Source organism: Salvelinus fontinalis, chromosome 25, assembly GCF_029448725.1.
Source record: "Salvelinus fontinalis isolate EN_2023a chromosome 25, ASM2944872v1, whole genome shotgun sequence".
Taxonomy (NCBI): Eukaryota; Metazoa; Chordata; class Actinopteri; order Salmoniformes; family Salmonidae; genus Salvelinus; species Salvelinus fontinalis.
The window spans coordinates 11,132,211-11,248,020 of NC_074689.1; the positions used below are offsets into that span (position 1 = coordinate 11,132,211).

General features: G+C 45.2%; 1 protein-coding gene across 2 annotated transcripts; it reads left to right on the plus strand.

Moving 5' to 3' along the window:
* The first annotated feature begins 15,888 nt into the window (after nucleotides 1-15,888).
* LOC129822834 (zinc finger E-box-binding homeobox 1-like) lies at nucleotides 15,889-84,334 on the plus strand. Of its 2 annotated transcripts, none has more exons than XM_055881277.1 (9): nucleotides 15,889-15,991; nucleotides 57,751-57,906; nucleotides 68,371-68,529; nucleotides 70,777-70,979; nucleotides 72,158-72,263; nucleotides 72,710-73,146; nucleotides 73,407-74,777; nucleotides 80,324-80,504; nucleotides 81,286-84,334. In XM_055881277.1, exons 1-9 carry the CDS (start codon nucleotides 15,934-15,936, stop codon nucleotides 82,254-82,256), a joined length of 3,642 nt encoding a protein of 1,213 aa, XP_055737252.1. In that variant the 5' UTR covers nucleotides 15,889-15,933; the 3' UTR covers nucleotides 82,257-84,334. The 2 variants fall into 2 exon arrangements, with proteins under 2 accessions (XP_055737252.1, XP_055737253.1); XM_055881278.1 differs by lacking the exon at nucleotides 15,889-15,991 and adding an exon at nucleotides 17,011-17,786.
* Nucleotides 84,335-115,810: the final 31,476 nt, after the last annotated feature.

Sequence of the window (115,810 nt, forward strand, 5' to 3'; positions counted from 1 at the left end):
TCGATGGTGCAGCTGTAGAACTTTTTGAGGATCCGAGGGGAAGAGGCGCTGTCGTGTCCTCTTAACGTCTGTATGGGTGTGTGTGGACCATTTCAAATCTTTAGTGATTTGGACACCGAGGAACTTGAATCTCTCGACCCGCTTCACTGCAGCCCTGTCGATGTGGATGGTGGTGTGCTCTCCCCTTTTTTCCTATAGTCCACGACCAGCTCCTTGGTTTTACGGACGTTGATGGAGAGGCTGTTGTCCTGGCACCACACTGCCAAGTCTCTGACCTCCTCCCTGTAGGATGTCTCATCGCTGTCGGTGATCAGGCCTACCACCGTCGTGCTGTCAGCAAACTTATTGATGGTGTTGGAATTGTGCGTGGCCATGCAGTCGTGGGTGAACAGGGAGTACAGGAGGGGACTAAGCATACTTCCCTGAGGGGCCCCCATGTTGAGGGTCAGCGTGGTGGAGGTGTTGTTGCCTACCCTCACCACCTTGGGCCGGCCCATCAGGAAGTCCAGGATCCAGTTGCAGAGGAAGATGTTCAGTCCCAGGGTCCCGAGCTTGGTAATGAACTTGGAGGGGACTATGGTGTTGAACGCTCAGCTGTTGTCAATGAATCCCGGTCTCACATAGGTGTTCCTCTTTTTCAGTTGAGATAGAGAGCAGCGTGAAGTGCAATTGAGATTACGTAATCTGTCGATCTGTTTGGGCGGTATGCAAATTAGAGTGGGTCCATTGTGTCTGGGATGATGGTGTTGATGTGTGTCACGACCAGCCTTTCAAAGCCCTTCATAATTACAGATGTGAGTGCTACAGGACAATAGTAATTTAGCCTGGTTACCTTGGAGTTCTTGGGAACAGGGACAATGGTGGTCAGTTTGAAATATGCTGGGATTACAGACTGGGACAAGGAGAGATTGAAGACTAAAATGTAAACGTAAAATGTCTGTGAAGACGCCTGGATTATATGTACTCTGAGTATATCAAACATTAGAAACAACTTCCCCTCCTTGCAGTCCTTGACACAAAAAGGTGCGCCTGCTGCCTGGCACCTGCTACCATACCACGTTCAAAGGCACTTACATTTTTTGTCTTGCCCATTCACCCTCTGAATGGCACACATACCAATCCATGCCTCAGTTGTCTCAAGGCTTAAAAATCCTTATTTAACCTGTCTACTCCCCTTCATCTACACTGATTGAAGTCCAGGTCTGTGTTGATAACCCACCTTTCCTTCCTTCCTTTCACACAATTTATTACAAGCTGTGTGTGATAATTTTGGACCCTCACAAAAGTCATTTAGTGCTGTAGAAGGTTTCTGTCCCACTTTCTGTCAGCAAAGCCATGAATTATTGGGAGAGGCAGGATTAGGCACCAATTATAGAACTCATGCACTGCTGAACTTCTATTTTCCCCCCGTTTACCGTCTTTATTATGAATAATAAACGAGAATATAATTGTAACATGTTTATTTCCAGCTAGCCTTTTGACAATGTTGTGTTATTACAGTCCTTTCCTGCTCTGGAATTTAGACGGTGGCTTCTGAGTTTCTTTACCCATACTCCCCGGCAGTCCCGTAACCCTTTCAGCACCTCTCCAGTCGGTGCTTGTAAAGTTGTGGGTGGTCGGGCTCAGCCTTAGTCAGGGGTTTGGACCCTGTGGTGGACGTGTGGATTTTGAGCTGTGAAATTGCATTAAGTCGCCAGTTCTAAAGTCGTAATGGTGAGGCAGGGAGGCAAATGGCAATCCTTCCTTTAATGAAACCTAAGCTACTTTACAAAGCAGAGTAGAGGACCAAAGAAGGTCTGCTGGAGTTGGACAACTGGGACTTATAAGGGGGAAGTTGAATGGAGGGAAACTGCAGATATTCACATGCATTTATGCTTAATGTCAACTAAAATGAACAAGTACTTTATGACTAGGCAGACTACCGCCGTTATGTATTTATTTGGACAGTGAAGCTAAAACTTTTAATTTGGCTCTATACGCCAGCATTTTAAATTTGAGATCAAATGTTTTGTGTGAGGTGACAGAATGTCACCTTTTATTTGAGGGTATTTTCATACATATCTGTTTTACAGTTTAGAAATGAATGCACTTTATGTATCTAGTCCCCCCATCTACATTTCTTTACTTTACTCTAATACAACTGTGGTTTGTGACTTCTATGCTTTCCCATTGTGGCCGATTCAATTGCAGTCATTCTGTTTCGGATTTTTCAGTCACTCTGGCAACGATTTGGTAACAAAGTGACACGTTTTAATCCCTTTATAATTTATGAACAACGGTGTTATCAGTAAAAACACTACAACTAATTGGTAGATCTACCTTTTCTTTTTACTTCTGTAAACTTTCATAATCCTCCCTCCTCATGAGGGAGAGAAATTAGAAAATATCTTAAAAATATGTTTTTTATTTAACCTTTATTTAACTAGGTAAGTCAGTTAAGAACAAGTTCTTATTTTCAATGACGGCCTAGGAACAGTGGGTTAACTGCCTTGTTCAGGAGCAGAACGACAGATTTTTAACTTGGCTGCTCGGATTCGATCTTGTAACCTTTCAGTTACAAGTCCAACGCTCGAACCACTAGGCTACCTGCCGCCCCGATTAGGGAGGTAAGGCAATAAATAGGCCATAGTTGCAAAATAATTACAATTGAGCATTAACACTGGAGTGATAGATGTGCAGATTATGATGTGCAAGTGGAGATACTGGGGTGCAAAATAGCAACAAAAAAAATAACAATATGGGGATGAGGTAGTTGGATGGGCTGTGTACCGGTAAGCTGCTCTGACAGCTGATGCTTAAAGTTAGTGAGGGAGATATAAGTCTCCAGCTTCAGTGACTATTGCAATTCGTTCCAGTCATTGGCAGCAGAGAACTGGAAGGAAAGGCGGCCAAAGGAGGTGTTGGCTTTGGGGATGACCAGTGAAATATACCTGCTGGAGCGCGTGCTACGGGTGGGTGTTGCTATGGTGACTAGTGAGCTGAGATAAGGTGGGGCTTTACCTAGCAAAGACTTATAGATGACCTGGAGCCAGTGGGTTTGGCGATGAATATGTAGCGAGGGCCAGCCAACGAGAGCATACAGGTTGCAGTGGTGGGTAATATATGGGGCTTTGGTGACAAAACTGATGGCACTGTGATAGACTACATCCAATTTGCTGAGTAGAGTGTTGGAGGCTATTTTGTAAATTACATCGCCGAAGTCAAGGATCGATAGGATAGTCAGTTTTACAAGAGTATGTTTGGCAGCATGAGTGAAGGAAGCTTTGTTGCGAAATAGGAAGCCGATTCTAGATTTAATTTTGGATTGGAGATGCTTCATGTGAGTCTGGAAGGAGAGTTTACAGTCTAACCAGACACCTAGGTATTTATAGTTGTCCTCAGAACCGTCCAAAGTAGTGATGCTAGTTGGGCGGGCAGGTGCGGGCAGCAATCGGTTGAAGAGCGTGCATTTAGTTTTACTAGCATTTAAGAGCAGTTGGAGGCCACGGAATGGCATTGGGAGAGCGTATGGCATTGAAGCTCATTTGGAGGTTTGTTAACACAGTGCCCAAAGAAGGGCCAGATGTATACAGAATGGTGTCGTCTACGTAGAGGTGGATCAGAGAATCACCAGCAGCAAGAGCGACATCGTTGATATATACAGAGAAAAGAGTCGGCCCGAGAATTGAACCCTGTGGCACAATATGTGGCAAAATGTGTTAAACAGAAGGTGAATAATTTCTGCAAAACTAAATACAAACGTTGATATTAGTTGGCAGGGGCCTTTACTTCAATATTATTGTGTTTTGATGTATTTCTAATAGCTTTTAAGACTTTTTCCTAATAGATGTTTTTTAAGAAACATTTTCCATCCGTGACCAGAAATCAAAGCCGTTGCTTATTCCAAATCTTTGGGATGGAAAAGTCTTTCATTCCTCAAAAATATAGACTCATAGCTTTCATTTGACACCAACTTTGATATGCTCCTATAACTTCACAAGTTGGTACTCGTGGGTCCTTTTAGATGGTAGATCAATGTTAGATCAATGTTAAAGTATAAGGATGAACGGAGATAGAAAGGAGGGGTCTGGAAAAATATCCTTCCTTCTGCATCTAACACCTGAGTAATACTTTTTTTCTCACTACATCTCCCTTCACAGGTATTATTTCATCCCAGAGCGATTTGAAACTGTGAGAAGATGCTTCCAACAATAACACCTTGATATACTGAGCTTGACATCTTTGCAATACCTACGGGTGGCCGTTCCAGCAACAGCAACAAATGAGCAGTAAAATGCAACAAGCGCCCCAATAAACACAGTATAAATTTCAAACGGTGGTTTCCAGGGGATGGCTGTCTCTTTTGACAATCAGAACAGGGGGAATACTGGGGAAAGGTTGTCTGGGGCTCAGCGTGTGAGGCACACGTACACAGAGCGTTGTACTGAGCAGCCAAGGTAAGAATGTATCTTGGATAGTTGGGTTGACAGGCAGTACTATATTCACCCTGAAGTCAGAAGACCTCAGTCCCTCAGCTAATGACACAGTCAGTAGATTAATTTGACTGAGTTTTTGTGTTTGTTTGTTTAAGTGTGTGTAGAGGGGTGTGGGGGGGGAGGGGTCCTGGACTTGTCATGACCCTATCTGTCACATCTGGGCCTTTATCCAAAACCTTTTCCAGATTTCAAAGTCTCATCCTGCAGAGAAATAAAAATATGCATTTGAATGCTATTTGCAAATGAATAGACGGTGGTGCACTCAGATGACCAGTACTGTTTTGCAGAACTTCAGAACAATTTGTGAATGCTTCAGGGTTTCTTGTATTTTAGTTAGGCCCCGAATCTTTCCCTGACCCCTGTCCTGACTAAGATGTTTGGGGTGTGGCTCGATCTGAACAAGTGTGTCAGTCCGCTACTTCCTGGTGAGGAGAAAAATCCATAAAGCAGGGAGGAAGTGAGGTCATAACAGACAGGAAGTGAGTTCAGAATGACCAGGCGTTTAGGAGGGAAACGGACCGAGATTTACATCTAGTCCTCAAAACATTGGGCATTGTTGGTTTCGCAGGGCCTCCGTGTGTGTTGTGATCAAATGAATTGGTATTTGTCCTAGAATGTTCCTTTCCAAGAATAGGGTTTGACTTCCTGAGAGAGACTCAGAATTTCGGTCCCAGAGTATGAGAATATGAGAGAATTTCAGGCAATATGATTTGTTTATTTGTATGATTTATTGTTTATTTATGACAATCAATCTGGTAATTGATATGGTATATTGATTCAAGTCTACTTTGGTATTTTGGTACTAGTAACTATCATTGCTTATTAGTAATGGATCTTTCTGTGATCAATAACCATCTGTGCCCCACCTGGGCTATTGGGGGTGTGCAGTGCACTCTCTTTTAGTTTGTTATCTATCAGCTATCACTTCAGCTCTGAGTGTGATGTGGTGAGCTAAGTGCTGTGTTGATGCTGTTCTGTGGGGGATGTGTGTGAAGAAAGGCCTGGGCCTCACATTTAGCTGTGGTCTCCTGGGAGAGATTAGCTAGTTTAGGCTCTGGTGTCTCTCTCTCTATCTCTATCACTGCCACACTCTTGACTGCTCGATGCTGGTCTCTCTTTGTTTGGAACCAACGGATGGTTATTCTATTCTCTCTTTCTCTCACTCTTCCGCTCTCTTTTTTGCACTTTCTGTTCCTCTCTTCTTTACTCTATATTCCTCTAATCTCACTTTCTTTCCTATTTTAACCCCCATTTGTCTGTCTCTACCTAAACTGTTTCCATTTTCCTTTCAGTGTCTATATCTCCTTTACTCCCTCATATCTCTCCCCCTTTCAGTTGTCTTGGAGTGTGCCAACACTGCCCTTTTCTCTCTTTACCCCCCCTCTCTCTCGCTGTCACTCAATTTCAATTCAATTCAAAGGGCTTTATTGGCATGGGAAACATTATGTTTACATTGCCAAACCAAGTGAAATAGACAACTCAGTCAATCACCCACACAGCTGATGCTCTTAGCTGACAGCCCAGGTGGCTTGGTGGTATTCAGGCCCAGACTGGACCCCTCTCTGCAACCCACCCCCACGTCAGGCCTCCTGTCCTGCTCCAGAGCCCTCTACTACAGGACTGTCCCAAACGGCACCAGATTGTCTATATAGTGCACTACTTTTGACCAGGGCCCTGGTCAGTAGTGCACTATATAGAGAATAGGGTGCATAGCCCTCCACAAATGGTCCCCAGGCCCACCGGCAGGCTGCTAGCCAGGCTCCGGCCTCCCTCTCTGGCTGGGGCAGTTGGAGCTCCACTGCACCACAGCACCGCTGTTAGCGTTCATCTCCTAAACGATCCCAGCCCTAAGAGGATCAATACTCATTTTCAGGGAGCAGCAGGATCCCTTAATGTAGTGGAGGAGGATTGCTTCTTACCCCCACCCCCCACACATCTGTCTCTCTACAGGAGCCAGCGCATGCAGCTAGAGCTGTACTTTCATTTCTCTCACCTCCTGGGGACAGGGTTAGTTAGGTAGTTAGTTAAAGACATTGTTCTTTTGTGTTGCTGATGTCATTATTTCAGTCAATTGTGTTATGCCGTGTAGGGAGAATTTTGATTTATGGGATTACTATATCACTATCTGTATTACTAGCTACAATATTGGTTTAGGTCCTCTGTAGCAATTGTTATCAATTAAATCAATGCATTGATATTGACTTGATTGAACCATATTACTCTAGCTATAGGGTCATCTTGAAGGGTTTATGTATGGGACGGAATAACCACCAGGTTCCATCCAATTCCGCCAGTGTATGAATTTGTCCTTGTTCGAAATCCTAATGCTTATGCTGCCAGACAAAATAGATGGTGCTGTTCTATTCGAGTTGCTTTTAAAACACATCAGAGAGTTCAGTTCTCCCTCTTTTCAGGCTGTTTCATTATTGGTAGTCATATTATTATTATTCTTTGTTTTCCACAGACGTTCTGTTTGAAAAATGACTTCATGCTAACAGTGGCGTGATCCAAGGAAAATGGGAAAGATTTGAGAGAGTTTCCATTGGATAACAACCATGTCTTTTTCCAGTCAGTCGTCTCTGTACGGTCGGAGGGTATGAACAGGAACAGAGAGTGGTTTAGCTAAACGCCTCATCATTGATCTTTGCTGATGTAGACTGTTTCTGGCCCTTTTTTCATCAAGGAGAGAGGAGAGAGAGGGGGGGTCAAACCATTCTTCTTTCTCACCTCCCTCCACCCCCTATCCAACAGGTCCTGGCTGGCTATTGGCTGAAACAGGTTGGGAGGGACTCATTGGGTATGCTAAAGCTATTTTTCTCCGTCAGGCTAACCCAGGCAGCACCGCGTGGCCCACTGTGGACTGACCGACTGACCACTCTCCTCTGCTGAATTATTCAGCCCGCAGTCCACAGACCCACACCATAAACAGCCATCTTTTTTCTTCTAGTATGTAGGTGATAGGGGACTCTTCTACGAGTGTTTGACCAAACAGAGAACAATATACTTTTGCTAACATGGTAATAAATGACTTACAAGCTGAGCAGGTAACATTTCCTTGCTGTAAAAAAAACATTTGTAAGTGAAGTCTGTGTTACGTTTAAAGCTGAGTGTTTTTTTTCTTTTAACTCTTGGCTTAAATATACTAAGTAGACATAATGACACGCTCTCTCTCTCCACACAAAAGACATGCTTCAAGCTTGTACACAAGAACCCCTATAATAGTCTGTAGGTACAAGAATAGCCTGGCCAAGCAGCAACAGTTGCTCCTGTGTGTGACCTATAATTGCCTGCCTATCATGGGATCTTAAGAAAAATAATCATTTCATTTTGTCCTTAGCTAGCTAGATTATACAACTTATTTTTATTTTTTCTGGTCCATATTTTTCCGAAAGCCAGGAATTCACCTCACCAGCAACTAAGCATGTGATCAGTTCTTTCCATTTATCCAGAAGAGAATCAGTGCATCCTAAATATCACCCTTTTCCCTTTATAGTGCACTACTTTTGACCAGGACCCATAGAGCTCTGGTCAAAAGTAGTGCTCTATATAGGGAATAGGGTGCCATTTGGGACGCAATCTGTGGGTGATAAGAGGTGTGTGACAGGTCTGATTGGATGCAGTCAGACCTGCTGATTGTTTTGGCATGCCCCTGTCTTGCCCCTGTATGCCACACCTGGGTTCAAACACTATTCCAAATCTTTCAAAATACTTTGAGCGTTCATTCTAGCCTGCCCGTGGAGTGCAAGATGGGTGGGATTTAAAGTTTTGGGACTATAATATTGGTCCATTAAGCCAGGCAAGCTCAATCAAGCACAGATAAAGCAGTTGAAGTGATTTGGAATAGTATTTGAACCCAGGTGTGTGCCCTACCCTCCCTAGAGCTGCAGTAAAGCTTGAGCTACAGGAGAACAGCCAGGCCTTTCTTTAGGTAAGAGGCAGGAGGATTGAATCACCGCTGGGCTGGCTGGCTGATGGTCTCATGACTCTCTTTCTCTCTCTGCTGTCTCGGTCTGGTCCCATCGCATTCCTTCGTCCATCCCACACGCACTCTCTCCTCTCCCGGAGTTGGCATAAGATTTGTGGAGAGAAAAACTTGTTTAGATGCATCATACCGTTTCTGGTAAAAGTTTCCCAATTTTGGTGAAAAACCTCTAAATCTTGTAAATGTATATTAATTTCTATATTTTTCTTTCTATAATGATACGTAATGATATGATGTATTACTATATACATACATTTTCTCTATAAGTAGAAATGTGATTTTTTAAATGTTCACAATGTTTTGGGGTAGATAAATCTTCCTTCATGTAATAGCCTAATTCAGTCCATGCAAAAAACAAAAACACCAGCAGAGGGGTGGTATACAGGTGCAAATAGCCATCTAAGCTCCACCCACTACTACATGTACAAGCTTTAGAACAGGTTTACCCAACTAGCGGTGGTTTTATTTGGCCACCCGAGTTTTCTGAGAAAAAATACAAATGTATACAGTACCAGTCAAAGGTTTGGACACACCTACTCATTCCAGGGTTTTTCTTTATTTTGCTATTTTCTACATTGTAGGATAATAGTGAAGACATCAAAACGATGAAATAACACATGGAATCATGTAGTAACCATAAAATTGTAAACAAATCAAAATCGCATTTTATATATGAGATCCTTTAAAGTAGCCACCCTTTGCCTTGATCACAGCTTTGCACATCTTGACATTAGCTCAACCAGGTTCATGAGGTAGTCACCTGGAATGCATTTCAATTAAAAACTGCATATAGCAAGAACAGCTCAAATAAGCAAAGAGAAACGACAGTCCATCATTACTTTAAGACAAGAAGGTCAGTCAATGCGGTACATTTTAAGAACTTTGAAAGTTTCTTCAAGTGCAGTCACAATAACCATCAAGCGCTATGATGTAACTGGCTCTCATGAGGACCGCTACAGTAAAGGAAGCTCCAGAGAGGATAAGTTCATTAGAGTTAACTGCACCTCAGATTGCAGCCCAAATAAATGCTTCACGGAGTTCAAGTACATCTCAACATCAACTGTTCAGAGGAGACTGCGTGAATCAGACCTTCATGGTCGATTGCTGCAAAGAAACCACTACTAAATGAGACCAATAAGAAGAAGAGACTTGCTTGGGCCAAGAAACAAGAGCAATGGACATTAGACCGGTGGACATATGTTCTTTGGTCTGATGAGTCCAAATTTGAGATTTCTGGTTCCAACCGCTGTGTCTTTGTAAGACGCAGACTAAGTGAACGGATTATCTCTGCATGTGTGGTTCACACCGTGAAGCATGGAGGAGGTGTGATGGTGTGGGGGTGCTTTGCTGGTGACACTGTCTGTGATTTATTTAGAATTCAAGGCACACTTAACCAGCATGGCTATCACAGCATTCTGCTGCGAAGCAATTAGCGGGACTATAATTTATTGTTCAACAGGACAATGACCCAACACACCTCCGGGCTGTGTAAGGGCTATTTGACCAAGAAAGAATCAAGGCACAAGGCAAGACCCAGATGCAGACACAGGAGGCAGATGGTTGGAGTCTTACAATGTTTATTAATCCAAAGGAGTAGGCAATAGAATGGTCGTGGACAGGCAAAAAGGTCAAAACCAGATCAGAGTCCAGGAGGTACAGAGTGGCAGACAGGCTCGTGGTCAAGGCAGGCAGAATGGTCAGGCAGGCGGGTACAAAGTCCAGAAACAGGCAAGGGTCAAAACCAGGAGGACTAGAAAAAGGAGAATGAAAAAAGCAGGAGAACGGGAAAACCGCTGGTTGACTTGGAAACATACAAGATGAACAGGGATAAATACACTGGGGAAAACAAGCGACACCTGGAGGGGGTGGAGACAATAACGTGGACAGGTGAAACAGATCAGGGTGTGACAGAAGGAGAGTGATGGAGTGCTGCATCAGATGACCTGGCCTCCACAATAACCCAACCTCAACCCAATTGAAATGGTTTGGTATGAGTTGGACCGCAGAGTGAAGGGAAAGCAGCCAACAAGTGCTCAGCATATGTGGGAACTCCTTCAAGACTGTTGGAAAAGCATTCCCAATGCTGGTTGCCAAGAGTGTGCAAAGCTGTCATCAAGGCAAAGGGTGGCTACTTTAACGAATCTAAAATCTAAAATACATTTGGATTTGTTTAACACTTTTTTGGTTACTACATGATTCCATATGTGTTATTTCATAGTATTGATGTATTCACTATTATTCTCAATGTAGAAAATAGTAAAACTAAAGAAAAACCCTTGAATGAGTAGGTGTGTCCAAACTTTTGACTGGACCTGTATATACTGAACAACAATATAAATGCAACATGGAACAATTTCAAAGATTTTGCTGATTTACAGTTCATAGAAGGAAATCAGTCATTTAAATAAATTCATTAGGCCCTAATCTATGGATTTCACATGACTGGGCAAAGGTGCAGTCATGGGTGGGCCTGGCTCCCAAGTGGGTGGGCCTATGCCCTCCCAGGCCCACCCATGGCTGCGCCCCTGCCCAGTCATGTGAAATCCAGCCAATCAGAATACTTTTTGTTCCCACAAAAGGGCTTTATTACAGACAGAAATACTCCTCAGCACCACCCCGCCCCCTCCTCAGACGATCCCGCAAGTGAAAAGGCCGGTGGCGGAGGTCCTGGGCTGGAGTGGTTATACGTGGGCTGCGGTTTTGAGGCCGGTTGGATGTACTGCCAAATTCTTTAAAATGACATTAGAATTAACTTATGTTAGAGAAATTAACATTCAATTCTCTGGCAACAGCTCTGTTGGACATTCCTTCAGTCAGCATGCCAATTGCACGCTCCTTCAAAACTTGATACATCTGTGGCATTGTGTTGTGTGACAAAACTTCACATTTTAGAGTGGCCTTTTATTGTCCCCAGCACAATGTGCACCTGTGTAATGAGCATGCTGTTTAATCAGCTTCTTGATGGATGGATTATCTTGGAAAAGGAGAAATGCTCACTAACAGGGATGTTAGAAATACGTTTTTTGTGCGTATGGAACATTTCTAGAATCTTTTATTTCAGCTCATGAAAAACGGGATCAACAATTTACATGTTGTGTTTATATTATTGTTCAGTATATACAGTACCAGTCAAAAGTTTGGACACACCTACAAGGGTTTTTCTTTATTTGTACTATTTTCTACTTTGTAGAATAATTCTCTCAACCAGCTTCACCTGGAATGCTTTTCCAACAGTCTTGAAGAAGTTACCACATATGCTGAGCACTTGTTGGCTGCTTTTCCTTCACTCTGCAGTCCAACTTATCCCAAACCATCTCAATTGGGTTCAGGTCAGGTGATTGTGGAGGCCAGTTGGAACCAAAAATCTAAAATTTGGACTCATCAGACAACATCACCAGCAAAGCACCCCCACACCATCACACCTCCTCCATGCTTCACGGTGTGAACCACACATGCGGAGATCATCCGTTCACTTACTCTGCATGTTACAAAGACACAGCGGTTGGAACCAGATATCTCAAATTTGGACTCATCAGACCAAAGGATAGATTACCACCGGTCTAATGTCCATTGCTCGTGTTTCTTGGCCCAAGCAAGTCTCTTCTTCTTATTGGTGTCCTTTAGTAGTGGTTTCTGTGCAGCAATTCAACCATGAAGGCCTGATTCACGCAGTCTCCTCTGAACAGTTGATGTTGAGAGGTGTCTGCTACTTGAACTATGTGAAGCATTTCTTCAGGATGCAATTTCTAAGGCTGGTAACTCTAATGAACTTATCCTCTGCAGCAGATGTAACTCTGGATCTTCCTTTCCTGTGGCGGTCCTCATGAGAGCCAGTTTCTTCATAGCACTTGATAGTTTTTGCGACTTTGAAGAAACCTTCAAAGTATACTTCCGGCCCTTCCCTGGACACTGTGCTATCTAACCTCCAAATGAGCTTCAATGCCATACAACACTCCTTCCGTGGCCTCCAACTGCTCTTAAACGCTAGTAAAACCAAATGCATGCTTTTCAACCGCTCGCTGCCTGCACCCGCACGCCCGACTAGCATCACCACCCTGGACGGTTCCGACCTAGAATATGTGGACATCTATAAGTACCTAGGTGTGTGGCTAGACTGCAAACTCTCCTTCCAGACTCATATCAAACATCTCCAATCCAAAATCAAATCTAGAGTCGGCTTTCTATTCCGGAACAAAGCCTCCTTCACTCACGCCGCCAAACTTACCCTAGTAAAACTGACTATCCTACCGATCCTCGACTTCGGCGATGTCATCTACAAAATAGCTTCCAATACTCTACTCAGCAAACTGGATGCAGTTTATCACAGTGCCATCCGTTTTGTTACTAAAGCACCTTATACGACCCACCACTGCGACCTGTATGCCCTAGTCGGCTGGCCCTCGCTACATGTTCGTCGTCAGACCCACTGGCTCCAGGTCATCTACAAGGCTATGCTAGGTAAAGTGCCGCCTTATCTCAGTTCACTGGTCACGATGGCTACACCCACCCATAGCACTCGCTCCAGCAGGTGTATCTCACTGATCATCCCTAAAGCCAAAACCTCATTTGGACGCCTTTCCTTCCAGTTCTCTGCTGCCTGCGACTGGAACGAATTGCAAAAATCTCTGAAGTTGGAGACTTTTATCTCCCTCAACAACTTTAAAAATCTGCTATCCGAGCAGCTAACCGATCGCTGCAGCTGTACATAGTCCATCTGTAAACTACCCACCCAATTTACCTACCTCACCCCCATACTGCTTTTATTTATTTACTTTTCTGCTCTTTTGCACACCAGTATCTCTTCTTGCACATGATCATCTGATGATTTATCACTCCAGTGTTAATCTGCTAAATTGTAATTATTCGATTTATTGCCTACCTCATGCCTTTTGCACACATTGTATATAGATTCTCTTTTTTCTACCATGTTATTGACTTGTCTATTGTTTACTCCATGTGTAACTCTGTGTTGTTGTCTGTTCACACTGCTATGCTTTATCTTGGCCAGGTCGCAGTTGCAAATGAGAACTTGTTCTCAACTAGCCTACCTGGTTAAATAAAGGTGAAATAAAAAAATAAAATAAAAAAGTTCTTGAAATGTTCCGAATTGACTGACCTTCATGTCTTAAAGTAATGACGGACTGTCATTTCTCTTTGCTTATTTGAGCTGTTCTTATGGACTTGTTTTTTTACCAAATAGGGCATCTTCTGTATACCATCCCTACCATGTCACAACACAACTGATTGGCTCAAACGCATTGAGAAGGAAAGAAATTCCACATATTAACTTTTAACAAGGCACACCTGTTAATTGAAATGCATTCCAATTGACTACCTCATGAAGCTGGTTGAGCGAATGCCAAGAGTGTGCATAGCTGTCATTAAGGCAAAGGGTGGCTACTTTGAAGAATCTCATATATAAAATTGATTTTGATTTGTTTAACACTTTTTTGGTTACTACATGATTCCATATGTGTTATTTCATAGTTTTGATGTCTTCACTATTATTCTACAATGTAGAAAATAGTACAAATAAAGAAAAACCCTTGAATGAGTAGGTGTGCCCAAACTTTTGACTGGTACTCTATATATATTTATATCATTGTTGGACATAAAGACTGTAAAAACACCAGGAAATCAGCTCTAATTGATTTTAATTTTTTTAATCTGTTCCCAACTATTCCCGCTTATAATAGAGAGATACACTACAAAAGTATGTGGACACCAGCTTGTCGAACATCTCATTCCAAAATCATGGGCATTAATATGGAGTTGGTGCCCCCTTTGCTGGTAAAACAGCCTCCACTCTTCTGGGAAGGCTTTTCATTAATGTTGGAACGTTGCTGCGGGAATTGTCTTCCATTCAGCCACAAGAGCATTAGTGAGGTCGGGCACTGATGTTGGGCGATTAGGCCTGGCTCGCAGTTGGCGTTCCAATTCATCCCTAAGGTGTTTGATGAGGTTGAGGTCAGGGCTATGTGCAGGCCAGTCAAGTTCTTCCACGCCGATCTCGACAAACCATTTCTGTATGGACCTTGCTTTATGCACAGGGTCATTGTCATGCTGAAACAGGAAAGGGCCTTCCCCAAATTGTTGCTACAGAGTTGGAAGCACAGAATCATCTAGAATGTCATTATATGCTGTAGCATTGAGATTTCCCTTCACTGGAACTAAGGGGCCTAGCCCGAACCATGAAAAACTGCCTAAGACAGATATGCCTGCTCCGCCAAACTTTACAGTTTGCTCTACACATTGGGGCAGGTAGCGTTCTCCTGGCACCCACCAAATCCAGATCCGTCAGTTGGACTGCCAGATAGTGAAGTGTGATTCATCACTCCAGAGAAAGCATTTCCATTGCACCAGAGTCAAATGGCGGTGAGCTTTAAACCACTCCAGCCAAAGCTTGTTATCGCGCATGGTGATCTTAGGCTTGTGTGCAGCTGCTCGGCCATGGAAACCTATTTCATGAAGCTCCCGACAGACAGTTCTTGTGCTGACGTTGCTTCCAGAGGCAGTTTGGAACTCGGCAGTGAGTGTTGCAACCAAGGACAAACAATTTTTAAGCGCTACGCACTTCAGCACTTGGCGGTCCCGTTTTGTGAGCTTGTGTGGCCTACAACTTCGTGGCTGAGCCGTTGTTGCTATTAGATGTTTCCGCTTCACAATAACAGCAATTACAGTTGACCAGGGCAATTCTAGCAGGGCAGATGTTTGACGAACTGACTTGTTGGAAAAATGACATCCTATGATGGTGCTACGTTGACTGTCATTGAGCTCTTCAGTAAGGCCATTCTACTGCCAATGTTTGTCTATGGAGATTGCATTGATGTGTGCTCGATTTTATACACCTGTCAGCGACGGGTGTGGCTGAAATAGCCAAATCCACTCATTTGAAGGAGTGTCCACATACTTTTGTATATATAATGCACATGTGATCGTATACAAATGTAAGCAAGGTTTGAAATTATTGTGTTTTAGTCAAATATTATATATGTTTGGGATTCTTGCGGTCAAATGGGCAGTCTACAAATGATTTGTAAATATGTTCTGGCCCCCCGACCATTCACTCAAGAAACCTAGTTGATGATCCCTGCTCTAGAGCTGTGACACTGTCTGTCATCATGCATCGGTACAGGCTCTACTTGGTTGAGTATGTTTTAACCGTAAGGGTCTTAGTCAATTACCTGTAGATTCCCGTAATGATATGGCCCCAACCATACCAGAAACTCAGAGGAAAATATGAATCTTTTTTTTCAAAATATATTCATGTATAAATGGTGCGATGATCAGAATTAACGCATAGAGTAGGAGTTTAGGGTGGTCGGTCCTACGGTTTAGGAGGTGTAGAAGGTAATGTCGTAAAGCAGAGTGTCGTAAACCAGGTGCAGGGAGGGGAGGTGAAGCAGAGGGAGGAGGGGGAGTGGGGGCGAAAGAGGAGGTGACTCTCCAACAGCATTTAGACACAGCGAAAGGATCATGGCGGATGGCCCCAGGTGTAAGCGCAGAAAGCAGGCGAATCCGAGGAGGAATAACGGTAAGTAAAACTACTCCAATTTCCTTCTTTTCGTGTGGTGAAGTGGACTAGAATGAGTTCTATCGAATTCTCGATTCTCCGAAGACTTTGGGACCCCCGGAGTCGCGTTTTTAGTGGGTCAAAGTGCTGGAAAGTAGCAAGTAAGCGCACAATTATAGCCCTCTGTGGTGTACCGTTATACCTGGCTCGCGACTCTCCCACCGCCTAGCGGTTGAGTGCACCACCCTGGACCGTTATACGCACCTAATCTCGTCCCTGCACTCGCTTTTGTTCCCCGTTCAGTCTCTTTTCGATTTGATTTAAATCCTTTTTCGTATTTTTTTGAGTTTTCAACTTGATAGCTTGTTTCACCTTCTCTATCCTTCCATTTGGCTACCTTTCTAAAACCGGTGTCTGGGAAAAACAACCTTACCTGGTTGTTTTTGCGGACCACGGTAGTTTGTCACCTTCTTTATCAATATAGAAAATAGATTGATGTTCTGAATCTGAAATGAGTGAATATGTGTAAAGGTTGTATTTCTTCAATGCACTTTGGAGAAACTGAACAGTTTCTGTCGCTTTCTATTCGTTTCACGCACCGTAGCAGGTTGCGCGAGCCTTGATAGGACACTTGCTACATCGTGGGCTCGGGCCCACCATCCATGCATTAAAAAAATGTTTTTAATGTGAAAATTGTACTGTTCTGCTGCTTGATCATCTATTCAAATGCTTGCCGTTATGTTAGGTAGGCTACACATGCTACTTTCTGTCTTATTTTTCGTTGTAAATCATGTGTAGTGGAGATGCACGCTTTCTCACAATTGACAATGGCAAGTGTGCATTCAAAAAACATTCAAAAAGTTATTGTTAAGATAAGTAGAAAATATGTAGAATAAGATAATGTTGCTATATAATTAATAAACAGAAATGCAAATGACCGGCGAGCTAAAAAACATTGTTTCTGTAGCATGCATTGTTGGGTAACGTTTTAGAGACTGGGAAGGGTAGCTCACGCGCTGTGCGTGTGAACAAGGCACAGCCTATATAAGGAATGTGCGTTTACATCCACAATCGCGCGCTGGGAATTCAGATTTTATAGGTTTGGTGCCGCGGGAGCGAAACTTGCAGTTGGAACCAACCTGTTCATCCAATGTTTTTTGTTAGATACATCATTTTTTGTTGTTTTTGTTTGTGTTTTGTGTTTGCGGTTAAAAAGGCTGCACTGTAGGGTTGGCTGGGTAGCCAGTGCGTTTTATCCGAATGGTTTTTTTTCTGGCAGTAATTTAATTAATGTAATAGTGAAGTGCTTTATCTGTACGTTTTATTAAACCCGACTTGCAAAGATCATACTCTTCGGGGTTGCTTGTCATTCCGTTATGCTTTTTTGTAAATCCATATCATGTGTTCTCATGTTATTTCGTTATTACTAGTTTGGTTTCACCATCAGAGGTGGGCGTTTTTTACGCATAGGAATAATGTTTGTTTTGTAGGCTGTTAGTATAGGTTTTCTGAAAAAAGGGCAATTTTATCCTGAAGACATGCGTAGCCTATAGCCTCATGCAAGTAGTCAGCACAGCAGCGCAAGTGCTCGAGCCACCCAGCGGAGCCTGCGGGAATATAAGGACATGTTTACTTGATCTGGAAAACGGGGCTTTGGTGTTTCTAAACACCCCCCTGTCAAAACAAACTTAAAATCTCATTTCTGGTGACTGAATACGCTGAGTTAGAGAAGGAATCGTCTCACTGGAATCTGTCTTCCAAAGCAGTGGAGAGCGGCCTCTGTGCCGTGCGCTGCAGCAAATGGCAACTTGTGCAGGTAGAAAAGGCAACGGGTGTCTGTAGGCGCGGCATGCTGTCATCGTATCAATTTGTTGTGATTTTTGTCATGGAGGAGTCGCTTGTTGTGCTTACTGTCATTGTTTGTCATTTTTATAATATAAACGTAGGATATTTCTTGTGTGCCTTGTCTCTGCCAAGGTGTTGATCACAGATCCGTGCATGCCATCATGTCAGTGCTCGGTTGACAACGGTTCATTTGTGCCTTCACACTTTATAGCGGAGTTGTTGTAGCGTGCATTTGCGGCTCATTCATGGTCCGTCGTGAATATTTACTGCATTCGAGTCACCTCAGAGAAATAAAGACGCACCTGGTAGGTGCTGACAGATGATGTAATTTGTACACGGATTAATATGAGTCATTTATATACAATTCTAGAAAATAATGCAAACATATTATTTATTGATATTTTTGCATAATTCGTTTTCTTTTTTACACTTATTTTAATTTCTTCACTTATTTTCCGTTTTGTGTAAATGACATGTCACTGTAGTGTTGCCCATTTGATGTTCATTTAAAAAATAAAGTGAGTTAGCCTATGTTTTATTCCTTATGTTATCTAATTTAGCATACACACTGGTTACCTCAACTGTGTTATGCTGGGTGTTCAGCCTAACAATGGGTTACCAGGTAAAAATAAAACCCCTTTTAGAGGGGCAGTGATTTGATTGCTTTGGGACAGGACAGGACAGGGAGGTTTTCTGGCAGTTACTGAAACCAAAAGGTGTTTGGCGCCAGCCCTGTATTGGTTGTCTTACTGGGCCTGGGGCTGGGCCTGACAGAGCAGAGCAAGCTGAGATCAAGGTGAGCCCCGTCACAGCTGTAAACATGGAGGTGCTAACAGCCGGCCAGTAGGCAGGACAACAGGTGTTTGCAATCTGTAGGACACTGTCTCCACTGGCTTCCTTGGTCACTTCTATCCCGACCCAGGACTAGTCCAGATCCCATCAGGAATAGCAGCAACCATTCCCCGGAATGGTAATTTAACACCGCAATTTGGGAATAGAGGAATGCGGCCCGGTATTAACATTCTTAGCAAAAATAAACAGTCACTCTTGGTCTGTCTTTGTAAACGTGTGAAAGTGGAGGTTATAGGGCCTTCATTTCAAAGGAACCTTCCATATAGGTATTTATTTGAATTGATCAAAGGGTCTCTCTCTCTCTCTCTCTCTCTCTCTCTCTCTCTCTCTCTCTCTCTCTCTCTCTCTCTCTCTCTCCTCTCTCTCTCTCTCTCTCTCTCTCTCTCTCTCCTCTCTCTCTCTCTCTCTCTCTCTCTCTCTCTCTCTCTCTCTCTCTCTCTCTCTCTCTCTCTCTCTCTCTCTCTCTCTCTCTCTCTCTCTCTCTCTCTCTCTCTCTCTCTCTCCTCCTACAGAAGAGGAAGAATGGGTCTGTGGTTCTAGGTTCGGCTTCCGTAAAGCTCTGTGATATAGTACAGGATGTTTATTTGGCTGGTAAAACTATAATTAGTGTGCTGGACTAATTTTTCCCCCTAAATAATATTGAATGTAACCACACGCTGTAAAGTTGTGTGAGAACAATAAAGAAACACTGTGGTTACGCTACAGTTCTTAAGAAAATCAGATGTTTTGGCCGTTCAGGGGGAGAGGGGTGGTGTTCTGTGAGCCGGCATGCTTCTTTAGTGTTTTAAAAGCCATCTGTTAACATTTAAAAGGTCTACCCCTGGTGAGTGGAGTTTAGCAGAAGAGGACATTTTCATTTATCAGTTCTTTAACTTTTGAACAACTTCCTCTGCTGCATATGAAAGTGCCAAGTCAGAGGAACGTCCCCCGCCCCTTCGTCTCCTCACCCCTCCTCACCTCCCCCAGTCCTTTATTCCGGGGGAAGACACAGTATCCAGGGGTGCTTTTGCTTACCCCCTGACCTAGGCACCCATGTGTGCCTCCACTATGACTTCACTTTCCCCCCTGTGCCATTGTTGGGTCCCTTCCAGCATGTCCAATTGTGTTTGTGTTTAAGTCCCTTCAATGAAAGGATCCCGAGGGGTATAAAAGCATGGGGGTTGGCTCTGGACTTTAGTCTCCTCCCCCTGCTCCCTCCCTCCATCCCCCTGACCAGTAAAACCCCTCTGTCCTGTTGAGTTTGGTAGAGGAGGGAGGAGGGAAAGGAAGGAGGGAGGGATAAAGGGGGGGCGGCCGTGAGAGCTGGCAGGGAGAGATGACAGTGAGGTGCTGCTGGAGAGGAGAGCCAGTGGGAAGGAAGGTGGACACTCACTCACTCTGTCAAACACAAATGATCGCTCCCTTTACATGAGAATAGTCTGAGTGTTTCCAATGGAAAGGAGTCCAAAGGATTAATTTTGGGTAGTGAGGCAAACTAAGAAGTAGGATATGACAAGTTAACAACAAATCTCTAGTCGAGGAACTGGCTTTACAGCCCTATTGAGGTTCTGTCTTGTGTTTTGAATAGGCCTAATCATGTTTTCTTCTTTTGCAATTTTTATGTTTCTCCACACGTTTTAAAATGTTTGATATGAAATTCTAATCTCTACACCATTCAATGCACCATGTCACACATTTCAATGATTTCCCAGCAGACAGTTCTGTTTGTGCCCATAATCTGATGACACTCAAACCCTTTTCCCACTGTTGTTGAGGCAGCTTAATGATTAGCAAGCTCCTATAGAGGTATTGCATTAGCCTATAAAAATGTGCTCTCCCTTCCCTTAGAAAAGCAGTTTTAAACCCCAAGTCAGTTTCACTAACCCCCTTAACTACGCTTGGATGTCCTTTATTGGGGTTGTGTGTGGGATGAATGCTTAAATGAACCATTGTGTGTTAAAGCTTTGGTTGGAGGAAAGCCTGAGGAGAAAGAGCCTAGTTACCTTTGCAGTCTGCTCGCTCTACCACATACACTGTCAGTGGAGGAAGAAAAGGCCCATTGAGTGGGGCCGGCGTGGGGAAGGAGAGGCCTTTTCACACTCTGCTTGTGGGAAACTTCTCCCCATACTGGGCATGGCTATTTGCATATGACCCATTCTCTTCCCAGAGACCCCAGTACTGACAGAGGAATCTGTGGAAAGCTCTGAGAATTCATCACAATCTCCCTCAGTCTCACGACACGACACTCAGGTTTTTGCGTTTGCGTTTTTTTTTTAATACGCCAGCCTTTTTTGTTTTTTGTGTTTTGTCCGTGTCATGCTCACTTTTTGCTGAAGGTTTGTCTATGCCTCCTGACTGTATCTTTTTGTGTTGTGTTTTTCCTGTGTGTAGTCTAAGCCCTGTATTTAGTGTTAAACTGAGGCTACGTCCTATAATGTGCTCCAGCAGCAGGCAGGAGTTCCTCCCTATATAACCCAGATAGGGCCCACGACGGAGCTGCGTGACTGGGTAGCCTGGGCTGGACGTGCCGGGGGGCCATGCGGGGGCCAAGGCTGACATAATGAATGAGGAGGAATGAGGGATGGAGAATCAATAATGTTGTTGAAAGGACAGAAATATCTTTGAGTTGTTCAGTTGGGGGTTGGCGAGGGAAGAGGGGGGAGGTTGGGTGTGTAGAGGGGGAGACTATACACGTCAGGCCCAGTGAACTGAACAAAATCATGACGGGGGGCTCAGAAGGAGCAAGAGGAAGACCGGGCCCCAGAATAGGCTCTCGTTCTAGCAAGATCAGGAGCCTTCAGTGGCTCAGATCCAACCAGGGGACTGAGTATACCAACTTATAGATGGAATCTGCGGTACGGGGAAACAGCGCCACTGTCCACCCAACAGCCGTTGTTATTGGTTTTGGTTTTGTTTCGTTGACGTAGCAGAGGCGGGGAGCGTAGGGCGAGCGTCGCACATCAGGGTAACAAATACATTACAGTGCATATGCCGCTGTTCTATCGCACGTGCAATGATGTCAGAGGGGGAAAAACAGCGTTCGTTGTTGGCAGTAACTTCTTTGTTGTTGTAACAGCGCAAACGGATGTGGCAGTTTCACCATTGTCCCTCGGCAATGGAAAAAATGCATTGATTTGACCAATGGAACTTCTGCATGGAGTGTGTGCACTCAGCTGTTTACAATACAATGGGCTTACAGTATCCGTATCCAGCACTGGGATTAGAGAACACTTTAGTGTGTTGTTGTGACCATACAGGAAGTGCCTCCATCCTACACTCTCCTCCTCTTCCTCTCGTCATTACTGACTCCCCAGAGGGAGTCATAGACAGACAGGTGTGTTGGTTAGATGGCCTCACCCAGCCCACAGCCTCACAATTTGTGTGTCGATTCGAGAGGGCAAGAAATGAAATGCCTTCCTCTCTTCATCGCGCTCTCTCCTTATCTCTCCTCCCTCGCTCTCTGTTCTTACATGGATATTGAGACAGGTGCGATAAAAATAAGTCCAAAAAACAAATAAAGTGTCTACTCCTCCCTCTCTTTCTCTACCTGTCCCATAGACCCCGCCACGTGGGAGCTGAAATGATAGTGTCCCGTTGTGTATAGCTTATAGCCGGGGGAGATGGCAGCTCCAGGATCAGTTGGTGACATGTCTTTTTGAATAATGTGTTTGGTGGCTGCTCTTTAGGCTGGGCTAGTCATGTTGGGAGTTGACAGTGACCCTACTGTCTGTTGCCTCATCCTCCGTCTCCTCCTCTTATCCCCCCTGTTCCTCTGTGTCTGCTGCTTCATCCTCTCTTCCCTCCCCTCTCACGCGATCGCCTCTCTCCTTCACCTGCCTCCCCCCCTCCTACTCTCATATTGCCTCAGCGTCCCTTCTCCTCCCTCTCCTCCTCTCCTTCCTCCTCCTCTCCTCCCCTGTTTCTCAGTGGAGCGGTTAATGAAAGGTCTGTGTTAACAATAGGCAGGCAGCAGGCGCTGAGCCGCCAGCCCTGATCATGCCAGTTTGTGTTTGGGCCACAAACTCATCAGTGGAATCTTTGTTCCTCACCTTTAACCTGACAATTCATTCTCAGTTTCCCTGAAAACGTGACAGTACAAAGCCATTGGAGCAATATGGGGACTTTATGCTGACAGATCGTAACGTTTCTTGTAGTGCGTCTTTTTGAGTCACTTACCATTGCTTATCATTATTACCTCCTGGCCTGCATGTACTATAGCTGTGATTATATCAGGCAAGACAGGCATTGGCTGGGGTCAAATGTAGTACACTGTATAGGGAATACTGTGCTATTTGGGACCCAGAGGGACGTGTGTGTCAAGAGCTATCCTAATGATCTGAAAATGTTGACAGAGACTAAAACGGCTCCTGTGATGTCCCTATCCCCAGGCCACCGTTAGTGACTTACACAGGGGCCACACAGTCAAGTAGCTAGCTAGCACACTGCTTTAACAGAAACCCTAGTCACCTTGTTTATTAGTCAGGCAGAGAGGAGAGGAGGGAGGCTACGCTGAATGTCAGAGTCTGTAAACATCACAGCACACAGGAGTAATGAGAGAGAGAGACAGAGAGAGAACGAGAGAGTTAGTAGCCTGAAAACAGAGCGTGGTAGGCAGGGAGGGGAATGGGACAGGCTGGAGCGTAATGTACACAGCATCGTCCCTAGACCCAGCGTCACTGAGCATGTGCAGCTGAGCTGGACCGGCCCTCCCTCCACCCCAACTCTGTGGATGAAGCGTGTGCAACAGAGATATAGTGAGTGAATTGTATTGTTTCAGCAGAGCTCAGTCTGAGACAGGAGTGCTCTCACATTTAGCCATTGAGGCTTCCGCCCAAATGGCAAGATTTTCCCTACAACGTGCACTAGTATGGGCCCCATTTGGGACACATCCCTGGGTGATGAATGAGTTTGGTCTGTAAACAGCTTTATAAACGGTTTATTCCCCTAGCTGTTACACCGCCACCACCCCATATGCTGCTTCCCCTGATGTCATTGTTCTCTGTGTTAAGTACACGTCTCTGGGGAGTTGGTGAGCTGTAAGCACATCTCTTTGGTGTTTTTTGCTCTTCATTACTGTAGGCCCGTTGGTCAGAGGCGGCATGGCATTTTCTTGCTTACTGTCCTCATTTGATCAGGTTTCTGTGTGTCTAGCTACCTACCAATACTCACCTGATGTCATTGACTCTAGACTAGAGCAAAGTACACCTACCTACTGTAGCTACCTCTCCAAGCTCCACCCCTCAGACTCTCTGTCAACTCTGGGAGCAGAGAACCCTGATCGAACCACTGACTACCCTTTTGACCCGTCCCCCTCTCTGTTATCGTTCAGGTGTTTGGCCTCAGCCTCGCTACACACGCTTCATCCACAGAGTTGGGGTGGAGGGAGAGAAGGAGTACAAACGTGGTCGCTATAGCCAGACAGTCCCACATCTGTCATCCTCTTAGCCATAATGACATCATCCTTGCCGCGCTCATTACTCAGGCACCGAGCTTCCTGTCCCGCTTACACAGAGGGAGAGCCAATGAACCGTGGGTTTTAATTGATCATGTTTAGAGTCATATGACACCATTAATTAGTGCTTGTAGTTGTTTGTGTGTTTGTTTGTTGTTTCCTGCTGCCGGCTCGTGGTGTGTTCTAAACAGAGGACCAGGCATCATTAGGCGTCTCATCTGTTAGCCGCGCGCCACTGAGCTAGCATCACATTATTTTGTAGCCTGGCACTGGTGGTGCGCTACCTCTCTCTCTCTCTCTCTCTCTCTCTCTCTCTCTCTCTCTCTCTCTCTCTCTGTCTCTGTCTCTGTCTCTGTCTCTGTCTCTCTCTCTCTCTCTCTCTCTTTATTTCTTTCTTTCTCTCGCTTTCTCTTTCTTTCTCTCTCTCTGACAGCTGCCAGGGTTCTCCCACTCCAACATGAGCAGGTGCTGCAGGCATGCAGGAACTCACTACAGCACTCATAAATAACACCTGACAGAAGTCTTGGAGAGAGTTGGAAGGAGGGATAGAGAGAGAGAGAGAGAGAGAGAGAGAGAGAGAGAGAGAGAGAGAGAGAGAGAGAGAAGAGTGAACAAGATTTAAAGTTTCCTCTGGCATGAGAGCTATATCAAGGAGAGCAGGGCGTGATTCATGGTCAGCTCTGTTCCTCAGCCTCCTGCAGAAGGAGATGCTGCTGTTCACCGGGGGCAATGTGAATGAAGTGGCTGCCTACCCTGCCTGCCCTTCTCAAATGTATTTGTTCACCGCCTCCACTCCCTTTCTTCCACCAACTACCCATTCAAAATGTAAGCCAAATAGCCCACACTTTCATGCCACATCAAATTAGTAAAAAAATACATTTTACAAAGAGAAGGGCACCACACAGACAGAGGGTATTGTCATTGAGGTATCTTTTGCTGCAATTAAGAACCGAAGAGCTTCTGAACAACGCTAATTGTCCGGCACTCTAAAAGCAAATGAAGTGGTCAAACAGGAATTACATTTCATGCACACTTTAATAATCTCTCACAATAATGAACTTGTACCGCAAAGAAATTAAATAAAAATGATAATGCAAGAACATGCGTTTATAGCCCAGGCTACTTCAAATCTTCAGTCTGTCTTTAGCCACTTCAGGACAACTATCGATCACTCATTCAGTCAATCACTTCTCTGATTGGCTAACCTATGAACAAAACCAGGAAGTCTGTAAGATCACCCAGGATGCAACCTGAGCAGTCTTTATAAAAAATGGTGGATAAATGAAGGTAGTTCACGCAGGCTGGTCTACTTAAGGGGGTGGCTCTCCCATAGACACCAATGTGATAGCAGCTGGGTCTGGTCTACTTAGTTCATTGACTTCCATTGAAACAGAAGAAATTAGGGAGTGGAATGTCTCGCTTCCTCTTCTGTCTCTGGTCTTTATCTCTGTCAAAACAACAGTGTTCCTTGCCAGGGTTACGCCCCAAATGGCACCCTTTTCCATATATAATATAGTACACTACCACTTTTGACCAGAACCATATGTGCCCTGATCAAAAGTAGTACACTGTATAGGGAATATGGTGCCATTTAGGATGCAGCCTAGGTCTGGTCCTAATCAGCTAAAGGCAGCAACCCCAGCCCCTGTGGAAGGCAGGGACCTATTTAAGGCTTCTTGTTGGGAGTTGGAACATAAAGGACTTGGGTTAGGAGGACTAGCTGTGCTGCCATATCGTTTTAAAAGCTCTGTGAACTTAGCAGAAGAAAACAACTTTTGTGAGAACAGTATCAACATGTTAGTTGCGTCAATTGAGGGGTACTGCAGGAATGAGAGGTCATTTATCTCAAATAGCTGCAGACACAGGTTTATAAAAGAGGTCTGACTCTGGCCTCACACGGTATAGAGCTGCCGTCTGTAACCTCTTACATAGACCTGGTGTGCTGACTAAAGATGGTTGGTTTTTATTATTTGTTTGTTATTTGTTTGATAGGAAATTGTCTATTAACCCTGTCACCCATTGCTTTATCAAGTCAAATTCTCACCCATTGAAAATGACACAATGTGTCCCATCGTCCTTTCTTTTGAGTGTGTGCCTCTGGCATCAAACGTTTCCCCAACACCAACCTGCCTTCAATACAAATGACCCGGTCCTTATTCTGCCATCTATGCTAACTGCCCTCATTCACTGAAGCGCCCTCCTGACTTCTAAACAGGGCTATAAAGACGCTTCATTCAACCAGTAAAAAGCCCCCCTGCCCAATGTGTGTGTGTGTACCCCCCTGCCCAATGTGTGTGTGTGTATCCCCCTGCCCAATGTGTGTGTGTGTATCCCCCTGCCCAATGTGTGTGTGTGTACCCCCCTGCCCAATGTGTGTGTGTGTACCCCTCTGCCCAGTGTGTGTGTGTGTACCCCCCTGCCCAATGTGTGTGTGTACCCCCCTGCCCAGTGTGTGTGTGTGTACCCCCCTGCCCAATGTGTGTGTGTGTACCCCCCTGCCCAATGTGTGTGTGTGTACCCCCCTGCCCAATGTGTGTGTGTACCCCCCTGCCCAGTGTGTGTGTGTGTGTACCCCCCTGCCCAATGTGTGTGTGTGTACCCCCCTGCCCAGTGTGTGTGTGTGTACCCCCCTGCCCAGTGTGTGTGTGTGTGTACCCCCCTGCCCAGTGTGTGTGTGTGTACCCCACTGCCCAGTGTGTGTGTGTACCCCCCTGCCCAGTGTGTGTGTGTGTACCCCCCTGCCCAGTGTGTGTGTGTGTACCCCCCTGCCCAGTGTGTGTGTGTGTACCCCCCTGCCCAATGTGTGTGTGTGTACCCCCCCTGCCCAGTGTGTGTGTGTGTACCCCCCTGCCCAGTGTGTGTGTGTGTACCCCCCTGCCCAATGTGTGTGTGTGTACCCCCCTGCCCAATGTGTGTGTGTGTACCCCCCTGCCCAATGTGTGTGTGTGTACCCCCCTGCCCAGTGTGTGTGTGTGTACCCCTCTGCCCAGTGTGTGTGTGTGTACCTCCCTGCCCAATGTGTGTGTGTGTACCCCCCTGCCCAATGTGTGTGTGTGTGTGTACCCCCCTGCCCAGTGTGTGTGTGTGTACCCCCCTGCCCAATGTGTGTGTACCCCCCTGCCCAATGTGTGTGTGTGTACCCCCCTGCCCAGTGTGTGTGTGTGTACCCCCCTGCCCAGTGTGTGTGTGTGTACCCCACTGCCCAATGTGTGTGTACCCCCCTGCCCAATGTGTGTGTGTGTACCCCCCTGCCCAGTGTGTGTGTGTGTACCCCCCTGCCCAGTGTGTGTGTGTGTACCCCCCTGCCCAGTGTGTGTGTGTGTACCCCCCTGCCCAGTGTGTGTGTGTGTACCCCCCTGCCCAGTGTGTGTGTGTGTACCCCCCTGCCCAATGTGTGTGTGTGTACCCCCCTGCCCAGTGTGTGTGTGTGTACCCCCCTGCCCAATGTGTGTGTGTGTACCCCCCTGCCCAGTGTGTGTGTGTGTGTACCCCCCTGCCCAGTGTGTGTGTGTGTACCCCCCTGCCCAGTGTGTGTGTGTGTGTACCCCCCTGCCCAGTGTGTGTGTGTGTACCCCCCTGCCCAGTGTGTGTGTGTGTACCCCCCTGCCCAGTGTGTGTGTGTGTACCCCCCTGCCCAGTGTGTGTGTGTGTACCCCCCTGCCCAGTGTGTGTGTGTGTACCCCCCTGCCCAGTGTGTGTGTGTGTACCCCCCTGCCCAGTGTGTGTGTGTGTACCCCCCTGCCCAGTGTGACTGTGGCCTTCCTTGTTCTAGTGCCAGGATGTAGCCAGTCTTCCTTGTTCTAGTGCCAGGATGTAGCCAGTCTTCCTTGTTCTAGTGCCAGGATGTAGCCAGTCTTCCTTGTTCTAGTGCCAGGATGTAGCCAGTCTTCCTTGGCATCGTTGCCATCGTGGCACCATGTACAACTCACTGATAATATATCTGTGTTATGTAGAGTTATCCTATATTATATGATGTTGTTAATGTATGTAGTGTTAAGTCTATTCTACACTGAAAAGAGAAAGGTTCTAAAATGGTTCTTCCTCAGCTCTTACGGTTCCTTGGAGAACTCTTGCCCGATAAAGAACCTTTGAGATAAGTGTGGGGTTCTTGGCGTGGCATCTACGGTTCTTCAGAATTCTAAAAGGTTTGTAAAATGTATGGAAACCTGCAAATGTGTCCCTTTCATAGCACACAGTAAAATGGTCAGTGTTAAATAGTGTTGAATTTTCAGTGTAACATTTCTAGTGTTGATTCAAGAGTTAAATTAACACTGTAAAGAGTTAAAGGTGCTACACATAGGATTTTTTTGAAATTTTTGCATTGTAATTTCAGAAAATGTCCATATTATATCTGGCGCTAATAGTGGAATGATAGTGTGTCACAGTATTACTTACCCGCCAGTGTTGTGATTGGCTGCGATATTCACCTATTGATTTCTACCGCCGGAGCGGCGTCTCTTGTCAAACTAAGCTGTTCTGACTTTGTGGCTGTGTTATGGAAATTGCTCTGTCATTTCCTGGTTGCTAAAATTCTACACTGTTTGCTCAATTTCAGTTTATGTGAGAAAACAAGCACAGAATAGTGGAGGGAATCATTGTACCATCTAAATCGCTTTGAAATATATTTTCGATAACAAAAAATATTGTTTTTACAGCTGTTTAAAGTCATTTTTTCTGATCCTAGATCTGTGCCTGTATGGTCAACTTGACCTCTGGAGTGTAGAAACACCAAAGGTCCATATTCACAAAGCGTCTCAGAGTAGGAGTGCTGATTTAGGGTCAGGTACTCCCTCTTATTTATTATTAAAAGGCTAAACTGACCCTAGATCAGCACTCCCAGGCCTGAGGGGAGAGGCGAGTCAGGGTTAGTGGAAGCTCACTTCCTGTTGTTGACGCTGCCGTAACTTGTGTTGGGCGAACAAGGTGATGGTGCTGCCATGAGATTACCCGTGAAAGTCACATGGTCTGTCTGCATGTGTTCTAACATTGTGTGTGTGTGTGTGTGTGTGTGTGTGTGTGTGTGTGTGTGTGTGTGTGTGTGTGTGTGTGTGTGTGTGTGTGTGTGTGTGTGTGTGTGTGTGTGTGTGTGTGTGTGTGTGTGTGTGTGTGTGTGTGAGATCTGGTTTACTATGCATTCCTGACCTCCACCTGAATGATGACCTGTGAATGAACTGCTTTTTTTTCTGAGGCCACATGCCTCGCGCCTGCCACCCAGCCCAGCAGACCTGGTGGGGCTGTTACTACCAGAGGTTTGGACCACGGCTGCTTTGCCCCTCAGTAACATGGGAAGGTATTTGGCCTTCACCAGACTCTCTGGAATGGATACACATATTTTGTCTGTGGGCACTTTGTTACATTATCCACTGATGTAAAATACCATCATAACTGAACTAATAAAATGCTTTGCTTGATCAGATTCACAGACTGATTCATCCAAGACTCAGTCAGATTGCAATTCTCTATATACTGTATATTAATGTAAATCTTGCAATAGAAATGATTACGTAATGTTATTTCCCCCAAAATGGAAATGTCTTAATATGGTAAAGGCCATGGTAAGGTTTAGCATGGAGGACACTGACTTTCCACTTAGGCCTTAATTCCCTGAGTCAAGCAGCCCCCGTGTCCTCCCCCTGGCTGGCTAATTTAAAGCAGTGCCTTCTTAATCGAATGCCTGTCTAATAAATCAATTAGATCAAGAGGAATCTCCTAACTCTGGCTGGCCTGTGGGCTGGCCTGTGGGAACGTCTCGTCTCGACAGGGAGAGAGAATGTTGCTACGCCCTTCTGGAGTCACAACTGAAGGAATCTTACTGTATCCCCTCTATCAGGAGACATGGAAGGAGTTGTCAATCAATTCTAGAAATGGGAACTAAAGGAATCTTACCTAGCTACAGTATTCTCTGATTGTATCAGCAGTCACGGAATGAGTTGTAATTCAATCAACTCCACATAGCTGTATTTATAGCCTATGCATACCATACGAGTGCCCCTTTAAACCTCTGAAAACGAGGATACTTTTTTAAGGTAGCAGTACCTGTAGCATGTTCGCAAAATGAAGTGTTTCTTTTTGCATTATCTGGTGGAAGAGGACCTCCTAATGCAAGTCTCTTGTAGGATTAGAATATTGTACGATTATGAAGATTATGTATGCGCCCCAATTGTAGGTGCTGTTGTAGGTCATGAGTATTTTTAGATAAGTATTTAGTCATACTCCTGTCCTATAGTCCTATACCTGGATTGCTAATCTAATCTAGAGATGCATATTAAAGGCCCAGTGAGCTCAAAATGTGATTACCGGACTTTTATATATATTTCCTCACTATGAGGTTGGAATAATACTGTGAAATTGTGACAATAATGATAAAGCCCATTTAGTGTAAGAGTTATTTGAAAAGACTGCCTGAAATTTCACCCTGTTTTGGTGGGATGTAGTATTGGCCTGCATGGTGACATCACCAGGCGGTATATATTAGTTATTAGACCAATAAGAAAGAAAGTTCCAAACCTCTTTGCCAATAATAGCTAGTTTTCAGTTTTCCCTCCCCACTCAGACCACTCACAGATTCTTGCTTGAGAAATTGCTGTTTTTTCTTTATTTAGCATTTCAATTGAAAACAATCGCAATAGGTACTTCATTGTTATCACGAAATGATTTGATATTGAGAAAAAAAACATCTGTATTGGACCTTTAAAGCCTGCTTAACCTACCAGTATCATGATATAGGCTAGCAGGGAGCCTACCCTGCTATTAAAATACAGATATGGAGGATTACTGTCTCTGTCCGTCTGTCCGTGAAAAGGCGATTAGGTGGCGGGGGGGAGACAGATTGGATTTAATGTGTGTGTTAGACAAAATAATTGCTGCTGCATCGCAAAGCTCTCATGTAGGGAATGATCTGTTCATGTCTGCCCCTGACCCCCCTGTGTGCGACGTGTGCATGCACAAACACACACATGCACAAACACCTCCCTTCCCGCATGCCTGGCTGATAATTACAGCATCATAGCACCCCTACTTTAGAAAACACAACGACAATGTGACTAGACAGATCCACATAATTCTATTTGGGATGAAGCTATGGTCTGGCTTTCCCCTAAATAATGCCTGTGACTCAGCATCCCTATTTCCTGTTGAAAAGAGAGAAAATAACCTCCAGAGATGTATTTATTAAGTCCTGCTTCCTCCCAGTGAGAGGCCTGTCTCTCCTAGACCTCCCCACTCACACTGCTCTGCTGTAGGCGTCCTCTCCCATAGACAACCTCCTCTCAACCACTCACCTGGCTGTAACCAGGGAGGTTTTGACCTTCTCCTCTCAACCACTCACCTGGCTGTAACCAGGGAGGTTTTGACCTTCTCCTCTCAACCACTCACCTGGCTGTAACCAGGGAGGTTTTGACCTTCTCCTCTCAACCACTCACCTGGCTGTAACCAGGGAGGTTTTGACCTTCTCCTCTCAACCACTCACCTGGCTGTAACCAGGGAGGTTTTGACCTTCTCCTCTCAACCACTCACCTGGCTGTAACCAGGGAGGTTTTGACCTTCTCCTCTCAACCACTCACCTGGCTGTAACCAGGGAGGTTTTGACCTTCCCCTCTCAACCACTCACCTGGCTGTAACCAGGGAGGTTTTGACCTTCCCCTCTCAACCACTCACCTTGCTTTTTTGGTAGTATGTGTTGTGAGATTTTAGGCTGGTGAGAAAGGGACTGTTACGTGGATGTAGTGGGTGTGTTTAAGTGGACACACATGTAGTATCTCAACCTCCAGATGTCCTCCAGATAGGCAATGTGTGGGCTGTGCCCTTTACCTAAGAGATACACACCGTGTGTGGTAGTGTGTGCTTACACTATGTGTTTGTTTGTTGATGTGTGTGTGTATTTTCTGTCTGTGTGTGTGTGTGTGTGTGTGTGTGATTCCCACCTTTTGCCCGAGTCTGTCCCGAGCTTGTTTATCCCCAAGGGCGCCTCTTTGTAAAGCAGGGGAGGTTTAATCATCTCACTGACACATGTCCTCGTTATCACCCTAGATTAATGAGCTCGCCATTAATGAAAAAAGCAGGAGTTGCTAACCTCCCGCCTCCCTCTCTCCTCCACGTTTAACACCAGCCCGGAGGAGAGAGGGAAAGCATGGAGGAGGCGGAGAGAGAGAGATAACAGGGGTTAAAGAGAGCGAGATGCCGTAGAGAGAGAGAGAGAGGGAGGAGAGAGGGGGAGTAGGAAGATGATGCTTAGCTCTCCCCAGGTGGGATGACATCACTCTGAGGGAGGTATGATGTCTATCAGCTCTGTTTATTATCCATGAGAGAGAGGGTGTGTCTGTGTATTACTAGCCCTTACTGTCTGTTTGCCTGGACACAAGCCTCCTCCTCTCTCTCTCTCTCTCTCTCTCTCTCTCTCTCTGTCTCTGTCTCTGTCTCTGTTTCTCTCTCTCTCTCTCTCAGTATTGTTGAATATCCTTTTGCTTTATGTATCTAGTGTGCTGATGGCTGAGTGAGGTTTCCTATGTGACAAAGCCGGTGTGATGACAGATAAGGACTGAATCACAAATGGCACCCTATTCACTATATAGTGCACTAGTTTTGACCAAAACCATATGGCCCCTGGTCAAAGGTATTGCACTATATAGGGACTAGGGTACCATTTGAGAAGCAGCCAAAGCCAGTGGGTTGATGGATAAGGTGTGGATGAGACAGGAGAGACGGGTGGCAGGTGCAGCTAACGGGGAGTGTAATCATCAGATACCAGAAACCAGCAACAGGAAATCAAGGTTGTCGTGGCAACCTGGAGTTATTGATTAAGTGGTCATCTCTGAGCTCATGCTGCAGCAAGGGACCCGGGTGGAGATGGTACTGGCAGACTGCGTCCTTTTACAAGCAGAGGATAGGGGAACAGGAGGAGTGATGCACCGCTCTCTGTCTCTGGAGAGAGGCAAAAAAAATGTTTACTTCTGTGGACTTAGGCCCTAGTCTTCTCCCTCTCTACTCGTCTTTCTTTCTTTCTTTCTTTCTTTCTTTCTTTCTTTCTTTCTTTCTTTCTTTCTTTCTTTCTTTCTGTCCCTATCTCCCCTCTCTCTCCTCTCTCTATCTGTTTTTCTTTCTCTCTCTCGCTTGCTCTCTCTCCTCTCCCTCTCTTGCTCTTTCTCTCCTCCTTCCCTTCCCTCTCTCTCCTTTCTCTCCCTCCCTCCCTCCCTCCCTTCCTCCCTCGCCCTCCTTGCTTCTCTCCAGTCTGTGTCTCTATATAAGGCTGTGTACTGAGACGTTTCATTGGGTGTTTCCACAGCATTAACTCGCATGGTTCAGTCTGATTTATGGGGCTGTGGCAGACAAGGACAGTTTGCTTTTCTATTTTACTAGAACCACTCGACCAGACCAGCCCTGCTCTGCATGATCCCAGTGATTTAGGGCCATTGCTGTAAATGCACTGATCACTATGTAGCCTGTAGGTTATTGGCTATATTCATAATTAGCTGATGGCGGTGTATAGCGTACATATTTAGAATATTTCACCGTTTGGCTGACTTGACTTGACATTCTCGTGGTATCTTCTTTCAGTGTACGCCAGATCTTCTCCCCTCTCTCAGGACAGGCTCACTGGTCATCTCGCCCAATCCCAAATCCCTACCAGATGTCTCTCTTCTCCCGCTGTCGACACCCAGTGCTTTGGTCACACCTGGCTCTGGCTGTGGAGTGCTAGGCTATCGGACACTAAGACAGTGTCTAATGGAGGAATGATGCAGCCTGCAATTCTCTGCCAGATAACAGCTGGGCAGAAGCCTGAGGTAACACGGGGGAACAATGAGGAGGAGGGTTAGACCCCCTCTAGACTGCCCTGGGAATCCAGGGTTCTCCTCCTCTCCCGCTCTCTTTCCTTTTCTTAACTTGGTATAAATGGGTCTTCCCTGTTGGGGAGTTAGACTTACAATATCTGGGGTGTTGAGGCTTTCTCTCCGTTAGGGAGAGTTTCATCCTACGTAGGCAGACTCCATGATCGTGCGTGGGCTCGCATGGAAATCGAATCTGGCTAGGCAGAGGCACTCCCTGATGCACCACTCAAAAAAGGGGATTTCCTGCTCGCCTTAACACAGGCCTACTATGATGATCACAAGTGATTCAGCTCATCTTTCTGATTTATCCCCCCTTCAGGGGTTAGAGAAGATAGAAGCACAAGCTCCTTCTCCTTCCCCCTGGTCAGGAGTGGTCTCTCCTCACACCCCCTCCAGTCACACTAGACTAGAAAACAGAGCAGCTCTCTGTGCCGGGTTCCTCTGTGTGACTCTGTCCTGTTAACCCATGACTGCCGAACTGACTACCAGCCCCCAATATAGTCACTCTCACAACAACGCTGAGAGATGGGTGTGATGGCTGGGTGAAAATCACCCCGATGAGTCACTCACTTCTGGAATGACTAGAGAGGTGAGTCATAGGCAGAGTGGCCCCTAGAGAACGGAGCAACAGCAACACCTGAAGGGTCTACAGCAATGTAAACAGAGACCTCTGTCTCCTGCACCACACTGTAGATGCTTGTGAGTGTGCATGGGGAATGTACCGTTGTTGTCCATTCTGAGCTCAATAGCACAGCCCTGTTTAATGGCGCCACGTGTGACTCAGCGTTCATTAGATGTAGACAGGCAGACCGCAATCTCCTGGAGGCTAGAGAGGAAGCCAGCCAGTCGAGCTTGGTGTAAATGGTCAGGACGTCCGAGCACCGCAGTTTAGCCTGAGTGACAAGGTGGACAGCTGCACCTACGTGGGTACCATTTAGCCACAGTGGTCTTTGTCACAGACGAAGAGATTCTGCCTTACACGTTCACTTATAAACTGTGCAACTCATCTGTCTGTTTTATCGATGAGTGCGTGTTGCTTGGTGTGGAAGCTGTGTGTGTGTGTGTGTGTGTGTACGTGTCTCCCAGAAATTCCCAGCAGAGGTTCCTAGAGGAATGGAACTGAGGACGTCTGGGTTGTGGCTGTGAGAGAGGGTGTGAGGGTCCAGTCTGCCCAGTCACTCATTCCCCAGAGAGAGCGAGAGAAGAGAGAGAGAAGCCGTCCGACTGCTCCGGAATGTAAACAGGGGAGCTAAATAAACTGCTATGTGGGGCGGAGGAGTGCTCTGGGGAGAGAGAGAGAGGGTAAATTGAAATTGAATTGAGAGGTAGAGAGAGCGAGAGAAAGGAAAGGGACAGAAAAGGAGAGAGAGAGAGTTTACTGTACATTTTTATTGTTTATTTCACTTTTGTTTATCATCTCGTTCACTTGCTTTGGTAATGTTAACATGTGCTTCCCATGCCAATAAAGCCCTTAAATTGAATTGAATTGAGAGAGGGTGGGGGAGAGAGAGACTGGAGCCCAGGGAGTTACTTCAGACCAGTGACTGAACCTGAGGGAGCATGGAGCAGGAGTTATGTTAAAGAGCACTAGAGGACTGAATATAGATATATAGAGGAACAGGGGCCTGTGGAGGGCCAGCGGGGAGCTCCAACAAGCTGCCCCCTTCCCTCCTCTAAACACCTTATCCACACCCTAAAATAAGATGCTCTGACAGACATGTGACACCTTGCCTTGGGACACCTTGCCTTGTGACACCTTGTCATGTGACACCTTGCCTTGTGACACCTTGCCTTGTGACACCTTGTCTTGTGACACCTTGTCTGGTGATACTGGCCCCACAAGTTCTCAAATACTCTCACCCCTTTGAAGTACCTTAATGTTAAAGCAAGTTCGCCAAAGATGATAAGTTGTAGTCAACAGGAGCAGAGGAGTACCCTTACCGATGATCAACCTCGCCTGAGACATGAAGACTTTGTTACCCTTTAGTTCAGCGGGCTAATACAGTCTGATGATAGCGCTGGTTGGTTGTGCTTCAGAAGCAGTAGGCCGACATTACAATGTAGCCAGAGCTGAGGTTACTCTGCCGCCAGAGATGGCACAGGGAGAATCTCAAATGCATACTCCTCGCGTCCTCTGTTCCCTCCTCCTTCTCAAAACCCATTGGAAGAGAAGGTCAGAGGGTAGGGACCTCTGTCTTTCTCGAAAGGAACAGAGGTGTTTTTGTATTTTCTGTTCTTTTTCTTCCTTTTTTCGGTTGCCCTTTCCAAATGGAGCTCTTCTTATTTATTCTCAAGGTAGATCATAGACAAAGGAGTACAAATTATAGAGCCTAGACCCAATGTCGACAAGCGCCCGCTCTCGGCCTCCCTTTTCGGAAGGGCATTCTGTTGTAGTAAGGTTCCTATTTGTCCATGGTTTCTATAGAAATGGTTCTCTGCTTCAGTCTGCTGTACCAATTTGTCTTCTGTTCTGTTCCATTCACTCACCTTTAAATTTGACGTTTTTAAAGCAAGTTGAAAGTTGTCCCTTTAAAGAGTAATTTCTCTGCTTCAGTTCGTTGTACCATTAAACTCTGTTCTGTTCCATCCATGGTGTGTTGGAGGTGATAAACACTACTGTCAGACCTGTAGGTGTTGAGACGTCATCCTTTATTCATCCCCATTAAAACAGCAAGAGAATTGCCTTTGCCAGTTGTTGCTGTACCTCTCTCCATTAGACAGGAACATGCCCACAGAGAAGTACATTATTGATATGTGTTGAGTGGAGGAGGATGAGGATAGGAAGGGAGGATGAAATATGCATCACGGTGGTTCTCTTAGGGCCCCACGGAGTCGTGTTGGGGACAGGAGGGCCATATGCTGCCGAGGGCCCCAGTGGACACTAGTGGTAGATGACAGAGTTTTTACTATGGCTGGAGAGAGCCAGGCAATCTCCTCCCAACTCCCATCCCAACATGCACTATATGCATGACTTGGCATGCACGCACATTTCAGGCACTGATGGACAAATTTGACATCTTTGAACTAATTAGGCCTACGGGTACAAGAAACAATGTCTTCTTTATTCAGCTTACAACTGGATAGGCTGAATCGTTTCAATCGTCATGACGCCCCTGTCTGGTAATGGCGGACAGGAGTGTGTCTGTGTCTATTGGCCTTTCAGCCCAAAAGGTTCCATACCTTATATGATGTACCAGGCAGCATCCCCTTCCTACTCAGTAGTTACATGTGCCACAGGGGACTGCTAAAGAGAGAGATAAAGAAAGAGAGAGAGGAACAGAACGGGAAAAAGGTAAAGAAAAATGTAGATTGGGCGGTGGGGGGGGGGAGTGCTTGGCCAGCGATTCTCCCTGAGCGGCTGACTGTGTTAGCTCGTTCTTCTGGCTGCTGGAATTCATGAGGTAAATTGAATCAGCACTTCCTGTGGACTCACTGCTAGCTACGCTGATGGTGTCAGCGTGATATCCATCCCCTCTCTAACTCTCTCTCCTCCCCCCTCTTCTCTCCCCCTCCTCTTCCTGCCCATTGGTTTAATAGGATAGTGGTTTCAGGAATGAGGGGAAAACAAGCGCTGATGTAATGTGTGGAGGATCTTGACTGCTGCTCCTTGAATTTGTGCGCTGTGGGCCTATTTAAGTGTGCATGTTCTGTGTGAGACACAATTGAGTGCATGTGTGTGCGTGCGTGCGTGCGTGTGTGTGTGTGTGTGTGTGCGCGTGCGAGTGTGTGGGTTCTGCCTGTCCATGGAGTGAAATTGGACTCAACTGAGCACCTGAGCAGATTATCATCCTGGTTAATTTAAGAGAGAGCGAGATCATTAAAGTGAGCAGAAAGGAAAGAGGTCAACTTTTTCCTTAATCCCTCTCTCCTCTCCTTTCCTGGCAATAGAGTAGCAGCACTATTTGGGGGCTTACTTTGGATCGGTGCCTTGTTTAAACCCACCAGGGAGTCCAATCTCTTCTGCAGTACGATTCCATTCTATCAGAGATGGTGACGCCACTTTAACGCGGAGAGAGATATCAGGCCCTCTAATGCTACATACACACCCACACTCACATGGGCATACACATGCGTGCACACACACACACCTTGACACACCATCTGTTGACCAAGTGGATGAGTGAAGGAAGGTAGTGCACTATTTGGAGTGCAGACTGTGAGTGCTAGGCAGATTTTAGAATCATTTGCTTTTGTTAATATGATAAGTTGGCCTAATGTTTTTCTTTTACCAATAACTTACGTCAGTGTGGTGGTTTCTCAGAGGCAATTTAAATGGAAAACCTCTCAGGTTGATAAAATCCTATCTACCTCAATAGATCCCTAGATAGTACCTAAATCCTACTTCTACTCACCTACATGTCCCTTTGTTGTAGCCCTAATCAGAATCCTACGGGCATTACAGAAAAGTAGCAGGTGTGTGGCCATCACACTACACGACACGAACAGGCAGGCTGCAGATTATTTGATTCTGTGATTCTACTTTGATCCTACTGCTTAGCGGAGGACAGGTTTGATTGTGCAATAACCTGAGTGTCAGTTTTAAGAGGATGACATTGTGTCATGACCTTCAGTCATTTTGAGCATCAAGCTTCCTATTGTTGTTGTGAACTTTGATCTGCATGGCTACATGGCTAGGAACCTGTTTGTTATCCTGTGTGTGTGTGCGTGTGCGTGTGTGTGTGTGAGAGAGAGAGAGAGAGAGCTGACACTTTATTAGTATGATCCTTAGTTAAAGTGACAAACCTTTTGTTCCCTAACCGTCTGTTTAAAACGATATGGCTGACTGGTCCATATTGTGGTGTGTCGGTGGATGAGGCGGTGCTGAACACTAGGAGGGATGGAGTGCTTTTCAAATATTATGTAAGGGAACACGGCTACTTCTATAAGACAGACTGGAGTTGCCTTGCTTTTACACACACGCATACACACACACAGACACAGACACAGACACAGACACAGACACAGACACAGACACACACACACACACACACACACACACACACACACACACACACACACACACACACACACACACACACACACACACACACACACACACACACACCACATTGCTGATAGTGTCTATAATAAAAACCAGTGCAGCTAGTAGTGTTGTAGTTACAGGTTTGATCCCAACAATTCATAAAACCAAGCCTCCATCACCAGCACCATAAATACAGGCCTGGGATCTGCTGACGCCTGCATTTACTGGGACTGTGCTATACAGCTGGCTAGGCAGTAGCCCTGGGCAGGGATAGGGGCCGGATTTATCTCTGCTCAAGCAAGCAGGCTGCACTCTTGCATTTAGAGGCATGTCCACAAACTGTAGTTTACGAAACACCATTCGCCATTGTGATGATAGGCTCTATAGCTATAGCTTACACTGAGTATACCAAACATTAGGAACACTTTTTTAATATAGAGTTGCACCCCCTTTGCTCTCAGAACAGCCTCAATTCGTCGGGACATGGACCACCACGTGCCGAAAGCGATCCACAAGGATGGTGGCCCATGTTGACTCCAATGCTTCCCACAGTTGTGTCAGGTTGGCTGGGTGTCCTTCTGGTGGTGGAACATTCTTGACACACACAGGAAACTGTTAAGAGTAAAAAACACAGCAGCATTGCAGTTCTTGACACAGACTGGTGCGCCTGGTACCTACTACCAGACCCCGTTCAAAGGCACTTCAATCGGTTGTCTTGCCCGTTCACCTTCTGAATGGCCCACATACACTATCCATGTCTCGGTTGGCTTAAAAATCATTCTTTAACCTGTCTCCTCCTCTTCATCTACACTGATTTGAAGTGGATTTAACAGTTGACATCAATAAGGAATCATAGCTTTCACCTGGTCAATATATTTCATGGAAAGATTGAGTGTCCTCCGCATGCTATAGTGTATGATGCAGCTGTGAACTCAGGGCCCTGTAAAGGGACAGTATAGGGTAGTGATATACAGAGCAGAGATGTTCTATAATATAACAGTACTGTGTGGTAGCCAGGGCTATATTGACTGTAGCGTAGCAGTGAGCTCAGGGTCTGGTGACTGCTGGATAATGTGGATGTGGTTTGGTAGTAAAAGTGCTGTACAGACTGAAAATGGAGCGAGCGGAACAGGGGTGGCTGACTAGCTGTGGCTGGCGACATGGCTCACGGGCGCCACTGTTCTGTGAAAATAATGGACGGCTGCCATGGATTAGTTACTGTGACGCACCGCTAGTGGACCAGACTGCCCTCCCATGTGGAAGGGATTTATTCCAGCATCACTCACTCTCTGTGACTAGTTGGTGTGTGTGTGGGTGGGCGGTGGGTTGTGTGTGTGTGTGTGTGTGTGTGTGTGTGTGTGTGTGTGTGTGTGTGTGTGTGTGTGTGTGTGTGTGTGTGTGTGTGTGTGTGTGTGTGTGTGTGTGTGTGTGTGTGTGTGTATAGTACAGTGTGTGTGTCAGTAGTACTTTACCCTGACCTTACACACCTACTGTTTGTGTTTAACACACTAATGTTATGTCAAGGCCCCATTTCAATAACACGGACCACTTCAGCTCGTTAGCTAGCCTTCGGACTAAGTGAAGGAACGCTTGCTTGACTCAACCATGTTAGTGGATCGACTTAGCCTGGACACGCTCCACCGGTTTGAAAAAAGCCAGCTAGACGCCCTCTTGCTTACCGGTTGCACAACTCGGTGAGTCGCTGTCGTCCGTCGGTCCGTCTGTCCGTCTGTCCGTGTCAGCTGCTGAGTGTGAGTCCAACTGGACACCCACTTCCAGACATAGAGACATAGGCTACAGTATGTCCCAACTGGCACCCTATTCCCTATTTCTTATGGGCCCTGGTCAAAAGTAGTGCACTATGAAGAGAATAGGGAGCCATTTGGGACACCGCCGTGGGCTAGAGGTTCCACCACGGCATCCTAACCCTCAGGCTGTGGAAGTGTAGCGTCAGCTCTCCAAACATCCTCCTGCTATGACCACTTCCTGTCCCAGTCCCGTGTTGGAATCCACTGCCTCTACAGCCTCTCACACGACAGCCTGAAGGGTAACGTGTGAGTGCATGGACTGGGGAGAATTTGATTATGCTTAAATGATAGGCTGGCCTACTGTTTTGTTTTTTCACCAATAACGTGTTGACTAGATATCAGCCGAATTCCTGGATCCCCACTTCCACTTCAACTGGTTCTCTCAGAGGCTATCTATCTGTAATTTATCAGTTTCTTTATGTGACACTCGTTGCTGTCTTCATTTTGCCCTCCCCTCTTCTCTCGCTCCCCACCTCCTCTCTCCCCCTCCCTCTTTCTCTCTTTCTCTATTTACGTCCCTGTGAGCACCTGAGAGGAAGCAGCTGGAGGTTCTGATTACACTTCTCCTTCTCCCACCCGTCCGGCGTGTCTCTTACGTCTTTCGCTTTTGTTTTCTCGCAGGTCACATTGTCTAATAGTGTGTTGGGTTTCCTATTATCCTCAGTGCCAGTCTTTACTCCCCAAAATAAATCTGTGGACAGGGTGGAATGAGTGACCAAGAGGTGGTTCCTCACACCAAAACACACTCACATCTCCTCATGTCTGTCTAGCCACTCCCAAGGCTTTGTCTTTGTCCCTCTCTCAGTGTGTTTTCAGACTGCGTCTCCATGTCAATAAAATGACTAATTCCCAGACACAGCTCATCAATATGGAGGACAGGACAGGGGCCTTTGCTTGCATGGATGAGCAGAGGGATGAATAATGTTAGCAAAGTGTCAATGTAAACCTCCCCTCCCCCTCTCCTCCTTCTCCTCTTTCTGTGTGTGTGTGTGTGTGTGTGTGTGTGTGTGTGTGTGTGTGTGTGTGTGTGTGTGTGTGTGTGTGTGTGTGTGTGTGTGTGTGTGTGTGTGTGTGTGTGTGTGTGTGTGTGTGTGTGTGTGTGTGTGTGTGTGTGTGTTTACGGTAAGGAGGATCAGTGCTAGGCCTACCATTAATCACTCCACCAGGGTCTTTCAGCACACCTCGCATGCTGGGTTTATTAAAAGCACGAGTGTGATCGCTGATCTGGCTGACAAAACGCACACACGCACACACCCCCCGCAGATTTACACGAGTGTCACACTTGCACCTCACGCAGCAGCAGCAAAACCTACACATCCACAGACTGACATCCACCGACTCACATCCACCGACTCACATCCACCGACTCACATCCACCGACTCACATCCACAGACTCACATCCACAGACTACCATCACTACTAGTCAGCCTCACATTGGCGTGACCGGTCTAGATGCTTGTCTTTCACTTTGCGTAGAACACTCTTTGTATCCTGGAAAGGAAGGCCACTGTTCACGGTCACATTGCCTCATGGAATTCCCCTAGGCCAGGGACGTTCACTTCACACATTCAGTGCTCTGTGTGTCCATCGGCAGCCACCGTAATGACCTCCTGATAGAGGACAGAGGACATGGAGAAATGTAATCAGAACTGAATTTGGTTTTAGGCTAGATCAGTATTGATAGTTCATATCCTTGACTTCTCTGTGTTTCTGTCAGGTTCTGTCAGATAGGTGAGGCCTCCATAGAGTAGACCAAGGCACTCATTAATGGCTGGGTCAGAGGCCGGCAGGGAGGCAGGCAGGGAGGAGGGAATGAGAGACCTGTGCCTATCGACTGCCCCCAGAGAGTGTCGATGCTCTCTTCGATTTCTGCCACAGAAAACAAATGGTCTCTCTGCCAGTGCTAAAGCCCCCCACCCTCCCCACACACACACACACACACACACACACACACACACACACACACACACACACACACACACACACACACACACACACAGACAGACAGACAGACAGACAGACAGACAGACAGACAGACAGGCACAGACACACACACACACACACAGGCACACACACAGGCACAGACACACACACACACACAGGCACAGACACACACACACACACAGGCACAGACACACACACACACACAGGCACAGACACACATCTCCATCTCCAGTGTGTAGTGCAGCACTTATGGGGTGCAATGGACAAAAGGCGGCTGTCAGTATGTCAATACCTGACGACAGAGCTTACCTGCTAGGTCGGCCATTTGACTGGGTTGTTCACATCAGCACCAGTCCAGGGAAAGACCTGACGACAGAGCTTACCTGCTAGGTCGGCCATTTGACTGGGTTGTTCACATCAGCACCAGTCCAGGGAAAGACCTGACGACAGAGCTTACCTGCTAGGTCGGCCATTTGACTGGGTTGTTCACATCAGCACCAGTCCAGGGAAAGACCTGACGACAGAGCTTACCTGCTAGGTCGGCCATTTGACTGGGTTGTTCACATCAGCACCAGTCCAGGGAAAGACCTGACGACAGAGCTTACCTGCTAGGTCGGCCATTTGACTGGGTTGTTCACATCAGCACAAGTCCAGGGAAAGACCTGACGACAGAGCTTACCTGCTAGGTCGGCCATTTGACTGGGTTGTTCACATCAGCACCAGTCCAGGGAAAGACCTGACGACAGAGCTTACCTGCTAGGTCGGCCATTTGACTGGGTTGTTCACATCAGCACAAGTCCAGGGAAAGACCTGACGACAGAGCTTACCTGCTAGGTCGGCCATTTGACTGGGTTGTTCACATCAGCACCAGTCCAGGGAAAGACCTGACGACAGAGCTTACCTGCTAGGTCGGCCATTTGACTGGGTTGTTCACATCAGCACAAGTCCAGGGAAAGACCTGACGACAGAGCTTACCTGCTAGGTCGGCCATTTGACTGGGTTGTTCACATCAGCACAAGTCCAGGGAAAGACCTGACGACAGAGCTTACCTGCTAGGTCGGCCATTTGACTGGGTTGTTCACATCAGCACAAGTCCAGGGAAAGACCTGACGACAGAGCTTACCTGCTAGGTCGGCCATTTGACTGGGTTGTTCACATCAGCACCAGTCCAGGGAAAGACCTGACGACAGAGCTTACCTGCTAGGTCGGCCATTTGACTGGGTTGTTCACATCAGCACCAGTCCAGGGAAAGACCTGACGACAGAGCTTACCTGCTAGGTCGGCCATTTGACTGGGTTGTTCACATCAGCACAAGTCCAGGGAAAGACCTGACGACAGAGCTTACCTGCTAGGTCGGCCATTTGACTGGGTTGTTCACATCAGCACAAGTCCAGGGAAAGACCTGACGACAGAGCTTACCTGCTAGGTCGGCCATTTGACTGGGTTGTTCACATCAGCACCAGTCCAGGGAAAGAGGGAAAGGGAACTTAGAAGACAGTGTTTCATTGCGTGGTCATTTTGTTTTTCTTGGTTTGTCATTATATTGTTGAGAAATCATGTGGGTTTTGCATCCCCTATAGACACCCACTGAGTACAGAGTGTCTTCAGTCACAACCACACACAGCACACGAGACGCCGTCAGGGAAAGGCTTTGTAAAGTCAACCCCGTCTTCACTTTCTCTCCCGCACCTGTTTTAACAAGACAGATTTCCCCAGCCAGCCGACAGAGGGTTTAAGTGATGGTCGTCCTGGTCATTAAGGAGTAATGGTGTGAGCTTTGCTGGTTGACCGCTCTAGTGATCGGAGCAGGGGTATAGGGCTAGGGTTGAAGGATAGGGTAGGCTGGTGCTGCATGGGGCTGGAGGGGCTTAACCCAGCTTGATAGCCCAGTGAGGGGGCACTTGGCCTGGGGCAGAGTGGTAGTGAGGTGTGGGGGTCTGTGGGGGTCTGTGGGGGGTAGGGTAGGGGTGACAGAAGGGCCCTTTGTTGATGAAAGTTTATGACCCTTTCTTACAGCTCTGCCCAATAACAAGTTGCTAATGTCACTTGACAGGAGAACAGCAGGACAGCTTGAAGCGTTGTGAAGGGAGGGGGCGGGGTGTGTAACCAGGAAGTTAGCTCATCAGATGGTCCTCAGCTGACATTCTAGAACCGAGAGAAAGGGGAGATTTCTCAGAAGTCCTCACAATTGGACAGAGCATAGCGTTTTCTCAGAAATAAATAAAAAAGTTGTGTCTATGCAGTTTGTGGTGGTGTCAGAATTAGTTAACCTAGGATGTCCACATGAATCCTGGTCGTCAAGGTTTCATAGGTGTGCTGATCTGGTCATTCTAACGTGCAGGTTGCAAGGGTTGTAAAAATACAATTTAGCAGACAAACAAAGTCACTTCTGCTTAGTTATTTCAGCATTTCCTACTGTGTCAGTATGTGTGTGTCTGTGTTTGCGTGCACGGGTGTGTGTGTGTTTTAGCGGCCTGTGTGTGGTGGTTGTGACCTGCCCCTGGGGCTCTGCTCAGCGAGGCATCTGTCATGCCGCCTGACTACAGCCCTGCCACCGCATCAACATCTGACCTTTAACTGGGGGACCAGGGAACCACAGAGAAGAGATAGACAGAGACAGGGTTACATGGACTGCCACCGTCACTACAGCCACCCTGGTACTGGTGCTCTGTCTTTCAGTCTGTCTATCATTCTCTACCTCCCTCTCTGGTCGTCGTCTCTCTGACCATCTCTCTCTCGTCTCTCAGTCTGTATATCGTTCTCTACCTCCCTTTCTGGTCGTCGTCTCTGACCATCTCTCTCTCGTCTCTCAGTCTGTCTATCGTTCTCTACCTCCCTCTCTGGTCGTCGCCTCTCTGACCATCTCTCTCTTTCACTCTGGCAGACTATTTATTATATTTCGTGTTTATTCCACTTTCTTTTTCTGCTCATACAGTCACCTCTCTCTCTCTCCCTCTGTCACCTCTCTCTCTCTCCCTCTGCTTGGCAGAGCAGGGAGTCACAGACTCTGACTGTTTGTGACACTGCCTCCCTCCAGGCTCAGATGAGCATTGTATCTGACAGGCCAGCTTTGTCTTTTTAAGTCATTAGCAGTTTCTTGGTGGATTCTCCCCTCCACCCCTTCCTCACGCCCCCTGTCACATAGCTCCCCCCCATCTTCCCTCTCGTCGTTTAAAAAAAATCTCTCTGTCTCCTCTTTACCCTCCATCTGTAGCCAGCGCCCCAGGGGGAGAAGGGGATAAACACGGGCAGGAGAGCTCGGCTCTGTGATATGGAAGTGATTTCAGATGTCACTTTATTAAGAACTCGACAGGGGTGTGTATGTGTGTGTGCGTGTGCACGCACGCATGAATCTGCATGTGTGTGTCCATGCCTTTTAACAGGATTTTCCTAGATCTGGCAGGTCGGTGAAGTGTGTGACTGCTCTGCTGACTGTTATTGCTTGGACTGCACAGAGCCCAGTAGTCTAGTACTGTACTGCCTGCTCTTACCAAATCAACTGCAAACCTGTTGTGTTACATTAGCAGGAGGGAATTGGCTTGACAGGGTGTTGTGGAGGTGAAGGACAATACTGATGACAATAGGGATGTGGGTTTGTGTTTGTGTAGTGTACTTGTAGTGTGTGCTGCTGTGGAACGGTGGCATCACACCACCTGCCCTACATACTTCTCACCTGATGTCCAAAGGCCTTTCCCCCACACCCTACTCTAGTCTACCTCCTGCAGAGTCCACCAACAAGGATAGTAGGGCTTGGAATGTTTAGACACCTGCTCATAGAATGCAACAGCTGAGTGCTAGCCTGGCCTAGCTTCACGCTTGAGCCATGTATAGACGGGTTAGCTGACCATGTCACGAAAACGATGTGTATGCTTCAATGGGGCAGAAGGCAAGAAGCTGCCATGTGGGGAATGGTAGGTGGCTCGTTTCAGCTCGTTTTCTCTTGTTCTTGATACCATGTCTTGTTTTGAGGTGTTTCAACCGATTTCATTTCAATGCTAATATGGCAACAACAACAAAAATCGCTAGCTAGCTAACCAACAACTGCAATTATGTATTTGAGAGACAAATACATTTGCACAACGAGTACTTATGTTATGTTTTCAATAAACATTGGCGACGAAATATAGTTTATACGCTGTCAACAATCTAAGCCAACGCTGTGTGTTTAGCTCCATAGTTGCACACATGTCGGTTTTAATGCTAAACGACCAACCCGTCCATTAGGGGACAGGAACAGTGTATGGACGGACTATGGAGCAAACTCTTTTCTTTTTCGCTGGGCTATTCAAAGGGGTGAGAGCAGAGCGGAGGTTGAAACAGCTGATCTGATGCTAGGTGATGATAACGCCCCGTGCATGTGTGTTCAGACAACCAACGACCCATCACTAGGGGCCTGAAAAGCCCCAGGAAGCTGCTCTAATTATAACTTCAGACTCCTCTGTCCTCTTGCTCCAAGTATCAGTTGGGGGGGGGGGGGGGTCCAAAGGAAAAAGAACATCGCGCTGTGCACTCACTGCCCCTGTCTGTCTCTCTCTGTGAGGTCTCTGGGTGGAGACAACCACTGGACAACATCTTCTGTTGCCTTCTGAAGGTGGAGTGGTTTGAAGTAGTGCAGTAACTACCAGTGTCTTTAACTGCTCTGTCAGTGTTTGTCGAGCTGTGGAGGTGTTACAGTGAAACCCTTCCCTCTAGAGGTGTTGCAGTTAAACCTATCCCCCAGGAGAAGAAGAGTTGTTTATCCAGGTGCGCTATCACAATATTTGGATTGCTGTGTTGCCAGCGTTGTTGTTGTTGCTGTTAGTAAGTGGAGCCATCAGGTTTCTCTCCCACTGACTGACTAAACCAAATTCGCTGGCGAGGTATGAAAGGTAGAAAGGAGAATTCTAGAAAAGGAGAAACAGAGAGACTTGGTGAGAGAAACAGAGCAGAGCAGACAAGAGGTTGCTGGAGCGGGTCAGCAGGTACAGTACCTCTCCCAGGCTACACCACCAGATGTTTCCTCTCCTCTGCATGTCACGGCTCTGCTAGAACCATCACACCTTGGCTTCATATAGACAGGCTATAAAAGACAGGACAGCCTCCAGCCAGTACAACATTAATCAATGGAATGATAACATCAGACCTCAGTATGGACCTGCGTAGGAGCTGAGCTTGTGTGTGTGGGGTGGTTGTTTGCGGGGAATTTTCATATTCAGGTGTAAAGTGCTGGGCTTAGTGACTCGGTTGGCCTATAGGTGTACGCGTATGACTGCCCACTTCCTTGCAGCTTGTCCCTGCTGTTACTAACATGGTGAGGTCATGTGACTCAGCGTGCCGCATCTACTGCTGATAGAGATGGAGGGATTTTTACATGGCAGGCGTGCCTTTTAACAGCTTTGTGTAGGCCACAGAACACACACATTCCCCCTGCCCGCGTACCGTAATGTACTGCCATACACACACATTCCCCCTGCCCGCGTACCATAATGTACTGCCATACACACACATTCCCCCTGCCCGCGTACCGTAATGTAATGCCATACACACACATTCCCCCTGCCCGCGTACCGTAATGTACTGCCATACACACACATTCCCCCTGCCCGCGTACCGTAATGTACTGCCATACACACACATTCCCCCTGCCCGCGTACCGCAATGTACTGCCATACACACACATTCCCCCTGCCCGCGTACCGTAATGTACTGCCATACACACACATTCCCCCTGCCCGCGTACCGCAATGTACTGCCATACACACACATTCCCCTGCCCGCGTACCGCAATGTACTGCCATACACACACATTCCCCCTGCCCGCGTACCGTAATGTACTGCCATACACACACATTCCCCCTGCCCGCGTACCGTAATGTACTGCCATACACACACATTCCCCCTGCCCGCGTACCGTAATGTACTGCCATACACACACATTCCCCCTGCCCGCGTACCGTAATGTACTGCCATACACACACATTCCCCCTGCCCGCGTACCGTAATGTACTGCCATACACACACATTCCCCCTGCCCGCGTACCGTAATGTACTGCCATACACACACATTCCCCCTGCACGCGTAGCATGATGTACAGCACACACACTCACACATCAACTCTAGCCCTTACCGTAAGCGCTATACAAAGTCGGTCAGATAGGCCCATTTGTCCAGCATTGTCCTAGAAAAACACACGTACACACACACACACACACACACACACATGCACCTACGCACACACAGAGCTCGCCCACCACCCACCCACACAGTTCATTCCACTCCCTTAGAAGGTACAGATGTAGGATATTAAGTTGAGCCAGTTTGCTATAGCAGGAAAATAATCCTTCAACAATATGAAATGTGAAACATTATGTGGATTATAATGAATAGAGATTTTTGTAGGGGTTGATACCTTTTTCTGAAGGGAAAATCAAGTCAAATTTCAGACTTAAAAAGCATTTTAAACCTCAAATACACCACAAGTTTAAAATGTCCTGCATTGCAGGAAAGTTCTCCTGCAACAGGGTGATCAAATCAAAATCCAACATCTGTATGAGCAGCTTATTAAGGTAAGCTGTTATTGCGGTGGCTAGGGCTGTCTAACCTCTACTGTAAACAGGCAGTATGTGTGTGAGTGTAAAGGTCTTGGCAGACAGGGGCATTACTGAGGAACGTGTCTGAGCTCTGAGCTGTGGGCTAGCCCAGCTAACCTCGCTAACACCAGTTCACCTGGCCTTATTTAGAAGAGTTCTGAAGAGCCAGTCACAGACATTACTAGCTGAGAACAGAGACTGCGTCTGTGCGCCTGTGGCTCATCTTAATGTTGTGAGAGTTAGGCCATGTGTTCTTCAGTGAATTCATGTATTTAACCGTAAACACTTCATCAAATCGTTTCCTCATGTTCTGTAACATTATGTCTTTGTTCTCTTCACCGATCCAACAGGGACTTGTCTATTGTGAGAGGCCTTGGTTTCGTTAGCTACTACCTCTGTGGTATTGTGAGAAGTCATTCATTTCCTGGAGTGATTGTGAAGCCGATCTCCTCCTCGGTCACATGGCCCTACAGAACAATTACACCCATTAGCATCTGTGGCAGAGCTGTAGCGCCCTCCACGACTCTACCTGAAGAGATGCTGTGGGAAGAGGATGTGACCTGTGGAGAGACTAAATAGCTTCGATGCTAAACCTGATTAGCGCCATTAAGATGACAGGGGCCTTTGTCTCCTCACTTCTCACGTGATGAATATGAAGGGCCCTCTTTCCCTCGGCAGTTCTTTGATTTGAATGATTAACTCGTTGATTTAAGCCCCCTTGGTGTCCGTGTTACTATTATGGCAACGTGGTGGTTATTCTTTTTAGGGCTTAATATTAAACTTAGAATAGTGATTCATGTTTCTGTGTTGTGTTGTGTAGTCATGGAAAGAGGCCTGATGCAGGATATGACTACACTCAGGCTATCTCCACTGAGTCTGGGGCTCTGATATGGCTGGGAGAGCCTACTTGTGGTGAAGTGGGTGAATGGGTGAGTGTCAGGCTGGGAAGTAGTACCCTGAGAGCCTAGTGCCCTCTACAGCTGGTAGGAAGCTGTGCATTGGGTCATGGCTATAAGAAGGTAGAGGCTGATAGGGTGATCATGGATGGCCATATTATCCATGAATGGAACCAAACTAAGCATTTCCATTTGTTTTAGTCTCCCTCGGCTCTTGTAGTGAACGTGAGAAAGACTGAAATCGAGGCTCGTGGTGGTGAATGTATTTTTACCAAGTAAAGTGAGAGGGTGCCTTTAAAAAGCTTGATTTAGTTTTGTGACCCACACTGTGTAGATGACCTTCCTGGCTGGGCTCTAGGGAGAGTGTGTGGTATTGTTGTAAATAACAGGAGCGTTGCCTCAGTCAAGTGCAGGGTGTCTCACCTTGAGTCTGCATACTTGAGATGTTGAATGGCACGGCTTTGTTTTAGTTTGGTTCGTTTTTGTTGTTGTGGGTTCCGTGAGGAAAGTAAAGTACCTCACTCCGCAGCAGACTCTGTGACGGCGCTGGTCTATTCTTTAGAGGGAGATGCCTGTGGTATTTTCACCGTCCGTCGGCTGCCTGGCTGCGTAGCTACGTGGCCTGTGTGAGATAAAATTGTACCTAATTTTGGTACCTAATTTTTTGTGTGTGTGTGTGTGTGTGTGTGTGTGTGTGTGTGTGTGTGTGTGTGTGTGTGTGTGTGTGTGTGTGTGTGTGTGTGTGTGTGTGTGTGTGTGTGTGTGTGTGTGTAGAGAAGTGGTGTACCTCAGCAGAGGACCGTGTATCCTAACAGGTTAAATTTAGAGGTGCACAATCACGTCTACAGCAGGATGTAACCTCTCCAATCACACACTTAACACTGCTCAGCGTCACACACACACACACACACACACACACACACACACACACACACACACACACACACACACACACACACACACACACACACACACAATGCTGTAACAAAGGGCTCTGAACGCAGCTCGGCTTAGTGTTCAGGATGAATGCAGAGGATTAGTATAGAGAGAGAGACACGCTCAGATCTGTCTCTTTAAGGCCCAAACACTGTGGAGGTTTGGTTTGACATTCCAGGCATAGTTCAGACACCAAAGTACAGTATGTGTAGCGCTGCAGGTTTCTGCACTCATCCAAATACTTTTCTGACACAGTATTTTCCAATAGGAATCAACTCCACTACTCTATTGGAGTATGTATTGATGCGTGTATTGTTTCAAATCCCAACTGGTTCATCCCCAGACTGTTCCTTCCTAAAGTCCTCTCCTGCACTAAGTACTTTGTGAGAAACACAGTTTTATGCATTGGGCTTTAAGTCAACTGAATTTAACCTAACGTAACCTAAAGTTAGCCAAGTCTCTGTGGAACAAATTTCCAGCTGGTTCTGTATTTGGAAGATACAGAGTAAAGGTGACTGTAAAAATACTTTTCTTTGTGGTAATAAGTTAAAAGGGGTAGAGCCTCAGATGGGTCATGTTGTCCGTTAGCATGCTAGTGCTAATGAACACAACTGTCTAAACATTCAGCAGATCAGGCGTCCGCAGAGCGGAGAGGAGGGAGAGGCCCTTCTGCTGTCTATTTGTTTCCCCTAGGTGTTACCTACCTACTGCTGTTAGAAACATCCTCTAGGCTAGTATCACTGACCATTTGGCTCAGAGGAATTTACTTCCTGTTTAGCTAATGGTCAGTGTCTGCCTATCCCCATATAAGTATATGTTCCATCTTTTTACTCTGTCAGTTTTGAGGTGAAACAAACCAACATGGCTGCTGTGTCTAGTGGGGATTTCTCTTTTTTATCACAACCAGCAACATCAAACTACTTTGTTTTGTGTTGACTTTCGGTCTGTCGTTTGTCGGAGAAACCGCGATCCGTGTTTTTACTGCTGACTTTAGTGCCTGTATCTCCGTGACTATGGCCCTAAACAGCCTCTTGGGGCTTTAAATGAGTGCCTTTTGTTTGAGATTGAAGAGTCACTCAGCGCTTCTGCTACTCCAGCCAGGGGGTCTATACATCACCTGACTAAGCCTGACAGGATGGGGAGAGGGAGAGAGAGAGATGGGGGAGGGGGGGAGAGAGCGAGATGGGGAGGGAGAGAGAGAGAGTTGGGGGTGGGAGAGAGAGAGATGTGGGAGGGAGAGAGAGAGATAGAGATGGGGGAGAGAGAGAGAGAGAGAGATGGGGGAGGGAGAGAGAGAGAGATGGGGGAGGGAGAGAATTAGAAGAGAGAGATGATAGATAGAGAAAGCATTTGGCCAGTAACCGAAAGGTCGCTGGTTCAAATCCCCGAGCCGGCAAGGTGGAAAAATCTGCCGTTCTGCCCTTGAGCAAGGGAGTTAACCTGCAACAACAACTGCTCCCCGGGCGCTGATGACATGGACGTCGTTTAAGGCAGCCCCCCGCACCTCTCTGATTTGGTTGGGTTGAATGCATTCAGTTTTACAACTGACTAGGTAATCCACCTTCTCTTTCCCTAGCTGTGGAATTCTGCAGATGCAGAGCGTGTTGACCCTGGTCCATATAACAGCCCCCCCCCCCTCTCTTCCTGAGCTGTGTGTGGCCCTGTTGGGCATCTCTGTGAAAATCAACCAGGTGTACTCTATGCAGAAAACTAACCTCCCGTGATTCTCAGTCAGCTCTGCAGAACTATTCTTGTAGATTCTAACAGAAGATCATTCCCCAGCCACAGGTTGCCACGTCTCACAAAAACATAATTCCCCACCACTATGCCCTAGAGAGAAAGAGAGGGGGGTGCAGAGATACGGACGGACGAACAGAGAGAGATACGGACGGAGAGAGATACGGACGGAAAGAGATACGGACAGAGAGAGATACGGACAGAGAGAGATACGGACAGAGAGAGATACGGACGGAAAGAGATACGGACAGAGGGAGATACGGACAGAGAGAGATACGGACAGAGAGAGATACGGACGGAGAGAGATATGGACAGAGAGAGATACGGACGGAGAGAGATACGGACGGAGAGAGATATGGACAGAGAGAGATACGGACAGAGAGAGATACGGACAGAGAGTGTGGTCTGGGGAAGTAGTGTGTGGTTTTGTGCAGTGTGTGTGATGTGGGTGCAGGTGTGTGATCTGCGTTTCAGCTCTGCAGCTTGAGCCCATTGCTGACTGGGCGCCTCTCGGTGGAGAATTGATTTGTCTTGAGAGAGGCACAGTGCTGTGAGCTGGGGAACAAATAGATGGAGAGGGGGAGCGAGAGAGAGAGAGACAGTCACCACAGGTGGAATAGAGAGAGAGCGAGAGATGGAGAAACAGGTTAAAATGATGAGAGGCCGTATGAAGTGTAATTAGTCCCATGTCCCAAGATGCAAACACAGATGCAAATACACATGCAAGCACACACACATCTGCTGCCGAGTGGCAGCATTATTTAATAATCACCTCTGTAGGCTGAGACTCTCCTAGCGCTCCAACCCTGTAGCACTAGAGGGTCACACACACACACACACACACACACACACACACACACACACACACACACACACACACACACATACCTCTCTGACAGTAATGATGGAGAGGTAAAGATGTACACATGGACGGGGGAGGGGAGAGTTCAAGGTTTACTATGAAGGAGCCTTGGAATAGGTTATGTTAACTATAGGCTATTGGCTAGTAGGAAGCACATGAGGCCCAGTGTATGAATGTTCCCCTTTACTTTACATCCCTCTTATGGGTCTGAACAAGGACTTCATTACACATTCACAACCCATACATATCACATTCATAAACAGTACTTGTTCTCCTGCTGTATAACGTCAGCATGCTAGGCTAGGCTAGAACGTCCCTTAGCATACAGCAGGTAATTCGACTTGTCAGGCCTGCTACTAGACAGAATTCATCGCATTTCCCCTTATTTCCCATACCTCTGTGTAAACTAACGCTGGAATGGAATGGAGGTCACTGGCTGTGTGGCACCTCCAGGAGAAAAAGACTGAATTTAGAGAGGTGGTTTGAGAAAAGCCTTTCCTTGCTTGATTGCAGTGAGGTGCTTTGGCATTAGCCTTTATATGATTTGTTGGCCTGTTTTCTGATCAATCTTTTCTAAACTGCTGGCATGATTGACTATATTCCAAGATCGGAGACCGTTCTGCCATCTAATACAGCACCTTCCATCGTCCTTGTCCAAAATCGCGCCTCACTTCTTGTCACATTATTATTATTATTATTATTATTATTATTATACCTTTATTTCAACAAGGAACACAGACTGAGACCAAGGTCTCTTTTACAGCTGGGTCCTGCATATACATGTTTACACATACAGTTTAGGTACAATGATTTTAAAAAACTAAACAAGACAAACAAAACCATCACAGATAATACAAAAAAATATATTAAAAAAATATATATGTTTCACCAGTTTACCTCGCCAAGGCCCATGCTTGATTCTTTTGCAGAAAAAGGATTTTCAAATCACAGGAGAACCAAGGATTAGTTTGCTTTTTTTACTCTAAGTCGCTTTAACGGGGCGTGTTTATCAGCCATGGAGGTTAAAATTGATGAAAAGAAAGAGAAGGCTAAAACTGGGTCCATTATGCATTTCACGGATAAAAGCTCTGAATAATAAAGGTCATGGATAAAGGCTCTGAGAAGAGTTTATAGTTTCTCTTTAGAATTATACGGGGGTCAGGGTTTTTTAGCCTAGTATTTCTCATACATGCAATAGGGCAGTGGTCACTGATGTCATTAGCAAATAACCCACTAGCTATATATTTGTGAGGTGTATTTGTTAAGATAAGGTCTATTAATGTAGATTTTTGGGGGCCTTTTGGATTAGGACGGGTAGGTATAATTATTAGTTGAGTAAGATTTAGTTCGTTACAAATATCTTTTAATTTAAGCGACGCCGGCATCAGCCAGTCCAGATTGAGATCTCTGATAATCAATCATTCAGAGTTGACATAATTAGACATTAACTCAAACAATTTGCTTAGTGCAGATACCGGAGCTGAGGGTGGGCGATAACAGTGCATTATGACCAAGGACCACATTTAGAACTAAGCATTAATACTGTTTCGGAACAGAAGTTGAAATGGACACAGTGACATCTAGGTTGCATTTACCATATATGGCAATACCTCCTCCTCTACCCACTCGGTCTGCTCTGTAGACATTATACCCAGCTAACAGAACATCTGAGTCTGGAACAGAGACACGGAGCCAAGATTCAGATATAATCAATATGTCATCATGTGATTGTGAGACCAGTATTTCAATCAAATCTCACTTTTGGATCAAGCTTCTAGCATTCAAATGAATAGTTCCTAGGCCACTATTCCGAGAGCTCATATCAGATGGAGTATTCAAGGTAATATTAGATGAGCGATGCTTCCTCGTGTAACTACTGACAGGCCTGAGTTGGATGGAGATGAGATTACTTCTAACAATAACCCTCTGCCTGTGCGAGGAAGTGGCAACACGGTACCTTGACAGTAGTGTAACAATAACATAAAGTCCATCAACAGTCTCATCCATGTTAGCAGCACCTGTAGAGCTATTTAAAGCAATGGGGGGAGCAGTCAGTCTGATGGGGAATCGACCAATTCCGAGTATCAACCCCCATGGCTATACATTGTCAATTCTCACATGCCCTGTTTGAGGCTATAAGTGAGAGCCAGGTTTGAGGAGAGAATGCTTGTACCATACCTATTCAGATGTCCATCCCGGAGTCATCCATTGGTCGATGTAGAAAAGCTGTAAAATTGTCCACATATTGTATGCTTATTGAACAACAATAACCTTTAAGCCAGATGTGTAGCTGGCGTATACGACTGAAATGATTATCCGTAGAGTGCGGAGACGGGAATGGACCTGAAATAATGCATTGTTTACCCGATTTAAGTACAGTATGAATCAGTGATTTAAAGTCCTTTTTAAGTTGCTCAGATTGCCGTAGTTGAATATCATTTGACCCTACATGGACAAGACATGGACATGGACATGGACCCTACATGGACAGGACATGGACATGGACCCTACATGGACAGGACATGGACAAGACATGGACATGGACATGGACCCTACATGGACAGGACATGGACATGGACCCTACATGGACATGGACCCTACATGGACAGGACATGGACATGGACCCTACATGGACAGGACATGGACATGGACCCTACATGGACAGGACATGGACATGGACCCTACATGGACAGGACATGGACATGGACCCTACATGGACAGGACATGGACATGGACCCTACATGGACATGGACCCTACATGGACAGGACATGGACATGGACCCTACATGGACAGTGATAGCTGAAGCAGTCGGGTGTTCACTAATGAGTAACGGGATCATACAGTCAATGTCCTGGATCCGGGCACCCGGGTAACAGATGGTCTCTGCTTTCCTAATAAAGACATTTTGGATCATAGATGAGCCCACAATAAGGACAGTGGGACTGCTGCGTCTCTCTTGAGTGATCTTCCTCCTAGAAGGTTGTTTGGGGCTAGTTATACAGCTGTTTCGTTGTAAATTGTTTAGATGGCAAGGGTCCACTTGCTTTCGGGCAAAGTTTTTGTTCCTTTGGGGCCAGCGGCAAAAATCTCCAACTCTTCCAATATCCGGTATCTTTTTCCCAGTTCCAAGGCATTACTTTGCCTTGGCATTTTCCTGCCAAGGTTTTTTGGTTTCCGTACAGTAATCCATGGCTCCTGAGGTGGAGCAGAGGGAGTGGAGGAGACCGGGTGCCCGAGCACAGCTCCCGGTAATGACCAAGGCTCTTCCAGTGGGACCAAAGCACGTCTCACAGCCGCAGGCTCCTCCGAGGCCGCGGTGACAAGCCATGGGCAAGTGGCTTTGTTCACCATCATTTTTGGCAGACTCAAGCAAAGATTCAATCAGCTGTTCATCTTCTTTAATCTGATGAAGAGTAGACACTCTACCCTCCAATTCAGCGATTTTCTGGGTCAGTTGTTGACAATTGACACATCCAGGGGTGAGTTTGGTCATTATTCTGAGTTGTTGGAATGACGCTGGAGAGACGAAGCAGGTACGGGGAGTCAAACATTTAATAAGGAACGGACATGGAACCAGACAGGAACAGCGTCGGCAAACAAGTAACACAAACAAAAAACAATTAATGCAGCTGTAGGGAACAGAGGAAGGAACGGACAAATATAGGGCAGTAAATAAACAGGTGATGAATGAGTCCAGGTGAGTCCAATATCGCTGATGCGCGTGACGAGGGAAGGCAGGTGTGCGTAAAGGATGATAGGAGTGCGTGATGTGCAGGGAAGCCTGGCGCCCTGCACATCTTTGTGTGTGTGTGTGTGTGTCTGTGTGTGTGTGTGTGTGTGTGTGTGTGTGTGTGTGTGTGTGTGTGTGTGTGTGTGTGTGTGTGTGTGTGTGTGTGTGTGTGTGTGTGACCTGCATCAACTAACCTTCATCTGAGCGGTCTCCGTTGTGATCTTCACTGGGTACATTACTATCACAGTCTGCCCCGTCTGCCGCCGGGGGGGGAGCAGACGTGACACTTCTATCACGTATTACTTCTATGGTAATCGTTGATAGGCATTAATAACCAACCCCTCTCTCTCTCTCTGCAGTAACCAACTACAGTAATGTGGTGAAGACCCCTGGCTCAGACTCAGATGATGAGGACAAGCTGCACATCGTGGAGGAGGACGGGAGTCTGGCAGACGGGGCAGACTGTGATAGTAATGTGCCCAGTGAAGATCACAACGGAGACCGCTCAGATGAAGGTTAGTGGATGCAGGTCACACACACACACACACACACACATACACACACACACACACACACACACACACACACACACACACACACACACACACACACACACACACACACACACACACACACACACACACACACACACACACACACACACACACACACACACACACAAAGATCTCTCTCTCTCTCTCTCTCTCTGTCTCCCTCTCCGTGCCTGTTTCTCTGTGTGTAACATTTGGTGACTGTCTGCTGTTCTAATGCAAATCTTTGAAAACGTATTCTTCCTTGCACTGAACTCAGTAAAGATGGCGTTAGTTAAGAATACTCTGTCACAGAAAACTGTAATTTGTACAGTAATTTTACAAATTATCAACAGTAAAAAAAAAACTCTGAAACGTTTAACTGCAGCGTACTATAAATTATGGTGCATTGTGAGAAAATTGCTGTAAAAAACCTGCAATATGTAACAATATGTAGCTTGCAATATGTAACCTGCAATATGCAACTTTTTGGGTGACCTGACCACATTAACATAGACATTTAAGTTATAGATCTGTCATTCTCATTGAAAGCAAATCTAAGAAGCGGTAGATCTGTTCTATGTACTCTACTTTTGTGCTTCCCGTTCTTGAGTTTCATTCTTGCGTCTTTTACTCTCAGTTTTTTACACCGGCTTCAAATAGCTGAAAAAACAATATTTGGGGTTATTGAAAAGATATTTAAAATCACATTTTATTGGTCACATACACATGGTCAGCAGATGTTATTGTGAGTGTAGTAAAATACTTCAAGGTGTTTAGATGGTACAATTATTTTCTACACATTTAGGCAAACTATCACAATTTTAGCAACTAGGAAATGGAAGAGCGATTTCTGCATATTGCACCTTTAAATGTTTGAACATTTTGCCATGTCCTTTTCGTCTGTTTTGTTCTGTAGTCACTGCTAGTTTGGAAGCCTTTTTTAAGGCCTCTATAAGTGCAAGTGATATAAGACACAAATATTAATTAATATGCTGTAATGTGTAAACACTTTATCAAGCAGCCAACCTGCTTGCGCCAATCCCTTGTAATTACAGTAAAATACTGTGAATTACAAACCTCTCCCCTCACTCATTCATTCATTCATATTTTAATTCCAATACGGTAGCATTTACTTTTTCTACAATATAACAGTCAATTTTTACGGTAGTGTAAAATACTTTGATACCGTATTTACAGTGCCTTCAGAATGTATTCATACCACTTGTCACGCACTGACCTTAGTGGGTGGGTATGTGTGTTTTGTCTTGTCTAGGGTTTTTGTTTATCTATGGGGATTTTGTATGTCTAGGTATTGTAGGTCTATGGTGGCCTGAATTTGTTCCCAATCAGAGGCAGCTGTTTATCGTTGTCTCTGATTGGGGAACCTATTTAGGTTGCCATTTTCCATTTTGGTTTTGTGGATTCTTGTCTATGTGTAGTTGCCTGTCAGCACTCGGTTATTATAGCGTAATGTTAGTTTGTTCTGTGTTCTTCGTTTAATTAAGGAAGAATGTATTCATATCACGCCGCACCTTGGTCTCCTCAATACGACGAACGTGACACCACTAAACTAATTCCACATTTTGTTGGGTTACAGCCTGAATTCAAAATGGATACCCCATAATGACAAAGTGAAAACATGTTTTTAGAAATGTAAGCAAATTTATTGAAAATGAAATACAGAAATATCTCATTTACATACATATTCACACGTTAGAATCACATTTGGCAGTTATTACAGCTGTCAGTCTTTCTGGGCAAGTCTCTTAAGAGCTTTGCACACCTGGATTGTACAATATTTACACATTATTCTTAAAAACATTATTCAAGCTCTGTCAAGTTGGTTGTTGATCATTGCTAGACAGTCATTTTCAAGTTTTACCATAGATTTTCAAGCCCTGGCCTTGTGTTTTAGGTTATTGTCCTGCTGAAAGATGAATTTGTCTCCCAATGTCTAGGATTTTGCCTGTGCTTAGCTCTATTCCGTTTCATTTTATGCTAAAAAAAATCCCTAGTCCTTGCCCATAAAACCATGCTTGAAAATATGAAGAGTGGTACTCAATGATGTTGTGTTAGATTTGCCACAAGCATAACGCTTTGTATTCAGGACATAAAGTTAATTTCTTTGTTATTTTTTTTCTGTATTACTTTAGTGCTTTATTCCAAACAGGATGCATGTTTTGGAATATTTTTATTCTGTACAGGCTTCCTTCAATTCACTCTGTCGTTTAGGTTAGTATTGTGGAGTAACTACAATGTTATTGATCCAGCCTCAGTGTTTTCCTATTTTCCTATTTTGATGGCATAGAAGGCCCATCAACCCATGGGGAGGTGTATCAAAAAAATACATAAAACAATTATTTGATAAAAGATTGAATTTGGCATTTACTGCTATAGATCATCAAAATGCATTGAATAATACATTGATAAATGACCAAATAAATAAATAAATGAATCAATCATAAGGAATAAGGTTTTGAAGTGTCCGTTCAATATGTAGGAGATATACGAAAGCTCAGGAATTATTTTAGTATTTTTGGACACATATTTAACCCCTTATTTTTGTTGGCACAAACCTACCTCCATATTTCCATTCATTTGTGTGGGTTACCTTCAGACGAGTCAGGTGGCACTTAAAGGGGTCGTAGAGCAAAACGGAGAACGTGTTCATGAGTCTCCCCTTTCAACAGTGTGGTCATAATAGTTTTTAGGCCAAACCGTTTGGACGCTACGTACGTTTTCGTGAGAAGACACATTTTCGGGATGTCTCATGGTCTGACAAGCACCACTGTAGCTCGCCCACCTTCCACCGCAGATGCGGAAGGCTGACATAGGCGGATGTGGTGGATTGAGACGCAGCCCATGTAAAAAAAACGGACGGATTTTGATGGGGATTTTTAAAATAATGTTGCTTAGATTGACACACGGATTCGTCAATAGATTTGAATAACTTCACCATATTCAATGTCTGCTTTTTTTTTGTTTGGTATCCATCTACCAATAGGTGCCCTTCTTTGTGAGGCATTGGAAAATCTCCCTGGTCGTTGTGGTTGAATCTGTGTTGTATGTGTGGGGTACAGAGAGAAGGTAGTCATCCAAAAATCATGTTAAACACTATTATTGCACACAGAGTCCATGCAACTTATTATGTGACTTGTTAAGCACATTTTTACTCCTGAACGTATTTAGGCTTGCCATAACAAAGGGGGGGTTGAATACTTATTGGCTCAAGATATTTCAGCTTTTCATTTTTTTATTAATTTGAACAACATTCTTTTAACATAATTCCACTTTGACATTATGGGGTGTTGTGTGTAGGCCAGTTGAATCCATTTTAAATTCAAAATGTGGAAAGAGTCAAGGGGTGTGAATACTTTCTGACGGCACTGTATATTACAGTTGGTGTACTGTACGCCACTGAGCCTCCTCTGTCTCTTGTCAAAATCATGGCAACCCCTTTACAGTGAACGTAACACCTTGACCGGGCTCTGCCGGTGTGTGACTGTGAGATAGTGAAAGGAAATGGGTACTACAGGCTGCAGGGTTAACACTAAGACAGGAAGCCTGATATTTAAGCAGGACAATGCCACCAGGGCAGAGTCCTTCAACTTACTAAAATAGACCAGTGGCAAGAGGCCACGTTGAGAACTGTATGTTGCTAGTGGGCGTTAGAGGCCTGTACGGCTCTGTGACTGAACCGAGCTTTACTTTACGCACATACACACACGCGCACAATCCTACATACAGACACACACACCTACATACACTCCGCTACACTTGCAAGTGACATCACTGCGGGAAGGGTCTGATGTCAGGTCCCGGAGCACAACAATGTGAGGTGTTAAAGGATGTTAACATTTCAACAGCCGCCCCAAGGCCATCTCGCAGGGAGCATTAGCTCATGGTGTGTGTGTGTGTGCGTGTGTGCGTGTATGGTTCTAGGGCCTGTGCCAAGTGTGTAGTGTATATGTAATGTAACAGGTTTATTTAATGGTACATGTCGTTTACAGGGCTATTTAGTTTGGATTGTTGCTTATATGACACTGGTTCAGTTGGCTCGGTGTGTTAGCCAGTGGAATATGTGGGAGGGACTGATGTCGTGACAGAGTTATGTTTATATGACTATGTAAACATACTTATAGAACAGTGTGTTTTTCGCAGGTTGATGTTTATTGTCATGAGTCTTGCCCTGGAGGCAGAATTCATCTGTTTCCGCTAGATGGGCCAGGTGCAAAGTCAGAATTGGCTATATTGTAAAAATTCACAAAAACAAACAATTACTTTTTGGTCTTCATTTAAGGTTAGGGTTAGGCATTATGGTTACCAGTGTGGTTAAGGCAAGGATTAAGGTTTTTGTATTACTTTGTGGCTGTGCCAGCTAGTGACCACTCTGCAGAGCTGCCTCCAGTACATGAGTCATCTCAATAAATGCCAACCTGCGCGTTCTTCATTACATTGGGTTGGAAAGATGAGTTTGGTCATCAGTTTAGCTCTCAATACAAAACAGATTTGTGTATTATTTTATGTGGACTGCCTGTGATGCAGACAGGTTTGACGGTCTCAACAGCTCTCTCAGACCTGACTGACCTACTCCCCAGACATATCACTCTCATCAACATAATCCATATCCACCCCTCTCCATCTGCTCGCTCCCTCTTAAAGGGAAAGTTTGGGAAGAATAATGTCATTGGTTTTGGCCAGGTCATGAGAACATTAAACACTTCAAAAGCATGAGTTATACTGAAACGGTCTAAGCCCAAGAAAGCTGGCTTCTGGCCAGGTCCATGCCTGATCAGGCACTTTCCTTCTCCCTCCCTTATCTCTTTCTTTCTCTCCCTCTTAATTATCGCTCTCTCCCTCTTTCTCTCCTCTCTCTCCTCTCCCTTCTCCCTCCTCTCTCTTTCTCAATTACAATTCAATTCAAAGGACTTTATTGGCATGGGAAACATATGTTTGCATTGTCAAAGCAAGTGAAATAGAAAATAAACAAAAGTGAAATAAACAATATAAAATGAACAGTAAACATTACAAACAAAAGTTACAAAGGAATAGAGACATTACAAATGTCATATATCTATATACAGTGTTAAAACGATGTGCAAATAGTTAAAGTACAAAAGAGAAATAAATAAACATAAATATGGGTTATATTTACATTGGTGTTTGTTCTTCACTGGTTGCCTTTTTCTTGTGGCAACAGGTCACAAATATTGCTGCTGTGATGGCATACTGGTATTTCACCCAATAGATGTGGGAGTTTATCAAAATTGGATTTGTTTTCAAATTCTTTGTGGGTCTGTGTAATCTGAAGGGAATATGGTAGGAGGTTAGGAAGTGCAACTCAGTTTCCACCTCATTTTGTGTGCAGTGTGCACATAGCCTGTCTTCTCTTGAGAGCCAGGTCTGCCTACGGTGGCCTCTCTCAATAGCAAGGCTATGCTCACTGAGTCTGTACATAGTCAAAGCTTTCCTTCATTTTGGGTCAGTCACAGTGGTCAGGTATTCTGCCGCTGTGTACTCTCTGTTTAGGGCCAAATAGAATTCTAGTTTGATCAGTTTTTTTGTAGATTCCTTCCATTGTGTCAAGTAATTATCTTTTTGTTTTCTCATGATTTGGTTGGGTCTAATTGTGTTGCTGTCCTGGTGCTCTGTTTGTGTTTGTGAACAGAGCCCCAGGACCAGCTTGCTTAGGGGACTCTTCTCCAGGTTCATCTCTCTGTAGGTGATGGCTTTGTTATGGAAGGTTTGGGAATCGCTTCCTTTCAGGTGGTTGTAGATTTTAACAGCTCTTTTCTGGATTTTGATAATTAGCGGGTATCGGTCTAATTCTGCTCTGTGTGCATTATTTGTTGTTTTACGTTGTACATGGAGGAGTTCTGCAGAATTCTGTATGCAGAGTCTCAATTTGGTGTTTGTCCTAGTTTGTTAATTCATGGTTGGCCAGCGGACCACAGACTTCACAACCATGAAGGGCAATAGGTTCTATAACTGATTCAAGTATTTATTGACAGATCCTAATTGGTATGTCAAATTTAATGTTTCTTTTGATGGCATAGAAGGCCCATCTTGCATTGTGTCTCAGATCGTTCACAGCTTTGTGGAAGTTACCTGTAGTGCTGATGTTTAGGCCAAGGTATGTATAGTTTTGTGTGTTCTAGGGAAACCGTGTCTAGATGGAAGTTGTATTTGTGGTCCTGGCAACTGGACATTTTTTGGAACACCGTTATTTTTGTCTTACTGAGGTTTTTTGACAGGGCCCAGGTATGACAGAATATGTGCAGAAGATCTAGGTGCTGCCGCAGGCCCTCCTAGAGTGAAAGCAACGCCAGCATTCAAAAGTGACCAAAACATCAGCCAGGAAGCATAGGAACTGAGAAGTGGTCTGTGGTCACCACCTGCAGAACCACTCCTTTATTGGGGGTATCTTGCTAATTGCCTATAATTTCCACCTTTTGTCTATTCCATTTGCACAACAGCATGTGAAATTTATTGTCAATCAGTGTTGCTTCCTAAGTGGACAGTTTGATTTCACAGAAGTGTGATTGACTTGGAGTTGTTTAAGTGTTCCCTTTATTTTTTTGAGCAGTGTATATATATATATATATATATTTTACCTTTATTTAACACGGCAAGTCAGTTAAGAACAAATTCTTATTTACAATGACGGCCTAGGAACAGTAGGTTAACTGCCTTGTTCAGGGGCAGAACGACATATTTTTACCTTGTCAGCTCGTTGAAGAGAGTGGGGCTCAAACTGCATCCCTGTCTCACCCCACGGCCCTGTGGAAAGAAATATGTCTGTTTGTGTACGTGGATTTTATAATGTCGTATGTTTTGCCCCCAACACCGCTCAGTACATTGTTTTCACTGAGGAAATGTACGAGTCTTCTGTAAATGATAATCTCTCTCTCTCTCCCTCCTAATTCTCTCTCTCTCTTTCTCCCTTTCTCACACGCCAGCGCTAAGGGACTAAACTGATTATACATAATGCAAGTCTCAGCCCTCTTCCTTTAAAACAGTTTTCTGTACTGTAGGTCAGCGTAACCATTGAAAACTGCAGCCACCCACTAATCTTTCCGTCACTCTGGCTGTCTGGCGCTCAAATGAAAGACTTGACGCCAGTTCTCTGACCAAGTGAGGAGAAACATACCGTAGGGGTGGTTTTCACTCTGCTGCAGTCCCTCGCTCCCTCCTTCCGTTTTCCCCCTCTCTACCTGAATCATTCTTCCTGATTATATGGTATCACCGGCCCCTTGCTCGCTGTCATTACTCATTTATTTCTAAATGAATATCCACTGTAGCACCGCCAAAGCCCTGCGAGTAAAACACTGCCTTAACCACCTCAGTGAACAGCCTGGATGATTATTGTTACTGAGGACTGAGGAGGGGGAAGGAGGTATTGACTGACTGGCAATGTGGAACTATGCAGGGTTCTTTCCACTCTGTGTGATTACTGTGTTAATAGGCATGGCATGTATCTGCTACGGCATGGCATCTATAACTATATAATAAACCCCAGAGTTGTTCCTGCTCACGTCGCAGGATTCGATGCACAGTATGATGCCAATCACCTAATAGCTTTTCTGCAATGTCTCATGCGTTTCCCGTGAAGATGAGTCTCAGTAGTACATTAGAATGGGCCTTGACTCAGGATGAATACTACAGTAGGAGTCATAATACATTCCAGTAGGGCTTGTCATGAGTGGACCCTCAGTCATCAAGTTAAGACACCTTGGAAGAACAGGAAAGGAAAGGGAAACCGACGGACAGATAGAGTACTGGGAAAGTTGTGTGGTGAATCCATCGTGACTGACTAAATCATCCCAAACAGGTTAACGAAGGATTTTTAAGCCTTGAGACAATTGAGACGTGGATTGTGTATGTGTGCCATTCAGAGGGTGAATGGGCAAGACAAAAGATTGAAGTGTCTTTGAGTATGGTAGTAGGTACCAGCGTGTCAAGAACTGCAACACTGCTGGGTTTTTCACGCGTAACTGTTTCCCGTGTGTATCAAAAGTGGTCCACCACCCAAAGGACATCCAGCCAACTTGACACAACTGTGGGAAGTATTAGAGTCAACATGGGCCAGCATCCCTGTGGAATGATTTCGACACCTTGTAGTCCATGCCCCGACGAATTGAGTCTGTTCTGAGGGCAAAAGGAAGTGCAACTCAATAATAGGAAGGTGTTCTTAATGTTTTGTACACTCAGTGTATAGCGTAGATAGGATATAGCTCACATTCATCCCAGGTTCCACCACACTGGCTTGCATCCTGTTGTTTCAAGATTATTTGAATGGACTGGGTCTATGTGAGACTATCCCTCACTCTCTGTTGTGGAACTGCTTATCTCTGAGACACGTTGGCTCCCCTCTCCTTCCCTTATAGAGGGTACCTAACAGGGGCAGGATGCACGGCCACAGGAAGTAGGGGTCAAAGGTGACTCCAGTTCAACCAGGACAGGAAATGCTGATGTCGTTGTCTTGTAAAGTTAGGAACATGGGATACTGCTGTAAGCGAGGATTGAACTTTTTATTTAAGCACAAGGTTAGAGGGTTTTTACATCAAGGATTGACGCTGGATGTTGAACGGTATGTACAACAAAATGCATTTTGAATGAATCTTCTTTAGGGTTTAGTCAGAACTCCAGAGTCTGTCCAGGTTTTCCACTCGTGCTTCAGTTCGTTCACGTCCAATGTGTCAGCACACAACTGGTCTGAGAGTGATGTTTGGCCACTTTTCATATACTGCCTGACTGGCTTTGAACCATGTGGCCTTCAGCTCTAATTTAGAGAGACAGCGAGGGGGCCTTAACCATAACAACCAGAGACCTGGAAGTCCCGACCCTCAGAGCGACCCTACCTCACACACACAGTCTCCCGGGGTAGCTGTGTGTGTTGGAGGGCTGTTACATCATTCTGAGAGCCAGAGTGAGGCAGGGATCAGGTAACTGTAGACACAGCAACAAAAACGCACGTGATTGGGTAAACAGGCTGTTATTTAGCTGCGTCATGTTATTAAATGAAAATGGAAATCTTCAAAATCCATCTCAGTGAAGAGCTGTTAAGACGTTCCTGAATGGTTGAGAGAGAGAGATGGTTCCACTGAGGTCATGGGAAGTAAAGATGTGGCTTAATGTGAGAGTTAGGAGGCTCTCCTCTGTTTCTGCCCCCTCCATCCCTCCATTCTATACTGAGGATGCATATAATCCTGCAATCTGACTTTCTCAGCACCTGGCGCAGAGCTCTCTCTCTCATACATACACTGTTGGCCAGTCTCTTTCATTCACATTCCCTTTCACTCTCTCTCCTTCTCCTTCTCCTTCCTCTCCCTTCTTTGATGTGAGGCAGCAGGATGGGGGTGGTTCCGCTGAAAGTATTTAATCACCATGGTAACCAGTAACTGTGTGTGTGTACCGCGTGGTTGGCGTGGGGATGTGTGTTCCGTGTAGTGGAACCGTCCATTTCTCACCGTGTCTCATCGCTGTTATAATGCACAGGAGAGCGTCAGGAGAGGGCTGGGCCCTGCAGGAGGAGAGCTGTTGGAATTTACTGGGCCTGCCGGGCTTGCTGAGTCACGGAGCGTACAAGTTCTCATTGCTCCCATCTGACACAGCAACACACAGCTGGGTCTCACTGTCAGACCTTTACAGCCCTTCACACTCACAGAACAACCTCAACCCAACCCTGAAGAAACTAGCAGGGGAATACAATTCCCCCGGCCGACAGCGTCTGCTCAGTAAATTAAACGGTTGCATAATGCTTTATCTCTTTAGGGAGGTCAACGTTGTTGTTAGGTGTTTCATCATCACCATCATCCTCTCACTTCCTTCGCTCCAACAGGATAATAGAACCCCCCCTCCCCTTGTTTTCACTGGTTTTTAAGGGTTAATAATAATAATACTACTTAATAATAATGATGCTAGGTGTAGTTGTGTTTTTTAAAACTGCTGACACACTGTACTTTGTTGCTGTATGTGCTCCAGGAAGTGAGGCAGAGAGACGGAAGCTTTTCATTTCCTAACTGTGTCCTCGGCTTACACTGCTGCCTACAGCTCCTTAATTAGCCCTCATTAGTGGAGCGACGGCATCTGATGTGATGCGGAGGAGAGAACATGCTCCCTGATAACGGATCTCATTTACTGGGGTATTGGGATATTAGGCACCACAGTGGGAAAGTTGTTATTTCTTATCCAGAGGTTTATGCAGGCCTGGGGATTTAGGAGCTATGGGGATTGGTTGGTTCTGGGGGGTGCATTCGATTGTACTGACTTACCTGTGTGTCTGGTTGGAGGTCACAGTTCTAATTAAGAATCATATTTTTTAGATAGAAGGAACATGATAAAATGATGTATTACAATGGTGAGGTCTTAGAACAATGAAGAGGTCCTTGATGTCCTTTCCTCATGTCCTCGTGTAAACAGTCATCCTGTCTCTGTGGGTTACAGCGAGGGAGGAGTGTGGTTCAGACGGGGAGGACGATGGCAGGACGGATGCTCTGGTGGAAGAGATGCTGCAGCAGGGAGACACGGCCGTCATTTACCCAGAAGCGCCGGAGGACGAGCCACGCCAAGGGACGCCAGAGGCCAGCGGACATGACGAGAACGGTACGTACAAACACTCACACCACCTGTGCATCTACTCTCCACTGTTTGACGCTGTACAGGGCCAAAGTACTGGTTTTCTTTTCTCACTGGTAGTTAATTGATTGATACATCATTTAACTGACTAGCCAGAGGATTCCACTCACACACATAGCGTCCCAGGTCTGAACTAAGCACAGCAGAGCAAGAGCAGTGCACAAAAACAAAACAAAAAAATCACACTTTTCTACCCCTACCTCCCAAATGTGGACTCTACACAATAGCGCTTTACACACAACGCCTCCACCTCTGGGACTGCAGGTTTTACGCACAACGCCTCCACCTCTGGGACTGCAGGTTTTACGCACAACGCCTCCACCTCTGGGACTGCAGGTTTTACGCACAACGCCTCCACCTCTGGGACTGCAGGTTTTACGCACAACGCCTCCACCTCTGGGACTGCAGGTTTTACGCACAACGCCTCCACCTCTGGGACTGCAGGTTTTACGCACAACGCCTCCACCTCTGGGACTGCAGGTTTTACGCACAACGCCTCCACCTCTGGGACTGCAGGTTTTACGCACAACGCCTCCACCTCTGGGACTGCAGGTTTTACGCACAACGCCTCCACCTCTGGGACTGCAGGTTTTACGCACAACGCCTCCACCTCTGGGACTGCAGGTTTTACGCACAACGCCTCCACCTCTGGGACTGCAGGTTTTACGCACAACGCCTCCACCTCTGGGACTGCAGGTTTTACGCACAACGCCTCCACCTCTGGGACTGCAGGTTTTACGCACAACGCCTCCACCTCTGGGACTGCAGGTTTTACGCACAACGCCTCCACCTCTGGGACTGCAGGTTTTACGCACAACGCCTCCACCTCTGGGACTGCAGGTTTTACGCACAACGCCTCCACCTCTGGGACTGCAGGTTTTACGCACAACGCCTCCACCTCTGGGACTGCAGGTTTTACGCGCAACGCCTCCACCTCTGGGACTGCAGGTTTTACGCGCAACGCCTCCACCTCTGGGACTGCAGGTTTTACGCACAACGCCTCCACCTCTGGGACTGCAGGTTTTACGCACAACGCCTCCACCTCTGGGACTGCAGGTTTTACGCACAACGCCTCCACCTCTGGGACTGCAGGTTTTACGCACAACGCCTCCACCTCTGGGACTGCAGGTTTTACGCACAACGCCTCCACCTCTGGGACTGCAGGTTTTACGCACAACGCCTCCACCTCTGGGACTGCAGGTTTTACGCACAACGCCTCCACCTCTGGGACTGCAGGTTTTACACACAACGCCTCCACCTCTGGGACTGCAGGTTTTACACACAACGCCTCCACCTCTGGGACTGCAGGTTTTCTGCCTCCAGGAAAAACCTTGTGTTGTTCTGACTTCTGTCTCGTCCTCTGAAGGTGTTAAACCCCCTCCCCCCCCATCCATTAACACAAACACTCTCTCTGCTGTAAATGGACACACACTGGGCTCTTTATGAGTTAAGGGCTTTTGGCTGTTACCTGTCAGCCTCACAGGAGGAAAAACAGCAAATAGCAACACGTCTGTGTGAGTGATGAGTCACTAGTACCTACCTGGGTGATAATGTGTGTGTGTGTGTGTGAGAGAGATAATGTGTGTGTGTGTTCACATCCTGAGAGGTTCACCTGGCCAGCAGGGAGGATTAATACATCACCTGTTAACAGGTAATACTTTACCTGTGTGGGACCCAGTGGAGCATAACAACCCTGGGGACCTGGAGCTAGGTGTGCATGATGTCTTCTCACCGTGTTCTACCGTGTTTCCAGACGCCTTTTATCCAACGTCTGGGCATTCATTTGAAACCAATGGGTGTTTTGTTTTTTTAAGATATAGGCCTTGAATTCCAATATTGTAAAGACGCAGACTAGTCATGTTACTCATGTAAACTAGGGCCGTTGAGTGCACTTTTCCGACTCCGAGAGCAGGAGTGTTGTGACACCTGTTACGTTACTAATGAATAACCAACAGTATCCAGCCAGCAGGTGAGAGTATGTTGCAGCATCTGTCATGTAGTTAGTGTTTACAGACCCCTGTTAGTCTTAACAGAGGATCGGTCAGTACCGGGTGAAATGGGTGAAACAGCAGTCCAGAACTCCTGTGTCTGTCTGTCAATCAACCACATCAAAGAATCCTTACTCTCTATTGACCGTCTGATTAGTCTACAGACCTCTCCACACCCACTCTCATGCTCCCTCCCTCCCCGTCTCTCTACCCCCCCCCCCACCAGGCACTCCGGATGCGTTCTCCCAGCTCCTCACCTGTCCCTACTGCTCCCGCGGCTACAAGCGCTACACGTCCCTGAAGGAGCACATCAAGCTGCGCCACGAGAAGAGCGAGGACAACTTCAGCTGCTCCCAGTGCAGCTACACTTTTGCCTACCGCACACAGCTGGAGAGACACATGACGGCCCACAAAGCTGGTAGAGACCAGGTACTTATAGACACAACCCTATACATAACACTTATAGATAGATTCACAACTATACCTGCTGTTTGTTAACTACTAGCTACAGCACTGCGTAGTGTGTAGTATAGATTATGTACACTCTTTAAAAAAAACGGTTGTTTTTACAGTAATTTACTGACAGAGTTACCTGTAAGTTATGTTAAAAAAAAGTACATTGTTACCGTAAATTCCAAAGAAACGGTAACATAATTCTTTACAGTAATTTAGGGGGCTCTTGAGTGGCGCAGGGGTCTAAGACACTACATCTCAATGCAAGAGGTGTCACTGCAGTCCCTGGTTTGAATCCAGGCTGCATCACATCTGGCTGTGATTTTATTACATTTTTTCCCCAACCTCTATTTAACCAGGTAGGGCAGTTGAGAACAAGTTCTCATTTACAACTGCGACCTGGCCAAGATAAAGCAAAGCATTGCGACAAAAACATTGGGATAGGGCGGCGCACAATTGGCCAGCGTAGTCTGGGTTTGGCCGGGGTAGGCCATCATTGTAAATAAGAATTTGTTCTTAACTAACACTAACTTGCCTAGTTAAATTTGCCTAGTCTTAACTAACTTGCCTAGTTAAATAAAGGTTAAATTAAACATTTGAAGAAAAAAAAAACTTACAGGTTATTATGTTACCAATTGTATTTTTTTTATTTTTTTACAGAGTGCACTCTTAGAAAAAAAGGTGCCATCTAGAACCTTAAAGGGTTATTCAGCTGTCCCCATAGGACAACCCTTTGAAGAACCCTTTTTGCTCCCAGGTAGAACCATTCTGGGTTCTATGTAGAACCCTTTCTATAGAAGGTTCTACAGGTTCTACATAGAACTCAAAAGGGTTCTACCTGGAACCAAAAAAGGGTTATCCTATGGGGACAGCCAAAGAACCTTTTTGGAACCATTTTTTCTACGAGTGTAGATAAAAAGTGATGTGAACTTCGTGTCCGAAACCCAGGAAGTGGGAAAGTAGGCTCATGGCATGTGCTCAGTGTTGATCACATCGATGATAAATTTAATATCCTGGTATTTAACCATTGTTTTTAGCCATTGTTTAAAGCGGTTGTTTCATGAATTGAAAGTAGCACAAAGTGCCTGTTTCCATGAGTGTGTGACTGAAGTGAACTGACCATCCCCCTCACCCTCTCTCCCTTTGTCTGACAGAGGCACGTGACGCAGTCGGGGGGCAACCGCAAATTCAACTGCACCGAATGTGAAAAAGCATTTAAGTACAAGCACCACCTGAAGGAGCACCTACGCATCCACAGCGGTGAGTGGACCCCTCAGTGTGTGAGTGTGTGTCCACGTGTGTGTGTGTGTGCGCGTGTGTGTTTGTGAACGTGCGTGTGTATTTTGTTATGTGGAAAAAAGGTTGGGGTAATTGTAGACTTGAGTTTCTATTGGCCACACCATCCGCACCAATGTTTCTGCCTCCATCCAACAAATATTTATGTTTAGTAACTCTGTGTATTCATGTGTCCTAGATTGTGTTTTGGAGCATTGTGCTTCGTCCTAATGTGACATAATTGTGTTTCTTTTGGCGGCTCCGGCCAACAACTAGAGAGTATTTCCCAATGGACCCATTATCCTCAGCCTTTAAGCGTCATTGAAATGCATTAGTCCCTTTTTCCCCGAGGAGATTGATTCATTTAGCTCTGTTCCTAATGGAGGTCATGTGTGTGTGCGTTGTCTGTGCATGGCCGTCTGTCTCTACAGGAGAGAAGCCGTACGAGTGCTCCAACTGTAAGAAGCGTTTCTCCCACTCGGGCTCCTACAGTTCCCACATCAGCAGTAAGAAGTGCATCAGCGTGATCTCGGCAGTCAACGGCCGCCCCCGGCCCAGCGCCAAGGCGTCCCAGTGCCCGTCCCCAGCCATGCCCGCCTCGCCCTCCTCCACCACACGCACACAGATCTGGGATAAACCTTTACAGGAGCAACTACCCCTCAATCAGATCAAGAGCGAGCCAGTTGACTATGAGTACAAGGCCATGGTGTTGTCTCCAGCAACGACGGGAGGAAATGGTCATGGAGGGGTGTTAAACGGGCGTGCCACGGCCCCCCTGCAGGGTGCGGTGCAGGCTGTGATGCTCCCCACCATGGGTCTGGTATCTCCCATCAGCATCAACCTGGCAGACCTGCAGAACATCTTGAAGGTGATTTGTCAACTTGTAATAGGACTAAAGTGTACTATGTATTTAATAATTTAATTGTAGTTCAAATGCAACTTTTTTTTTAAGGGGGTAGATCAGCTTTAATATTGCAAATAGATTGTAGCTTCCATCAATGTAATTGTCTGCATCATCAGTTGAAATACAACTTACAATTCATGAAATACTTGTAAAGAGCTGCTTGTTGCTATTTGTACAATTATTTGTTGAACAATGAACAAACCATTATCATCTTCATCTTGAAGGTGGCGGTGGACGGTAACATGATCAGACAGATGTTGGAGAACAACGCCAAGGCAGCGGGGACCGGCACAGGGGCGACGGGTGTTCCTCACCAGCAGCTCATCTCAGCCATCAGTCTGCCCATCATCGGTCAGGACGGCAACGCCACCAAGATCATCATCAACTACAGCCTCGATCCCAGCCAGACCCAGCTCACTGCCCAGAACCTGAAGAAGGAACCTCAGACCCTGGCTACAATGCCAGGCCAGCCCCTGGCCGAGGCTGCCATAGAGCCCTGCAGCAAGGCCCAGCAGAGACTCCCAGAGGACCTGACACTCAGCAGGCCCCCCAGGAGCAAAGAGGAGAAGATGGAAGAGGAAAACGAGAAGGAGGAGGGGGGCGAGACCACTAAGACCTGTCTGCTCTGTGACGACTGCCCCGGTGGTCTGGACATGCTCCACGCACTCGAGCACTGTAAGAAAGCCTCAGGCCTCAAGATCAATGGGGACAAATCCGAGTCGCCCATAGCCTCGTTACTGTCCAAGGGGGTCGGGAACCAGCCCAAGAACCTCCTGTCCCTCCTCAAGGCCTACTTCGCCTTAAACGCTGAGCCAACCAAGGAGGAGCTCAGCAAGATCTCAGATTCAGTCAGCCTGCCCACCGACGTGGTCAAGAAGTGGTTTGACAAGATGCAGAGCAGTCAGGTTTCACTAGGAGCTCCGACACCTCCGTCTGAGGAAGAGGGACCCTTGTCTGAGACTCCTGGGGCCACAGTTGTGTCCCCTAAGGTAAGATCGGAGCAGGACACAGAGGGTCCCACCATGATGCAGTCCGGCCCAGCCGAGGCCACTCCGGCTGAGGTCAACGGCTCCATGCGCTCCCCAGCCTCCCCCACACCACTAAACCTGACCGCCGGGGGGCCCGTCCCAGCCAAACCCTCCTCCTCAGACAGCACTGATGGCCCTCTGGACCTGTCGCTACCAAAGCCCACCCGAGAGGAGGCCGCAGCCGCCGCCACTTACCACGCCGCTGTTTACTCCCATCAGGACGAACCCCTGAACTTGACAAAGACTTGCACAACAAAGAAAGAACTTCCGCTCGCTGGCGCCGCTGGCCACCACGTGACTGGTCAACCTGTGTCCCTGTACACCGCCAGCCCACAAAGTGCCAACCCCATCAGTATCATGACCACTCAGCTGCCCAGCGGGACCATTTATGCCATCACTGACCAGGGCCGTGCAGGCATGCCCTGCCTCCGGGCAGTTACCACCAGTAACAACCAGACTATCCTCATCCCACAGCTGGCCTATACCTATACCACTACAGCTACAGCCAACAGCCCTGCAGGGACAGAGACACAGGAGAAGACCACACTGCAGGTCAACGGCATCAAGGTTGGTTAATCAATCAATCATTCAAATGTATTTATCTAGCCCTTTTTCACAGCAACAGTTGTCACAATGTGCTTTTCAGTAACCCAGCCACAGGCGGCTAGTGGCACCTTAATGTGGGAGGATGGGCTCAAATAGGCTGGAATGGAATAAATGGAACGGTATCAAACACAGCCTCACGTTAGCCATTCCGGCTCGCAAAAGCCAAGACTTGTGTAACTTACTTTACTTTAACACAGCGTTTCCATGTTCTTGATACCGTTCCATTTACTCCATTCCAGACATTGTTATGAGCTGTCCTCCCCTCACCAGCCTACTGTGAACCCAGCCTGGACCCCCCAAGGTCAAAGCAGCGGCACAGTTTACATTTACATTTTGGTCAATAACAAAGGCCTAGCAGATGCTCTTTTCAAGTCAGTTGCAAGAAAAGCATCTGCTGTGTCTGTATGACTACACATAGATAAAAGGGTTCCAAAAGGTTTCTTCGGCTGTCCCCATAGGAGAACCCTTCTTGATTCCAGGTAGAACCTATTTGGTTCCAGGTAGAACTCTTGGGTTCCATGAAAAACCCTCTGTGTATAGGGTTCTACGTGGAACTCAAAAGGGTTATACCTGGAATCAAAAAGGGTTCTCCAAAGGGTTCTCCTATGGGGACAGCCGATGAACCCTTTTAGGTTCTAGATGGCACTTTTTTCCCCGAAGAGTGTACTATGGGAATTTGTTTTGCCAGTTAGAGAGAGAACTACATGAAAACAGTCGAGCATGATTGGTATTGCAGGTGCGGTACTGAAAATCATGTTGTTTTCTTGCCTAGTCTCTCTGAACAGTATGTTGCTGTTTGTTCCTCTCTGACTGACTTGGCTCATGTGTAGTGAGGGACGAGGTACTGGAAGAATAGGAAGTTCTCAGTATAATCATTCCTCCTATATCTCATTCTACCTGTTTCATCTGCTTTGAGTAAAATAGCAAGGCCTAGGACAGATGCCTCCCTCAACACTTCAGCGTCTATAGCCCCTTTAGTGCTTCAGTTCTCTTGGATCTGGCCCACTGCAATTTAGCCATACTGAGAAGGTTAAGCTCCACCTATTGAGCTGGAGATATGGGAACTCTCCTCAGTCTCAGCTGAATGAGTTTCTCTCCTGTAGCTCTGGGTGGAGGCGGTGGTATTTTGGCACCGCTGTCTTTGTCTCCTGTGATGAACTGTTTAGCTTCAGCGCTGGGAGGAGGAGGGTTAAAGGTGGACCGGAGTACTCAAGGGAGGAGTTCTAGCGCTCCTCTCTTCCCTCGCTCTTGGGTGAAAGACGGAGAGAGAGGTGGAATAAAATTAAATTGGGTTTCAAGCTATAGTATACTGCCAACACAGTTATTGTGGCTCATGATATGTGAATGTTCAAAATGTGAAATAAGTATTAGTGTCAAAATGTTTTAAAAATGTCTAACACATCCCGGATGCATTTTATACAGAAAGTGCCATTCTAAATTCTGCCAAAAGACTCTCATGCAGTAGTATTAGAAGTAAGAGCCAGGCCACTTAATGATCCATAATGATGGATAGAAGAGCCATCACTCCCCCAGCCCAGCACTAAGCTGCTGCAGTCACCGAGCCAGAAGACATGAGGCAGCACTTACTGTAGAGACCTATTGATTGGTAGGAATCTGTTTAAAGGCCCAGCCTCCTGTCTCACCATTGATTTTTTGTTGTTGTATTATGCTTTCCTGTTAAGTGGACTGGCATAGAGCATGCCTTGTTAAAAGCCCTCGCTGTACGTATAGGTATTATATATCAGTTCCTTAACGATGTTGATGCTACTGTGCTGTACTTCCTCTCTCTCTCTCTCAGTGTCTCAGTGTTGAATACTCAGTTGTAGTATGCGTCCGGAATGGCACCTTATTCTCTATATTAGGGAGATGACGATACCTGACGAGTTTGGTCTGCTTCGTGTTGTCATTGTTGCCATGGGAAAATGATTATGATACTGGTATCATCCCGGCTCTACCTTTTGTGGTGCACTACTTTTGACCAGAGGTCACTATGGGCCCTGGTCAAAGGTAGTGCACTATAAAGGGAATAGGGTGCCATTTGGGACACATCCATATCCATACCCAGGAAGGGATGGGCACAGTAAAGGGTGTTTCTGAGTTTTTTTTTACTCACCATTGATGAGTCATGATGATGGGGATGACTGGTTTTCAGGGTCAACACCAAGGTGGGATGATTTTCACTCAGCCAATAAAAAGTGTTACTAGCTGTTTGGTTCTGATGAGGTTATGGTACCTTGAGAGCTATAGAAATAAGGTGGTATTAGTCAACTTACACCATCACTTCATGACATGCCGTAGCACTCACGTCTGTAGCCATGAAGTGCTTTGAAAGGCTGCTCATGGCTCACATCAACACCATTATCCCAGAAACCTTAGATCCACTCCAATTTGCATACCGCCCCAACAGATCCACACATGACGCAATCTCTAGTAGAGGTCGACCGATTTAGATTTTTCACCACCGATACCGATTATTGGAGGCCCAAAAAAGTCGATACCGATTAATCGGACGATTAAAAAATATATATTTGTAATAATGACAATTACAACAATACTGAATGAACACTTATCTTAACTTAATATAATACATCAATAAAATCAATTTAGCCTCAAGTAAATAATGAAACATGTTCAATTTGGTTTAAATAATGCAAAAACAAAGTGTTGGAGAAGAAAGTAAAAGTGCAATATGTGCTATGTAAGAAAGCTAACGTTTCAGTTCCTTGCTCAGAACATGAGAACATATGAAAGCTGGTGGTTCCTTTTAACATGAGTCTTCAATATTCCCAGGTAAGAAGTTTTAGGTTGTAGTTATTATAGGAATTATAGGACTATTTCCCTCTATACCATCTGTATTTCATTAACCTTTGACTATTGGATGTTCTTATAGGCACTTTAGTATTGCAAGTGTAACAGTATAGTTTCCGTCCCTCTCCTCGCTCCTCCCTGGGCTCGAACCAGCAACACAACGACAACAGCCACCATCGAAGCAGCGTTACCCATGCAGAGCAAGGGGAACAACTACTAGATGGCTCAGAGCGAGTGACGTTTGAAACGCTATTAGCGCGCGCTAACTAGCTAGCCATTTCACTTCGGTTACACCAGCCTCATCTCTTGAAGTCATAAACAGCGTAATGTTTGACGCACAACGAAGAGCTGCTGGCAAAACGCACGAAAGTGCTGTTTGAATGAATGTTTACGCGCCTGCTTCTGCCTACCACCACTCAGTCAGATACTTAGATGCTCAGTCAGATTATATGCAACGCAGGACACGCTAGATAATAAGTATTAATATCATCAACCATGTATAGTTAACTAGTGGTTATGATTGATTGTTTTTTATAAGATAAGTTTAATGCTAGCTAGCAACTTACCTTGGCTTTACTGCATTCGCGTAACAGGCAGTCACCTTGTGGAGTGCAACGAAAGAGAGGCAGGTCGTTATTGCGTTGGACTAGTTAACTGTAAGGTTGCAAGATTGGATCCCCCGAGCTGACAAGGTGAAAATGAAGGCAGTTAACCCACCGTTCTTAGGCCGTCATTGAAAATAAGAATGTGTTCTTAACTGACTTGCCTAGTTAAATAAATGTATATAAAAAAGTATAAAATAATTTAAAAATATATATTTTTTAAATAGGCAAATCGGTGCACAAAAATACCGATTTCTGATTGTTATGAAAACTTGAAATTGGCCCTAATTAATCGGCCATTCCGATTAATCGGTCGACCTCTAATCTCTATTGCACTCCGCACTGCCCTTTCCCACCTGGACAAAAGGAACACCTATGTGAGAATGCTATTCATTGACTACAGCTCAGCGTTCAACAACACAGTGCCCTCAAAACGCATCAATAAGCTAAGGACCCTGGGACTAAACACCTCCCTCTGCAACTGGATCCTGGACATCCTGACGTGCCGCCCCCAGGTGGTAAGGGTAGGCAACAACACATCTGCCACGCTGATCCTCAACACAAGGGCCCCTCAGGGGTGTGTGCTCAGCCCCCTCTTGTACTCCCTGTTCAATCATGACTGCACGGCCAGATACGACTCCAACACCATCATTAAGTTTGCTGATGACACAACAGTGGTAGGCTTGATCACCGACAACGACGAGACAGCCTACAGGGAGGAGGTAAGAGACCTGGGCGTGTGGTGCCAGGACAACAACCTCTCCCTCAACGTGACCAAGACAAAGGAGATGATTGTGGACTACAGGAAAAAGAGGACCGAGCACGCCCTCATTCTCATCAACGGGGCTGCAGTGGAGTAGGTTGAGAGCTTCAAGTTCCTTGGACACGACAAAACCTATTCCCCCTCAGGAGACTGGAAAGATTTGGCATGAGTCCTCAGATCCTCAAAAGGTTCTACAGCTGCACCATCACAGCCTGGAATGGCAACTGCTCGGCCTCCGAGCGCAAGGCACTACAGAGGGTAGTGCAAACGGCCCAGTACATCACTGGGGCCAAGCTCCCTGCCATCCAGGACCTCTATACCAAGCGGTGTCAGAGGAAGGCCCTACAAATTGTCAAAGACTCCAGCCACCATAGTCATAGACTGTTATCTCTGCTACCACAAGGTATGCGGTATCGGAGCGCCAAGTCTAGGCTTCTAAACAGCTTCTACCCCCAAGCCATAAGACTCCTGAACATCTAATCAAATGGCTACCCAGACTCTTTGCATTGCCCCCCTCTTTTAAACCACTGCTACTCTCTGTTGTTATCATCTATGCATAGTCACTTTAATAACTCTACCCACATGTACATACTACCTCAACTAACCGGTGCCCCCGCACATTGACTCTGTATCGGTACCCCCCCCTGTATATAGTCTCGCTATTGTTATTTTACTGCTGCTCTTTAATTACTTGTTACTTTTATTTCTTATTCTCATCCGTATTTAAAAACTTTTTTTTTTTTTACTGTATTGTTGGTTAGGGGCTCGTAAGTAAGCATTTCACTGTACAGCCAGACGAGGACTGGCCACCCCTCATAGCCTGGTTCCTCTCTAGGTTTCTTCCTAGGTTTTGGCCTTTCTAGGGAGTTTTTCCTAGCCACCGTGCTTCTACACCATTTCTTGCTGTTTGGGGTTTTAGCCTGGGTTTCTGTACAGCACTTTGAGATATCAGCTGATGTACGAAGGGCTATATAAATACATTTGATTTGATTTAAGGTCTACACCTGTTGTATTCGGCGCATGTGACAAATAACATTTGATTTGATTTGTTTTCCTTGAGAAACAGAATGACAAACCAAAAAAACACCTCCACAAAATCACTTCCATCTCTAAATTGCCTGTATTATTGTCTTGCACATATTGTTAACCGTTATAATCCGAGAATGACACTTCTCCTGGCCTCTCTATAACTGTATTACTGTACTACTGTTACAATTGATACTTAAAAACAGTAAACATTATATTACATATATCCACACATATTAGATCTGACAGAATACGTCATAATAAATTATATAATTATATGTTCTCATGTATTGATATTTGTTGTTCAGGAGGAGCGTCAGGACACCAGCTCAGAGGGCGTGTCCACCATGGAAGAGCTGAACGACTCAGACTCTGCCCCTTCCAGGAAGAAAATGAGGAAAACGGAGAGTGGGATGTACGCCTGTGACCTGTGTGACAAGATCTTCCAGAAGAGCAGCTCTCTGCTCCGACATAAATACGAACACACAGGTACATCAGGGACTAGATCAATCAGACCTGGGTCGTGTTCTTTAGGGTGCGACATGCAGCGAATCGCTTTGCAACTGAAAAATAAAATGCTCACATAGTACCTCCCCATTTTAGACGGTTTTCTTCCATTTCATACCTACTGAACATCAGCCTCACTGCACCTCCCCAGAGAGACCTCAGGAAAACATGAGGCGAAGTGAAACTGAAGGGGGAAATTTTCAGTATATTGCAGAAGGGGGGTGGACACCACTATTCCAGCAGCTATTACCCAATAAACACACACACACGCACTCCACCAGAACTCCCCCTGCCAACCACATTACCTTCCGGTATGAAATGTTGAAGGGATGTTGCATCAGAGCTCTGTTAGTAATTTTAAATGAGAACATGGGTAGTGTTGTGGCCAAGCACAGGTCAACCCACTCTGAGGCGTTCTGTCTTTATGACTATGATAACTGCCGTAGAACCACCGTTTTTACTTCCAAATTCACTTTGTCCTGTTTTTTGTTGCGTTGTTTGCAATATTTACCATGGATACCTGATAATAAATAATATGGGTTTCACCGAACTTTGGCGCAATAATCCAAACCATTTCACGAGCACAACAGTCTGGGGAATTACAACAGTTTGACCTGTATTTTTCAAGGAGGGTGCAACCCCTGTTACAAGCCCATACGGTGTTACTCTGTGATTTCACTCAACAATAACCCTGAGCCTGAATGTTTTATCACTCTGTTTCAGATACCTTTTTATTGACTGTTTATTTTCTCCCGTGCTACAGGCAAGCGACCCCACGAGTGCGGTATCTGCAGGAAGGCCTTCAAACACAAGCACCACTTGATAGAACACATGCGTCTCCACTCTGGAGAGAAGCCCTACCAGTGCGACAAGTGTGGCAAGCGCTTCTCTCACTCGGGCTCCTACTCCCAGCACATGAACCACCGTTACTCCTATTGCAAGAAAGAGGCGCAGGAAGGAAGTCAGGGAGGTATAGGGGAGGAGGTGCTGGAGGAGGAGATGGAGAGCCCTGTGGGGTTGGCCCTGGGCCTCGGAGGGGAGCAGCAGGAGCAGTCAGACAGCAGGCCCACCTCCTCCCACCTGGACTCTGACGAGCGAGGGAGCAGCACCAGGGAGGACGAGGAGGAGAGCGAGGAGGAGGGAGAGGAGGAGGACATGGAGACAGCGGCAGGGGAGGAGGTGGAGGGGGATCCAGACAGAGTTCTGGATATGGATGATATACAGGTGGTGCGGATAGGAGACGAGGGAGGGGACGAGGAGGACGAGGCGGAGGGGGAGAAGGAAGAAGACACTGGTCGAGAGGAGGGAGAGAATGAGGAAGAGCAGGGAGTGGAGAGAGTAGTGGTGGGGGGTGAAGGGGAGGAAGGAGAAGAAGAGGGGGTAGTGGAGGTTGAAGTAAAGGAGGAGCAGGAGGAAGAGGAGGTTACAGGGAAAAAGGCAGACACAAGGCAAGAGGTACAGGAGAACAGGGAGAAAGAGGAGGAACATGAAGGTGAGAAGGAACAGGCTGAGGAGCAGGTGGAGGAGGAGCTGTCTGAGAAGGAGGCGCTGTCTGAGAAGGAGGAGACAATGGACACAGAGAAAGGATTGACCTCGGAGGACAAGGAAGAGTCAGGGTCGAGGGCGGCGGAGGAAAGCGAGGTCATGAAAGAGAATGAAGGTGAAACAAACAGGAACACTGTTTCAGAAGACAAGAACCAGACACCGACAGGAGAGAAAGGTGATCCGAATTAAAACAGGGAGATACCAGACCCGTGCTTCTTCCTTAATGAAATGGAAGGATCTTTTTTCCCCATGACATTGGGGGAGAGGATAGAGAGCTAAAGTTTGGATTGCTCTGACGGACGCTGCATTTCAGTTCACTACTGTGTATGAATCCAGGTGTGCCTGAAAAAATACTAGTGGCTTTTTCCACAGGAGGAGAAACATTTTCAGTGTTAGAAAATGTATTTGTAAAAAAACTAAAACACAAATTTTAACAACAAAAAATGCATTATACGGACTTTGGAAGCTAGAGCCGACACGTTTTAGATAATGTTTTATTACTAAATCAACCTTGGGTCATTTCTTTTTATCAGTGTTACTAATTTTATCCCTCATATTTTAACCTTTAAAAACCTGTACAGTTAGGAGAGATTTCTATATCTTTTTATTGCCAATGAACAAAAAAAGATCAGTATTTTATTAAGTTGGAGGAAAAAAGATCCTGTGCACTACAAGTGGCTTGGTTTACTTACGGCACTAACAGTTGTGTTGTCTACCCTTCAGTGTTATGGCACTAGACTTACAGTATACATCATCAGCATGTTAGCTGGGGATGTTAGCATACCTTTTGTTGTACATGGATTGTGAGCCTTAAAGAAGAAAACGATTGTGAGATGAGTTCATCCATGATGATATTCCAGTAGTTGATTACCTTATAGATGAAGAAGAAGACAAGGGGGGGGGTATCGAAGGAGTCTGCATTGATACATTGTTCTAAAATGTTCTGTTCGTTCGTTTGTTCATTTCATCAATCTGTTATCATCAGTGTTACATGTACAGAATCAGATCAAGCAGAATAAGAAAGAAGAACAAATCGGCAGATCATTTGCCCCCTGAATCCTATTCCCACTCCCAGCCTTATGCAAAACAAGAAGACATGATGCGTATCAAAAGTGCCATTGAATACTGCTGTTTTTCCTTAGCAGCTGTTGTCAGGTTGTGTCGAGGCCCAGATTTGATAGCAGCTCAAACATGTCAACTCTTTCAGCCGATTTTGATTTTGGCTCACTACCACTTGTCCTGATGTTGTAGATTATAGCGTTACCATGAATTATAATTTAGACATGAATTACATATTTGAGATAAAAGATCTGCCTCTTTTATAAATCAGAGCAATCAAAGACTAAAAGGACTTACAATGTTTTAACGGAACGGCGAAACATGATTTTGAAATATTTCCTGCCTTGAAATGTATAATTTTCCCCAGTCCAATTCCAGTGCACTTGTTTAACACTTGTGAAAAGCTCGCGCTCTCTTCAGGTAACAAAAGTAGGCAAATATGATCCCATAATGGTTATTCAGACAATATTTTTTACCTGTCAGTATTATTTTGTTGTTTTGTTGTTGGATTGTTTTGTATGTTCATGTTAAAATGTGTGTACTGTATGTTTTCAGAAAAGGCAGTATTTTTCCCATTCCCAATGATATGGGTTATCTGTTTAGTTATAGAAACATTTTATATTTATGTGTATTTTTTTTATTTTTTATTTCTTTATAGTTATTTATTACACAATGTAGTGTACAATACTGTAGTTTGTATTAATACAATAATATATTTTAGTATGAAAATCATTTCAAATGTAAGCTGACTACAACAAAGGTGGGAACTAAAAAAAAAAAGCTCTGGCATTTTGAAGTATGTTTTAGAACGAAAACACATGTAAAGTTGTCAACACACCCCACAAGCCTGAAATTGGAACATGTTACCTTTCTAAATCCATTCATTCTCATGTTAGTTTTTACCTTTTGCCCACTTTAATATGAAGCTACTGAAACTTTTTGAGAACTAACTGTATGTCTAATAGCATGAGTGTGCTGTTGTATTGAAGGATGACCCGTAACCATGAACCTGTCCTTTTGCCAAGCCAAAATAATATTGAAATTTTTTGTGTTTTATTTGTGCCAATTTGTTACTTTGTATGTATACTACGTCAAGGCCACAACCTCTTTTATATGTACTTGTTTTAATCCATGATCATTTTTATAGTGATAGTTTTTGTTTGTTTTTTCTATGACTCCCCATCTCACAATAAAATACATCAACTACATCCCCCTGGTTTGATCATCTATTTCTTCATGTATTTGCTTGCATAATGAAGCTTTAGGCCAGCAATCAATCCGATCGTGTTTGGAGACAATGCGGCTGTTAAAGTTTGCGGAGATCGTATTTCAGGTAAACACTGCAGATGTCGGCTGAATTGGAAATTACCCCTTAAATGTCAATGCACTATAGTGCGGTTTCGGATTGAATCCCGCCCTTAGGGACATATGCAGAATTTACCGTGAATGCAGTCTCCGCAAACGGAGGAACAACACCTTTAAATTTCAATCGAGCAATAACGCGGATCTTCCTCAATACTTCTTGCGATACGGATTGAATCCAGCTCCTAATACAACTCGCCGCCTGGAGAGATCAGTCAGATTCCCTTCTGGGGTGTGTTCAGTGAGGTGAAACATTCAGACCGTTGCAAGCAGATAGAAATGTAATGAATAGAGCTAACATGATCCCCCTATTTAGCTGACATGTAATGTTCTAAACAATACATTTCTATCTGAACGTTGTGTAACGATGTGTGACATTACACCCTGCTGAACAGAGCCCAGACCAGCCCAAGGTCATTTCTATTGATCCCGATCAGGTTTCCTTCAGGGAGAGGGAGGGTCTACCCTTAACATGAATTAGTAATGGTATGGACCCAAAATCTATAGTCTGATGAGGAGGTGAACATGATACAATACTCTAACATGTCTATTACTGTTACTCTTCTCTACCTCGGGACTGGAGAAGGGATACTTTCTGAAGGGATTTTGGTGATTTGGTCCATGTCTAGATCCTCTACATCTTTCTCCATGGTAAAAATTGAGAGCAGGTGTGGGTGTGTTTGTGTGGGAGGGGATTCAACAATTCGCCAAGCCGTTCTTTGTCTAGGTTGATAGTGGGTATGATGAATGTGGAAAAGAGAATGTGTGTGTGTGTGTGTGTGTGTGTGTGTGTGTGTGTGTGTGTGTGTGACAGAGAAAGTAATCTGTCATATTTGGCAGTGTTGATTGTGTTGAGTAGGTAGGGGAGAGAGGTGGAAGGAGTGATAATGTCTAATAGTACCACACTACCATAACATTATATACTAACCCTCACGATTTCACATGTGACATTTTCACGTTTTGTGAAATAGAATTTCACACGAAATTCCACACAATAAAAATATTTGGAACCATGTTTTTAGAACACAGATGTGATGACATTTCAAATGAAGTTTCACCTGGATTTTCACGTGATCACCTAACCTTTTACAAGTGGATTCTAATTTTCACACACGATTTCACAGATGATGCCTTGCAAACAAAAATGAGTCATTAGGACACACACGCAAACAGTGTGTTTTCAGCGTACATATATATTTTTGATACTTTTACCCCTTTTTCATGACATATAATTGGTAGTTACAGTCTTGTCCCATCGCTGCATCTCCCATAAGGACTCAGGAGAGGGCCGAGAGAGCCACGTGTCCTCCGAAATACGACCCTGCCACTGCACGCTTCAATCAGAAGCCAGCCGCACCAATGTGTCAAAGGAAACACCGTACAACTGGCGACCGAAGTCAGCGTGCAGGCGCCCGGCCCGCCACAGGTGTCACTAGAGCGCGATGCGACAAGGAAATCCAGGCCGGCCAAACTCTCCCCTAACCCGAACGACGCTGGGCCAATTGTGCACAGCCTCATGGCTCTCCTGGACACAGCTGGCTCTGACACAGCCCGGGATCGAACCCATGTCTGTACTAACACCTCAAGCCCTGCAATGCAGTGCCTTAGGCTGCTGCACCACTCGGTAGGCTATTTTTGACACACATATGTTTATTTATACAGTAATTATTATTCAACGTGTCCTCACCTGGGATTTGAACTCATAACCTCGTTTCAGTGCAATGTTCCCTCTAAGCTGCGCGCATGCTCAGCAATGTACCTCCACCAGGACTGCCGCACGGAAGAAATGCCAGGCAGCACAGAGATGCAAGAGATTGAACTTCACTGGGTTCGCCCAATTAGTTTGCACTATATAGATCAGCGCAACTTTCATTGCATTTTTGTCGTCCCCCCAGTTTAATCCTTGGCATGTGATACAAAACAAGGCAACGGTGTGCTTTAGGACTATGCGGACACCTCCGAGCTGTAGGCTGTAATGATAATTATGTCCCCCCCACTTCTAAAACCAAAGTTGCGGCCCTGATATAGATCAACCTGTTTTCTATAATCTAGTCAACATTGTATCCGCCCCTTTTCAATGCAACAAACCAGAACAAACAAACTTTGCAAGATTGAGTCTGTGATTTTGTTGTAGGCAGAGCCAGAGTGCAACTGAGTAGAATTCTATTGGTGAGGGTAGCCCAGGAGCAGTCTTTCAATCACCTGTGAGTGAATGAGCTTTTCAGATCAGTTACAGATCAGAGCGCAGGGCCATGCATGTGCACGTTTGTACGTATTCTTTGCTAGTTAGTGAGTTATTAGCCCAGTTATAAATAAGTATAGGTCAGCAATGTGGAGTTACTGCTTCCTACAAGAGCACAACATTTGTAGGCTACATTTCAAGCTGTCTTTGAAAAGCCAATCAGGTAAAAATCGTATCTCTTAATTTATGGGGCAGTGTTGTATATTGAGACAGGCTTGAATATGGAAATAAGCTAATAGGCAGAGGGGTAGCCTACATTGTCTAATTATCTATATGGTAATACTAATGAATTGTATTTCGTTAAGTGGTTTCTTGCATCATACAACTTAAATACAATGCCATTTACTGTCACATTTGGCCCATGGTGTTACAGACCAAGTAAAAAATCATTAATTAATGAATTAATCCCTTCATAATGTTTTTTTTTTTTTTTTTAAGTCTCATGCAATGTAGGCCTGCATTGAACACCACGTGTAGGCTACTGTAGGCTATATCATAGAAATCAAAAGCTATTTCCATGTGAAAATGTTATGAGATTTGCTCCATTGGTTTTGTTGGTCGGCCTACATTATGCTCAAATAGCCACAATAGCCTATTGACTACTGTGCAAAACTGTAAGGGTACAGCCTCAGTGTTAACGGTTAACGCACGGCGGAAGTTGCACAAAATTCTCACAACATTCAAGTTTCTGCTCACTAGACCTAAAAAAAAGAACATTGGTTCACGACATTTTAATCTTCCTGCTACACCACCATGTCTGTGTCAATGACTGATTTCACCTGTATTCCTACACAAATCACATTTTCACATGTGAAACAGCCCAACAAAGAGTCACAAAAACTGACACGAGGTCAGTTGTTCACATGTGAAACCATACCGTATGTTTAAATGTGTTAAACTGTATGAGATTTTTCGTTCACATGTTAACACCACCTTTTCACGTGAGGAGAATAACGTTTTGTTATGTGAAAATCTAATTTGCACTTTCACGTAAAAATCTCTCACGTGGAATTTCTTTTTCACATTTGGAAAACTTTCACATGTGAAAATCTCATTTGCACTCTCACACGTGAACAATTGTCACAGTGGAATTGCATTTGGACGTGAAAAAAAAGTTGAAATTATCAAGTTGCTTTTACATGTTGTCACATTAACTTCACATAAAATCACATGATCACACGTGTTATCACGTGAAATTCATAGGTTTTTTCTGTAAGGGAACATATTATCACATAAAACTGCCTTCAGTAATTTAGACCATTTTGAATCAGTTTTATGATTTTGATATCAATAGCAAACATAAAATGTAAGCCAGTAAAATCACAAGGTATCAGATCAGGTTGTGCCGGGCCATTTCATAAAAGGATTTCAGTCATATCTGAGACTTACCAAGCTCAGGTATTGCCATAGGTCCAGTTCTGCTGGGCTCAAAGAAAATGTCATTTAAGAGCTATGTCTGCATCCCAAATGGCCCCCTATCCCCTACATACAAATGGCCCCCTATCCCCTACATAGATCCCTATACACGTAGTGCACTATATAGGGAATAGGGTGCCATTTGGGACTCAACCATTAGAACTGCTAAGAGGATATGGTGTGCTAAGGGCGGTAATGGAGCAAAAGCCTGATGAACTATCATAGCTGCTGAGTCTCTGACATGGAGCCAAACCCAAGGTCCAGCGTCCCAGGGGAAATTTAAAGAGAAGCCAACAGGAGAGAAAAAATGGTGCTCAGGAAATAGCACAAAAATATTATGTCCATTTACTCAACCACTACGGTATACAATGCCATGTGTGTGTGTGTGTGTCTGTGCATGAGTTTAATCGTAGTAAGTGCCACTGCTATAAGACTGGCAGATTTTTGATAGAAAATGAACATTTAAACTGTTGAAAAGGAATCAGCACAGTCAGACTACTATCTCACTGGCTTGGACTAAAGGTTGTATCCACTCCCTTCTCTACAATGTGGTCTGTCAATAGAGGGCATTTACATGTGTAATAAATTATAATGACATGTACAGTGCCTTCAGAAAGTATTCACACTCCTTGATTTCTTCCACATTTTGTTGTGTTAAAAAGTGGGATTCAAATGCATTTAATTGTCTTTGTTTTTTGTCAATGATCTACACAAAATACTCTGTAATTTCAAAGTGGGGGGAAATTCTAACATTTGTAAAACATAAAATATATATCACTAAGAGCTTTTCCACACCTGGATTGTGCAACATTTCCCATTATTATTTTCATTCTTCAAGCTCTGTCAAATTGCTTGTTGATCATTGCTTGAATACCATTTTCAGGTCTTGCCATAGATGTTCAAGCAGACTTAAGTCAAAACTGTAACTCGGCCACTCAGGAACATTCACTGTCTTCTTGGTAAGCAACTCTAGTGTATATTTTGCCTAGTGTTTTAGGTTATTGTCCTGCTGAAAGGTGAATGAATCTCTCAGTGTCTGGTGTAAAGCAGACTGAACCAGGCTTTCCTCTAGGATTTTGCCCAAGCTTAGCCCCAATCCATTTATTTTTTATCCTAAAAAACTCCCCAGCACCCATAACATGATGCAGCCACCACTATGCTTGAAAATATGGAGAGTGGTACTCAGTAATGTGTTGAATTGGATTTGCCCCAAACATAATACTTTGTATTTAGGATAAAATGTTTTTTTGCATTATTACTTTAGTGCCTTGTTGCAAACAGGATTCATGTTTTAGAATATTTTTATTCTGTGCAGGCTTCCTTCTATTCACTCTGTCAATTGGGTCATTATTGTGGAGTAACTATAATGTTGTTGATCCATCCTCAGTGTTCTCCATTTACAGCCATTCAACTCTGTAACTGTTTTAAAAATTACCATTAGCCTCATGTTGAAATCCCTAAGCAGTTTCCTTCCTTTCCAGCAACTAAGTTAGGAAGGGCGCCTGTAGGAAGGGCGCCTCTACAAAGGGCGCTTTGTAGTGACTGGGTGTACTGATACACCATTCAAAGTGTAATTAATAACTTTAACATGCTCAAAGGAATATTCAATGTCTGCTTTTTACATTTTTACTCATCTACCAATAGGTGCCCTTCTTTGCGAACCATTGGAAAACATCCCTGGTCTTTGTGGTTGAATCTGTGTTTGAAATTCATTGTTCGACTGAGGGACTATACAGATAAATGTATGTGTGGGGTAGAGATGAGGTTCAATAGTCATTCAAAAATCATGTTAAACACTATTATTACACAGAGTCCATGCAACTTATTATGTGACTTGTTAAGCGAATTTGTATTCCTGAACTTAATTAGACTTGTCAGGCGGTGGGTAACTGGTGCAGTGAATCAGGCGCAGGAGAGCAGAGATGAGTGTACAAGGTATTTAATTCCACAACAGCACCAGTATACAGACAATACTCTAAGTGCGGAGAAATACCGGTCATTCGAAAATAACGGGCGTACATACATAACCCGGCAAACATAACCAGCCGACAAGAACCGACATGAACAATCAATAAACACGCCAACTAACATGTGGGAAACAGAGGGTTAAATAATGAACATGCATTTGGGGAATTGAAACCAGGTGTGTAGAAAACAAAGACAAAACAAATGGAAAATGAAAAGTGGATTGGCGATGGCTAGAAGAACGGTGACGCCAACCGCCGAACAAACAATGGAGAGGGACCGACTTCGGCGGAAGTCGTGACAAGACTTGCCATAACAAAAGCACATTTTTACACCTGAACGTATTTTTTTACACCTGAACGTACTTATTGATTCAAGACATTTCAGCTTTTCATTTTTTATTAATTTGTAAACATTTCTTAAAACACAATTCCACTTTGACATTGGGGTATTGTGTGTAGATCAGTGACATAAAATGTCTATTTAATCCATATTAAATTCAGACATGGGGTGTGAATACTTTCTGAAGGCACTGTATGCACACAAGTAATATTTGTTTCATCGTAGCGGTCATTGTCTCATCAACAGAGGTGGCTATTTGAAGAGGACCTCTCTCTTCTAATATGTTGATGGAGATGAGGGCAATTGGATTGTCATTGTGCTGTATTTAACTACTGACACCTGAAGGGCTCTCCCTCCCTCCCTCTCCCTCCCTCCCCCCCTCCCTCCCTCCCTCCAGGAATACATGGATTGTGTAGTAGAATAATCCATTGTTATTATGACTTTGTATCTATTAGATGATGTACAGTATACTGTCTGTATGCGTGTCCTTGTTGTAAGTGGTGCTCCCAGGAATCTGATATCACACACACACACACAATTATAGAGTTTGATAAGATCTGGTGAAATCTAGCAAAATGTAATTTATGCAGGGTTGTAGAAGGCTTTCTGCCCATGCTTGTCATTGCTCACTGGCAATATTCCTTTTATTATAGACCACATATTCCTTTATCTCTGCTACTTGCTAGCTAAGACATTTAAACAGCCACGGCCTCTCTTGCTCACCCGCTCTTTGGTAGTATGTATGAGAACAAGAGAAATTCAGTAAGTGTATGTTTCTCTGTCTGTTTGGTGAGTGCCTGTAGTTTGCCTACCCTCCTGTATAGAATACTTTATAAAAGCCTTTATTGCACTTGAGAGGACGTTTGTCTTGCGCGTATGCAAAAGCCACTGGCAATAGACCACAGCGCACACAGATATGCATAGTATAAAGCACACCCAATACATGGGAACTCCAGGAGTAGCGTACAGACCAGACCGTCCTCCATACTCAGGGTCTGATAAATGATGCATTGAGTTTGAAGAGCTGTACGGTGACACTGATACAACACTGATACACTCTCACTCTCCTCATCCATTACACTTACACTCTTCACACGTGCTCCATTCATTTTGGGGCTCCAAACCAGAACTGGCATTTCACCACTTCCCCTGCAGTTACCAGTCAGGGACATTTAAACTGTTAGATAAACATTACAATTAACCACAACCACCCTGCAACCCTGACTGACCTAGTGGTGTGAGGCCTCCAGAGTACATCCAGCCCACCCAGCTCTCCTCTCTCTACAGTGTGTGTGTGCCTGTTTGTATGTGTCTGTCTGGCTCCAGGTGTGTGTGTGCTAGGACTAGGACAACACAGCAGATCGCTCAATCATGACTGGAATAATAAGGCACTGCAGCTCCGCAGAATTCAATTAAATGTTCTGCCCCTTTAGAGGGTTTACCGCCCACAAACACACATGGACGTAGAAACACACACACACACACACACACCATGGATTGCATCTGTCCTTTACTTGACATCACTTATTCTTCATAACACTATCCTCTGTTTAACCTATTGTGTTTTTCACCTTCAACCCCCTCCTCTTCCCTCTCCTCCTTCTCTCCCTCCTTCCCAATCCCATTTGTCCCTCTACCCCTTCCCCCTCTGTCTCCTCTCCCTTCCTCCTCCCCTCTCTCCTCCCTCTCCTCAGGGATGCTAAGACCTTAGCATGTCATCTCTGTCCCTCCCAGCTTATTGGTGTGCTGTAGGTCAGGGGATAATACCATAAAAGGGCATGGCATGACAGCTATGTTCACTCCCACAATACCTCACTAACTCTCCTGTCCTCTGTTCAAATTGGACCCTATTCACTATAAAGTGCACTTCTTTTGACCAGGGTCAAAGAAATGCACTATATGGAATAGGGTGCGATTTTAGACGAACAAGGTCATGTACTCACTGGGCCAATAGGCCTGGAATGACACCAGATAATTGTCCTATTTTAACAGGGTCTGATAAGGCACAGCAGTAAGAACCATTCTGTCAGGTACTGTAGCCCTATCCCTAGCCCTAAACCTAGCTTCATGTCCACAATTTCCACAATACAATTTCAATTCAATGTGTTTAATGCAAGCCTGAGTCACTTCATTGAATATATATATTGTTCCCTGGATGGCAGATAGACGGCAGCATAGTGCAGCTGATGAACAGAAAGGCCGAAATAGAACGCAACTGCTCAGCTACAGCGGCTGACACATATCAGTTTGCTACTAGCTAATTTTGCAGTCTGGTAGACTGGTAGATTTATTGTTAAAAAGAAACGTAAATCTATTGACAATGAAAATGATGGGGAAGAGCTGGAGAACAACATGACAGCTATGAACAAACAACCACCGGAGAACCAGGAAAATCCGCAAGATGGAGGCGGGGAAATGCTGCTAGCTAACGTAGCTGACGTGGCTACGGTGGCTAAGAGAAGTATACGGTCGATTCAAGAAGAACACAGAAAGTTCCAAGAGAAATGGACAGACAAGTACTGCATGATGGGACAAGCTCACTTTGTCTTAGTTGCCAGAAGGCAGTCAATTGTTTTAATCGAGCAAATTTAGAGTGACATTTCCAGTCACACCGTGCCCACTTTGACAAAACATATCCGCCACAAAGCAACCTCAGAAACAACTAAATAGCGCAACTCAATGGACAGCATAAAGGACAACAACAAATGATGGACAGATCTATCACTGTTGCAGAGAAAACGACAGAGGCAACATATGAGATTGCTTGGATACTTGAGAGAAACAGACGCGGAGATTGTCAAATAATGTTTTTTTCTCAAACAAGGAAGCTATTTTAAAGCAAATTAAGGAACTGCAACTCTCAGACTCGACCATAACAAGACACATAGAAGACATCGACGAGGACATCGGTGAGCAATTCATTACTGATATCTGTGGCGCCATGTTTTAGTATTGCGCTTGACGAAAGCCCTGGTGTAAGTGACATTGCCCAATTATGTGTTTGGGTCCACTTCCCTCAAAACGAGTCGTTCAGAGGAACTTTTATGTTTACTGCCCCTTCGGGGACAAACACGAGGAGAGGATATTCTGAAAGCCCTTGTTACATTCTTTGCTGAGGATAATATTGACTGGTCAAATCTGGCATCTGTGTGCACTGACGGCGCCCCAAACATGAGAGGGAAGGAGAAGGGACTCATAGGCCTGATAAGAAAGAGAGGATATTCCTGAATTTGCTATGTTTCATTGTATCATTCATCAGGAAGCACTTGTGGCTAAACTCAAAGACTGTGACTTACAGAATGTGATGCAGCAAGTTGTGTGCGTGGTGAACATTATTATTGCGAGGACACTGAATCACCGGCAATTCTGCAAGTTGCTGTGGGAATACCAGACAGAATACGGCAACTTGATATTTAACAATGAGGTGAGATGGCTGTCTCGTGGAAAAGTTTTGGAAAGATTTCTCTCCTCCCTCAACCCATGAATTTGTTGCAAGCAAGGTGCAAGAGGAGCCAGAGCTGGATGATCCACAGTGGATGTTAAAGCTGGCTTTTTTAACTGACATCACCTGCCACCTGAACACGGTGAATCTCCAGCTCCAAAGGAAAGCTAAAATGCTGGGGGAAATACTGCGTGTGGTCACAGCATTTCAAAATAAAATCACCACACTGTTCATAACTGATAGACAGTTTGTTCATTTCCCAAAACTCAGAGCAGTCACCACATCCAACCCAGACATACAGCAACATTTCAGCTATGATGCATTTGTACATGTGTTGGAAGAGTTGAAGTTGGAGATTGAGTCAAGATTCAAGGATATCAAAATCAAAATCAAAATACCCATGGTTAGCAGATGTTATTGCGAGTGTAGCGAAATGCTTGTGCTTCTAGTTCCGACAGTGCAGTAATATCTAACAAGTAATCTAACAATTCCACAACTACTGTACTTTATACACACAAATCTAAGTAAAGGGATGAAATAAGAATATATACATATACATTTATGGATGAGCGATGATCGAGCGGCTTAGGCAAGATGCAATAGATAGTATAAAAATACAGTATATACATCTGAAGACTGAAGTTTACATACTCTTAGGTTGGAGTCATTAAAACTTGTTTTTCAACCACTCTACAAATTTCTTGTTAACAAACTATAGTTTTGGTAAGTCGGTTAGGACATCTACTTTGTGCATGACACAAGTAATTTTTCCAACAATTGTTTACAGACAGATTATTTCACTTATAAGTCACTGTATCACGATTCCAGTGGGTCAGAAGTTTACATACACTAAGTTGACTGTGCCTTTAAACAGCTTGGAAAATTCCAGAAAATTATGTCATGGCTTTAGAAGCTTCTGATAGGCTAATTGACATTATTTGAGTCAATTGGAGGTGTACCTGTGGATGTGTTTCAAGGCCTACCTTCAAACTCAGTGCCTCCTTGGTTGACATCATGGGAAAATCAAAAGAAATCAGCCAAAACCTCAGAAAAAAATTGGTTCATCCTTGGGAGCAATTTCCAAACACCTGAAGGTACCACGTTCATCTGTACAAACAATAGTACACAAGTATAAACACCATGGGACCACGCAGCCGTCATACTGCTCAGGAAGGAGATGCGTTCTGTCTCCTAGAGATGAACGTACTTTGGTACGAAAAGTGCAAATCAAACCCAGAACAACAGCAAAGGACCTTGTGAAGATGCTGGAGGAAACAGGTACAAAAGTATCTATATCCACAGTAAAACGAGTCCTATATCGACATAACCTGAAAGGCCACTCAGCAAGGAAGAAGCCTTACTCACGTCGGCCACAGAGGAGGAGAGGGAGAGCCCGCAGTCCTTGGTAGCAGGCCGCGTTGGGGGCACTATATTATCCTCAAAGCGGGGAAAGAAGGTGTTTAGTTTGTCTGGAAGTAAGACGTCGGTGTCCGTGACGTGGCTGTCTTTCTTTTTGTAGTCTGTGATTTCCTGCAGACCCTGCCACATTCATCTCGTGTCTGAGCTTTTGAGTTGCGACTCCACTTTGTCCCTATACCAACATTTTGCTTGTTTGATTGCCTTGCGGAGGGAATAGCTACACTGTTTGTATTCATCCATATTCCCAGTCATCTTTCCATGGTTAACCTGTTGAGGATGGGGGCGCTGTTGTGACTATTTATGCTAATCGTGTAATTTTTGAAACGGCTTCCCACAAAATCCTTGATCGTACAATATGCATATTATTATTATTATTGGATAGAAAACAGTCTATAGTTTCTATAGGAGTTGAAATTTTGTCTCTAAGTGGAACAGAGCCCATTCTACAGCAATTTCCCTGACATGGAGTCAGATTTCAGAAATTTTGGCCCCTGATCTCAAGTCAGTTAAAAGGTCACAGTTATTGCTATGAGTATACGGACACTGCTTACGTCTTCCCCTGGATGCCTTTACGTGATGACGATTTGAATGGGGTCGATTGCGCGTTCACAGGCACTACAAATTAAAAAACCCTGTAGGTAGGAGCTCCTTTGCAGCTGCGTAATGCGCGTGGAGGACATCGACCTGCTATTTTTCCAAGCGTTAGTTTAGCCTGTTATATTTCTCCGGTCTCCGATGTTTTTACTCGTTATAGGAGTTAAAAACATCATAAGGTAGTTAATTTAAAGCGTTTTATAGCAATTTATAGCCGTTTAGTGCGATTTTGGGACATTTATTTCTGAAACGCTGTGAATAGCTGGGCACGCTTCCAGTTCATCCCGAACGCAGTTGGCATTTCCACATGGCAAGAGGACAGCTTTCCACCAAAAGACGATTACTCCCAAGAAAGGATCCTTTGCCCAAGATACTGATGGAAGAACAGCTCAAAGTAGGACATTTTTATTATGATAAATCGTGTTTCTGTCGAAAAATGTTAGTGGCTTAGGACGCCATGTTTTTTGACGTAGCTTCGCTTGGCGCAAACTGTATTGAAAAGTAAGGATAATTTAAAAAATGTAATTCCGCGATTGTATTAAGAATTAAATTGTCTATCAATCCCTGTCCACCCTATATTTTTTAGTCACGTTTATGAGTATTTATGTATAAGAGTAGATCACTGTCTAAGTGGCGCAAGGACATTTTCTGACCAGCTGAGCTACATTTCACATTGTCTAACCATGATTTTGGTGGCTAAATATAAACATTTTCGATCAAACTCTATATGGATTGTGTAATATGATGTTACAGGAGTGTCATCTGAAGAATTCTGAGAAGGTTAGTGAAAAAATTAATATATTTTGGCGATGTTGACTTTTATCGCTCACTTTGGCTAGAATCAATGCTGGGCTGCTATGTGCTATGTGCTATGCTAATATAACGATTTATTGTGTTTTCGCTGTAAGACACTTAGAAAATCTGAAATATTGTCTGTATTCACAGGATCTGTGTCTTTCGATTCGTGTATTTTTACGAAATGTTTGATGATTAGTAAGTAGGTAAACACGTTGCTCTAAGTAGTTTTTCTATTCCATTTGTGACGGTGGGTGCAATTGTAACCTATGCCATCTACCTGAAATATGCACTTTTTTCTAACAAAACCTATCCCATACCATAAATATGTTATCAGACTGTCATCTGAGGAGGTTTTTTCTTGGTTAGGGGCTATAAATATCTTAGTTTAGCCGAATTGGTGATAGCTACTGGTGTTGGTGGACAAATAAAAGATGGTGGATTATGCTAATGTGTTTTTAGGTAATAGATGTACATCTTTACATATTGTGTCTTCCCTGTAAAACATTTTAAAAATCGGACATGTTGGCTGGATTCACAAGATCTGTGTCTTTCATTAGCTGTATTGGACTTTAATGTGTGAAAGTTAAATATTTAAAAAAAATATTTTTTTTGAATTTCGCGGCACTGGTTTTTCAGTGGGGGTGGGGGGGGAGTGCCGCTAGCGGCACGCTCATCCTAGACAGGTTAAATGCGATGGTTCGTGCTTTCAATTTGCGCGAATGCCGCCATTTCTCCACTGTTTCTGGTTAGGGTAGGTTTTAATAGTCACAGGGTGTACAACATCTCCAATGCACTTCCTTATAAACTGGAGTACAATGAGTTTTTCAACTTCATTGAGAACCTTTCATGTGCCAGTGTCATGTCTGACCCCAGTCATCATGGCCCTTTGTCCTGACCATGCTGGAATAGAAAGTGAGATAGTGGAACTGCAGGAAAATGACACATTGCAAGGTAAAAGATCAGGTGTTACCCATTTCTGGAGCCTTGTGTCAGACACAGAGTATCCACTTCTGAAGTAGTGTGTGCAAAAGGAGACATCACGCCTCAGCCGGCTCGTCAGGCTCCCATGCATCAGCAGGCTTGGCAGGATCCCATCCCACGTCATACTTCAGCCGGCTCATCGGGCCCCCACCCCTCAGCCGGCTCGTCGGGCCCCCACGCCTCAGCCGGCTCGTCGGGCCCCCACGCCTCAGCCGGCTCGTCGGGCCCCCACGCCTCAGCCGGCTCCCATGCCTCGGCCGGCCTGTCAGGCTCGCCCAGGTGAGACACCGGATGGCGCCCCTAGAGAAGGGGTACTGTCACGCCTGCTCGTGCTCCCCCTCTCTGGCGCTTGAGGGCGCTAGGCTGTCCATCATTATGCACACCTGTCACCATCATTCATTGGACTCACCTGGACTCCACTTCTTTTGATTGCCCCCTCTATATCTGTTTGTTCCTCAGTTTGATCCCCGTGTCAGCATTAATGCTGTTTTGTTTCCCCTGTCCAGATGCTGTCCGTATGTTGTTTCATGTCCGTTATTTATTAAATGTTCACTCCCTGTACTTGCTTCTCGTCTCCTAGCGTCTGTCCTTCTACCAATAAACCACAAACAATTTACAAACAAAGCCATCACCCACAGAAAGGAGTACAATAGTCAGTCCCTTAAGGGATAGGTGGTACAGATTCACCCCAGCTACAGGCAGCCCCAGCCGGGCAGACAAACGTTGATACACTCCTGGCTGGATGTTACCCAGGCTCATGGGTAGGCCTGTGCTGACAGGCAGCACCGTGGGAACCATACTGCTTCTCTGTGTCAGCAGTTCATCAGGGACATTTAGGGATCCAAGGTGGCTCATCTATCACCAACGTTAGATTACATTTACCGTCCCATTTTTTCTGCCAAGTACACTTCGCCAAGACCTGCTCTTGTCTGTTGTTGTTCGGTATCATGTCATTTTGTATTTCTTTGTGGACCCCAGGAAGAGTAGCTTCTTCAGAGACAGCTAATGGCGATCCTAATAAAATACTAAATACTAATAAAACACAGCTTGATACATTTTGGGCCATTTGCATTTTACCCCAGGTAATATATGGATGTTCAACAGAGGAAGCATGGAAAATAAAAAGGTAATACTGTGGGCCTTGGCTGAAAGTAGTACACCACATAGGGAATACTTTTCCAGACGCAGACCAAAATTAACCTCAGAAGAACCTGAGGCTCTGGAATATGGTAGTTTTGTTTTGGGATTCAGCAGTAGCACTGGCAGACTGAGGAGCAGACCAGGGACCTCAGAGGTGGGAAATACCCCTAAAGATCTTCCAAAAACAGCCTTTCCTCCCGTTTCATAAATCTTTTGATCTTTCAAAGCGAAAGGCAGCTTTGATTCATCTGCCTGTACTGTACCTGTTTTAGTATGTCCCTCGTGTTGCCGACTACGTCTCCTTTCTCAAATTAGATTCAGAAGAACCTCTGTTTTATTCACAGTGGGATCGACTTCAATGCCTCGCTATCTCTTCCCGTGGCAGAAAGTACAGAGAGAGAGTGAGAGGAGAGAGAGAATGAGTGAGTGAGAAGGAGAGAGAGAGAGAGAGGAAGAGAGGGGAGAAGAGAGGTGATGGAGAGAAAGAGGCCAGGCTGCTGCTAAGGTGCCTTGCTCTACCTTCCCTGCATTTGTCTCAGTATCGTACCTTTCAATACTGCCAATGGCTGGCCTGTCAGAAAGGTCTTCCCTGGATGTGCATCTTATTTCCGTCACACTGGTAGCTTACTATTCCCCTGAGTGCCTGGGTGTTTGATGGGATTTCCTGAATGAAATGTATATTTTATTAGGTCATCGTAAAAGGCTTTCATCATGACATAAGTATAATATGTTTCTATATCACAGAAAGTTTGGGGGTTACAATATAACTCAATCAATTTGTTGCAGATTGGTTTCATTTATTGTACTGTACATCCATCTCCCAAATGGGAGAATATATCTGTGTTGGAGGTCTGTGCTGAGACCTCAAGGGATGCATCACAAACGGCACCATATTCAACATATAGTGCACTACTTTTGACCAGTGCCCTTTATAGGGAATAGGGTGCCATTTGGGACATAACCAAGGTGTTGGTGATTGGAGATTATGGAGTGGAACCCTGAGGGGACATTTTGCATTTGTCTGCTGAAGGAGGTGCAGGAGGGATGGGGGTGAAGGAGGTATGGAGGTGATGGAGGTCATGGAGGCGAAGGAGGGGATGGAGGGCTCCATCTTTTCTCTCCTCACCTGATCAAATGGCCCTCGTCAGTCTGACAGCTCCTTGATTACTGCTCTTGATTCAAGGATTTTGGGGAAAATTAGTGAAAGGGAGAGAGAGAGAGAGAGAGAGAGGGATGAGAGAGGAAAAAGAGGGATGAGAGCGAGAGGAGCGACAGAGTGGAAGGGTGGAGGGGACATGACACCTCTGTTGAATAATTAATAGCAGACCGCGAGCCGCAGGGAAGAGATGTCCTCTCACAAAACACTCCACCTTTCTGACGTTCCTCCCATCCTTCATATAGCCCTCTCTTGCTCTCCTTCCTTCATATAGCCCTCTCTTGCTCTCCTTCCTTCTCTCCCTCCGCCGGTGGAGAGGAGTGTGGTGAGGAGGAGAGGGGGTCAGAGTTCAGCCTGGGCGGTGTTTCTCAGGGGGACCAAAAGGACAGACACTCCTCAGAGAGAGAACAAGACGAGATACTATAACTCACTTAGCCGCCTGCCACCTCAAAAAAACGCTCCATCCCTCCTCTTCCCTCATCTCCTCTCAATACATCCATCCCTTTAATCTCCCCCTCCTCCTCTCAGGTGAAATTGATTAGGCAGGTCCTTAGTCACCGGTCCTTCAGCAACTAGTCAGTCTGCCAGCAGCTCACCATTCATCTACAGTCACTGCTGCAATTTGCCACTCACTCACCTCACCTTCTCTGTGGTTCATAGTTGCACTGCTGCAGATGGCTGTGCACTTTTGCCACAGCCATCTGTCCGGCGATTTTTACTTCGCTCTCTCTCTGGGGAACAGGAATGTGTCATCACATCATCAACATCATTATCATCATCATGATCATCATCCTCATCTTTGTCGTCATCGTCATTCCAGGATATGCTCTTGTTTGGCATGTCAATGTGCCATATCTGGCCCTGGTTCACCATCCTGGTCGCTGACTGTTGCTTTTTTTGAAGACCAGCTCTAAAAATGTCTCCTGTTTTTTTACTCATTCATGTGATACAGATCGTTGTTGCTTGACACTGATTGTTGCCCTGAGCTGGCTTTTGTAGAGACAATAAGCTCCCAAACAGGCAGCAGAAAAGTAAAGCCAACCAGTGCCAATGTTACATATTCATAGCTGGCATTCAAACAGGAGAAGATGGCTGAGAAACCTAACAATACAGCTGGTTACATTGACTTTGTCTTTGGAGTTGTTGAATGAGAACTCTGTGGTCGATTTATTCATTCTGTATCTGATTGTGGAAGAGACTGGAAGTCGTTGGCTGCAGCGGGCTGCTGGTTGGTTCCATGTAGCAGCATACACACACATGATCTGCTCACACACACACACACACACACACACACACACACACACACACACACACACACACACACACACGATCTGCTCACACATACACACACACACACACACACACGATCTGCTCACACACACACACACACACACACACACACACACACACACACACACACACACACACACACACACACACATGATCTGCTCACACACATGATCTGCTCACACATACACACACACACACACATCATCTGCTCACACACATGATCTGCTGACACACACAGGCACAATCTGCTCACACACACATGCACATGCAGGCACGCACAGCCTCCATCCATCTGTTGCCGCTTGTGAAAGAGAGCGATTGAAAACACATTTCTGTAATTTGGCATGTTCTTTCAAATGGAAATAATCTGCAGTCCTGTTTTTCTTTCCAAAGGGAGGCACCCACCTCTATCGTCGGGCGGCTTTCAAGGTAAGATTAAGAGTTTTTTATTGCTCAGGTTTAGCTATTTTCCTGAGGTAATTCTTCTTCCCCTCTCAACTTGATTTTGAAATGTTCGGGGCACAATGCATTTATAAACCTCACTTCTGTCTGCTTAAGGCAACATTCATCACACAACGCAGGGAGGGAGGGAGGGAATTTGCAAAACACTTTTCTGTCAGCCCTCCAGAACAACAGGATTACAATAGGGTAGAACAAGGTCCTAATCAAACAATAAATAATACATTCCTCTACTCCTCCCCTCCCTCCATCCATTTAGTAGTCCTTCCCTCCTCCTCCTATATAGACATAGAGGACGTGTGATCCAACCTCTACTGTGTGTGTGTGTGCGTGTGCGTGTGTGTGTGTACGTGTGTGTGTGTGTGAGTGAGTGAGTGAGTGAGTGAGTGGATTTACATTTAGTTACTAGCCAACCAGACCTCAGTGACTCAAGAAAGGACAAAGTCATGTCATGAATATTACAGTGAGGACATGACATCCCATTTGCTGACCCATAGCATTGACACATTGCAGAGGTCAAGTTTTCCCTGAAGAGAACACACTGATATAACTGTTTCCAGCAGTCTCTCCTCAATCAATCAATCAATCAATCAAATGTATTTATAAAGCCCTTTTTTATATCAGCAGATGTCAAAGAGCTATACAGAAACCCAGTCTAAAACCTCAATCTCTACTGAGGACACGGATGTCTTTTCTTTAAATGCAAGACATTGCATTCCACTATGTGTTCAAGCCTCGTCTGGGACAGGCTGACATTTAGAAGCAAACATGGCCGCTCGTGCTGTTCAACGTAGTACTGTTCCAGTACACACAATGGCAGACCCAAACACACAGATGGCTGAGAGCGAATATTAATGCCTCATATCGTCTAACACAACTCCATCACACACACACACTGAACACATCATCATAAAAACGCACAGCTCAGACTGTAGGTCCTGGCAGAACCGTCCAAACTCACGCTAGAGTTGAGTTCTACCGAGGTCTGACTGGCAAAAGAGAGAGAACCCAGACTCCAGCCGGTTCTAATCACGGTGGAACCGATGTGAAACTGACAGAACCGTGTTACTCCTGCTCTGTTCTGTGTTCCCTCTCATCCTCTCCTGTGTGTGTGGCACTCCGGACACTTTTTGGGGAAATGTAGGTAGTTAACCATCCTACTGCGAGCGTGCTATCCTGGCAGGTTAGCGCGTTGTCTGAAGCCCTCCTGCTCTAAAGGGTGGACAGGGGGACTGGCAGTGTCGGGCGGATATCCACTGAACATGATCATTTGGATAGCCACGCTAGCTTTACCCTCATGAGGGTCCTAGCAAGCTACCAATCATGCTAGGTACACTGCTAGGTATCAACAGCCAATCCAATAGGGTTCGGAAGCTATAGTGTGCTTCGATTGGTCAATCGCGATGCGATACCACAGAGTAAAGTTTAGCTTTCCCCAACGTAGGTCCCGCCCTGTTCACGTCCCCCCGCCCACTTCATTACCTTCCCTTGAAAATGAATGGGCTACCATTGTTTCATCACCCTATGGGCCCTGGTGAAAAGTAGTGCACTATAGGGGACAGGGTGCCATTTGGGACGAAGCCCTCGCTGTTATCCTGGTGGCTAGTCAGCCACGCAAATTGGCCAACACAGCAGAATTCTCCCTCACGCCTCTTCACATCATTTAGCCTGTAGCACTGTCCGACGGCTATCAGGGTTTTACAGCAAAAGCACTATTTTCTCATGTTCTCTCTGAGACTGAAGTGTGCGTGCGAATGTTCTCTGTGAGACTAAAGTACGTAGTACTGCTCTGTCGTCCCAGCATGCTAGCTGAGAGCAGGTCACCCTGGCTGTGAGAGAGTGTGTTTAGCACAGACAGCCCAGTGTGTGAATGTGTGTGTGTGTTTATTTGAGTCTGCAGGGCTCACGCCCATCACTGTCCTGTGGTGAGCACAGACAGGCCAACACTCCCTCTCATCACTCTCCTCTGCTGGGCGCTGTGTGTGTGAGAGGCAGAGAGGGAAAATGAGAGCAGAGAGGGTGAAAGAGAGATAGAGGGATAGAGAGAGGAATGGAGAGAGAGGGGGCATGTTAGAGCTAGCTGGTGGCATCTGAGTTTCTCTATTATGACACCGCCACCCCACACGGACATAGGAAACAAGTGACACACCAGGTAACGGCATTATACTGTGTAACAGTAACACAGTGGGTGGGAGCATTCTGGCATAGGTTAGCCCCTAGCTAGGGCTCCAGTCCTCACCCACCGGAGACCTTAGGGCAGTGCTTGGAAGGAGGTCGCTTTCTTTAAGGTGTACTTAAATAAAAGATGACGTTGTAGTGCAGCATGGCACGAGAACAGGTTCTACTATTTCATTTTCTATGCCAGAGAAAATGGAATCAGTTTTTGTTGTAGCCCTTTGCACCCATACCTGTATACGGGTTGAAAATGGCAGATTTGGGCAGAAGTTGCCCCCATCCCTCCTGCTAATTGGGCACATTTGTTGTTGACTGAATGTTGTACATTAAGAGGACTATGTATTTTGAAAGATGAGACGTTGAGGATTATAATAAATACTGCTTTGAAGTCATACAAGCTAGCCAAACACCTGAGAGTCCAAATCTGCAATTCACATTTCCATATCATAAAACTCATGTCATGTACAGTGTCAACGTTTATGATCACTATGTGTGATGTACATGGCGTCATACCCTGGGTTGTTCAGAACAGAATGAGCCTGTTTGTTTATTGTGAAGAAAATGTGCAGCACCCAAATGCACTCATGACTCCTTTCTATGTGCACCACAAATGCGAAAGGCTAACACTACAATATATTTTACAACTGAGCTAGTCAAGCTTTCAAATGATGCCCACCAAACCCAGATTGCAATTTATAATGGTCCGTTTTTTGGATTGCGTAACAGTAATTGTGTGATGGCGGGAATGCAAGGTTGTGTTCCAAACAAAACAACGACAAGTGCGCTTGCTGTGGTTCCTCAACAGCACAGCTAAGAGAGCAAAAAAAGTATGTTATTGTAAGGGATCATTACTGGCGGCAGGGAAGTCAGGCGCAGGAGAGCAAAAACTGGGTTACAACGGAGCAGTTTAATACACAAAACCACCGGCATCCAAAACAAACAATCAATGGGCACAAAACCCGTCGCACACCAGATAAACGTGCACAAGCACTTAGAATAAACAATTCCGGACAAGGACATGGGGGGAACAGAGGGTTAAATACACAACATGTAATGTGGGAATTGAAACCAGGTGTGTGGGAAGACAAGACAAAACAAATGGAAAATGAAAAGTGGATCGATGATGGCTAGAAGACCGGCGACGCCGACCGCCGCCCGAACAAGGAGAGGAACCGACTTCGGCAGAAGTCGTGACAGTTATAGTTGAAGACTCTTCTTTGAGTCTTAAAAGTGGATTGAAATTGTGTAGGAAATGCGCACACTTTGGACAGGTGTGGTGCCACTTGGAGATACTAGTTAGTCCTCTCACTCAAACCCTTGTCATGTTTTTGTCTTATGTTGAACCTACAGCACATTTTCCAGGAATATTTGTATCATGCTACTGAACGTATCCAGAGTATTTTCAGATTTCGTTCTCAACAAACACAGCAGAAGTACAGTACATGTGAAATGCACATAAAATCAACAGTGTAATGTGTGGATTCAGTCTTCAACTGATGTGTACTCACCATTGGTCTAATAATGTTCCCATCATCTCCAAACTGTTCCCTTTCAATTGTTACCACATGATGCATATGCTTTTGATATTTCTTCTGTGTAAGAAACATTTCAATTTAGCCCTATCCATAAAGGCCTATTCCCATGAGTGTAAAGGATTAATGGTTATTACATTCCACATGCCTGTTTTGACCTATGACTAAAAATACAGATAACGTTTGAGATTGCTTTGACCACTGAAATTATGCTTTGTGTTAATTTAGGTATGCTTTCTTTAGAACCACTGCTTTTTATAAAGCAATACACTTCCCCTGACATTATTCACAACTCCGTATTTATAGAAATTGACATATTGTGGAAATGAATTCCCTTGACTAAATATTTTAATAGTATTGATGTCACAGTATTTATATATAATCCGAGAGTTTTCTCTTGGGTCATGCATGATATATCTGTAATACAGTGGGGCAAAAAAGTATTTAGTCAGCCACCAATTGTGCAAGTTCTCCCACTTAAAAAGATGAGAGAGGCCTGTAATTTTCATCATCACTTCAACTATGACAAAATGAGAAAAAAAAAATCCAGAAAATCACATTGTAGGATTTTTTTGTTTTGTTATTAATAAAAAAAAAAGAAATGTTATCCCCTTTTCTCCCCAATTTTCGTGGTATCCAATTGCTAGTAATTACTATCTTATTCTCATCGCTACAACTCCCATACGGGCTCGGGAGAGAGAAGGTCGAAAGCCATGCGTCCTCCGAACCACAACCCAACCAAGCCACACTGCATCTTAACACAGCGCGCCTCCAACCCAGAAGCCAGCCGCACCAATGTGTCGGAGGAAACACCGTGCACCTGGCCCCCTTGGTTAGTGCGCACTGCGCCCGGCCCGCCACAGGAGTCGCTGGAGCGCGATGAGACAAGGATATCCCTACCGGCCAAACCCTCCCTAACCCGGACGACGCTAGGCCAATTGTGCGTCGCCCCACGGACCTCCCGGTTGCGGCCGGCTGCGACAGAGCGCGAACCCAGAGACTCTGGTGGCGCAGCTAGCACTGCGATGCAGTGCCCTAGACCACTGCGCCACCCGGGAGGCCCACATTGTAGGATTTTTAATGAATTTATTTGCAAATTATGGTGGAAAATAAGTATTTGGTCAATAACAAAAGTTTATCTCAATACTTTGTTATATACCCTTTGTTGGCAATGACAGAGGTCAAACGTTTTCTGTAAGTCTTCACAAGGTTTTCACACACTGTTGCTGGTATTTTGGCCCATTCCTCTATGCAGATCTCCTCTAGAGCAGTGATGTTTTGGGGCTGTTGCTGGGCAACACAGACTTTCAACTCCCTCCAAAGATTTTCTATGGGGTTGAGATCTGGAGACTGGCTAGGCCACTCCAGGACCTTGAAATGCTTCTTACGAAGCCACTCCTTCGTTGCCCGGGCGGTGTGTTTGGGATCATTGTCATGCTGAAAGACCCAGCCACGTTTCATCTTCAATGCCCTTGCTGATACATGGCCCCATTCATTCTTTCCTTTACACGGATCAGTCGTCCTGGTCCCTTTGCAGAAAAACAGCCCCAAAGCATGATGTTTCCACCCCCATGCTTCACAGTAGGTATGGTGTTCTTTGGATGCAACTCAGCATTCTTTGTCTTCCAAACACGACGAGTTGAGTTTTTACCAAAAAGTTATATTTTGGTTTCATCTGACCATATGACATTCTCCCAATCTTCTTCTGGATCATCCAAATGCTCTCTAGCAAACTTCAGACGGGCCTGGACATGTACTAGCTTAAGCAGGGGAACACGTCTGGCACTGCAGGATTTCAGTCCCTGGCAGCGTAGTGTGTTACTGATGGTAGGCTTTGTTACTTTGGTCCCAGCTCTCTGCAGGTCATTCACTAGGTCCCCCCTGTGTGGTTCTGGGATTTTTGCTCACCGTTCTTGTGATCATTTTGACCCCACGGGGTGAGATCTTGCATGGAGCCCCAGATCGAGGGAGATTATCAGTGGTCTTGTATGTCTTCCATTTCCTAATAATTGCTCCCACAGTTGATTTCTTCAAACCAAGCTGCTTACCTATTGCAGATTCAGTCTTCCCAGCCTGGTGCAGGTCTACAATTTTGTTTCTGGTGTCCTTTGACAGCTCTTTGGTCTTGGCCATAGTGGAGTTTGGAGTGTGACTGTTTGAGGTTGTGGACAGGTGTCTTTTATACTGATAACAAGTTCAAACAGGTGCCATTAATACAGGTAACGAGTGGAGGACAGAGGAGCTTCTTAAAGAAGAAGTTACAGGTCTGTGAGAGCCAGAAATCTTGCTTGTTTGTAGGTGACCAAATACTTATTTTCCACCATAATTTGCAAATAAATTCATTAAAAATCCTACAATGTGATTTTCTGGATTTTTTTTCTCATTTTGTCTGTCATAGTTGAAGTGTACCTATGATGAAATTTACAGGCCTCTCTCATCTTTTTAAGTGGGAGAACTTGCACAATTGGTGGCTGACCAAATACTTTCCCCCCCACTGTACATGCATGATATGTGTAATACATGATTGCATTCTTTGAGAAGGATTGCATTATAGCCTGAATAAACAATTTTAACAATATCTATTATTATGGGTGTTTTCATCTGTTGAATCGAAAATATTCGAGTGATATTAAGTAAAAACTTTCCTGAGGACTGAAGAAAATGTTCTCCACATGACAGGAATCTTGTATATTTTGGCCAGAGGTGGACAGTAGAAGCACACCTGAGCCAGCACCAGTCTCTCCCAATTAACCATTCTGACACACACAGGCATTATAACCTCAGTACCATCTGAACCAACGAGGATCTGATTATTCTCCGCTTTTTTTTCTTTCTTTTCCATCATGGTTTTCATTTCCTGAAACTGCAAAGAAAAAAAGTCTGGACGAGACCATGGAACATCACATGTTTTTGGTTTACACAGGAAATCAGATGCAGTTGTGGGGAGGGCACAGATTTAGGAAAAATAGGTACTTTAATAATTTTTATGGGTAGTAGGAGTTTACTGCCTTTCTCTATATTGATACTCTGGCCAGTGGTGTTGAGGATAAATCATACTGCTATGAGGCTATCAGGATGGAGGGAAGAGGAGAGAGGGAAGAGGAGAGAGGGAAGAGTGGCGAGGAGAGAGGGGATAGAGGCAAAGCGAGACTGCATAAGAACAGGAAAGGTAGGTTGCACAGTTAAGATAATGTTGGTAAAGTTTCATATTATCCTCAAATATTGACAAGAATGGGGACAAAAATAAGTCATCGTGATTTCCAGTATGATCACGCTGCTAGGCCCCCCTCCTCATCTTCCATTGGCTCATTTCATTTAAGAAACACGGCTGTTTTGAAGGTACGTCCTCGTTACCTTCCTTATTAGAGACTAATTAAGCATCAGACAGAGACCATCTGTTTAGCACTCCACCGTGTGTGTGTGTGTGTGTGTGTGTGTGTGTGTGTGCGCTTTGCAGGGAAAAACAAGGCTTTCGTCACCTGGAGGTGAACTAGGCCATAACAGCAGTGGTAAATGTTAGCGGCTTGAGGGGGTTTTCCTCAATGCTTTTTACAACCAAATATTGAGTCACTCTCCTCATGGTGTGTTGACCACCAATGGAACGGAATAACATCAGTTTGAACCTCAGGTTTTAAAATAAACAGCAGTGGTCGGTTGGACCTTAGGATCTAAAGTTGGGATAACGTTTTTGTTTCCTTGGCTCTGGGCTGTGTGAGAGAGAGGAGGGAGAAAGAGAGTGAGAAAGAGACAGGAAGAGCGAGAGGAGGATGAGGAATGATCTGGGCTGAGTCACTCTCTCCATGGTAACATAGCTCTGTGATTTAGTTTCTCTCTGTGCGTCCCAAATTGTGCACCTGACTCCCTCTCCCTTCCTGAAAACACACCAAGAAATCTGTATTGTCAAGTTAATTTACGTTGTATACACTGGTGAAATTATCAAGTTGTTCCTCCTCCTCTATGACCGACTGGCATATCTTAGAAGAAAAACACATTTGTCCAACTCAGAGATCATTCAACCTCTCCCCAGCCATCCATTCACATTAAGGCCTGTTTGTTGTTGTTAATAAAAAGAAATACATGTATCGTCCCACACACAGGATAGGTACAGTAGAATGTGTTGTTTTCAGGGTCAGCCATAGTAGTATGCCTCGGGAGCAAATTTGGGTTTGGTGCCTTGCTCAAGGACACTTCAATAGATTTTTCAATTTGTTGGCACGGGTATTAGAACCAGCAACCTTTCGGTTACTGGTCTAACGCGCTAAACGCTAGGCTGGAAGCAGGGTCTGTAATGATGCCAGGTGGCAGGCAGTGGGAGGGCAAAAGCTCTTGACTCAGGTCCAACTACTGAATTTACATCTCTGTGTGGCACAATACACACACACACACACACACACACACACACACACACACACACACACACACACACACACACACACACACACACAGTGTAGGAAGGAGTTGATTGAGTAAATGATTAGATGGAGATCTCAGTACTGTCTTTCGTTGTGCCTGTGATGTACGTTGACTGACCTGTAGTCACAACATATGCCTGCTAATTAGCCTAAAACCTTAGCCTAAGAGCTACAAAACAAAATGGTGGAGGTTGAACTGAATGACAAGGGTGTTGTCCCAACAACAGGGCCCCAGGTCAAAAAGTAGTGCACTACATAGGGAGCCATTTCAAATGCAACCCGAGTGCACTGTTCTGTTAGTCACAAAGGCAACTATAACAGGCAGGAAGGAGGCTCGTCTACACATCAGTCTCCATCCACTTGGCATAAATCCAGTCAGGCTTTATGTACTCGTCTAGGATAGAGACTACATCTGGGTGAATAAGGACAGCTCTCCACAAGGACTGACTGAGGACTAAGCTAGTTCCCATAAATCATTTTAGCTTTTCACCTCAAGGGTCTTTGATGTTGCTTTTCTTCAGTTGTATCCCAAATGGCACCCTTTTCCCTATAATGTGCATTCTTTTTTACCAGAGCCCATAGCACTATATAGGGAATACGGTGCCATTTGAGACACACTTTTTAGTCCCTGGACAGGAAACTCTGGCTCCAAGAAGCGTTTTCTTCCCAACCAGAGAGTGAAGGAATGAGAGAAGGAGACACGAAACGCAGGAGGAGAAAAGGAGAAGAGACAGGAGAGAAACATAGCTCTTTTGTGATGCGCGGACGAGCTCTAGAATAATCCCAAACATAAATAGAAACGTGAAGAACAAAACCGAAACAGAAGCACAGAAGAATACATGCTAAGCCTTATTACGCTTGTCATTGTTCTGAGTTTGTGGTCTTCTATGGATTCTGGAGAGAGGGATGCCATGAAGAGAGGGAGGAGAGGCAAGGAGTGTAAGAGAGAGAGGGAAGAAAGGGAAGAGGGAGAAGGAGGAGGCACCAGAAGGACAGGAGAGAGGAGGCTCCACACCAAATGCAAATATTGTGAAACAAAAGGTGCTAAACCTCAACTGTGCCACTTCGCACCTTAAGCTTGCTGTTGAATTAACACTTATCGTAAAACATTATGTTCCTGTGGAAAGGGCCTAAGCAACGACAGATGGTTGAGAGCATTAGGGAGATACCTTCCAAATCCTGTCTACGTCCCAAATGGCACCCTATTCCCAAAATAATGCACTACTTTTGACCAGAGTTCTATGGGCCGCGGTCAAAAGCAGTGGACTATAAAGGGAATAGGGTGCCTTTGGAACACAGCCCTTGTATGCACAGTCTGATAGAGACATACTTTGAGATAGAGACATACATACTTTGTAGCTTAGCCTACAGTATATACAATCACTGTACAGAGTATCCAGTGTCAATTCCACACATACAGTATTCTGTATTAGTTCTCAACTGGCTATGCCATCAATAGCAGCCACAGGGAGAACATGGACGAACGTGAAAACATCATCATAAGGCACTTTCTTTGGTAACACTTTATTTGGATAGTCTACAGACTATGAGTAACATTTCAACTATCTACTAACCCTTATTTTAACCGTAAGCAAGCAGTACCTATCCGGACTATCCAAATAAAGTGTGACCTGTTCTTAGGACCTTTTCTTCCTCATCTATTTGACCTTATCACATATAGTACTGTATGTAGACACTGGTATGGTGCTGGAGATGATAAATATAACGTTAAAAAGTGGTGGAATTTCAAAAGAGGATGCAAAGAGTGGAATCATTTGATCAACTTGAGGTAACCATAACGTGCATTGCAGGCAGTTTCTCAGTTTTGTTCCATTCTACTGGTCTGATGTATAATTCACTCCAATTCCCTTACCGAGACAGACTCTTACCCTAAGCAGCTTGACATGACGTGAACCTTGATACCAAGACAGACTCCCTGGCTATGATACAAAAAGTCACTCATGCATAAGAGACCTGCATTAAGACGGATTGGATGAGCAACGATGCTACCCGCACCTGGGACTACCTACAGCTCTTTTTTCCCTGTCTCTTTCTGTCTTTCGGCACAGTAGTATGGATTATGGATGGTACACAGGTAAACAGAGAAGAGATGGAGGGAGGAGAGTTGGGAGGAGGAGAGAGGGGTGAAGAGGAAGAGAGGAAAGAGAGGTGTAGAGGTAAAGAGCGAGGATAGAGAGAATCTTAGTGAGTGGGTGGTAGAGTGGGAGGTATGGAGAGTCGTGTATCAAAGCCCTTAGAAGGTAGACTGGGACAAGCTCAGTAGACTTCACAAACAGACTGGAGATTTGGAGCTGCTACAGTTCATCTAACAATGTGGCAGGCTAGTAGACACACACAGTAGCGCTAACATTGTTGTATTCAGAACTGTGTGTGTGTTGGTGTTTGCGCGTGCATGCATGTCTGAAGAGACAGCGAACTGTGCCACTGAATAAAACAATGCGAATTGAGGAGACATCGGTTTCTTTTTGGGGGACGTTTCAAAGACAGAGACCGCATGAACTGAGAGACTTCCTGCTCTCCCAGTGAACACAACAGTGTTGGATCCACAATGAGCAGAAACAGAGCCCGCAGTACAAACAGGTTTTGGTGCATGTTGTTCTTCTGTGACTGTGTAACCAACTTCATATAGCCACCCAGAAGAAAGGCACACGGACACTCACACTTCAGGTTGTCTTGGTTTTCTATCTACTCTCAGGATATCCCTCTCAGACTCAATGCACAAAGTGATCATATTGTATAAATGTGTTGTGTTTACAAAAAAACGAAAATACAGTAAAACATACCTGCAGTAAAAGATATCACAGTGATGACAGGCATTGACAGGACGGTCACAGCAACGCGTTCACTGGTTAGGTAGAACACAAGATATCTTTTAGATAGGAGCAACAGTAATGATACATGCCCTCAATGTGAAGTGACATTAATCCATAAATACAGAGCACAAGTACAACCCTTTTCATATACAACTTTTAAAGGTAGTAAGAAAATAAACATTCACTTAATATTTCAATAAATCACCTGCTAGCAATAGCTAGCGTGACATTACAGTGCATTGACTGACGGTGCTAGTTTGCTCGTCATTAGCACGGCTAGCTAAACCAGCAAAAACGTGGTTAACTTGCCGAAATAGGCTTGAAATACATTATCGGCAACATAAATATATACATAGTCACATTCGCTATTGACTTAGGGATATATGAACCAGTTGTGTTATACACTTTAAACAGTTTTTTATGTCCAGAGGCAGGAGACACGAACCTGCTCTCAGGATATCTCTCTCAGACTGAAGAGCAGGCACACCAACTTTCCAAATAGGGGAGAAGCACTCAAAACCCACTTGCTGTTCTTTCAAGGAAAATAAGTCTGAAGACCTCTCGTATTGCCAACCTTACTAAAATGGAAGCAAATATTTTTATGAATTCGATAACACATAATAAAAGGAAACTTTATTTACATCACACCATTTTTTGTAAGTGAATGGTTTTACTCACTACTCTGCCCGCAAACTGCGGAGTTCTTTGATATCTACATTGAGCGCAGTGCGGGTGAGGTTGATGGAAACTCGACATTTTCACTTTGTCACAACTGCACCAAACTTCATCTAGTTGGCCCCCATTATTTCTCTTCCACCACACTCGCAGACATGCACCGGGTCGAGAAATGGTGACATGACAGTTCAGATCGTGACATCCAAAATAGAAACAAGTTTATTATTACATCGTCCATTTTACACACTGTCACTGTATTAACATTCAGCACCACTGACCTCACTAAACACAGCGGTGGTGTTCGAATAACGGTTAGCTTTAAAAACACGGACACGTTACCGGTAGAGCATTTCATGTGATAGGGAGAAGCAGCCACAGGAGTACCTGACCTTTAATAGCCATTAAAAGGATACATAAAAAATCCCTTGGCATATTGGGCCCTCATAGGGTAGTGGGTCCAAATCTCTGTGTGTGTGTGTCTGCATAAACAGAGCTCTGGGACTGATAATGACAAGGCCATGTGATGACATTCAGAAACATGGTCTAGTCTGGTCTGTATGCTTGCATGGCACTGAGTTGGAGTGATGAGACAATCATGATATACACTATATATACAAAAGTAAGTGGACACCCTTTCAGATTAGTGGATTCGGCTATTTCAGCCACACCTGTTGCGGACAGGTGTATAAAATCGAGCACAAAGCAATGCAATCTCCATAGACAAACATTGGCAGTAGAATGGCCTTTCCAACACGTCAGTTCTCAAAATTTCTGCTCTGCTAGAGCTGCCCCGATCAGCTGATAGTGCTGTTATTGTGAAGTGGAAATGTCTAAGAGTGGTAGCCACACAAGCTCACAGAACAGGACCAACTCTCACTACAGGGTTCCAAACTCCCTCTGGAAGCAACGTCAGCACAAGAACTGTTGTTCAGGAGCTTCATGAAATGGGTTTCCATGGCCGAGCAGCCTCACACAAGCCTAAAATCACCATGCGCAATGCCAAGCATCGGCTGGAGTGGTGTAAAGCTTGCCGCCATTGGACTCTCGAGCAGTGGAAACGTGTTCTCTGGAGTGATGAATCATGCTTCCATCTGGCAGTCCAACGGGTTTGGCGTTTGCCAGGAGAATCTACCTGCCGCAATGCCAACAATAGTGCCAACAATACAGTTTGGTGGAGGAGGAATAATGGTCTGGGGCTGTTTTTCATGGTTCGGGCCCCTTAGTTCCAGTGAAGGGAAATCTTACCGCTACAGCATACAATGACATTGTAGACGATTCTGTGCTTCCAACTTTGTGGCAACAGTTTGGGGAAGGCCCGTTCCTGTTTCAGCATGACAATATCCCCGTGCACAAAGTGAGGTCCATACAGAAATGGTTTGTCGAGATCGGTGTGGAAGAACTTGACTGGCCTGCACAGAGCCCTGACCTCAACCCCATCAAACACCTTTGGGATGAATTGGAATAATGGAATAATAATATTTAATACAGAACCTCAACTTCATAGTAGGTAATTGAGGGTGTACTCCTCAGACCGCAGTTTACTCAGTAACATTAGTTACATGGGCGAGCAAACTGATCACGACAAAAAGCGCAACATTTTCAGCACGCTGACATGACTCAACAGCAACCCACGGATCCATCTGGGAGTTTCAGTAACACCCTCTCCACTGTAGAGGTGACAAGAACAGACCTTATTATCAGTCTTTCAGCGCCCTCTGATGGAGAAAATGTGCAACATACCCTTAAATAAAGCATATCAACATATACAGAACAGAAACAGACGCAACATGGAACAATTCCAAATATTTGACTGAGTTACAGTTCATAAGGAAATCAGTCAATTGAAATAAAATAATTAGGCCCTAATCTATGGATTTCACATGACTGGACAGGGTAGCAGTCATTGGTTGGTGTGGGAGGGCATAGACCCATCCACTGGAGAGCCAGGCTCAGCCAATCAAAAATGAGTTTTGCACCACAAAAGGACTTTATTACAGAAAGAAATACTCCAGTTTCATCAGCTGTCTAGGAGGCTGGACTCAGATGATCCCGCAGTTGAAGAAGCCAGATGTGGAGGTCCTGGGCTGGCGTGGTTACACGTGGTCTGCAGTTGTGAGACCGATTGGCTGTACTGCCAAATTCTCTAAAACGTTGTTGGAGGCTGCTTCTAGTAGAGAACATTAAATTCTCTGGCAACAGCTCTGGTGGACATTCCTGCAGTCAGCATGCCAATTGTGCGCTCCCTCAAAACATCTGTGGCATTGTGTTGTGTGACAAAACTGCACATTTTAGAGTGGCCTTTTGTCCCCAGTACAAAGTGCACCTTTGTAATGATCATGCTGTTTAATCAGCTTCTTGATATGCCACACCTGTCAGGTGGCTGGATTATCTTGGCAAAGGGAGAAATGCTCACTAACAGGGATGTAAACACATTTGTGCACAACATTTGA

Bases quoted from the DNA above. Each gene is read 5' to 3' on its own strand.
- LOC129822834 (XM_055881277.1), top strand. From the start codon at position 15,934: ATGGCGGATGGCCCCAGGTGTAAGCGCAGAAAGCAGGCGAATCCGAGG. The intron at 57,907-68,370 runs GTTAGTGGATGC...TGTGGGTTACAG, and splicing joins CGGAGACCGCTCAGATGAAG to CGAGGGAGGAGTGTGGTTCA. The intron at 72,264-72,709 runs GTGAGTGGACCC...CTGTCTCTACAG, and splicing joins GCACCTACGCATCCACAGCG to GAGAGAAGCCGTACGAGTGC.